At 45.6% G+C, this 117,283-nt stretch overlaps 7 protein-coding genes across 10 annotated transcripts; 1 reads left to right on the top strand and 6 right to left on the bottom strand.

Moving 5' to 3' along the window:
- Positions 1-2,759: 2,759 nt before the first annotated feature.
- On the bottom strand, positions 2,760-15,525 carry WBP11 (WW domain binding protein 11). 2 transcript variants are annotated; one of them, XM_056340907.1, is made up of 13 exons: positions 15,339-15,525; positions 13,920-13,966; positions 13,552-13,665; positions 12,725-12,756; positions 11,425-11,518; positions 10,841-11,037; positions 9,860-9,993; positions 8,971-9,170; positions 7,931-8,125; positions 7,210-7,311; positions 6,065-6,373; positions 4,467-4,649; positions 2,760-3,861 (listed from the first exon to the last, which is right to left on the bottom strand). In XM_056340907.1, the coding sequence occupies exons 3-13, from the start codon at positions 13,613-13,615 to the stop codon at positions 3,428-3,430; spliced, it is 1,944 nt and encodes a 647-aa protein (XP_056196882.1). In that variant the 5' UTR covers positions 13,616-13,665; positions 13,920-13,966; positions 15,339-15,525; the 3' UTR covers positions 2,760-3,427. The 2 variants fall into 2 exon arrangements, with proteins under 2 accessions (XP_056196882.1, XP_056196881.1); XM_056340906.1 differs by lacking the exon at positions 13,920-13,966.
- A 4,212-nt stretch (positions 15,526-19,737) lies between these two features.
- SMCO3 (single-pass membrane protein with coiled-coil domains 3) lies at positions 19,738-20,544 on the bottom strand. Its single transcript, XM_056342187.1, has one exon. The coding sequence runs from the start codon at positions 20,542-20,544 to the stop codon at positions 19,867-19,869; it is 678 nt and encodes a 225-aa protein (XP_056198162.1). The 3' UTR covers positions 19,738-19,866.
- A 7,414-nt stretch (positions 20,545-27,958) lies between these two features.
- Positions 27,959-31,004, bottom strand: ART4 (ADP-ribosyltransferase 4 (inactive) (Dombrock blood group)). The gene is given in 4 exon segments (XM_056342013.1): positions 27,959-28,053; positions 28,893-28,970; positions 28,973-29,600; positions 30,912-31,004. Coding segments are annotated over 4 exon segments (894 nt in total).
- Positions 31,005-41,213: 10,209 nt separating this feature from the next.
- MGP (matrix Gla protein) lies at positions 41,214-62,244 on the bottom strand. 2 transcript variants are annotated; one of them, XM_056341777.1, is made up of 5 exons: positions 62,093-62,244; positions 44,504-44,656; positions 43,687-43,722; positions 42,455-42,530; positions 41,214-41,586 (listed from the first exon to the last, which is right to left on the bottom strand). In XM_056341777.1, exons 2-5 carry the CDS (start codon positions 44,562-44,564, stop codon positions 41,451-41,453), a joined length of 309 nt encoding a protein of 102 aa, XP_056197752.1. In that variant the 5' UTR covers positions 44,565-44,656; positions 62,093-62,244; the 3' UTR covers positions 41,214-41,450. The 2 variants fall into 2 exon arrangements, with proteins under 2 accessions (XP_056197752.1, XP_056197751.1); XM_056341776.1 differs by lacking the exon at positions 62,093-62,244 and adding an exon at positions 47,350-47,506.
- Positions 62,245-66,266: 4,022 nt separating this feature from the next.
- ERP27 (endoplasmic reticulum protein 27) lies at positions 66,267-83,091 on the bottom strand. The gene is made up of 7 exons (XM_056342209.1): positions 82,971-83,091; positions 82,660-82,760; positions 79,621-79,758; positions 75,971-76,084; positions 72,865-72,990; positions 67,023-67,220; positions 66,267-66,311 (listed from the first exon to the last, which is right to left on the bottom strand). The coding sequence occupies exons 1-7, from the start codon at positions 83,089-83,091 to the stop codon at positions 66,267-66,269; spliced, it is 843 nt and encodes a 280-aa protein (XP_056198184.1).
- A 734-nt stretch (positions 83,092-83,825) lies between these two features.
- On the bottom strand, positions 83,826-92,504 carry ARHGDIB (Rho GDP dissociation inhibitor beta). The gene is made up of 6 exons (XM_056341422.1): positions 92,365-92,504; positions 88,669-88,857; positions 88,066-88,149; positions 87,119-87,195; positions 85,563-85,626; positions 83,826-84,626 (listed from the first exon to the last, which is right to left on the bottom strand). The coding sequence occupies exons 2-6, from the start codon at positions 88,844-88,846 to the stop codon at positions 84,427-84,429; spliced, it is 603 nt and encodes a 200-aa protein (XP_056197397.1). The 5' UTR covers positions 88,847-88,857; positions 92,365-92,504; the 3' UTR covers positions 83,826-84,426.
- An 11,505-nt stretch (positions 92,505-104,009) lies between these two features.
- On the top strand, positions 104,010-113,210 carry PDE6H (phosphodiesterase 6H). Of its 2 annotated transcripts, none has more exons than XM_056341893.1 (4): positions 104,010-104,154; positions 108,869-109,058; positions 109,326-109,366; positions 110,278-113,209. In XM_056341893.1, exons 2-4 carry the CDS (start codon positions 108,919-108,921, stop codon positions 110,352-110,354), a joined length of 258 nt encoding a protein of 85 aa, XP_056197868.1. In that variant the 5' UTR covers positions 104,010-104,154; positions 108,869-108,918; the 3' UTR covers positions 110,355-113,209. The 2 variants fall into 2 exon arrangements, with proteins under 2 accessions (XP_056197868.1, XP_056197867.1); XM_056341892.1 differs by lacking the exon at positions 104,010-104,154 and adding an exon at positions 105,555-105,796 and having other exon boundaries at positions 110,278-113,210.
- Positions 113,211-117,283: the final 4,073 nt, after the last annotated feature.

Genomic DNA, 117,283 nt, shown 5'->3' with positions numbered 1-117,283 from the left:
ACAATCATTTCTGATGCTGGGGGAGAGAAGGTTGTCAGCAGTCCTCAAAGCTGGATTTTATGCTTCTGCCGTGGCCCACCATTTGCATGGCTGATGAAGAACTAGATGTTTACCTGAGTGCATGGATTGAAGTCAGGGCATCCACAGATCCCACTGCTTTGATAAAAGTGAGCTTGCATCTTTATGCTCTCTCCACTTGAAACTGGCATTAAAGGCAAATATCCTGGTTAATTTTCTTCTTGGTGGCTAGTGCAGTGCTGTGCTTTGGATTTGGCATGGGAACAGTGTGGTCAGGGACTTCTTGGTTTCTGGCCTTGCCAGCAGGAGGGCTGCAAGAACACAGGAAGGGGGGGGGAGTGGACATAGCCGAGACAGCTGACCTGAACTAGCTAAACAAAGAGTATTCTATACCATGGGACATCACGCTCGATATATAAACTGGCTGGGGCTGCAGGTTGTTGCTTGGAAACTGGCTGGGCATCAATCAGCAGGTGGTGAGGAACTGTATTGTGCATCACTTGTTTTCTTTTCTCACTTCCCTTTCGATTTCATTCTTCTCCCTTCTTTTCATTAGAACTATTATTCTTCTGTTTTTATTTTATTTCAACTGTTAAACTATCTTCATCTTAACCCTGGAGTTTTACATTCCTTTCTGATTCTCCTCACCCCACCTTGGGTGAGGGAGGGAGTGAGCCAGTGTGGCTATATGGCACTTAACCCCAGCTGGTAATTAAACCACAAGAGCAAGGAAGGAAAAACATCCCCCATATTAAGTTAGCTGAAGACAAACCATGGTTCTGGTCCATCAGATGAAGTATCAGCCCCACGTGCAGCCAGGTTCTACACACACAGTCCCAGCTAGGCACACAGCTCCCAACCTCATGTGTTTATCCAAAACCTCAACAGAGTACCAGTAGCCTCACGTATGAGAGGCTCACAAGACAGTAGGCATCCTGGCCTTGGAATCTTCCCAGAAAAAGAAAATAATCATGCAGCTCCTGGATGATTTGCATTGTCAAATCCAGCCCTTCCATGTGAGCCTCAAAGTCCATTCCAAGAGTACTCTCTCTTCCCCACCTCCCCTCGCCTTCTCCACACACCCTGCCCCCCAAAAGCCATCTTAGAGGTGCAGCAGCTGTGGGAAGCTACCTACCTTCTTCACACCTGCCCTTCAGCCCAGACAGGGCGAGGAAGCAACCTTTCTGATATTATGCATAGTCCTTGTGCATTTGATTTCCTTTTTTGAGCCCATTTAAACATGTAGCAAATTCAGATCCTTTTGCCTCAGTCTGAAGAGGATAGGTACAGCAATAGGGAACTGTTCACTCTATCCCAACAGAAGGAAAGGTGGCTCAGCTGTATGAGAATATGGCAAGTGGAACATCATTAAACCAAGGGTTAGAGGTACCACAACGATGCCCCTTCCATCAAAAAAATCACCACGCATTTCAATTAAAAAAAAAACCCACAGAAAAAAAGCATTTTTGTCTTTATTCTTTAAAAGCTGAAATAAAGGGGATATTCCATAACCATAACTAAAAAAAGATTTAAGATATTACTGACAAATGCAATTAACTCCTGAACCAGGAAGAGAACTGTTATACAAACTTGTGTCCAGAATTTGTGAAAACAGAATCAAAGCTTGCATAGGTAATAATTGTCTCTTTAAAACAGATTTAACCTCAAAATGCTGAGTATTCAGCCAAGTCTGAGGCTTATAGCCAGAGTAAGGTATTGTTTGAGATATCTGCTAGTTGGCAGCTTAACACGAATTCTCATTTTAAAAAAATGTAAAAACCCACAAGTCTGGATATATTCATCTAGAAATTGGTATGTTGTTAGAGGACTCACTCTTGAAATCACCGAGAAACTCACCACAAGCCCTTCAACAGGGACACTGAAGTTTTATCAATCTCTCATGCTGTATCATAACTTGAAAAATTCTTTTTTTTTTTTTTAATTGCATGAAGGCACCTACATAAATAGCTAACTACTAGTACTAGGCCTTGTGCTCAAATTCAGCATTCCAGACAAAACTTTGCATGTTTGAAATATTTATCATCAGTGAAGATGCAGCTCATTTGGGAGAGGCTTATTGCCAACACAACTGATCCCACTGGTCTTAAAACTGACTTGCCTACAAGATCCTAAGAGATTTTGCAGTCCATTTCAGATTAGAATAAAGATTAGAATAAAGATTAAATATTTGTTTCTTGCATGTGGTAGCAGTTATTGGAATATTTGGCTCTGTCAGTCTAGTGAATGAAGCTAAAGGAATACTTCTGCCAAAATAAAATAATTCCTTAGAATGGAAACATGAGTCTTTTTTAAAGGATCTGCACATTAAAAATACTAACTTCGCAGAGTTTGAAATTAGATTTTCCACAAGTAAAATTATCTGTCAAGCTCTTAAGTAAAAATTGGTAAACAATTTTAATTATGGTAGCCTGGTCAAGATGCATACGGTGGGTATCTGAGGCTTGATATGAAGTAAACCTTTCAATAAGAGTATATAAAATAGTTTTGTAATTATTAGTAATACTTCAGGACAAACTACCAACAAAGGTTGAAAGGGATGTTTAAGAACTTAAAAGAATAGAGCAGAACTTCAGTTAAAAAGACTATGTATTATTTATAATGTAGCTATTGCTTTGCTTTTCTGAGGTTCAGAATGCCTCCATCCTCCCTCAAGATCAGCAAAAAACCTCCCCCCTTTCCATCTACGTGCTAGTTTTAGACAAATAACAAGGAAAGCAGTATTTTGATACACTGAACATTTATTGTCTTTCACAAGACAAAATGAAGTTTCCCCAGTTGATGAAAAGCCATCAAGATGACGATAAAGGGGATAGGGTGTGGAATTCCAGTGTACAGTATATGCCATGAATTACCTCCCTGACTACCCTGGAAGAAAGATGATTGATCAATCTCACTGCAACTAAAAAAAAAAACAGGATTATAAAATATTTACAGAAAAGAATAGTACAGAAAATAAGACCTGGACAACCATATGCATATGAAATGCTGCTAACACTTTTCTGGCTCCTTAAAAACCTGTTCCACTACCCTCACCAGAGCATTCAGGATGTGCAAGGATTCAGGCAGAGCATAGTCACACCCCACTCCCACACCCCCCTCCCCAGAGTACCATTATCTCCCTCCAAGGAAGACCGAGGACTTGAGGGAAGCAGCACCGCCTTTACTGTAGTATCTTTCCACCAAGTGGTCTGAAAGGTGGTCTCCAGACACGCCTCATCTGCAGCAGTCTCTATTCAGAGCATACTGACAAGTTAACCTGTGGGTAGGGAACCATTCCCTGTCATGCGAGCCCTTTCATTGCTTGCAGGAGGACTTTCCCTTCTCCTTCCTCCATGGCGGTCTGATCTGTGTTCAGAGGGGCAGGAAAGCTGACTAGGACTATGACAGGTCACAGAAGACCTTCCATTTCCTTCATGAAAGCTTCATACACATCATCCTTTGTCTGTACAGAGATAGGGGCAGATGATCCAGCCTTAGGGGCAGCTTTGGTTAATGGGAGAGCAGGCTCATCATCCTGTTTTCTCTGGGAGGCGGCCGAAGCCCCTTTATTCTCCCGGCGCACTCGCAAGGCAGTGGGCACAAAGCGAGTGATCTCTGCCTTGGGGTTAGTGATCTGCGGCTTGGCACTGATAGTGGCTGTAGCCTTCTTCTCAATGGTGGCTGCACTGGTGTCATCCGCCTTGGGGCGCTGAATCAAGCTGGGTGGGGCACTCAGTACCCCAGGATTTGGAATGGGAGCTGGCGGGAAGAGCCCAGGTGGGGCAGGTCCTAACGGAGGCACCAGAGGTGGCCGTAACATGCCTGGGCGAGGAGGTGGGATACCTGTGAAGAAGAGGAAGCAACAGCTGACTCCACACCTGGAAGTCTTACAAACTTTAGTCAAAAAAAAGCACCCAGGCTCAGAAAGCCAAGAAGGAAAAAACAAAAACAAACAAACGAAAAAATGCAGCAGCACTGGCTTTAAAACCAAAACATACAAGGTTTCCAACCCTGGACCAAATGCTGCTGGTCCTCAGATTTTGAAAGTCTGTGTATTGCTCCCTTTCAAATTTTAAAGTTATACACTGAAAATAAGGTTTCTTGATAATCCATCCCACTGGAATTTCAGACTCATCAGAAAAATGTCTGACCAGGCATAAAAACCAAATATCCTTATCTCCAACTCATGAAGTAGAGCACCAGTATAGTACCCAGGGGTTATTCAGAAACAGTCCAGCAGAAGTTTACACTCTGAAATTCCCCTCTTGAAGACAAGTTTCTTGCTACCAAACTACACACAGTGGCATGGCATTACTTATTATTACACAGGAAAATAGTATAACACAGCCAGGAACAAACTGGTAACTGATTATACTTACTGGCTTCATCAACACAGCAAGAACTGGGAAAACAAAAGACTTGGTACTGAACCAAACAGAACACTTTACCTGGTGGGGCAGGAGGGGGCAGACGAGGAGGAGGACCACGTGGAGGAGGACCTGGGGGCAGACCTGGTGGGGGTCCTGGGGGAGGGCCAGGTGGTCGCCCAGGTGGAGGGCCTGGTGGCAGAAGTCGAGGTAAAGGCCCACGCAATCCTGGTAAGCCAGGAGGTCTCAGAAACGGAGGAGCTCCTGAAAGCAAGTATACAAAAACAGTTCAGTTTAAAAAAAAAAAAAACCAAACAAAAAACCCCAACAAAACACAAAACAACTATCCCAGCAGCTAAAGATCTTCAACAGTAATTCAAACGCTATTCTACCACTAGCCAGCTGTCAGATTAAACAGATCTTCTAGAAGTCTCAAAAAGAGACAGCAGCTGTAGAGTTTACAGTAAAGCTTCTTCATAATAGTCAAACATAAGTATCATCTCCCATTTGGAAAAAGGGCTTCTCCCCATGTAATGAAGCAATAGCTGAGAACAGATATTGAGCTGAGGTTGTCAGAATTTAAACAGCTAAAAAAACAAATCCAGCTTTTCATTCTGACATTTGATTGCCCTTCTGGCCTGAAAAACAAATAATTTTGCTCTATTGAAAGTAAATGGCTTGAGGTTCCCCCTCTACAAAGTATCAGAAATGGAACAGCAAGGAAGTTGGAAAGGGAACTATGCCTGCCCACACCCACAAAAATATTAGTGTGTTCATATAGGATAAAATACTTTAAAATCATAGCATATAGTGCTCCTCACTATTGCCCAACTGTTATCTTAGCAATTTAAGAACAAGCAACAGGTTTATACACTTTTTTAATTACAAAACAACCTGTTATGTTATCCAGTTCAACTATATGGCAATGTCATCAACTTACAGAAAATAAATGGTCTTTCTCCAGATCAAAGAAACTCAAGTGATGGCCCTCAAAAAAAAAAAATAATCCTACACTATAAAACACCCCCCAAACCGGTACTGATTGGCTTTATTGCTAACTGTCACTAAGCAGTCTAATATTGATACAAATTCAAATTTACTACTTATTTCATCCAAGGATACTTATCTACCCTAACAAGACTGAAATACATTCATTCAAGTGGTAGAATAGCAGAACCCTTCATTACACTGTAGGTTTAAAAAAAAAAAAACAAACAACACCACACAAAAGCCAAAAAAAACCCACCCACAAAACCAAACCACACCAAAACCTATAACTAGGTAGCAGCTCACAAACCTCTTTAATCATGCCTCAACTCAGCATGGGGAGAATGCCACAAGGGGGGCAGGGGGAAGGCACAAAACTGGAGAGGCATGTGGCACCAGGCCCTGTTCTTCATACTCTCAGTGCTGGCTCCACTGCCATCTGTCAGCATCAGTGCTAACAAACAAGCCAGTGCCCATCAGGCAGACTACAGCTACAAGAGCCTGATGCCTCAAAAGCACAGTACAGCAACAGACTGACGACAGAAGAGAGAACACAGGTCTCAGCAATTACCACGTTGGGCTCCTGCACTGCATCTGTACACATCCTGTAGCTTCAAAACTCCCAAACTGATACACTGCCTGTAGTACCAACAGCCTGCACCTTCCAAACCAGACTAAACCAAAGTATTCACCTGGTGGAGGGCCAGGAGGAAGGCCGGTGGGCGGACCTGGGGGCCTCAGTGGAGGGGCCGGAGGTGGTCCTAGCGGAGGTGGCCCAGGCATAGGAGGTGCCTGTATCTGAGTTGGAGGAACAGGCTGTGGAGGCGGTTGCTGCTGTTGTGCCTGGGAAGTTGCAGTAGATGATGCAGTCTCTGCAAGAGCTTCCTCACTAAGCTGCTGCTGCTGTTGTGATGTCTCTTCAGACTCCGAGTCTTCTTCCTCCTCCTCCTCCTCTTCTGAATATTCCTCCACTTCTCTCCCTTCTTCTGGAATTTCTTGACCTGGAAATGGAGACATACTTATCATATCTGTCCACAGACAATACCTTTGTGAACATCAGAGAAACCTGAGCACACAGAATACAAAGAGGAAAGATAAACCTTACTTCAAAGGAAACTGATCACATTTTATTGTTAAACATAAAACGAAAATAAGAAATTGAAAAAATAAATCCACTCTAGACAGAACTCTGCCACCAAGAGCTATCTGTTCCCACGGGAGCTGAAACTTCTACTACCCATCCAAACTGCAGCTATTTTATCTATAGTTTGTGGGAGCTTGCGGGAAGGTAAGGAAATGGGGACTTAACCTCAAAATAAACATAATCCCTGTGTCCAAGAAGCTCCAGCACCTCCGAAAGACACTGAAGGTGTCTTTCTAAAACAAACCAACCAATCTTCACTCTATCAGTTAACTTATTTCTGCAAAAGGTTATTTTTAGGGAGTACAAATCCTTACAGGTTACAGGCTGAGCCTACAGACTCACCCTTTCTTTTTCATTAAAAAGTTTGTATTTAATTTGAGCAGCTGTTTAAAAAGTAAGCAAGATAAAATTTAGCTGAAAAAAACTATCCCAGTACATCAAAAAAACCCTGTTTCTACTATAACTTCAACTCTGCTGTGCAAAACACACACTAGTAGATTAAAAATAATAATAAAAAACCCAAATCCACAAATACCTAACCACAGTTTATACTCTTAGCAGATATTACATTGTAACCAGTAAAATATTTACTCTATAAAATAAAAACTGTGCAAACAAAAGTCAGCTTGCTGGATAAACCTTAACTGGAAGCCTAATGGCATTACCTCCACTTAATATACCCATCTCACTCACCTGCCATTCGTAGCATCATGGCCTGGAGTGGAGTCAGTTCTTTCATGTTCTTTTTCTTTTTTCGTGACTTCCCAGGCATGTCTGCAAACCGTACACTATGACCTGGGGAAAGCAAAGCATGGGCAAGGGTGGTGGGAGGTGGGAAGAAAATAAAAATAAGATAGATTTAAGTCTCCTACCTGGTATGGATAACATATCATTCTAACATAACGATGCTCCTTACATAAGGGTTAAAACATTGGTGTTACTGATTATTTGAAGTTTTGCTAATCTAGTATTCTCTATCAATTTGTCTCCCCAAAGCAGTAAAAAAACCCCAAACACTACCCAAAAGCAGTAGTAGCATAAAATTCAGTTGTCTTAGCTATTCAAATCACTAAGCCTATTTTACATTGAGGCTTAATTTCGGTAGGGTACCCTGTCAATTCAGTGCTTCAGGTGAAAAATGGCTTGCAACCTTACTAAGCTAACTCAACTGTTAAGAAAACACATCCATTTAAGATAATACTTTACTTCCAGATCATTTCCTTCTGATCCATCTACTGGTAAAAATTACTCAGCTGTAATTTAGGTGAGTTAGAACTGAATTAGCTGGCTAAACAAATTACTCCACCACCACCCCAGCGTCAGGAGAACAGACACATACTCTGTTAAGTAGTGTTTCTCTTGGGGGAAAAAAATAAAAAAAAATCTAACCCCCATGTGCAGCTTCCCACCATACCTGATTTCTTTTCTTCACCACCTTCCCTCTCCTTGTCATTATCACGATGCAGAAAGTCCTCGCCTTCACTGTCTGCATCTGACCTATCGCTGTCACTATCATCACTACTCTCATCATGCTTGTCTTGATCCATATCCTCAGGATAACCTTCATCTTCACTAGTACTGGACATATCATCTTCATGCCCTCGCTGTCCTGCAGGAAGCAAAGTATTAGGAAATGAATAAACTTCAAATACAAAACATTGTCTTACACATCAGTGAATATCTACAGTTAGAAAAATCCCCTCAGCAACAGCATAGACATATTGTCAACCCTTTACTGTTTAGCACACAGTCTTGAGAGTCTACTTATAAGACTGACTATTAACCAGCTGGTTAATCTGCATAGAAACAAGTGAAGGCAACTCCTATCTGTAACTCATTAGACCATTTGTTTGCCAACAGTCCACTATTAAAATACTTCGATGCTTTCCAGTATGCAATAAATCTGATCTACCCATTCACAAGTTTCTAAGGACGATACAGTAACTGGGTGAAAAGGAGGATCTAGGCTCTCCTACCAAATGCATACCCAGGGTTGGCTGGGGGTTTTGTTGTTGTGATTTTGGTTTGGGGTGGGTTTTCAGGGTTGGTTTTGGTTGTGGGGGGTTTTTTTGTGGGTCTTTTTTTTTTTTAAAAAAGGAAGACTTCTCTGAGGATGGCTGTGTTTTTCTTAAGGGACACTATGTAAAATGTTTCAGCACTGTTAAGATTACATAGAAAATATTTAAACTGTGCAACCTAATTACAAAGATTCTGAAAGTTAAAATCAGAAGTTTCAACACTTAAAACATTGCTGATAACAATAATGCAGATATTATGAAATATACCAGAATCACCTCAGAGGCATAATCGCTTATAAAGAGTCCTTCAAGTAGTATTAACACCCATAATGCTCAGAGAATACCTTGTCTAGGGCACACTATGTTTGTACTAGTACTATTATTAGCAGCAAAACACAGAAGTCAAAACCCCAGACAGTAATAGGAAAATCCTTACCTGCTTCAGAACTGTAAGAAATCTCCTCTTCTCGCCTTCGAGGAGCCATCTCCAAGGTGAAACCCACTTTACGGCCATACATCTGTAGGACTTGAGGTGGAGGTGGCCCTGGTGGAGGTCCAGGGGGTTTCCTGCCTGGAGGTAAACGTGGAACACCAAGCCCAGGAGGAGGAAGTACAGAAATAGACCGAACTGGTGGTCTGGAAATAAGAAAGGAAATGAAAAAGGTAGGAACACAAACAAATGAAAGCAAACATGCACTCAATAGAATACTTTAGCCTTGTCTCAATTGCTTACACAGCAGCCTTCTAAGAAGAAACATGAGCATTTATAAAGAATAGATTCGTCTCAAGGAGTTTACAACCCCATACAAAGACATGACTGCTGAAGATCAGACAAAAGTAAGCTTTTTGGAAGGCAACTGAAGGCAACAAATAAAGCAAGACTTGAATCCCAACAAAGAAGCAGAATGAAATAATTACAAAGTTGGTGAAAACAGAAGGCTGTTCCGAAAGAAACAGAACTAGTATTAGAATGACAAACCTAGTAAGTAAACCAGAAGTTTAAACTCAACATACTAGTAAGACTAAAAAACACATACGGCAATTTAAGGGGCATTGATGTTCAAAGTGGCAGAGCTTTAAGTTTTACTGATATGCAGAAAGACAAACACTGGAAGATACAGTGTATTACTCAAAGCAGTTTAAACAAAAACCTGTAATAGTAGAGAAAGATTTAAAAGGGCTTTGGTTACAAGAAAAGTACAATTCACTCATACAGAATTCCTCATTTCTGCTGTCAGTACTAACTCTGTTTCTACCCTTAGCTCCTCCCCAGTAATAAGAGTGCTCCTTTTTTCTTCCCTTCCCAAGTTTCTTTTTTCACTTACCCATAGGCTGATGTCTTCTTGAGGATAGAAGGTGGCTGGGCCCCTGGAAGGGGAATGTCCTGTATGAGGATGTTGGAGGGAGCATGTGGCATATCTGGTAAGGGGATACTTTCCACTTCAACATGCTGAGCATTCTGGGGAGGAAAAGAAGAAAAAAAAAAAAAAAAGAGATAATTGGTTACTCCCACAGAAACTACTGCACAACCTCATTACCTTTCAGAGTACAGAACACATGGGACCTTCCATCACTTGCCAAGTTGTCTGTTCTTAGGGCATGTTATCTTGTAGCAGTTCATGAAAAATACTTGGGAAAATGTCAGCAGTAAAAGCTTTCAATGCAAAACAAATACATGCAGTGCACCTCTGAAAGGCTTTACTATTTCAAAATCAGTCATATTACCATTTCCTTTTAGACCTTCAGCCCCAAAGCAAAGGGGCTACAGACAAGTATGTCTGTATTTAAGTATCCAGAAGGCAAAAGTTATAAGCTGCTGCATATTCCAAAGGAAAAAAATTATAATCTTACAGATACTTGCAGTTGGGCAACATTATGTTCTCCAATAGGGTAGGGAAGAATGTCAAAGAAAACCCTTTAAAGGAATGCCAAAGGATTCTCATTGTTTCCAGCAACAGATTTAGCAGAAATTCACAGAAATATCAACTGCACATTCACAAGCTCTCTCTCCAATACAGAAAACAAACTCTCATATTGTTAATTTGCAACTTAAAATTTCCCTTTCCCCTGTAACATCACATTGAATGAAATCAGTATATCAGAGATGAGAACAGACTTGACAACCCCCATGCTGTCCTTACTGAAATGCTGCAACTAAAGATACTACGCAAATTCATGTAAGTACTTAATATGGGCCACGACATATACACTGGTCTCTCAAAAGTTCTCTTCCTTTCCAACTATTACGCTTAACTAGCAAAAATTATACCCTACCACAATTACAAGCCTGAAAAAATAATTATTACCTTGACAGCATCAAAATACTGGCTGAGTTGTGATCTCTTCTGCTCATACTCTACTTCCAGCTTGCGCAGTTCTTTATAGATGTCAGGATTCTCCTTCTCATAGAGCCGCAAGATACGCTCAAAAGTCTCACGAAGTTTTTTGCGTTTATCCTTTAGTACTTTTTCATTAAGTTGTGGCTGCTGTACTGGGTTAAACTCTAATACAAGACCGCAAAAAACAACCCCAAAAATTCCTAGGTTACTCTACTGCACAACTGTGATGAACGAAACAACTTCAAAGCAAACAATTTTCAACCCCTATTTTCAGGAAGTCTTCAGCCTTATGATAATCCTCTCCTTCAACTTTACGTTAATATCACACACACTACTCATTATCAGCCACCTTCCTGGAAAAAAAAAAGTTATCTTTGATGGCAACACACCACCTCAAATCATAATTAATCCCCCATTATTCATAGAATCTCCCCTTCTAACAGGAAAGGAAAAACATTACTCTATTTTAGTCTCCTAGTCATCCCTTAAAACTTTGTCATGCATCTCCATAAACCACTGCCTAAGTCCAACACCTGGTATCTCTCACTCACCCATCTCATCCAATTTCTCCATGTCCCTGATAATCTGCTTTGGATCTTTCATCTTCAGTACAGCTGCTCGTACCATCATTCGTTGCTTTTTGTTCTAAGAAAAGCAGAGATCAAGCAGATCAGAAAAGTGTCACAGAAGAGAGAGAGGTAACAGTTGTATCAAATACCCCTTTCTCAGTATTTCCAGTCTGCAGGAAAAACACACCTCAAGATGTCGTGCAAATACTAACCACAGTACAAATCTGCAGCAAAGGGAATTAAAAATTCTGGCTATCTTGCTAATTACAAATGCTTCTAGAACTCATTCACTCAGATTAAGATACATACAATCAACAAGATAACCAACTGACAAAATGTATACAGTAAAACACACTAAAAAAGTATGCAAGTCTTAGGTAGTTTATCTGTTGTTTGGGTGGGTTTTTTTTAATTCCCAAGTACTTACAATAACATTTCAAAAACTGTAATCGTTACAAGTTAGAACACAGCAGATGACTGAGATGGTAAAAGACCTTGTTGCAGCTTGATAGTTTGAAGAGTGCTGTGACAATTGGTGCCCCATGTGAGGCCTTTCAGATTATGAGGCTGAGTGTAATGAGCAGCGACAGCAGTGATGGCTGTGCTGGGGAATATGTTTCAAGTTTTGAACAGTGACGGCAGCGCCCAATGTAGCAGAGACAGGCGGGGATAGCCTGTGATCCAGATCACATTGAGATAGGAGGGAAGAGCCTGGGGATCTGGATCAGACACCGGTAAAGGTGAGCCATTGTGATCAAAGAGAAGGAAGCCTGACTGTCGTGGAGTTAAGAGACTGAGGGTAAAGGGCAACAGTGGCAGAGTACACGGCCAGACGTGGCAGCAGCCCACAGCGGTGGCGGGTACAGAGCGGGTCCAGCTAGACAGCAGTGATGGCTGTGCTGGGGGAAGGCACAAGAGCAGCCAAGGAAGAGGTAAGAGAGGAAGAAGCAGAGAGAAGAGAGAGAACACACACCCTGGATGAGGTTAAACGAGGAGAAGGCAGCAGAGAGCATGAAGAGTATGCTGGTATGAGATGGTAAAAGACCTTGTTGCAGCTTGATAGTTTGGAGAGTACTGCGACAGATGATGAGACAGTTACCCAAAACAAGATTTCTATTTATGTTTTCTTAAGCTACTCGTTTGGAAAGTATTTTCTGAAGTCAATCTTAGAATATCAACCAAAACATCTGTAGTCTATGCATCAGCCGCAGCCCAATACAGTCACAAACATCATACTTTTTACTTGGCATTGCCTGTACTCATTCCTGATCTTTTTATTTACCTTCTTTAGTTCCCTTTTCCGAGCTTCCTTCCCTAGAAAGGAGGGGGGAAAAAAGAAAGAAAAAGTGAAGACTTGAAAGAGACAATCAAATCCATGAAGAACCTTTCCTTCATCAAGATTAGTGCTGTTTCTCAAGAGTTCACTCATTTTATACATATTATAACTGTTTAACTCATCTTGCTACTGATAAATACAGCATGAAACATTTTTCATGTGTTACACAAAAGGGATACAGCAGTCTTCATGTCTCCAGAAGCAGCGGCATTTGTATACAAAAAATAACAGGCAGCAAAAGTCAGAGCTATATGTGCAGTCATGAAAAGACTGCTTCCCAGAAGCTGCAACAGAATCAACAGACAACCCACTTTAAAAATATGTAGGCTTTGAGTATGCATCTGAAATAAAGTACATTCACTGTGGAAGTCAAGATTTTCTTTCTCTGCTTAGCAGAGTATCTGGCATACTGCCAAAAGGAAAAAACAGTTAGACAATTCCCTCATCTAACCAGAGCATCTACAAAATTTAACATTTCTCAAATTCTAGCCTCAAACAGAAACTAAGTCCCAAGAAACAGCTTGCAGTTTAGTCAAAAGCTAGGTACAAAGGTCTTTGAACACTGATAACTACAGCAAAAACGAAGAGAAGCAACAGCATGAAAGCAAGCAGGTTTATCAGGATTTTTTTTTAACAAAACTCAAATACAATTTTTCAAGATAGGGAAACTCAATTCTGATTCACAGGTGAAGATCATATCATCAGAGAAAGCTTTTTATCTGCTTCCCTAAGACTCCCCCATTCCCATCTGTTTAGCTTTTACAAATACTTACGGGCCTGATCCGTGGGATTCATAAACTTCCCACTCTTGGTGGATGATGTAGATCTCCGCCCCATTTTGACCTTTTCCCTTCTGCCTCAAAAAAAATCCTTTAAAAAAGAGAGATCTGGAAAAGATGACATGGTTTCAGGTCCTATGCACCAGTAGGTTGAATATGCTTATTTCTCTTCTCTGTATCAGCAAGTTGCTCCCTCAAAAAACGCAAATACTTGTGAGGTCCTCAAACCCTACTACAGGCTCAGGCATTCACATCAAGATCACCCTACATTAACTAAGTACTACTATTTAACTAAGTACCTACTTACTACTACTTTACTAAGCACCTATTTTAAGATAATCATCTACTCCATTATTACTCACTCCAAAATTCAAACCGAGAAGCTTCTTGCTTATACCATGGTGAGGAACTGGGGAAAGAGAAACATACATTGTATTTTTATAAAAGCATATCAGAGCCCTTCTAGCTTTTCATTTACTTTCATATGAGCTCTCCAATTTTTACATTTCCATTCCTCTTTCAAATGTTTCCCACAAATTTCCTCCTTTTCTCAGACTTTTAGGCTGCCCTTGATTTCTCTCCCAAGTACCCACCGTATCCAACATGTGTTCCATACACATCTGTGTCTTCTCCTCCCCATAAACCACTGCTCTTATGCTCTCTACCTCCATCAGTGTTATTTCAAGCTATGTTATGATGACCAGAGAAAAAAGGTTACTCTGGAAAGAGTTATTTCCTGTCTTTAGACATTTCTTCAACTATGTAAGTGTCTAAACTACCTGTGATGTTTCTCTCACAGCTCTGATCTCCCCCCACCTCCAAGCCTACTTCCCTGCCAAAACATTGTGTGTTGGGAGAGGGGGATGAGGGGGGGAAGCGGGGGCGGGACATACGGCAAACAACAAAATAATCCCACCACACAACAGATTCTACCCCAAAATCTAGAACACCCTCTGAAATTTAGGAGCTGCTGGGATGTAGCTTTCTAGTCACCATAACTGCATCCAAATAGATCACCACCGAAGTGAAAGCATTCACAAGTTCGATATGAAGTTTTCTGCAGCCTAACTGCAGTCACTATGTGCATCCTTTTCTCATGCTTACATAAGATACTACCTCCAAACTACTAAATTACATGCCTCCCCTTACCCCCCAAAAAGACATTTAAGCACTGTGCCTCATTTCATACTTTAAGGCCCAACAGAAGGGGTCCCTAGGAAGCTCCAAGAACTGACCCCATTCAATGCACTGACTAGTTAAAATCTGCAGAGCTCTGCTCACGGCTTACGCTACCAGGTTACGCTCTCAGGTGGCCTGCTGTTTGCCAGAGCACCCCACGATTTGTGATCCCCAAAAACATATTCCCTTTTTCTAAGATCATGACTTTTTTGCATGACACTATAATTTCTTTAGGCGGGAAGCTCACCAAACAGAGATGGAAGTTAAGAGTTGCACCTCGTATTTATAACGTTTAAAGGCTAAAGAGAAAGAGAATAAACTTCTGAAACCTTGACCCCAAATCCTCTTCGGGCACAAAGCTAAGAGCTTCAATGCTACAAATTAACATCCGAAAGTGAAAAAAACAACAACCACTAAAGTTATGATTATTTTTTTGCTCACTGAGGACAGAGGCAAGAAAGCCTCCCACGAGGCACACGACTGCCTGCCCTCCTCCCCCGGCGGAGGAAGCGAAGGCGCAGTGCAAACCGCCGCCTTCCCCTCGCTTCGCTTCCCTTCCTCTTCCCCTTCCCCCCACCCCAGCACGGCCCCGGTCCTCTCACCCCTCCGCCCGGCCGGGGCGGCCCGACTCTCTCCCACTGCGGCCTCTATAACCCCCGCGCTGCCCGCCGCCGCGGCCCCACCGCCATCTTGAACCGGGACCGAATGGCGCGCCGCCGCAAAGCGCGACTGCCGCGCCGCGCGGAACCGCGCTCCGGAAGTGGCGACTTTGGCGCGTCAGCCCCGACTCTGATTCCGCCGCCCCTCGCTGCCCCGCCTGGAGGCTCCGCTATGGGTGGGCAGGGGGTGGGGCCGGGAGGCGGGCAGGGGGCGTGGCTGGCAGGCAGGGCAGGGGGCGTGGCTGGCAGGCAGGGGAGCGGAGCGGCGGCCGCCGGCGCCTTTGGTGTGCGGGAGTGCCGTGCCGGTGCGACCGGCGATGGAAGCGCGCTGGGGCAGAAGAGGAGCCCTGTGAACGTGGGCACTGCGGGCACTGCCCCCGCGCTCTCCGGGGGGGGGGCTGCGCAGCGCCTCCCTGCCCCCAAACACGGCAGGGCCGCGAGAAGCCCCTGTCCGTGGGGAATGGGGGCGAAGAAGCGCTGAGGGTGCAGGAGGCCCGCCTAGTCTCAGGCGTTAATACGCGTTGCTTGCTGGGTTGGCCTGAACGCAGCACTGCTCCCCTGTTAGTAGGGCTGGCATCCCTTGGCACCCCTCGGTTAGGTTCCTGTGCCAGCTGCTGTTTGGGGGGACTACTGGAGAAAAGGGACCCGATGACATTCATCAGGCAACCCGGGCCATACAACGAACACAGCTAGTCTGGAGCCAGCAGGGACCGCAGAAACTGCTCTGTTACTTGTCTTTCACTGCAGCCACCCCTGCGGTGTGATCAGCTTTGCAGAGGCTGGTGGACACTTCGGTAGGAACTGTTACACCTCATTGCCCAAAGTGCCTCTCCCAGCAAAAGACCCCAGACACATGAAAAACCAGGATAAAGGTAGACAAAACAGCCCCTGGGAGACCAGTTACATCACTATGAATAAGGAGGGGGCAAGCAGTGAAGGATGGGTGCAGGCGTGAAGAAACAACATGCCAGGGGGAGGTTACAGGAAGGACATTTTTCTATTCACCAAAGCACCTGACAGCAGAGGTGGTCTAACGCCCAAGCAGGATTTTTAGACCCCCTGCTCTGGGTGAAGGTACCATGCAACACGATGTTGTTACAGTTTTTCAAATAATGGAGGCTTAGTTGGCAAACTTGAAAATTACAAAGGATCCTTGCAGGGTGGGCAAGAGCAAGACTACAAGCTGCACGTCACATTAACACCGACATCAGCTGCAAACCGCACAAAATCTAAGTCAGCAAGTGGCCAGCCCAGAGGCATCCTCAGAGACAGAGCTTCAAGAGCTCTCAGCACCTAGGAGTCTTGCTAACCATGTACACAGCAGTCATCCGCTCCCTGTGCCTCCTTGGCCTGTTCTGTTACATTGTTCTTGTTACCAGAAAGAACTTGCTGCAGGGCAGATTTCCGTTGCAACCATCCAGTGTTTGTTTCTACACAGGTTTGGAAGCAGCTTAGACTGGTTTGGGCTGGTTTACAGGTTTTTTACTTCTTTGGAACTGTTCTTATTTGAAACATGCATGTTATACAGTTATAATTCTTCATCTTTTCACCAGAACAACAGTCTGAGCAGAGGGGGGGGATGCTTGACGGGGTGTGATAGGAATACTGTAGCCATGCACATGCCTGTCATGTGCTATGTCACTGGAGAGGGGGATAGCTGAGGCTTTGAAGATTGCCTCTTCTCACAAGGCTTGGGGTCTTCTGTCATAATACTGGGCTCAGTGAGGACAGTGGTACTGCCTCAGTCTTAACTGCTTTCTCCCAGCAGTGTCTGCTGACTTGGAGGACCATAGTCCTCTCATTTCTCACTGGGGACTTCTGCCATACCAAGGGGCAGCTCCAGGGAGTCTAGAGGAGAAGCATCAACAGGCTGGTTATAACACCTTTGGAGGGCCAAGTGTAAGACTGGTCAGAAAGCTAGAGAGAGCAGGAATTATTTTTTATTTTGTGGGACAGACTTTCAGTTACCAAGCAGAAACAGAGCTAAGCTAGAGTAACACTCCACTGGATGCTCTCCTTTACATCTAGCCGGTTGCACTCAGTTCAAGTATGTAACTGTTGGTAATACAAGTAAAACCCATTGATTTTCTTACTGCTAGAGTTGGGGGAAAGAGTTTGAGAAGATCCCAAGCTGATCAGCAGGTTTTTTGACTTCAAACCCACCTTGTTATGGCTGTGTGTTGCTATACCCCTCTATGAGGTCACGGGCAGCTCTCTCAGCTGGCTGGGGATGCTGGCCTGGCCTCTGTGAGCTCACAGCATCCTACCTCATAAGCGGAGGGACAGGCTGCCGCCCACCAGTCTCCAACATCTACAACATCTTCAACATCTTCCAACATCTCATGGGCATGACACCTGCCACACCAGCTGCTGTGGGCAAGCCAGCTTTCCTTTAAACCCACCAGGAACAAGGATCTATCAAGAGGTGAATAGAAATTGTGTATCTTTACATTCTTTATTGCGTATCACATTTACCCTGACACAGCTTGGAATTTGCTTTCAAGAAAATGTGGACAAACTGCCTAAAAAGTACAACAGATTTGTTTTTATTTGACTCCACTGTTCTCATATAGCCGTGATGGGCAGTCTTGCAAACATATGTACTGATTTGGTGGGTTTTCTTCCTAAATGAGAATGCACATTTGCATGCAGAAAGTCGGTAGGAGCCAGGAACTCCTGCCTCTCTAACACTCAATATCACTGTTCTACTGATCGACAGTCTCTTGCCTCTAAACAAGTACCTCTAAACCGGGCGCCACATGTCAGGAGATGGGAGATGTCGCATCTTGGCGAAATGATGCCTCAGGTCACCATATCACCCACCACAATACCTCATGTGAGGCAAGGCAGAGCTTTTTGCCTCCTCTAAATTGGCTTTCTTGACCCACACTGCCCAGTGTGCAGCTTGTGCTGGTCCCAGTTTGTAAGTACCTAGCACTCATCTGGCTGGCAGAGATGCTTGAAAGCCAGCAGCTGCATTGCCATCTGGTGGCTTTTGAACACAAAAGCAGAGAGGAATCAGCAAAGATGATTAAAATGGGAACAGTGGAGGGGAAAAAACCTGCACAACAAAAACCAAAACCCAGAATGGAAGGGTTATGAATCCAGTGTAGATCTTCCCTGTTGCGCTCTCACCCATGTCTTTATTTTCATAGGCATGATCTAGTTATTATTATAATAATCTAATATCTCTAATATTAAATATTAACAAATGCATTAATTTGAATAAGCTTTTAGTATGGGGGAAGCTTTTACTAAAAAAGAGCGGTCTATCATGGATATAAAAAAGAATTTATAAGTTGCATCTATAATGAATTTTATTCTTTTTTCATTATTTGTTTTAAGATTGGGTTTTCAGACAGGAAAAAAAACCCAACAACCAAACCAAGTACAGGAAAGAGAAGTCTTACAGTACTCAGGTACATTTTTATTAATTTGTAAATTACCTCCCCCCCCCAAAGATCAAAGCAAAAAAAGCAAACCACAGCAAAAGCAGAGCAAGAGACTGCAAATCATGTTTTTGCTTCAAGCTTTGTTTTCAAAACCTGAAAAATAAGGGCATTTGGTAGCATATTCTGAAATGCAGAATCTAAGCATACTTTTGGCCGTCCCATGTTGGTGGGACTGCGTAAAGCACTTGAAAATAAATTTAGTGCATTAATAGGGCTGTAACAGACATTTCAATCAACACAGCAACAACTGTTCAGAGAAATGTTTACTTATGAGTTGCCAGGAGCAGGGCATTGCTGAACATAAGAGGTTATTTACAGTCAAGCATGCCTAGAGCACTACAGCTGCTTTCTCTCAGTTGTGGGACAAGGTTCTGTGTGTTTACCTGTAGGCCCATATTTCTCTTACCTGCTAATCTAGTGGAATTAGACTTTATTTAAAGAAGATCTCTGTTTGGCTTCTTTGGCAGGGATGGGACAGGAAATAGTAGTTAAATATGCTTCAGCTAGTCCTTGTAAGCAGTTCAGCGTACAGGGAATTCAGCCTATCAGATTTAGCACTAATCCACATTAAGAGTATAGCAACCACAGCTGTCCTGATGAGCCCTCCAGATGATGACAAGGACCAGCATGTTGAAATTTTTTTTTCCCATCATGTTGTCATCTTTTATATAGAAACACAACAAGAAAAAATCACGTCTTCTCACCACTGCTGCTCTAGCAGTGAGTATTACTGTCACTGGTACAAATTACAGTTCAAGGTTATCTACAAAGCATTCCAGAAAACAGCTGAAGGAAAGGTGCAAAGTATTTGAAGCATTACCTCCATGAAGCATCTATAAGACAGTTCCCTATTAATATATTTCAGTGCCAATTCCCTGATCTGTCACATCTCTTGCTCTGCTGCTACTAATAAGAGAAAAAGCCATCAGTAGTTCATTTACCATAATGAATTGAAAAGGTTTCTGCAGGCATAGCTGCTGCAGCCACTGTCACAGCAGGAAGGAGAACTGCAACTTCATTCACTGAACCTGCTGTCTCACCAAAGAAGTCACTTCATTTATGGCACGCTGGTACTTTTCTGAGGCTGCTTTAAATTCAGCCAGGTGCTCCTCATAGCTTCTCACAGCTGTGAGAAGCTGATTCCTCTCCACGGCTCCCAGGATGGCATGAAGGATCATTTCAATGCCGAGCCCAAGAATGGTGATGCTGATTCCCCCAAGAACAGATGCCCCAATCTGTGCAAGGAGACTGACGAGCTTGCTTACAGTGAGAGTTATAAGGTTGGAGCCAAGAAGTTTGATAGCTACCATCCCAGCTGTTGAAGTTGCTTCTCCAAGAACAACAGAAAAAACTTTATGGGCTATTGCAATTTTCTCCAACTCAGGCTCTTTGATGTCATACAGCTTTTGGTACAGCACAGGCTCTAGCTTTTCCTTCATGTCACTATCAATCTTCTGCACTTGATGCTGAATCTCACTCATCGCTTGAATGATGATGTCACAGTTTTCCTTGACAGTGCTGCTCTCTTTCATCTGAATGAGGGTAATTGTACAGCCCAGGTGTTCATTCAGCACTCCAGCTAGCTCATTTGTTGCATGGAAATTTGTGGACATGCAGTCGAGCAATTCCTGGTGCAGATGGATCAATTCTTGCCTTCTTTTGGGGTTATCTGGGTAAAGGAGGTCACTCAATGCCATTCTTTAGAAATAGCCTACTTCAAGAGAGAAAAGAAATCTCTTACCCTGTTCAAAACCCATAACCCTAGCCTTTAAAGAACAGTGAAATGTCTTTTGTCTCTGCATCACTGGTTCTTTTTATACTCAACAAGTCAAATCCCAAGGCATAGCTTGTAAATGTAAAAATCTAAATTCTTGCTTTGGAACTTTAGCCAAATGATTGGAAAAGGACCTTATGAGACATTGGACATACTCAGAGCAACAAAAATAGCGAACAAATATGTAATTAGCAGACTGGTAAAATGAACAGGGGTCATTCTTCACCTGTGAAACTGAACATGGTAGAAGCTGAACTAGTTCACTAAAAAAATGGAACAATTCTCATCTAATCAGCAAAATCTAAAATAAGCTGTGGAAATAAAAGGCCTGTTCTAGACACACTTTTTTATCAGCCTATTTTTTTCAGTTAGTGTCATCTGATTTTTAAACAACTATGGTGGCTGGTGGAATGGGCAAAGTCCATATCAACACAAGGGTGTTTATGCCAGTGTAGTTTATTTCTCCTCACATTCAAGAGAAAATGTTACTATATAAGCACTCTGTGCTGCTACTAATAAACTTACACTTGGGGATTCATAGAGAATAATACAATTATGTATCATAAACCCACCCTAACTTACATCACCTTACACACATCTCCAACTGTATTTCCTTCCCTGATATTTAGCCCCATTCCCTCATTGTTTATTCACCTCCCTAATGCTGTAATGGATTCACCATTGTTTTTTTCACTTGTGAACATCAAACAGCTGCAGACAGCCATATGATGTCAGCACACTGTGTAGGCACCCTGAGGTGCACCTACTCTGGCAGGACATCTGTGATGGCAGACTGCCTTGGAGCAGCACGCACTGGCTTGCAGGAACAGCCCCGCTTGCACAGCCACGCTCCTTCCATATCCAGGGTGTCCTGTTTGAAGCTAATATCAGCAGGTGTTCACCAGGCTCCTAGGACATGACTGAGCAGAATGTGGCACTCCCTTACCACTGTACAGACCTGAGCACAAAATTTAACTCCTTTTATTCCTCTCCCGCAAACATTTGTGTCTAATCCTTAGGGTCACCATTCCTCTCTGAGCTGTCACTGCTTTGCTTCTGTAATCAACTCTGTGACACTTCCCTTTAACCCATCATCAGCTGCAAAGTAAAAATGCTTTAGCATGTTTTTGACTTAAATGCTATGTCTTACTTTGCTGCAGCAGGGACAAACTACGAATGAGAGGGTGACTTGTTTCTTTGCTGGTACTTTAGTGTTCTCAGCCCTTTTATTGCAAATCTGGGCCACTTTTATGCAGTGCTTCACATTTTCCCAAGACAAACCTCTTCTTGCTGTTCGTGCCTATATATCACAGTTACAGCTAAAAATAGTTATGTGTAGGGGACTAGCTAGATTTTTCTTCTTAAAAAGATAACTTTGTGTCCTTTCAGTCCTTTGTAGTTCTTGCATTATCTGCTAACTGCAAATCATCTGACACTGACCCAGCTGTATTTTACTAAACACACCCTCCCCCAGAAGATATCTGTAAAAAACAATTATTTCAACAGTCCCCTAGCCAAATTTTAGTCTCAGTGTTGAAATACAAGCCAGTCTGAAGAGAATTTTTTCTGCAGTACTTCACACAGTACTGTACCTTTCTTTCAGCCACTTACCTTGTAGCTCTGTCAAGAGAGTAAAATCTTTAACACATCTTTTTCTTCAAGCTGGAGGGAGAAAAGTGCATATACAGTAAAGGTTTATGATTTTCAGGAAACATAAAACCATGTCAATGCAAGGTATGATTTCCTATCAGTTCTGCCTCAGGGATGTTGCTGTCTTGCTCTCTGACTCAGTATGATATTAGCTCCTTTCTACCCTGGTGATGCTTTGTTGAAAGGTCATTTGTTTCTTCCTTATTCATAGAAACTGAGAAGACAATGTGTTCTAAGAGGGATAGCCCTTCAACAAACATTTTATGTACTAGACAGGTATGGAGGAGACTCAGCGTCTATTCTTTACGCAAGATTATTTCAGCTTCCTATAAGTGCTCTAGATTTTTTCTCTTAATGCTAAAATTGCCTTCTAGTTCTTCACGTTAACTTTTTTGATAGTTTTTACATTTGCTTTCTAGAGTTAGGCAGGCCACATATATGTCCATATTTCTGACTATTTCTCCAGCTCCAGGAGATTTTCCCCTGAAGCTTTTCTAATTAAACATTTAGACAGCCTACCTGATTTTGTCTGAGTGCTCCGGCAATCAGCTGAAATGTGTGTGGCAGAGTGACTTCATCCTTTTTCCCCTGTGTTCCTCTAGTGGTTTCCAGCAGCATGTGATGAGCTAGGGATCCAGAGGCTGGGCTGCAGCTGGGTCCTGTTGCCTGTCCGCTTGTCATTAATTCTATCGTGTGATGTTTACTCAGATTCATCTCATTTTCTTCCTCCTTTCCCCTTCCAATTTTAATAGATTTCGGTTTATCTAACACTAGTGCCAAATTGTTAGATCCTCCAAAGGCATTCTGTTCCTAGAGAGCAGAGGTACAGCATGAATCCCCCTGCCTATGACAAAGGGGGTGGGTACAGCCATGGTACACAGATACCTACACCTATGGCTGGAAGGGATGGATTACTTGCTGTTCTGAGAACACAAAACATGTAGGACATCACTTTTCATACATACAGATAAAGGATTAGGTTTTGTACTGAGATTTATAAATTTCTATTGTTTATAGGTATCAACAATAAACACTAACTCTTGCAGCTGTTCCTTGAAATAATGGGGTTTTTTTGCCATGACTGGTTTTGCATGACCTGCAAATTATGGAAGAAAAGTTGGATAGTCCCTCACAAATAGAAAAATAGATACCACAGACAGTAAAAATAGGCTTCATCTATCCCAGGAAGACAAGCTTGTACTTCTGCCTTCATCCAAGCTCTAGACAGCTTTCATGCTCTGGTCCTTAGAAAGATGGACCTGCTGCCTACTAGGCTCTGGTCATGAATGCTGCCTCCCCAGCAGAGAGTGGCTGAGTTCTCAGGTGCAACTAGAAGATCAAGCTCAAAATACTCTGCAACTGCCAGAGTTTTTCCCTGAAACCTGAGCTATTGTATTCAATCCAGAGCCAGATTATCAAACTCTCCTTGTTTTCAGAGCTGTAGGCATGAGAAAATGAGCTGAGAGGGAACACTAATGATTTAACTATTACATTTCTGCAATCATCAATTAGTTGTGAATCCTGTTATTAACTGAGAATGCCATGTAGTCCTGAAGTACTTCTTTCAATATTAGACTGAACTGAATTGATCAGGCTGACAACTGCCTCTGTGTCACATTCTGTAGGCTGGAAACTGATTTCAGGTCTTCAAGATCTGCAGTAGATAAAAATTCTAAAGTATCATTTGGAACATGACAGAAAATCATTTAAACACTAAGCAAGCAGTTTTATTCCTGCTTTACTCTGGGTCTTTAGGGAAGATTAATAGCTGTTGTTTCAGAGCTATTAAGTTTGAGTGAAAGACTTCATCTAGAGTGCCTGTCACCCTTCTTTGCTGCAATTTGCCAGGTCATCTCCTCTGATGCCATGAGAGTGGAAGAAGTAGTGTGGAGACCCAGAGCCAGCTCTGGTTGAACAGCAGTGGAGGCTAGCATCAATTTTGCCATTTCACACAATTTCAGACTACTTTTGCAGTGGGAAGGAAAAGGAGAAAGAGGCAGAGGGTTGAGCTGAGCACTGAGAGAAAAGTCTTTAAATGTATGAAGTGGGATGGGAAGCTGCAACTGCTTGGACACATCTAACTACACATCTAACCACATCAACAACTAATGAAATGTCTCTGCTGAAACCAGCCTGGCTTTACAGGGCTGTGGCACAAGCAAAGACAACATCAGGAGCAGTCTTTCAGCTGCGTCCTGTCCCAAGACTGAACCTGCAGTTGACCTTGGGAGAACGCTTAGGTGCAAGCTGAAGGACATAAAACTTCCTTAGTAGTCAAAATAGTAGCAAGACAGGAGCCCAAGCAAGGAGGACATTTTGTGTTTTCATCTGTCAAGGGATGCTTGCAAACAGCTAACCCATGTATGAACTGATAGATATGGGTCAGTTCGGAGGAAACCGTAGCCTGACAAAATGTTGCATTCTCAGTCTTCAGTTGCTTTGTCTCTTGAATGTAGATGTCTGATGCCTTTGCCTTTGCTGTGTCTACTCCCTCCTCTCAAGAATGAGAGTTTAATTCTGTCTACACCCGCCAGTATATACAAACTGAAGGATTATAGTTGCAAAGGTGATGTAAAGTAGATTGCTTGCTAGGGCTCCTGTAAATTTACCAATAAACACCAAAAGGCAAGAATAATTCACTTACAACACTTCCACTGCTTTTCAGATTGCATGCTGAAGGTGAGAGTAATGCTTCCTGCAGCCATAAGAGTAATGTTAGTTGCAGCTGGTTACACCATATTTGCTGGCCTGCTTAGTAAGACCCCGTAAAGGCTGATAGAGAGCTTTTTCTGTGTTTTCTTCTAACTAATGTCTTGGGAGAGGATGCATCATGTGGGCTGCTAATTTTCAATACTGGTTTCAGAAAAGTAACATTCTATTTGACAATATATCCAGGTTTTTTTCCCCTGTGTCTTCTGGATTTCCTTGGTTTGCTTTTCAGAGTCAGACCCCACTCCAGAAATGTTAGCTCATCTTGGTTTTATGAGTGATAAAGAAAGGCTGGTGAAGACCTGCCAGAATCTGCATGATTTAGTGTACATGTACGTCTCTTCAACCAACGCAACAGCCCGTCTCCTTAATGCACATCTTGGCACCAACTTCCCCATCATACCAGCAAAAGAAAATTTCAGCATTAAAGAGAATCTGCTGCTCGTGGTCAATGCTTTGAAAGAGATGCAAGCCACCATGGAAACAAAAGACAAAGATGTACAGGAAATCATCAGCCACAGTTTGTATGCTAAGATTGCTGGTCCCGTCACCTCCCTGCAGGACAAGGTCGCTGCAGTAAAGGGACTTTGTGAGAATTACAAGGGGGATGTAGGAAGTATCATGGGTCTACTCATTGCAGAGATGTTGAAACATGATAATTTCCTTGCCACAGTAGAGTCTGCTATTCATCAGTTACTGGATTCACCTGCCTTATCCCTCCAAGTATCAGAACTTCTCATGGAATATGCTGACATTGTGAAGATGCTGCAACAAAATGAGACACCAAGTACCGCAGAAGGCAGCTCCCCCTCAAGCGGAACATCACAACAACTCGGGCTTTGCTGTTTACCCTCCTCCTCTTCACTCCTTGTTTTCCGACCAGCTACCCTTCAAGGACACAGAACCATAAAGAAAAACCTGAAAATAGCAGCTGACTATTTAGAGGAGGTTTTCAGGGTTCTGAAGCCACCTTGTGAGAGATTTCAAACCTCTGTTAAAATGATTGAAGGCTGCATCTCAGCAATAACAGATAACCATAAAGAGACATAAATGTGCTGATGTGTCAGAAATCCATCTTGATTCCTGTAATTCTTACATAGGAAAAAGATTAAGCATGTTTGAACACACATACGAGTGGTATCTGCAGCAGGTGCTTTAATCTTTTCACTCTTTTTTTGAAATCTAGGCTCAGTATCTTTGAACATTTAGAGATCAAAATTTGAAATCACTGGCAAACCAAGAGCAACAAAAAAGTAGCATGAAATACAGATAGAAAACAAGCTAATAGTAAAAGAGCTATGTATTAAGTCTGGTTTAGCTGCCTGGGCAAGCAAGTCTCAAGATTTCAGAGGCAGCCGTTAGTTTCACGGAATACATTTCTAGGTTTCAGACGATTAGATGATGGCATCTGCCATTACAGACACCTAAATTTTGTACACAAGATGCTAAGCCTCAAGCTCTTCCATTTAATCTGCTAAAAGCTGAAGACATCTAAATTCCTTAAGTGCCTACATTTGTAAAGCTAATATTTACTCTGTCCCTAAGTTGTGCATTCCTTGCCATAGGCTTTCTGAGGGAATGGCAGCACCAAGTTTATGTAGAGCCGCTCCAAGTGTCAAGCAGTTCACACAGGTTCTTTTGACTGTCCTTACTTTTGACTAACCAGCTGATTAGCAGCTTGTGCAGTCTTCTTATATTCATATCTCTTTTGGATAGCTAATTTGTGACTCCGTGTTTTGGACAGTGGTGGTGAATACTGAACTCCAGCTTCCTGCCAAGATAGCAGTGGCTGAAAGCTGGGGTCATCTGCGAAATGTGTCACCAAGTTTCAGTTCAATTATTTGATGATTCCACTGTGAAGTTTAGTCACTATGACTAGTCTCCTCGGACTGGTGAGATTATCTCCCTGACCGTAGCTTCAGCCCAGGGCCAGTGTCAGTGGGGGTGAGGGACCAGGGTGAAGAAGCAAGCAAGGTATGTCAGAAAGGGGAACTGCAGGCAGAAAATGTTTCTTACCATTTTCCCACTAGTATTTTTTGGAGATGGGAGATCTTCATAGCTGTTCTGCCTTGGGTGTCTAAGACTCCAGAAGTGCTAAATGAACGCATAAAAGCGAGAGGAATCTATAGCTAAATCAGAAGTTCCAGTTCCAATATGTGATGTTGATTCAATTTCCAGCATTAGATGTTGCAGACCAGCAAAGTAGAAAGGCAAGTAAGTGAATTTCACTCACATCCAGTACCCATGAAGGCAGCAGTGGGCTCCACAGGTGCTCCTTCATTTCAGTGTGAAATTACCAGCATGTGTTCATAAACCACTAGAGGACTATTATGAGCACAGGATCTGCCTGATTTTTTAGAAGAAATGCTAAACGAGAACATGAAAGCTGAAGACAGGCCTGACAAGTCTCATGATGCTCTGCTGCTAAGTTCATGTCTCAAACATGCTTCTAACGCCCATATATGAGATGCAGTCAGCTTGGGGTGAGAGCTATGGCTTTAGTGCATGGAATCATGCAGCAGCGGAAGACCGCTATGCAGCAGGCACAGACTTTACTGTCCCCTGAGACCCTATACTCAAATGAAATATGCAAGGCTGCATAGCTGCACACCTAACTTTACCACCACGGTGCCTTTTGCATCCCACAGACAGACTCTTTATCACTAAAATTAAAGGTACAATCTGTAAAGAGTCCAAAGTTCATGTGTGTCTCCTGAACTCCTAACGGTAAAGCGACTTACGGTGAAGGGTGTCACTGGCCTAGAAAGGCCATAGAAAACTGCCCTCCTACCTGAATGGGTCTATGGAATGTCCATTTTGATGAACCAGGCTGAATGTTCCAATCTTGGCAGGAGAGATGCAGCTGAAATCAAAGGGAGGGTCAAACCTTCTGTAACAACAGGAACTCCAGAGACTGATTTTCTGTGAATTCTTCTTGCCTGCTATTCAAGTGTATATATCTGAATGCACCCAGAGAATCAGTCATCGCAGGCCAAGCACATGAAAACTCCAACTACACTGGGAAGAGTGGCAGAGGTGAGGGCAGTGGAGTAGCTGTTCTTGCTTCTTGAACCTGAAAGTCAAGAGAGCAGCCATTTAGACCTCTTTTGGGTGCCTAAAGCTTCCTGCACTTGCTAACAGAGCCTTTGCCCAGAAGAGCCATTTTCTCAAGTCTACCTACTACTTTGGTGGCTTAGGTCCAGGCACAAACTCATTCCTGAATCATTGTTTTGTGCTCAAAGGTAGCATTGACACACTATCGTCCAACGAGACAAAAGCAAGAGTCCTATATTGGTGGTGAACTCACAGAAGAACAGGGATGTGGAATAGGTCCAGTGAGGTCTTCCAGCACAGTTACCTCTATAGCCAGGAAACTCAGTGTGTGTTTTGCCAAAGGATACCTTTCCTCCTTTCTGTCACAGGTGAGAGAACACCTCTAAAGCAACAGTAGTTTTGTGTACACCTACCTGAGCTTGCCAGAGTAGTAGTGGACCAAAGCCCAGAACAGTCCTGAGGCCTGAAGTGTAGCAGCCTTACAAGTCACCAGAATAAATATCTGAATTCAAGTTGCTTGCATATTTCATCTGCCCTTGTAATAGGAATGCTGGGGACCCAAATGCATGTGTCCTATGACATCCTTGCAATAGCAGATGGGATAAATGGAGGATGCAAAAAACCCTGAGACCTGCTCTGTATCAGGTGGATTCATTTTTAGCAACCTGAGAGGTGTTCCCAGATTTCACAACAAAAGGTAAAAACTGGGTCATGTGGCTCTCGTAGGTGAACACAGCAGGCAAGCTACAGATTTGGCCTTGAGTGTGGCTCCATGTAGGTGCAGCTGGTGAGGTCTGCTTGGGGTACTTGAGACCAAACTGTCCTGCACTCCCTTGCATGAAAGGATGTGTACAATACCTTCCATGAGCTGGCAGTGGTACTTACTGTAGTTCCCCACAGACTGCAGATGCAGCCAGTTACCATGCTGTGTCTGAATTTGACAAAGAGTATCTCGTACAGGGGAATGAGGACTTCCTTCTCAGATGTGTAGTAAGAAAAGCCTTGTGCAGCTGCTCCCAGGCAAGTTGTCACTGTGAACGAAGTTTCTTTCCCAGACTTCTGGGCTTCATTCCAGAGGTGGGAGGTGGAGGTGAAATGGACAAATTGCACCCTGCTGCCTACCCTGGCCTCAATATATAAATCTTTTACACCCCTGTGCACTTATTAGCGCTTATGTTTCACCATGCTCTCCTTGTTGCTCTGCCATTGCTTCATTATCTGAATAGCAGTCGTTAGGTTCAAGTGAAAATATTTGAAACTGAACTTGTGTCTGTAGTGCTCTGGAGAGCTTCCTGCTATAGATGTGGCCCAGTTCAGCTGACAGTGCAAGGAAGAATTCATGGTGTAAGCCATGGCATGGCTCTCATGCATCTCCCTCAGGAGACCTACAGGGCTCTTTAACAAAGCCTCTTGAGCCTTCTTCCAGAGACTCAAATAGTCCTTGTTAGCAGCTGTCTCCTTTCGGAAATAGTCTCAGTCCAGTTCTTCCATCACCTGATCTCTACACCCCAGATACTACTAATCAAAGGAATGCAGAGCCATATCCATCATGAGGTGGGACACAGCCTGCCACATAAAAGCAAATGAAGATTGGCATCAGAAGTGTGAAATTTTTGTGCATCTCTATGGATGCAAGCCAAGCTTCTCCTTACCCTCTTCTTGCCTCTTTGTCATTGGCAGAACAAGCACAGCAGGTAGGCATTTTGACAAGATCTTGCTGAGCAACCTCCAGTTATTGTCGAAGATCCACCTCTGGCAAATGCCAGCCAGAAAGCAAGAGTTCTTATCTGATGTGGATCAGTGGCATTAAAAACTTCAGGAGAGTTGGCCCTTCACTGGGCAAGGATATAGAGCTTGCAGGACAGACCCATGGTCCATCTATTTCAATTTTCTCCTCATGATTAATAAGCAATTTTGAAGAGGGAAAGAATAAGCAAAACAATGTGCTTGGGGCAATACAGCCTGAACACTCTCAGAGGTGAATTTCTTTTTCCTGTCTTGTCATACCTCTTGGATAGGTTTTGGCTCCAGGGAATGATGTTCAGTAAAGGACAATATAGTAGCAGTGTGCCAAAACTTTTGTTCATCCATTTTGTCTCAGTGAGGCCAGATGAACTTGTCATGTATGTAAGTGTTAAAGACATAAGTAAGGACTTACACAACTGGGTGCTATAACAGGAAAATAATGTCTAATATATTCTGCCTATCAAATGACACACTAATTATCTGTTTCTAACATTTGTCATTAATAAAAACCTTGTGTAATAAGATCTAAGAAATGGTGTGAGTTATGGCATTGTTCTTCTTGCTTTTTTGATCTCCTAGTAGACTAGTCAAGTACTACAGTCAGTTGACAGTTGTGTTCTACAAGAAGATATTCACTTCATCTCAAATGTGTATCCTAGACACATAACCTTTCATAGACTCTGAAGTTATACTGGCCCATAAACAACACAGGCATTTAGTTTATTATTCCATGATACTGTGATCTTTTGGAGGGAAAACTAAAAGGCAGTCACAAGAAAGAGAACAATATAGTCACTGTCCCATCCAACAACACATCGATTTTATCAGAGTGTTGGCTGGGACAGGCTGGAAAAGGAGAGGAACAATCCCATGAGATCTACACACAGACATACCCTGGGAAACCACCTGGCTCCAAATGAGAAGAAATTTCCAACCAAGTAGTTAAAAGGAATTAGGACAGGTAAGAAATGGAACAGAGCTGAAAGCAGAAGAGTTAAAACTGAACCCAAAACTCCTTAAATAACATATTTCAAATAAAATAAAAAAAAAAAGAGAGAGAAAAGAGAACAAAAAAGGCCTATTTCTGTGGGATGAGCAATTTCACTATTTAAAATAAAGAACAATGTTTACCCCTTTTATCAGCATTTGTGAGGGGATCAGCAAGAGAAGGCTGGCCAGCAGCACTGGCATCCTAGAGTTCACCCAAGACACTGTAAAAAACATTTTGCTGAAGTAGGGGTCATTTACATCTGTTTCTTTCCCTTTTTTCTTCAACTGGAAAATTCTGCAGTTTGTAATTTGCACTCAGGTTTTGATGACAATTATTCAACCAAGGATCATTCACCAGATTCTTACAGCAATCCAGAAGTCATAATCACCGCAAACAGACAATTTACAGCTAAAAGTGTGCCCACAATCCGTAAGGAAGAGTCCGGTTGCACCAGCTTCAGCTGTTGTAAGTATCCTTCACCTTAATGGTTTTCTGAATTCCAAGGTATCTGGTGTTCTTGTTCTTGCAAAAAAAAAGGAAGAAAACCCTGGCTTGGACAAGTCCAAGGCAGTTCTTCCCTGAGGAGTGATGTGTCAGGATGAGGTGGAAAGCACTCTCTGGTCAAGAGCTTAAAAAGCCCTTTTAAAGAAGTACAGAGCTCTGATAAAGCCAACACAGAAATGCAGGGTAGGTTGGGATCCCATCTGGAAGCAGAAAAAAAGTAACTGTCCTCCTCCTTAGCTCTCACTGGTTTCTAGTAATGTGCTGCCAATCCCACTCTTACGCAACTGCAGAGTGGCACCTTGTTGAAGTGTTTATGTTGGGTGCACTCAAAATGTGTGTAAATACAGATTCTATACTGAGACTAACCCTTCTCTAGTAGCTGCTTTCCAGTCGCCCTTCCAAATAACGGCAGTGTGTTATTCACCTGCTAAGCCCTATGGTCTCTGTTAATTTTTCTGCATGGAAAAAGAGTAAAAAGGAGGTGTCAGAGCCTTGTTCTGACTACAAAGAAGCAAAGTCCATTTTCCATTGCCTGCTAGTGATAGGCTGGGTGAGTGAGGCGCCTGCAGACATGATGTGATTCCCTGGGAAAAGAGGTGTTTGTGCAGCTGCTTGGATTCTGTGGACAGAGAGTATTTGCCAAATCTTGCTTAAACAGGGTGAGAGATGACATAAAGGTCTCATATTGGGTTGTTTTCAACATGATCTATTACGCTGCACCAGCCAATACTGCTGACAATACCTGCAGCCACTGGTGATAGGAGATGATGGCATGAAGGATGGTGCAAAGGGCTAAATGCATTCTACCCACTTCCTGGAATTTCTCTGTTATCTTGGGTTGTATTTCAGAAAGTGGCTCTTCGACTGCTAAAAGTGAATCCACAGAAGGGTTTGCGAATTTATTCAGAGGCGTTACCTCTCCTGTTTGCGTAGAGATAAAAAGGAGCTGAAGTGTGACAGGCTCCAGTGGGAACCTGGCAATCAGGATAGGATAAACAGAGCCACTAAAACGTCAGTTCAGCTGTATCTAATCCAGTTGCAGATTATGTCCCTATTTTTTTCCTTCTGGCCTCTTAGAGTATGTTGTACTATGATGTGAATCAGGAAGAAAGCCCACTGGATTTGCGTTTTCAAATGCTTCAAAAGCAACGTAGTCGTTAACTACAATAAATAAAACGGCCATAAGATGGCAGCAGAGGATTTGTACGGAAACCTGCATTTACCGAGGGCAAAAGGAGTTCCTCCCTTCCAGCAGTAAATTTGTAACGTGATTTGTGCATTCATGTCCTCAAAGATCTTAATGACTTCAGCCTGTATAGAAATCCGGTGACACAGAGGAGATGATATGATCAAGGACTTCGTGTGGAACTTTACTGAAAGGAAGAGAAAAATATAAAACTAACAGAAAGATGCAAATACAGACAAGAAGCTTGATTTCCTTTTTGGTGCGAACAAAACCATACAACAATAACAAAACCCCTAACTTGATAGTACAGCAGATATTAGAATTTCACTAATATCTCTAGTATTAGCAATATATCCCAGCAAAATTTTCACTGCTTTTAACGAGCACTTTGCTCATTTTTACTAGATGGCACTCAGAGGAGAGTTTTGCTTTGAGCAATGAACCCCATCAGTTTATGCCAGTAGAGGAACCTGTCCCAGGTGGTTTGACCAAGACAAGCAGAAATACTTAACTGTCTTCTCCTTGGCCAGGATCAGCATAGCCAGCACAAGTTATAGTAGCTTGCTAAACAAGAGATGCTCACACTCACACTGGCAGCCATCTCAGTGGACTTACCCCATGTACTTACTTCAGGGCAAGGACTTTCGGAGAAATAATGGAATCATAGAATCATTTAGGTTGGAAAAGACCTTTGAGATCATCAGGTGCAACCATTAATCCCAGACTGCCAAGTCCATCACTAAACCATGTCACAAAGCACCACATATACTCATTTTTTAAATACCTCCAAGGGTGGTGATTCCACCACCTCCCTGAGCAACCTGTTCCAATGCTTGACCACCCTTTCAGTGAAAAAAAAATTTCCTAATATCCAATCTAAACCTCCCCTAGCATAACTTGAGCCTGTTTCCTCTTGTCCTAGCACTTGTTATCTGGGAGAAAAGACCAACCCCCACCTGCCCACAGCCTCCTTTCAGGTAGTTGCAGAGAGCGATAAGATCCCCCGAGTCTCCTCTTCTCCAGACTAAACAACCCCAGTCCCCTCAGCTGCTCTTCATAAGACTTGCTGGACACACCTCAGCTACTCTACATCCCTGTTGAAGTGAGGGGCCCAAAACTGAACACACTATTTGAGGTGCAGCCTCACCAGTGCCAAGTACAGGGGGACAATCACTTCCTTTATCCTGCTGGCCACACTGTTTCTGATACAAGCCAGGATGCTATTGGCCTTTTTGGCCACCTGGGCACACTGGTGGGTCATGTTCAGCTGGACATCAACCCCCAGGTGCTTTTCTACCATGAAGTCTTCCCCAAGCCTGTGGGGTTGTTGTGACCCAAGTGCAGGACCCAGAGCTTCTCCCTGTGCTGAACTTAGTAGATGGTTAATCAAGAAAAGCCTGGCCCTCCTCTCCCTCACTGTCACAGTGTACTGGGATTATGACCTGAACTCCAATGTAGTCACATCTGATTCACGCTGGAGCACAGGAGGGGAGAAGGAAGCTTCACACACTGAGATCCTGCTCCCCAGGGTTCACAAGAGCAGGCTTTATCTTTTAAGCATCTCTTTAACCACAGATAAAGGTTGTACGGAGGAAGAGAGAGAAGCAGCACACCAACCTGCTTTACATAAGAAGTATTTATTGCAGTTGGCAGCTGAGGGTGGTTGCAGCAGCTTACACACAACCAGAGAGATTTTGGTCTTTGTTAGTCTTCTGAGGGTCAGCAGTCCCTGCCCTTGGAGGGGGGATCTGCCATCTGCCTCTCAGGGAAGGAAAGCTGACAAAGCACATCAAGGGAGGCTGTGAAGAAAGTTGCTAAGGTACAATGTTCATACAGAATGAAGTAGTGCAGAGGGAAGAGGACTTTTATATAAATACACACACATCACATATCTCGGAGAGATACAAATTGCCCTGAGTAAACCAAATGCTGACCCCACTTCAATCTCAATCTATCCTTGAACTGATTTTCTTTTTATTTCATGAAGTTTACTGCTTTTTTTTTTTTTTTTTTTTTTTCTTTTTTGGAGCTGTTTAGACACTTTCAGTTTCAAGCATAAATGATGAAGTATCAGAGAGGAACAGATAATTTTTTTTGTTCTGCTTGGGTAAATTCACTTTCACCAGAAACCATTTGTAACAAAAACAAGAGATCTCCAGGTTGCTGTTTACAGTCATTGACTACAGTATACAAATGGAAAGGCTCATCTAAAAGGACTCCTTAAATGGAAAGGCTCATCTAAAAGGACTCTTTAAATACGCCTTTGGAGATTTATCTGTTGTTGCTCTACAGGCAAATTTTGTGACAGAATAACTGGAAGAGTGTACCAGAACCTGATTTCTGGCTATGTAACAGTATTTCCATACTTCTGTCTTTACATAACGATCCTGCCCTGGCACATATTTAGAGTGATTATTCTACCTGAAAACACTGAACTTTCCCAGTCATTATACTAGGAGGCAACTATTTTGCCTTCTTCCCTCCACCACATTTACACATATTGTGACATGCTCATTCTATAATCCTGCATTTTGCAGAAAAGGACAAAAGATCTAGTTATGCTTCTAAGGCATACATTGATTTTCTTGAGAGCAATCACCTATTGTGTCCTGGGGATTTGAATGGAAGGAAGTGCCATGACAGCATTGTCCCCTGGTCTCCACTAACACACCGTGTCAGCACAGTTGCTTGTTTGCTCCCTTAGATCTGTGGTTGTGCAAACCCTGGGGTGCTGTGGAGCACCCCACAAACAGCAGGTAGAGCCACTTCACTCCCCAGCCCCAGCCAGAGCTCAGCACAACACAGCACAGCCTCACTCCATGGGATGGACCCACACCAGCAGAGCTGTGCGCAGGTGCTGGCACACCAGCAACACAGGCAGCTACACACCAACGCACATTTCAGCAGGTAAACAGGCAAACCTGCTATCACTGGGGGAAAGAAGTTTCTAAGATCTCTGCCTGTGGGGAGACAGTGGGTCTTGTATCCTTCCCTCATCATCGCGGGGTGTTTGACTGTTTCTGTTTGGCAGGAGAGAGATGCCCCCTTTAGCAAGCTGGGGTTTAGTCTATCAAAATAACAACTACGTAGAAACTGCGAGTTAAAGAGCTGTCAGAAATCGCCACCTTTCCCTGAACACTCTTTTCATTTTTTATGTCTTTCCCAATCTGTGTTTGTATTGGCTCATTGGAGAAATAGCAGCTTTCATGCTCCTCAGCAGCAGTGTTATCCTTCAAGGTGTGAGAAAGCACAGAGAGGGGACAACGAAAGGGATTTTCCATACAGATGTCTGCCAGAATCAGCTTCTTGCAAAAGCTGTGAACACCCCAAGGTGTCCAAATCCCCATGTCCCAAGCAACCTAACAGGAGGGACTGCAGCCCTCAGGAGCAGCCAAGGAAGGCGCTTGCTTTCAGGCTCTCCAGGCTGTGTGATTTGGCAGGGATGTCACAGACTGTTGCTGTGTGGCACCAAACCTTTCTGCTGTGTGATCCTGCACAGCAGACTGACTGCTCAGCAGATCCAAAAGACCATCGTCTGCTGTCACTGGGGCAGGTTCTGCTCTCTTAACCACCTGGGGACACTTTGGATAGGTCTCTAAGGCCAGCTCACGGAAGCAGGGAGAGTGGCCGTGTTGCTGCACCCACATCCCCCTCTTTCACAGAGGGCAGATGCATCCAGCTGCTAATAACCTGCAGGACTTGTGTCTTGCCTGGAGGCTGCTCAGGGGTTGTGGAGATGCAGGCACTAGCACACCCAGAGCGATGCTGGCCTACCAGTGCAGGGCTGCTAACTTCTCCTGTGTCTCCTGCCCCCATGGCTGTGAAAGGCAACCCCTCTGTTTGCTGCAGGTGTTCTTGCAACTCAGGGACTGCAGCGCTGAGGGAGCGAAAAGGGAACAGCCAGAGGGGCTCAGCATGGTTTTTGTTCACTCCTTGAACCTGTCAAAGGGGAGAATGGTGGCAGATGCAGGACAACAAAGCTGAGTGTCCATCACAATGATACACTTACTGGCAGCACTGGGAGATCCTGAGGGGTCTTTGGGATCTGAAAGACAGACAGAAAGAACTTTGTTTATGAGTCCTCCTCCTCTTCTCCACTCTGTAGCTGAATTCCTCTGCTTACTGGCTGGATCAAGCTCCCCACACTCTCCCAGAAGGTCTGTTCCTTCTGAAAAGGGTTTTATTAACACCCACCACAGCAAAATTCACCCATTATGCCTGGATCTGTTTAATTTCAACTTCCTCTGAGCCATATTAAATGGCACAATAAACATATAACCACTGTGGAATCTGGAAGAAGACCTTCCTCCTCCTCCTCCCTCCCCACCCTTGCTAAGAGCAGGGACAGCTAGTGCTAGGGAACTATTTGAGCAAAACCCCAAATTTGGACAGAACCTGAAGATAGCTGAACATGTCCTTTCACTTTTGGAAAGAGAGGTTTCCTTAACTCTGGGGATAAATTTCAAGCCATTGATAGGAAAGAGAAATAGGGCCAAAATTAAGGAACAATTCTGTCCTCACAGCTTTTTGGCTCAGAGTTGAAGTACCTGGCTCACCAGTCCTCCCAAGAGGAATTTACCCACTGTATTTCTCTGTTCAGCCCTAATCTTAATGCTCCCTGCAAACACCCAAGGAAGGCATCCTCAAAGAGAAATGGAAGGTCTCCTAATCTTGGCTCTCCCACACTGTCCTATTTCACAATTTTTTTCTTCCACTATTTCACCACACTTTTTTTCAACAGTGTCAGTTCCACTCAAGACATCAGATATTTGGTATAAGTGTATTTACAGGCAGAAAGAGGACTCTAGAGGCCAAAAAAAATAACAACTGTGCTTAAACAAAAACTTTGTGTAAAAGGGTTGTGTGTAGTTCTATTTTTAAGCAATGTATACATACCTTGGGTTTGAAAGAAAGAAAGAACAAAATTAGAAGTTACTCCAAGGCCATTAAGCATTCTGGAATGTAATAATGACAAAAAGAAAAAAAAAGGCAAAAAAAAAGAAGATAAAGAGTGAAAAAGTGAGAGTTTGACAGAAGGAAAACACTGATCAAACAAAACATAGTTGCCAGCATTGAATCATGACATAATGATGCCAAGACCTGAACAAAATTTAACTCTGAATGAGATAATACAGGAAAAGACAGAGCTTTCTCCTGCTCAGTTTCACTTTTCCTGCTGTAAAGGGAAAACACTTGCTTCTTCTGATCTTTCCCCAATTCCCTCTCTCTTTATCAGCTATAGAGCTGCCACTACATTACTATCTCTTCATCATAAAGTCACCATTGTTAAGTAACCTTCAAATGTTATGTGCTCTTATTTCAATGGGAGAACTCTGATTTATTAACAAATAGGAAGCTTTTTTTCCTCCAGAAGTTCTCCACATCCCACATTTCCCTGCAGGTGAAGGCTTGACTCAGTGCCTGTCTCTGTGATCCTACAGCACTCCAGGGCTGGCAGGCACAAAATCTGTCTTCCTGTGGTCAACACACTCTGCCTGCAGGTCAACCCTCTTACTCAAAAGTGAACATCCAGCATACTTTTGCCAGTTCACCTAAATGCTAAACTGTTTTAATACTTAAACATACCACATTGTTCAAATTATCTGCTGCAATTCAATGCTGCAGTTGCAGGGGTGGAGTTTGACCAGTGGAAGAAAGTGCCTAGCATGAGATGAGGCTGTCCGTCCCCGAGCCCTCTCTCGTCCTTGACTGTCTCTCAGACAGAGATCTGAAGTTGTGCAGTGACTGGTGGTGCAACTCCGCCCACCAAAGCTGTGCATGTCTCCCAGACCGAAGGGAGGCTGGTGGCAAGACGCAGCACTGAGCAGCACTCCCGAGACCCTTCCAGGGAAGACATCCCCTCAACAACAAAGCACTGCCAGAGCCAGAGTCATGATCAGTGGTACCAGCAGACTCCTCACATCTTCTTTGGCTGTGCCAGTCTTCCTGACCTCAGAGCTTTCCTGGCGGTTACTGAAGTTCTCCAGAGCTTGCTTTCAGGCAGCAATTGATATCCTGTGATTGCCTGGGCAGACTGGGGCTCTGGCTTGTGTTCCTGCATCTGAGCTCCAAAACAAAGCCTGTCCCTTGTGCCAGGGGTTTCAGGTCCTGGCAGCTATTTTGCACATCTATCTCAGGACTCGTGGCATTTCCAGAATATTTTATTTGAAGTTTTGAATGGGAATGTTGAAGAAAAACAACTGGATAAAATAATCAGTTTCTCTATAAACGTAAAAGCCATTCAGCTTCTTGTCAGAAAGCCAGGGGAGAGAACAGCACACCCTGAAGTAGAGCAGCTGTTTTTGTGTGATGGGGCTCTCTCATGTGGAAAAGCAAATAAGACTGAACCCAGTGGTGACCCTTTTCCCTCACTCCACCCTGACCCATTCCCCTGAAGGTAAAGAAACCCATGAAACAGTTTGCATAGGGCAAACACACAATAGATTTTTGCTTTGGACAGTTTTATTAAACTACTTTGGAGAGCTGAGATTTTTTTACTGTTGGGAACTTTGGTAGTTTGAGGGAAGGTCTTTAATTTTTCTTCCTGCAAATCTTCCTAGTTTGGAGGGTTTCACTTGGCTTCTCTTGTCTAAAAATCAAATAAATATTTAGACTCCACAAGTATTTCATTATTCAGGACTTGGGAGGCTGTAGTTACTTGGTAATTGAAGAGCACTGCATGGGCTTTTCCACAGCCTACCTACCAATAACCCCATACTCCCCAAACCCACCGTCCAAGTTTCCAAAGCCATGTACCACATACAGCATATGGATCACATCTTCATCTCATATCCTGTCCTCCTCAGCCCCATATGCAGGGGACATGTCCATGGGTTACAGAATTGATACAGGGCTAAAAGGCTCCCAAGGGCAGTCAGAACTATTAGGGATTCTGCCAATCCTTAGAAATACTGTCTTTTAGCTTAGAGAAATTTCAGGATTCGGGAGGGGGGTGGGGGGCATGGGGGGGAAGTGTAAGTTTTCTACAGTCCAGGTAAGACGAATATATATACTAAAATACATATGCTAAAAACTTCCAGCAAAAGTATGTTAAAGAGCAACAGCTTAAAAATAAATAAATAAATGTCTAAAAATAATAGGTATTCTAGGAAAATTATGCTTCCAAAAGAATACTTGAAAGAACATAAATATACAAGTCTAGTAATCCAAACAGCTTTACTTCTCTTCCCAACTTTTCCCAAGCCTTCTAACCAGCATGTAGTCTCTTAAACATGTTTGGTTATTGCTTACACTAACAAAATCCCACAGAAATCTCTGGTATTATTCATTATTTATATTGGTAAACTGGAGGTTGGAATCACAAGATATTTCTGGACACAGACCCAGACATCACTACCTTCTGTTTTGTTAGTGTCATAGTGTCAACTCAAACCCAGACACTGCAGACCTGTTGACTTTGGGTTATGGAAGTTTTGCTCCAGTTGGTGATCATAAGATTCACCCACTTGGGAACGTGCAGAAAAAATGTGGGTGTAAATATACCTAAACTGTATGGGTTTTTTCCTTAAACTCATTTATCTTACACTTTTTCCTTTGGTCAAAACTTTAGCAACTGTCAGGGTGGAGTTTCCTATCAGAAGTGTTTTCAATAAATAAATCATATTTCTTTCCCAAAGTTCATTTTCAAAGTTGGCAAAGCCTTGAAGCATATTTTAGAAGATGCGTTTTTCTATTGTGACAGATAGATTTGGCTCTAGATTTAATTTTACAAATTAGTCAACTATTTGATCCTTTATACCTCATAGTCTTTGATAGTGTGCCGTGACTCTTTCCCACTTCTATAATCTGCAAGTGCCTGTGGAAGCCTGGAGATACAAATGTGCAAACCAGCTGTGCTGAACTGAGAAGTTGTTATGTCTTCTATACCCCCCACACCAAGGAGCATCCAAGCTGCTGTAGCTGCTGACCAGCCCAGAGCAGCACTGAATTCAACACAGGCATTTCAACACTGGTGCCTCTTGGCCTGGGGACAGGCTTTGCCAGGTGCCCTGGTGCTGGTGACAACCTGACAGCAGTCACACCTGCTCCTCAGTGGGCTGGGAGGTGCTCAGCAACCTGTGCACAGGGTCAGGCCACATCTTGGTTTCAAGTTATGAACAGTAACGTGAAATTGTTCTAAGTAAAGAAAGTTGGGTTTTGCCTCAAACACCAGGTTTATTTATTTACCACCTGTAGCCCCATTTCATCTTTGGTTTCTGCAGCTTTCTAGCACTACCAGAATAATTCCAAGTGGAAGTAAAGGCATGAAAGGGGATTCCAAAAGAAAATATGAGTAAAGTCTGGACCACACACTCCTTTCCACAGCAGCACCCTATGTCAGGACCTGAGGGTAACTGGATAAACAAGATGCAATTTACAGGCTTTACCTGTCACTAACTCTTAACCTAACTTTGTTTTTAAGATTAAACAGACACCTTCTGAATTTTGTTTCCCCAACTGACGAAAGACAGTATAGATTACATTTTCAAAAAGTGCATCTCACTTTGCCTTTTAGACACCATGCCATTTTAAGATGTCTTAAGACTGGGAAATGAAATTTGCCAGTGACCTTTAAAAGGACCACTTGTAGACCCTGGAACAAAAATATTGTAGATCCTTTCAAACTCATGTGATTGCAAGGTAGTGGCTTTTTTCTGTAATCTGCACCAGAGTCTATGATAAACAAACAAACTGAGCTTCTTCATGGAATATAGCACACACACACACCAAAATACTGTGACTCATGAGAAGATAGTATCAAACCAGCAATTTATTGTGTAGTAAATACCCACATCCTGAACTCTTTCTGATCTCTGCTACATCAGCTCAGGGCTAATTAACACAGTGTAGGAATCCATGGCTAGATGGGAGTGAAGCAGCGGGCAGGATAACATACAGGGACATGAGCAACTAAATATGTTTCAGAGCCATTGCATGTTTTGGGAGGATGCTGTGGGCTCCAGGCCTCAGGCTGGGGACAGGTCATCCATTACTTAGTCCTCCTCCTCTCAAGATAGTGCCTGTAAGCAGAAGGATAGCCATGGAGAGAAGCAGGATCACAGGGGTAGTAGTCCTCACAGATCTCCCTCCGAAGTTCCTGTGGCGCCTTATTACGCTCCCTGATCCTGCAAAAATAGGAGAGGTAAGGAGTAAGCACTGTCATCTTAAATATCTGTCTACAGCCCTTTTCTGCCCCACAACCCCGCTCCAGGATTAAAGGTCCATCAACAGATTCCATCATCCAGCTACAAAGACCTTAGCATACCAGCTTCTGTGTTCACCGCACCCCTGGGAGCAATGTGGCTGCAGCAGGAATGTTTTGCCTCCTCACATAACCTTTTATTTCAGGGCTAAGTAGGGTGGTGGGGAAAGGGAGGTGGCTTGTGCCTCAATTTGAGGAAGAGTCCTTCCTCTGCAGTCCCCCCAGCCTGCTGCCTTCAGCTCTTCTGCTCTTCCCCAAAGCCATGCATGGAACAAAGGCCTGAAACAGCCTGCAAAGGGGCCACCCAGTACTGTGAAGGTTTGCCTTGACACCTCGCTAAGACATGATTTCTGTGCTTCAGCCTTTATTTTCATAAGCCCTGCATAAGGCATGAAACCACCTATATCTGCATTTTATAAATGAGGCAAGTTGGCCCCCAGATGGCCCTACGATTTAGAAAAGGTCATGCAAACTCCACATGAGATCTGAGAACTAGATCAAGATCTTTAACAAAGCTTCCCACACTGATTCCTTCCCCTGTTGGTTTTTCCTTCAGCAGACAAATTAAACAGAGCCTTCCCAGCACATGACATGTCCTCAAACACAAGGACTCGCTCTCTGCTGAGTTCTGACCTCTCCCAAGGTTGGGGACTTCACGGGCACCTCACATTGACAGAGGGGCTGAGGCTTCTCAGAAGTCACCGTGGCTTCCACCCCTGGTACTAGCCTGTGCTTGACAGGGAGACACCTCTCCCCACCCCTATCCTCAGTGTCCTGAGGCCATAACGTACCTCTCCTGAGAGATGGCTTGTAGTCTTGCATGAGCTTGTATGAAGTCATAGGCACTTCGCCTGTTGATGAAGGGTCCTGAGAAGGCAAGGCATTGTTCAGAGCAGATAGACACTTTTTCAAGGCCAGATTTCAACAAAAGCTAGCTTCCACATTTATAACCTACTTGTCCACCTTCCCATGCACAGTGAAACCCAGGACCTTTTAATGCTTCCTGCTGCCCACCTTGCTGGTTCATACACAGGCTCTCCCTCTGGCTTGTGCAGCCTGTATGGAAGTGCACACGCTGCTCTCACTCTGCCGTTATTAAAGCCACCCGAGGAAAAGCTACTGTGATTTTTCTGCCACAGCCCTTCTGAGTGAGTGGAACTTTGCCAAGAGGTAGGTGCCAAGCTGTGCAAGACCATGGGATGTCTGGGCACACTCAGCAGAATTACCAGAATTGTGAAATTACAGGTAAAAACAAGAAGGGCCTCAGTAAATATATCTGCCTCCAAGATTAGGCAGTCACTGAGCAGTCTGTGTGGCAGTTTTGGACTGAGGTGCCTGAAGGCCCCTTCCATCCTTTTTGAAAAACATCACAGTCCTATTGCAGAGTTCAGGAGTCTGTGGATGTCTTTGGTGTTAGATGGCCTGTGTGCCTTTGTTCTTCTGACTAGCTTCTTTGTGAAGTCCTTCTTCCAGATGGTGTATTTTCTTTTTAGTTTTGATCCCTCTGTTCTCAAACCCCTCCAGGATATCACTTGTTCCAGAGTGAGACTCTCCACCCTCTCATGCTCTTCCTGTAACACTAACTCTCTCTTCCAGACAAAGGATCCCTTCTGCCCACACATCCCACCTGCTTCTTCCAAGGTGCTGAGAGTAAGGCTCTCCCTGTCCCTGGGGGAGAACAAATCATGTCACTGCTTTCTGCAGTACCTATTCCCATGCTCATCCCCAGGCTTTTTGAGCAATGTCTTTTTCTAGTATCACTTAACCTTTTTTAGGTGCACTTAGCAGGGATCTGAACTCTGTTTTCCAATTCTCATTATATTCTTTGCAAAACAGTGTTATGCATTTGTGCTCAAACATGTGAAGTCTCTTTTTAACTCTCTTGCTTTTCATCCTGAAATGCCATCACCCAGTAAATTCAATTTCCCTGGACTGAATGGTTCTGCTTATTTAATCCCTACGGTACAAGAATATGATCTTGAGCACACTTCAAATTAAAGAAGATAGTAAAGCAGTTTCTTACTGAAATACTCATGGGATTCCATGCTCTCACGGGACTCTGGGGAAAGAAAGAGTGAAACATGGTAAGACAGAGTATTGATGGGATTCAGAGTCTTTCACACACCACAGGTCAATAGAACACTCACAAATCAGAGAAGCCACATTTTTAGGCACCTGTTTAAAAGGAAGAGAAAGGTATCAGTGGTGTGACCTTGAGGAGTTTTGAGTGTTCAGGAGTTTAGAATGGAGCTATCTGGTGCCTTAGGCAGAACTTCAAGGCTTGTGCTTGGTCTTCCAGTGTGTGATTCTCAAACAGTTCCTCACCTTCATGTTCCTGACACCACAGTGGCTATGATACCTGCTTACCTTCAAAGCTTGCATGTGTTCTTAGGAAATGGGTTAGTACAATGAGATGTGCTTGACTCTTGCATGAAACAGTATCTTAATCCCGTTAGTATGGAACTGTGTGCCTCACAGGAAAAGGGGGCTGATATTACAAAAGGAGAAGGAGAGATCTCCCCATTAACAAGGAAAAAAGTTAAGAATAAGAACTCTTATTGTAGTCCAGACAACAGAGGGACAAAAAGAAGAGCAGTCTGCAAGGTGAACTGGAATAGAAGGGAAGAGGTTGAAGCATCCTAGACCACAAGCCACAATACCTGGAACTGACATGTCTGGAGCAGGGCTAGGAGGATCTGACACAAGGGCAAGAAAGCAGGTAAGAGATCAAGTTAAGGAGAAAGAAGACACAAAGTTGAGTAGAAACCATCTGAACAGATCCAAAAATGTCTACAGGTTTATTGTAGTTATCACTCTACCCAGTAAAAAAGGTCACCTACCATAGCAAGTAGTAGCCATCACCAAGATAGCCAGGACCATAAGGATGATGAGAGTGCGCATTGTGCCAGTGCAGGGAGGAATTTCTCACTGTCTCTCTCACTGTGTCTTCCTTCCTCTCTTCCCACTGAGGGCAGCTGGAGATTCTGGGTTGCCTGCAAAATTAGCAGTGGAACACTTCTTATGAAAACAGAGCCAGGAGGGGGCCCACGAAGAGCCTGGGGAAGGCGATGGCTGGCTGGTATACACTCTTTATGGAGCCATTACAAAACATCCTCTGTTAGCAGATTGAATCAGGTTTCGGGAAGGAGAGGGCATGCCCCCTTCCTCTCCCAGTTCAGGGCTGGGGGCCATAATTCACAGGCAAACATGTCACTAGCACTCCATGCTCAGAAAAGCTGGCTGCGCAAGTGGAAGGAATTTCAGGGGCTGCTGGGGGCCCGGAGGGAGAGGTGTGTGCTGATTTCAAATGTAAATGTTTGCCTTTCTAATTTTTCCTCTGATCTGCTTTCTTTGCCCTTGCCAACCTCTGTCTGGATACACCCAGGCCAAACCATTCTGGCTGTTTTGCCAATGGAGACATGCAGAATGAGGCTTCAAACACTCCCTCCCCACTTGGTCCCCCTCCTGCTAGTTGGCCCCTGCTGTGGTTCCAGCCTGTCAATTTTTCAGAAGAGGAATCCAGCCCTACTGTCCCTTCCCCTTTCCTACTTTACTGCCTCAGGAGTGACAAGCAGTAACCTAGAAGGATCCCTTCTGCTGGAAGTATCATAATTTTTGCATTGAGATGACAGCAGCACCCAGAACTCTGTCTCTACATGTCCTCACTGTGGTCCTGACCCTATACTGTTCTTCCAGCCTAAGGGACAACATCTTGGTGAAGGCAGAGGTAACCATATCTCTCAGGACTGCTGCCTCTCTGGTATAGCACTAACAGTCCTCATCCCACTGGGCAGTGAAGTCAGGTGTCAATGCAAGATTTTTCAGCTGGGATTAATCTCCCAGGCCAGCAGTCTCTGAAAGCATTACCTTGCCTTCTAGCACCTAAAGAGCTTGTCTGGGACTAATATCATGGACAGCAGCAATGGACAAAACATGGGGCGTTCCCCTCTTCAGCTCTGTGGTACAGTAGGAGGGAGTGAAAGAAGAATGAAGGAGTTACAGAGATGGCCATGCATGCTGGGTGAAAAACAAGGGGAGTAGTTTGCTAGAGGCAAGGCAGGGAGGGAAGGTGGATACCCAGTGCCTGCCAGCCCTCCCCCATGGCATTGGTGGGTCTGGAACCATGTATATTGCCTGAGGATGAGCCAAGGGCACAGACATAAGCATTGTTATGTCTGATCCAAGCTGTGGTGACTGCCCGTTTTGTTCATGCTTACATGCAGGCATCAGGATTTCTCACTGACAAGGTGTAGACTGAGTGCACTCTGGGTGCAGGCCATTCCCCCCAAGCCAGTGTGGTGTTATCACTGCTGTCACCTGCAGAGGCCAGTCTGGGGAGGATGCTGCAGGTGACACAGCCAAGAACTACAGGAACAGCTAGCTGGAGCCTAGCACTTCCCCAATGGGGAGTGAAAGTTCAGTGGAGCAAAACTGCTCTGGGCTTTACGACTTACCCTTTCAATGCCAAACTTATGGCTCTTGCCTGAAGCCTTTGGTCACTGGGAGAGAAAATGAGCAGGGCCTTCAACTTCAGACCAAAAAGAAAGAATTGCTTTTCTTCCCCATTATCCTGCCCCACATGGAAAGCAGCTCAGTCCTGCACCATGTATGCCCCCCATACCATCCACATCCTGCCAGTTCAGTGCTCAGACTGAGATAAGTAGGAAAAATAGGTTGTGCCGGGGCAAAACCCAGAAGTCTACTATAGACACAAGGTCAGAGGAGAACTGAGACTTTTCTGCTGTCCCTCTGTGCCCTGCCACTCCGTCTCTTTAAGGGAATTCTCTGCTCCAGGATTGTTTGCATTCTTTAGAGCCCACGGTTTTGGAGTTCATGTTGAATGTGGATTTTATCTGCTTCCTGAATGTCTTGTACACTCTGGGAGTTTGTGGGATCTGCCAAGAAAGGGAGGCTTGAGGGAGAGGCTGGAGGAAAGACCCCAGCAGGAAAGCAGTGGGATACAGAGAGGAGGATGTTGGGAGTACTTTGGAATGAAGGTGAGGCTGCTGAGTGGGAAACTCCAATGCACATTCCAGCCAAACCCTCTTTATTTACCTGCTTTCACTCAGGGCACAGCACAATGCTCCCTGGAATACTCTGCTCCCATTTCAGAGGGCTCTGATCCCAGGATGCCTGAGCATCCCCTGCCATCAACCACAGAAGAGCCACAAACACCACTTTAACCCAAATGTTTCATTTTTCACCACAGAGGCCATGCATTTTCCAAGGGATGAATGAACATGCTGACTACACAGCCCTATACCAACAAATCTCCTTTGGGGAACACTTTCCCTTTCAAAAGCACTTCTTTTCGCTCTTCCTGCACTCAATACTTCTCCAGCACATATCTCCCCTCCCCAGTATCATTGGATTGTCCCCTGAGGTAACACACCATGAAGCATAGTGAGCCCACTCCCCCTGCTTTCTAGCAGCATTCCCTAGTTAGAAATTCAAAAAGAGAAGCTAAGATGAATTGCCTGCAAATTCCAGGGAAATATCCACAGTCCCCCAAATAAAGGGTAGATCAGAAAATCAGTCCTCTGACCTGTCTTCTGCTGGAGAGGAGAATCACAATAATTCACACGCCATAGCAACCACTCCTAACATTCTGCAGCTGTGAAGCACCGGCAAGATATTAATAATGAGCAGCCATCCAAGAAAAGCAAAGCAGTCCCTGCATACTCACTAAGCTGTCACTTCCCCGCCAGCCTGTAGCTCTTGCCTGAAGGGGCAGCTCTCCCAGCGTCCTGGACCCTGGACTGAAGAAGAGGGGCCCTTTATTTGTTAGCCTCAATCAGTGACTCCTCCCCTCTTCTGTCTCCCACTCTTGATCCACCCCCAAGCTACCACCTTCTCTGCCAAAAACACCTTCTGCCCACAATCAGGAAACCAACAGTCACATTGAACTGAGCCAAGAGGGAGGGGAGAGAACCAGAACAGACACCAGGGGCTACTGGGGTCATCACCACATCCAGGCTGCCTTCCTGTGCCCAGAAGCAGGGAGTGGGCACAGGTCTGAGGACAAGCTTGAGTCTCGTTCCCTGCAGCAAGACACTTCCCCCTCCAAACCCTCCTTCCCTGGCTATGCTCTAACTAGAGCTGCACTGCTGGCCAGGGCACCTTCTTCCATGGGGAGCAGGAGGCTAGGAGCCTTCTTCCATCTCCTTTCATGCTCCTTTTGCAACTGTCTGTTCCTCCCTCTTAATGGCAGGCTGAAAACTCATGTAACAAAAGTGTCTGCTTTTAGAGGCAGCTCTGAAACCTCCAAAAGTGACAAACATTTTGTGGCAAAGAGCTGGCGTGCACAAACCCAAGCCCCTGAAAGGTGCCCTCACTGCTCAGATCAGACTCACGGCAGTGCTGGACAACGTGTCAGACAACCCAGGATATGCACTTGTGCTTGCCGGGCTGGGTTATTGGGCTTCTGGCCCTGCTTGCACCTGAGCCAAGAGCACAAGTGCACCATGCTGGGATGATGAACCCATGCAAGTAGCAACCTGCATCAGTGCTCCCTCACTTAGCAGAGAACTGTGCCCAGTGCATTCTTGGCATGGGTGCTGGCATAATGTCCCATCCTTCAGTAAGGGCAGGCAAAGCCTGATGGACTGAGCTCAGCAGGAGTGAGGTAGGAGGGATGACCAGCTGCAGAATCAGTGGCTCAGGACATTAAGTGAGAAAACCCATCACATCTATTCACTAACCAAACAACTGGTGAGTGTGGCTTGTCTGGTCTTAGGCTTACATCCTTGGTTGCAAAATGAAAATGATAGTATAACCATGGAGTTAAAGAACCACCAAATTATTGGGACAGAGGTGGGATTTGCTGTGCCTGTATAGGACACATTGTCACCTTAGAGCTGACATGCATTTTTTGATCTATGTACTTTTGCCTGGTTCCCAAAGAACAGTGAGGGGCTCCTGTCCAAGGGTGGGATCTTTAGCTCCTACAGTGCTTGATAAGTTTGGGAAAGTTCAGACTTACCTGTGGCAACAAGGTACCACATAGCACGTACCCTTGTACAAGCAGCTTTTGGCCTTCAGAACCTGAGAACAGCAATCCTGAGCTTTCCTGAAGGTATAGGACACATGGTCATGAGCCGCCTTTGAAAGTCAATACAAACAGGAGGATATTTCTTGCCCTCTTCTACCACCTTTCAGGGACAGCTGAATATTCAGCTCTATGACATGCTGAACACTGAAAGAAATCAGGACTCAGAAGATCTGGTCACACTCATCTGTCTACATATTGGAAAAGCCTTGGCTCCTGTGCCATCTGGCAAGTTTTTGCTGAAGTTGGCAAAAATGGGCATTAAAGCCAAAATTGTGAGATGGTAAAGAACCAGACAAATGGGGCAGAAGCTTGAGCAGTGGAAAGGGGAAATGTTCAGAGATTACTAATTGAATTTCTCTTGGGACTAGCTTTACTGAATAATTCCATTAATGACTGGCTTAAAATGGGAATACTTGTGGAGGAAGTTTGTTTATAACACAAAGCATGAAAGCAACATCAGTGCAAAGGAGGTCTGAAAGCTCATACAGGAGTAGAAAGGTGACCTTGAAAGCTGGAGTAACAGAAACAGAGTAATATGCTGTAGCATAAAGTCAAGGTCTTCCATGGGGATTAGCTGTAAGAATCCTTCTGTAAATTAAAAGCTTATAAACTGGAAGTAAACAGGGAACAAAAGTAACAACTGTGACCCAGAGGTGATCACAGAATACTGATTCTGAGATGTCTACTGAGAATGTGCCAGCAGAGATGGGCACCTGTTAGTGCCACTGGATAAAGATATCAGTGGGACCTCAGCAGGAGTCCTCTGCGTGGCTCAGGTCACCCATGTTCATGGAAGAAGAATTCCTGTGGGAAGTGGTATAGGTGAGGACTAATAAGGCGAGGTGAGTTGCAGTCATCCCCAAAATGACAGATCTTCTCACCATAGACTGTGGGAGTCACCAAACCTCTCCTTCCCTGGGCTGTCCACAAGGCTTTTCCAGTAGACCAATGGACTGGCAATTAGGTGTTGTTTCCAGTACTCCTCCAGGGGCTGTTGCAGAGCCCACAGCTCTCATGTTTAGGAAAATTCTCATTTCTAGCCTCTTTAGGGTCTTAATCCACATCCATGTGTCCCTCACCAAGTGCCCAGCTCATGCTAGGAAGGTTTAAGCAGAGTCACTGAGCACTGCAGCAAGGGAATAGACCCTATCAGCTCTGTCACAGGGGAGGGTTTCCAAACCCAAGTTGTCCAGAGTATCAAGTAACTGGACTCACCAATCTGAACAGCCCTTTCCAAGCTTGCTCTTGTGTTTCAGGATGTAAGTTAGTCAACCACCACACGATCTGTGGCTTAGGAAGCGATTTCTCAACATGATAAACAAGTGCTTTTTGGAACAACTAGTTCTACAGCACATGAGAAAACAAGACTATTTTTATTTTTTCATTTAGTCCTAAGTAATACCTAGGAACTGATCCAAGAAGCAAGTGTAATTGAGCCACTAAGTAGCAGTGTCCGAGTATCCATAATATAATTAAAGTCAACAACCTCATGGAATAAATCGTGCTGAAAAGCAGCATACTGACACTAAGCTTTAGAAAGCAAGATGTTTTTTAAACACAGGAGCTAGTCAAAAGACTGTGAAATAAAAATAAATGGAACACATTACAGACATTTAAAGAACTTTATATATATATATCTGAACATGTGTTAGCTCTGGCAGCAAACTCACACAGCTACTCAAAATTAACCCTAAAACTAGTTCAATAGATAGTTCAACCTGGGAAAAACACAGATTTAAACATTTCAAAACTAGATTTAAAATGTTCCAAATATTAAAAGAAAGGGGGAGCACAGAAACAGGAGAAATTGAGTTTCACAACAATCAAACAATTTTTTCCCCCCAAAATAACTTAAATTATTAATTTTCATGTCATTGGTGGGGTGGTGAGAAGAGTAAATTTGTAACAAATAAGTGGCTCTTTTTCCCTAAAAATATTTAAGCGCATATCTTTGATATTTGTTTCCACCTTTCCCGAGAAGAATTTTGCCACCAGCATTACAGCTTTGTGCAAAAATAAGTTTCTAGTGCAAAACTACACATTGGTTCTAATCGAAACTTCTTCTAACAAAGTGAATCCATGTATAGTCTTATGAGTATTGTAGAAACCATTCTCAGAAGATTACAGATAGTGTCCGTTTTCTGTGGCTGAGGAAGGTTCCCATGCCAGCTCGCAGCTATTTTCTTTCATGCTTCTTCCAGTGTTTTGGACCAGGGTGCATTTCAGAAACTCCCCTTTTCATCCTACACAATGAATTCCAATGACTTTCCCCTGCCCGTGGTTGTGGAACACACCTGTACATTCAGCCTGATGGGCATCACTCTGGGCTCTGGGATAACTGGTTGCTCTGTATCACAGTGCCAAGGAGCAGGAGTGAAATTAAACACCATCAAACGGTCCAGATCCTTCCTCCCTGACAAAAGCCAGATGGTGAGAGGATAATTCTTCTTCCACCTGCAGTATCCTACATAATTTGACCCTGTCTCCACGTTAGCCACGACCACAAGGAGAAGTTTCCAACTGGTAAACTGTGGGGTTTGTTTGGCTGGTTGATTGGTTGGTAGATTGGAGAGGGGTTTAGCCACTATATTCAGTTGGTGGTGGCAAATGTTTAATCTATTGAAATTCAGAGATCAGTGGTAAGATACAACCTCACAGTCATGGCCTATAGAGTTGTGATCCCTGATGTTACTCCTCGTAATAATCCATCAGACTTCAAAATGAAGTCCAGTGGCCTGGAAAAATCACAGTCTGGGTATAAATAAAGGAGCATTTGGGGTCAGCAGTACAGCTCAATAAGAACTCATTGCTCTCCATTTCTGCTTGCTGCAAAAAGTGAGCCTGGCTCAGTCCTTCAACTCCAGTACTCAGCACTCTTCTCCATGGGATATCATTGCATTACTTTAAAGCCTGACTCTCTCCAGCCAAGATTTCCTAGAACAGCTGTGTTTGGCTGAAACAGTGAAAAAAAAGATTACTGGTAACGGGAAGTTCATGAGCACAGAAGACTAAAAATTCACAGACGACAAACCAAGGTTATTTAATTCACTGAATAAAGCAACCAAAGCATTCAGGGCTAAGACCTAACTGTCACTTCATTTGGCTTCCCCTCCACCCACCCACACATGTCCACGTACACTGATCAGCCTAGTTCTGTTGCTGTCTGGGAAGGAAGGGAGAGGATAACGCTAATATTATTTGGATATTGAAAAAATTGGCAGAGGCTACTGTGTAGGGATTAAACAATCCATATAAGTAACTAGAATTGCTTGAACTTCAAGTATCCTATGAAAAATGAAGCAAGCAAAAAGTCTGAACTCTTACTATGAAAACAGCATGCTTCTGGGAAGCACTCTTATGGGAAAGGGGAGCAGAAATCTTTCTTCCTTTTCCACCCTCATGCCCCTCACTTCACCACGAGCACAAAAATGTCCTGACCTGATTCATTCTTTTGGGTCAGATAAGGTTTACCCGCCTTACCTCCTGTCCAGACAGGCAGAATGATTAGAAAGCAGCTGTGGTTTCACTCTTCTCATCCATCTGGTAAACAAAAAATAACAATAATGCCTCTTTTTTCAACAACAAACTTAGCTCCAAACCTGCCAGTCCTTGTGAAGCCAAGATTGGAATGAAAGATTTCTGTTCTGTCTGTCTTGAACGCAGCAGGCCACTGAAATATTTACAAGCATCCCTGTAGTGTTATATATGTTTCTTTGTTCTGTCTTGGATTCAGTATCTACAGTATCATAAATTTTGTGTTTATTAGGTAAATAACTTTTTCTGTGGCACACCAAGCCCCTGGTCTTGGCCTCTGTTTTCAATATTTGATAGAGTTCAAAGGAAGGCTAGAGGGTGGGGGAAAATGCATGATACCCAGCTAATTGTGAAATGCTGTTTGTAGCAAGAAGAAAGACATTCTTATTCCTTAAAGCACGAAATCTGATTACTCTTATCTTGCTGTGCATAACTACAAATTATATTAATGTTCCTAACATCACATGCTAGCCAAGTCATTTGACTTGATGACCTTCCTTAGTAATGAATTTCACAGGCTAATTATATGCTTTTTGGATACATGTTTATGGTTTATTTGTATTAAATTTGACAATTGGTTATTTTTGCTAAGAAATTTCATGTTCCCATAAAGCACAGAAGAATTTTTAAAGGAGAAGGAAAGATAAATCAGATCATTTTTTATTGCTTTTCAATTAGTATTTCCTTCTTCCTAAAATGGCATTGAAGTCCAGAAGTCACCACTTTACCAGGGATGTCTTTGTCATTAGTGGTCATAATTTCCTTTAAATTATTAAAAAAACAATAAGAATAGTAAAAACGGAGAACAAAGAAGAGGTCAGGGTGTGGAAGCAATGGGAAGAAAGGCATAAGAAGGGCTACAAAAACAGCACATATTGATGGCACCTAGATTAGTAGATCATTAAAATCCCAAATATTGACACACCAATCCTCTGGACATCCAGACTGGGAAAAACAAAGCACAGTTTAAAACAAGATATGTCCTTTTTTTAGGACAGGCTTAATGAAAGGAAAAATTCAAACCACTAGAGATGATGGTGATAAATTAAAGAACAAGATTGAAAGATACCTAGATGAAAAGACAAAACACGATGAGGCCTAATGATCCTCAGATATGGGAAAAGATGGAGAGGCAAAAGATCATAGTCACTACCAGGTCCTGAAGGATGCAAAAGATGCATCTAAAATGAGCATATGGTGGTCAAACTAAGAGAAACCCAGGAGACATGATGAGGACTCCAGAGCCCATGCCTTGAAACTTTTATGTGATTGCAAGAAAACCAAATAGTAGGAACAAATGCATCTTGGTGCTTATGAATATGTGGTTATGAAAGTGTTAGTCTGAGTGAGTGAAACCAGTGTGGCTTACAATAAAACAACCTTCCTTTTCTGTAGTGTCTCACATTGACCTCCAATATTGCAACAGTATTTACTACAAAATGAAGTATCAAAAAGTAACATGAAGACATTGTGATGTCCTCAGAATGGAAAAGTCTTCATCCAAAACCATCTCACATCATTCTGCAGCTTGGGCAGTGGTCTGTGTGGTAAAAAACTTCTTTCAGAGCTCTTTCCACTTTGGCTCATGGTCCTTTTAGCTAGACTCTGGGAGAAAATGGATGGCAAAGATGCACAAGAAAAAGAGCAAGGCAGCAGTGCTTCAGGCATGAGGTGACATTCTTGGATTCATAGAATCATAGCATGGTTTAGGTTGGAAGGGGCCTTAAAGGTCATCTAGTTCCAGCCCCCCCGCCATGGGCAGGAACACCTTCTACTAGACCAGGTTGCTCAAAGCCCCATCCAACCCAGCCTCAACATCCTCCCTCACTTGGCTTGGTCAGCGTTGGTTGGGATCTGCTGTGCTGAAACTATCTGCCCTTTTATATCTCCACACATGATAAAGGATGGTATTTTAAGACTCAATACAGGTGCCAAAAATCACATAAAATCACACATATGACTTATAGCATGTATCAGTCCTAGAAGTTGCATAGAGGTTTTTTCCATAGCAGGGCCTTTCTTTAAAGACTCCTGCCAGCAAAGACACTTTTGTCCTTCCTGGGCTTTAATTGATGTTTTTTCCCTCTCTGTTTTAGTGACAGGATCTGTTTACAATACTTCCTGGCACCCATTGGGCTGTATTATTTGAGATTTCTCACTTCTCCCACTTACAGCCATACCTGCACTGGAAAATATTGTTGTACATTTATCAGCAAAAAACACTTCACAAGTCCCATGTTGGGTATACAAGCATTTACAAACCTGCTGGCTGGCTAAGTGTAAGATTAATGAGGACATTTTTTAATACATTTTCCCAAGCAGACGTAGTATGAGAAACTCTGCTGTGCATATGTTATTTACCAAACATCTGTACACATCTGTAGAACAAACCTTCCCCTATGTTACTTGGCCTACCATCTGCCTGTCACTTCAGCTATTTGAGGTAGGCATCTGTCTTTCTAGATGGTCATTTCACTAGTGAACCTACTGAAGGCCGCAAGCCTGGGGCTTGGTGATGACAGATGATGTACAGGCATCCCAAGTTCAACCTTTTTTCAGCCCCTGGAGCTCTTCTGCATTATCTGATCTCTCTGGCCCACTCTTCACTATCGCTCTAATGATAATCTGTTGCTGACCTCCAGCAACCATTGCAGACACGAGGCTGCTAAACAGAAATCTGCTGTCATTATGCCTTAGCTGGGGAGATAATGAGATAATAAGAAGATAAGAAAATAATTTATCACAGTGGGCTTGCGCTTCCAGAGAGAGGCACCATCAGTAAAATAGCAGCGGGAATGTTACAAGGAGCTCTTTACGCCCAGTGAAGAAAGAAATCTGCCAGACTGGAGTGACAGCTGAGAGCTTGGCTTTAGCTCCTTCCCTCCTGCCTGAAAGCAAGCACTTGAGATCGCTTTGGTCAGGTTTCTGCCTCCTCCGGGCAGAGGGGACTTAGCCCTGAGGCACAAAGCTGACTTTAAGCTACTGCTGAGCAAAGGGCTTCTGCTGGGTTGCTGCTAAGGCTGTTTCCTGCCCGGTGGCTGCTGTCCTTCATTCCTGCAGCCTTCTGAATCATGTGAGCTCCCTGAAAAGATGTTGGGCTTCGAGAAGGGTTTCTTCTGTGCTGCTGTCCTGCAGCTGGCTGCTGTGGTAACATGAAACCTCAACACCTCAGCCAATGTTCAGCAGTTGCAGTGGAGAAAACTGGCTCAGAAAGCAAGAGAAAAGGGCCCAGGGACTTTCTTGATAGCCACAGGTTGAGATGACCAGCATAAGCTAACTCACATATATGTGTCTGAACTTTATTTCAGCAGGCTTTGATTTTGTTGGGAAATTAAGTTGCTAAATAGGAGTGAAGTAACAATACACCCTTGTGGGCCTGAACAGGTAGCAGAAGATGTGAATTCCAGTTAACTAGATTAAATCCCCATACCAGGGTGTCCAAGGTATCAGCGGGAAAGGAGCCGCAAGCAGGACACTGAGGGCTGCATACAGCAGCAGGGCTTTTCCCCAAGCTAGGGGCAGCTGCATTCCCAGCGTGGAAGAAGGACAAACCTGTCAGTCACCATGTGTTTACAGCAAATACAAAACAAAGTGAATGTCCACATCAGCAGCTCTGGGTGAGGTGAGGATGCTAATACCAGCCACAGGGATCAGCTTGCCCTCCCCAGCCTGCAGAAAAGATGGGCTCATGACCTGCCTTCAGCTGTAGGGTGTGAGGGGGCCTGCCCCACCTGCCACATTGCCGGTGCTCTGAGCTCCCCGCTACTGCTCACTTAAGCACCCCAGCTTCTCCCACAATAGCTGCATGTTTATGTGTCCTCCTGAGCGTCCATTTCTTTTACCTGACCTGCCTTGCTGTCCAGAAACTGAATCAAAAGGCAGAGGGACAGCCAGGGCATACCTCCAGCCCTTTTCTGTCTTTAGGGCTGCTGATGATCATGGTGATGTTGAGCCTGTGACTTGTGCTGGCTCCAGGACTGGGCTCCCAACACTGCAGGGAGATGCAGTGTAATGCAGGAACAGCAGCCCTGGGCAGGAGAGGTGTCAGGCTCCTCGCTCTGCACCTGCTCACCATGCTCCAGCCATGGGGCTGAACAACAGCAGCTATAAACCACAGTCCACAGTCAGCCTCAGCTCCCCCTGTCCTACTCTGCTTTCTCTCCTCTCCATCCTTGCCCCAGTTGGCCAGTGGGATACACTATGGCAGCAGCCCCAGCCCCTTCTGCAGGCTGTCTGTCCCCTCCATCACAGATACGGCACTGCCACCTCCCACCTGCTCCAAGCCCTGTTCTGCCCTGGAGAAAAGCCTGCAGGAGGGTGCCATGGCCAGGGGAGTGTAATGGAGAGGAGCCCCAGTTGCTGGGGAGGGGGGCAGGGGAAGCATCCACAACCAAGCCCAAATGACAGAGCAAAGCAGTTGCCAATAGCAGCTGCACAACCAACCAGCAATCAAACATAGGTCTTGATACCCTGGGGCCCATCTCAGGACTTTGGCACCTCTGCTCTCCATTTGGGAGTGCTTTTGGGGCAGATAACCATGTCATTCCTCTCAGCCCCCTCCTCCTTGCTCTTTTTTGCTGCTTTTGTCAGTGACCTGGGGAACAGGGTCCCTGGAAATTCACTAAGTGGGTTGTGGGGCTGGGGGAAAAGCAAAGGAAGGTGCTTGTCTGGAAATGGAGCCCCCTCCCACACACACCACCCATCCGTGTCATGTTTGTCTGTCACAGGGAAATTCACAGAGACAGATCTAATATATCAAACACAAACAAACCAGCACCAAGCCTTTGGCTGATCATCACAGCTAGAAATAGAAGCCAACCACTATGCAGGGGCTTTAGGTCTGCATGCTGCGTGGATTCCCAGCACAAGGACAGGCGTTCAGCTAACCCCAGCCCAAATCAAAGCAAACACTCCTGCCTGGATTTTCAAGAAGGGGGCACAGAGGTGAGTCAGAGAATGTTGATGCCATTCAAGGCAATGGGCAAGGAGCAGCTCCCAAGCAGCTCATCTTGCGGGGCTTGAGGGTCCCAGCAAGGATGTGAGGGCATGTTACGAGCAAGACCACAGAACCCCTGGCATAACAAACCTAATGATGTAGCTTTTGGGACTTTCCTCCTCTGCCCAACACCTAGTCTTGCAAAACCAGTGGCACCATAATACCTTAGAGACCACTGCCCTGCTGTCAGGTGTGTCTGAGCATTTGGAAGGTGGGATAGGACAAGCAGACACACAAACCATGTAATTTCCGTAGGAACTGCCACAGAAATAATCCAGCCCTACCATGTGAAATGCTGGTAAAGCAGTGTCTCAGGTTCTAAATGTCCTGGATATAGTTATCTTTGCTATTAAAAGAAGGAGGGTTCATTGTCCTAGATCGCAGAGCCAGACCTGCCAAGCAAGGCTCCACTGAAATTTCACTTGCAGGACTCAGAGCCCAAACAGAAGTCTTGGGGTGAACAGGGCCCCCAGGGCAAGGTAGTTAATCTATTCCTTCTTGTTGCTAAAGGCTTGTTTCATCACCACTCTGATGGAGGGTGCCTGGTGGGTTCTCTTTGTTCTCCCTTTGCACGGGGTATTTGTTCTTTATAAAAGCAGGCATCTTCCCTTGGGAGCAGCAGGGTTATGCTTGGGATAGAACTGCCTCCAGAGCATGGGGTAGGCAAAAATAAATAAAATCATAGCAAGGGTCAGAGGGCCTGTCACTTACACAGAAACAGGGAACCAGCAGAGAGGAAGAGAGTGTAGTTAGAGCCAGCACCGTCCTGAAGTCTGAGAAGTGTCATGTGGAGTGGTTTGTACCCTTGAAAGCCTCAATGCTGCTGAACAGACAGCAAGGCAGAAGGAAAAGACTCTGTTTTGGGATACCGAGGACAACCCTAGTGAGATGATTCTTAGATCACCCTACTCCTGGCTGCTTGTCTGTGGAAGGATTGCATCCTTCCGGAGTGCTTTACAGCTCTGTGTGAGTTAACCAGTCATAGCAGAGAACCAAAGATGTGCTGTTTCCATGCTAGGGAACTGCATGACAGAAGACTTCGGAAGACCCATTAATTGTGCCAGCATCCAGACTCCTGGATGACAGGATGGATCTGTGTAAAAAAGGCTGATGACCATTTAAAGATGGTTGATCCTTTGATAATAAGCATCGCTATCTCAGTTATAGCATCAGAAATAGCCTTTCACTTTAACAATCCCTGCCTTTCTGCTACTGTCTTGCCAAGACTAAAATGTACCAAGCAGGGGCTCATTCACATTTTCCCCTCACCTGCCATAGATATTTTTTTTTAATATGCAAAGATATCTTCTTAATATCTTAAGAATAAAGTATTTTAAACAGAATAATTTTTACATATTCAGCAATTATTTAAAATTATATTAAAATATTGAATAGGCAAATACAAAATATTTTCTTTACTGACAGAACCTCAAGAGGGGAGAAAGCCTGAAAACATTGCTACAAGATGGAGTCTGAAATCCAGGATGCCCGGGGATCCAAGAGAGCACTGCAACTGCATTGGGAAAGCCACATGGCAAGGGAGCACATTCCCCACTGGCTCACATAGGGATAAGACAGCTGCTTCAGGAGGAAAGCTCTCACTGGCAAGGAGTGAGAGACTGAGTGAAAGCAGTGATCCAGATCCGTTCAGCTTCAGCTGTGCCAAGCTAGAGCAACCAAACAAGGCAGCCCTTGATTCATGGCCAAAGATTGCCATTTTGACTTAAGAAAGTAGCCATTGGGAGTCACAGGGAGATGGAGGGTGAAGAGAAACTGGCCATATGGCTAAGGCTCAGGAAATCTGGATACCGGAGATCTGGATTCTCACTGCAGCTCTGCCCACTGGCCTCCTCAACAATCTGGGATAAGTTACTGTCTTTCTCTTCTGTTTCTCAGCCAAAGAACAGAAATAATTGGCCAAGAAAAATAAAAGTCTTGATCACAAAGGGAAGTCATGAAATAGCCTCGGGTCAACACCCACACTGAATTCCAAAATGCCAAAGAATACTCAGAGCACAACAGATTTATACTGAAAGTATCACGTCTGTATTTTAAAACAGAGTATTGTGGTCATACAGCCCTCTATTATTCAGTGGATAAGAAAACAGATGAACGGTTTTTCTGGAGGTGATTATTCCATTGATTTCAGTGAGTAATAGCAACAAAACAAAAAACAGGGAAACTGCAAGATCCCATCCTTCTTTCCTGATAGCTGATTATCAGATCCAAGGATGTGGCATTTCCCTCTAGCTGCCCACACAGACCAAAGAACTATACTGCACCAATGTTAACTATGTCTTCTGGTACCTATGGAAGTAATGATGTGCTTCTCAGTCCTGTCTGAGAAAGTTACAGAAAACAATACTACCAACACCCCAGCTACCAGATAAAAGGCAAGAAATAATGATGGTGATAAAAGCATTGTACAGCCATGTGACATGAGTGGCATAGACTCACACAAAGCCCCTAACATGAGGATGAAATGTGAACTCTGGCCTAGGAAAAGAGAGAGGTGGGAGACGTGAAGGGTATATAATACTCGTAACACAGGGATAAGGAGGAACTTGGAGTGCACACAGAGCCCATGTGTTTAGGCTGGAAAGTGGATGGGTCTGGCTTTTCACCATGTTCATGGACAGGGTGGGGCTCCAGGGGCTGCTGTGATGCACGGAGGATTCAAAGGCTTGAACCCTGGTGAGCATAAGGAGAGAAGGACACAGTGCTGGCTGCAGCCATGATACAGAAGGCAACTCTGCACAGCTGCCACATGTGGAGGCTTAGAGCAGGCAGGGAGGCCGTTATCTATGGGCCTTTCCTCTAATCCAGAGAAATGTACTGCTTTGCAGCTCATGGGACTAGCCTGCCTGCCTGGATTTGTAGGTACATTAGCAGAGAAGGGTGAAATTCAAAGGGGAGAACAAGTACTTTCTTCTTCAGTGTGCATCTTGTGGCTTTGTAGGTTTTTCCACTGAGAATATTCCTCTGAAGTTTCCTTAGTGACTAAGCCAAAATGAGTCAAAGAAGTACTTGATTCACAGCCTCAGAAAAAACACTGCTATGTTCTCCTCTCCATCATTATCAGTTCCCAGAGGTACCCACTCAGCACCTTTCCTCACTGACCCTTGCCTGTCCCTGACCACATCACCCCTTGGGCAAGCACTTTCTAAGACCAGCCTCTGGCTCATCTTTGCCCTGCTCTTTCATGGTCCTGCAAACCACTTCCCCAACTGCATCCTTCAGACAATATTTCCCCCTCCTGTATCAACTGCCCCCACCTCTTTGCTGGCCCATGGGCTGCCATTAGTGGTACTGAGAGGAAGCCATCCTGTGTGGAGGTGCAGAATGACTAAGCCCTGCAGTCCTTCCATCTGCAAAAGAGTGTTGGCTTCTACTGTTGCTGCCCAGATTTATTGGTTCAGCTTCCTTCCAGATGAACAGAGGCATCAGCCAGCCATGCCCTTCCTCCTTTTATTATAAGGAGGACAAGGGTTCCTACAATATCTTACGCTAAATCTTTGCTATGTCCTCCCCCTCCTGGGAACTCACGCCCAGCTCAGTGATGGACTTCTGTGCATGAGATCAGATCTGACTTGAGCACCATGAAGTTCATCCTGTGACAGCTATTCTAGTATATAACAGAGAGAGTTTTAAAATTTTTATTCAAAGTTGGCAGGGCCCTGGTGCCTAGCACGGTCCCTAGAAGAAAGGTAGGAGGTTCAGTCCTGCGTGGGGAGCAAGCCAGGCAACCTTGCTGTGCTGGTGGTGGTCCTCTGTGTGTATAAGACACTGGGGTCGCATGCCCTGGAAGGTGTCTCTTCCCTTCATTCTGTCAGTCAGAGGCCTCTCAGCATCTCCCAGCCACTGCCAAGAGCAGGACCACTGCTGACCAAGCAGATTCACATGCAGAAACCAGAGCCCGCTCCTCTTCTTCAGGGCAGATGCAAAGGTTGTTCTGTTCCTTCTCCTGCCAGCCAGACTCCCTGCAGCTCAGCAGACACTCATGGCCAGACCCAGCACTCCATGAGCAGGGGGACTGCAGCAACAAAGCTGAGGCACAGAGATGTTCATATTGAAAGTCTTGGTTCAACCTGCAGCAGACAAGGGCTTGTTCAGAGGTCTAATTCCCTTGCATTCAGCAATGCTCAAAACTTCGGTTTGGGGCCACGCTACACAAAAGGCAGAAAAAAAATTCTGTGCTGAAGGACACAAGTGAGTAGAAATAGCAGTCCCAACAGTTGAGGCACTGCATGTATCCTGTTGAACACTCTCTTTCCCAAACAGCCTTGTTCAACTAATATTCAGCATGATTTACATGAAGATGGCACTGTATCAGCTGCTGGAAAGAGGAGGATAAAAGCAACAGAGAGCTGAACCTTGCTCTGTGGGCCTCAGGACAAAAGAGCAGAAACTCAGCACCAGCTCTTCTCTCAGACCTCTTGCTGCCTGGTGACATCCCTGACCCAGAGTCAGACTCCTAAGGTATGTGCGTATCCAGGAGATTTCTGATGAAAGCTGAATACTGCATGGAGTAACACCCTGCCAACCAGTAGGAAATGCTGAGAAGAGGGTTGTAACATAAACCTGTGCATCTCCAGGCACTTGGAAGTACCAAAGGAAAGTGCCCAAGAGAGTTGAATGATGCCACTAGGACCTGGCAGCTGGTTTCTGCCTGGGGAGGATATGTGGGGAGCACTCCTGAGACCCAGCCCTCACCTCTAAGTTACATTTGCCTATTACATGCCACACACAACAGTTCAGGGGGATAAAATACAAAAATGTTAGTCCCCTTGCCAAACCTCCAGTTCTTTCTAATATTCTGCTCTTAGAGATGTTCAAATTCTTTCTTACCAAAGATGAATGTGAAGTTACATCTTCCACAGTGCACCCAGTTCCATGTTCCCTGGGGTAAGGATGGCAGCTCTTGCATGGCTCCACAGCTTCGCTTTGCTGTCAGGCAGGCTTGGCTGCTATCTTAGCTGGTTTGAATGTCCCTTGAGTCCAGGCACTGCTGCAGAGCCACGGCTCCCACAGCAGAGTATTTCCACAACACTGAGGGGAAAGGGAACCCCCCCCACACACACACACATCCTGCCCTCTGTCAGTTTGTATCTAGCACTTCCTCCCCTTGAAAACCAATCCAGCCTCCCCAGCCAGCTCCAGACATCTGGGCCAAGTATGTCACAAATTTGAGTCAGAGATAACACAATGGGGACAAAACCCAAACTAAAACAACAAAGAGATTGCCCCTCCACAAGATTCTGCCTCCCATTTCTACCTCAGATGCCCCATCGCAGTGTCTGAGCCCACCAAAGCTCCATTGCAGAAGCTTCTGAGCACAGGGATTAAGGCAGATCCCCTGGCTCTACGCCCACCACTGCCTGTGCCCAGGGCATCCTGAGTGCAGCGCTCCGGGGCCGTCTGTGCTGTGCAAGTCCCAAAGAGTACTGCAGAGCAGTTGAGGAGGAGGAGACTTTTCCTGTGGCTGCCTTGTGGCTCCCGATGTTGTTAGTTAGGTGCAGAGCTCTGGTAGGTGCAAAGGGTATTAAACTCCCCAGTGTACATAATGAAGCTCCTGAAAAGCTGTCCCTATAATTAGCTGTGTACACAGTGAACACAGTCACTGGGGACATTGCTTTTGCTCCCAGGCTTGTTTGCAGAACCAGAGCTTCATTCATGTCCTGTTTTGTTTCCCTTCAGCACTGAGGCAGAGTCACGTCGCTGTGCCCAATTCCTGCAGCTGTTGTGTCTGCACAGGGCCAAGACATGAACCTCAGACGCCCACGCAGCAGGCCAGTTCCCCCCACTCTGTTTGGTATGGACCACAAAGGTGTCTGACGCTGGAAACATCTACAACACCAAGGCTCCTCACAGATGTCTCTGCAGAAGACTTTCTCACTTTACCTAATTGCAGAGAAAGCAGTACAACCCTTCCTAGGGAGGAACAAGCTATAGCCATAACAAGGAGCAATTTTCCCATAGAGGAAATGCAAGCAGAGCCCTTGCTAGGAGATAGAGTCCTACGTGTTCTAGGACTGGTAATAAAATCAGGTGTTCAAAACCATCACACACCACTGACATGGGGATGTTGAAGGCAGGTATGAGTTTGCTCTGCCTGGACTCTGGGCCAGTGTGAGGTAAGCCATCTCTGATCCTCAAAGCTGTAGTGTGTGACAGAGTCTTGGATGAGACCCTGTGGCTCCCCAGTGCTTTGGAGGGGCTGAGCCCTGTACTTAGGCCTTCACACAGTCCTAGGGTCAGATACAACTGATCCTTCCTCCACCATGCCCCTCACACAGGGCACACACAGGCCTAGCAAGCCTCATGCTTTACTCAGGGAACTCCAGCACCAAAGTCGAGGCTTCATACTCACCCTTCCAGTTCAGCACTGCAACCTCTGCCCACCCCAGGGGCTGAGCCACCAGCCAAAAGCAGCGAGACGTTCTGATACCTTAGAGTCTTCCTGGGGCTCAGCCTTCTGCCCTCAGCCTGACTGGTTTGCTGTGGCTTTTGCACACTGAAGAAGGGCTTTCATGTACTTCTGCACCCTTCTTCAAGGCGCAAAAGCCACAGGAGCATCCAACAGGATCCAGGCATACAAATTGCCACTAGACACATGCTCATTCAAGAGGTCATCTAGGGCAGAGATTTCTCTTCCCTGGCCCTACTGATGATGAGGGCACGCTTTGCTCTGCTCACCAACAGCATCTCCTGGGTGAGCTCACTGAGCAGGAGAGAGGCTGCAGCACAGCTGTGTGATGCTACAGGCAAGACCCTCCATGCCAAGAAGTGCTGCTGAGAAGCAGTCTTCACTTGCAGCTCCACGACTAGCCTGTAAATCCAACGCATGAAAACCAGTGACAGGTATGTGACCCACCCTGAACAGTCTTATGCTTCAGAGAAAAAGACACTTGAGATGTTTGCAGAGATGGCTCACTCCAGCTGTTACGAACACTACACCATGGCCCAAACCTTATGGCCTTGTACATTCTAGCTGATGATGGTGACATCTCCACTTCTGGGACTACAGGCAGAAGGTCACTGTGAAATGGCTGCTCAGAAGAGAGGACACCCCAATAAAACAGTCTGATGGGCTGAGAGCAGGTGCTTCCGCTTTTACCAGGCTAAAGAAAGAAACATGCAGCACATAATGCCCCAAACTCACCTCTCCCTTGACATCTTCAGTGTTATTGTCAAGCTGTGTCCAGAAGCAATGTCACAGGTTCTTATAGGCCACATGAAAACGAGAGGTTAGGCAACTCTCAGCTGTGCCATGGGGACAACTGAACAGACAGAGGTGATTTGTCTTTCTCCCCTTTCCTCCCTCTTTTTTTGCTCTTTTCTGAACTGTCTCATTTAGGAAACAATTCTTGGCTATTGCACTGACCATGGAGCTCCTGAGTCCCCATATTGCCCATCACTCTGCCTCTTAGGAAAAAGCCTGCTTGAAGGGAGAGAGTTTCCCATCCTTGCCCACACAAGGCACAATCCTGAATACTGTTTTGGTCATACCACTCTTCCTTGGAAATGTTCAGCTGTTTTGATTCCCCATACCAAATGTTAGAGCACTGGGCTTGCTTTAGGTAAGTGGAGGGGAAGCAAGGGTAGAGCACTAAAGGAGATAAGTCCATCTGCATGGGAGACAGAGCCTCAGGGAGATGAAAGACATCAGCTTGATCCACGTGGAAGAGGCAAGAGCTAACACAGGATTGGCACCTGCATCTTCTTTGTACTGAAAGCCTCGGCTCTCATCATGGCGGCTGGCAGTTACTTGTGCATCCCTTCCAGCTCCTGACTTCCCCATCTGTGGTGGTGAGCTGTGTTTGCCTCATCTGCAAGAACAAATTCTTCTATTCCCAGTTCTTCACCTTGGGCTAATCTCCAAGAAATTGCTGAGAGCTCCAGATCTATGCCTCTTAGACTCCCTGTCCCAAGCCAAGTCTCTCAAGCCCTGACAGAAAATGCAGTCACTGTTTGACAACAGCATCCATACTTCGTGCCAAAGGTTGCTGAGCCAAGTATGAAGCAAGCCTACTGCATGTATCTAGCACAGCAGAACAGGGGTGGCTCATACACCTCACCTGCAAAGTCCCCATCCCCTGTACACCAGCACTGGGACCTCTGAGGGATGTCCGAGGTCAGTGCACAGACATTAGCCTTTCCCTCTAATGTAGTGTGGAGATATCCCATATCTTGCAGTGCAAATTTCTACTGCCCTTCTGCCACAGCTCCCATTCCTCTTAGCCTCAGCCTGCATCTCAGGCTCATTTATTTTTGCTGCACCAGCTCAGATCTGCTGTACCCAGTACTGTTCTGATTCCCAGCCTTCACACAAATCCCTCATCCTGGTGGAAATATCTGTTGCTGGTGGGTCCCATTCCATGGTGAATGATTCTTAGCAACGAATCTGCCTCGTTAGGCATTGCAAAACTGGTTAAATTCAGAGAAAGGAGGTGTTTGAGCTTACTCTCTCAGAAATACACAGGCTTTGTCCTTAAGTGAAAGACATGGGGAGTGGGAAATCGGATATTTGCATAAAAATTTAGGCTATTCACTTTCTGCTTTATTTAGTAAAAGAAATGGAAAAGTTCCTGTGACATCAAGCAACGAATCTGTTCCTAGTGTCAGGAGAGGCTGACAGTGGATCCCAGCATGGCACCAAAAGCAAAGAGAATGGGGGAAACAGATCTCTGGAAACTACAAGCTTTATCTCTGGTATTGCCATTTTGCTGTATCACCCACCCTTTGCTCCAACAAAGGTGACCTAGAAGGACAGAGTGTAGGGCAATACTAGAGCTCCTGGAGTACTGGGAAAAAAAGGCTGAAACCAACAAATAAGAAGGGAGAAGAGATTCTTAGAGAGAGCAGACAGCATGTATGTACACAGCATGAAGATGGAAATCCATGACTGACTTGGCTCCTTAACACTACTATCCCAGGAATTCCTGAGCTGTGGGGTTCAGTGAACTCTTCATACACCAGAAACATGACTCTGGTCAAAGTCATCCTGTTGGCTGAGAAAGAATCAGAGTTCCTCATTGAGAGCCGCCTTCTCAGGTTCGTCGACTTTCTAAAAAACATTAGAGGCATGAAATCAGTTTTGACATTGCTTAGTTTCTCAGCATAGTGATAAAAGAAAATATATCAACTTAAATGCCTCCCTCTGCTGTCTATGCCACTGCCCTGCCCCTATCCCATTTCAATTGCACAAGACAGGGTACTGATACACAAAGCCTCATCAGGAAGACGAGCTTTGACAGAGGGAGGATTCTTAACACTGAATGAACATGGAGATTAAATTGTCTTTCTCCTAGCAGAGACCTTGGTAAAGTACTGAGCCCTTGTCCGGGTACTCTGTTCTGTGGTCTTCTTGATAGATTTCCTTACTATACATGCCACTGTCTCTCTGATCCTCTCTCAGGTGCTGCCATCCACCACCCCCATTCTCAGTGTTCAAAAGCACCCTTCACTGCCTCCCCAGCTGCTGTTCCCAGAAAATAGATGCCTCACTGAGACTTTCATACAATTGCAGAGGTCAGCAAAGTCTTCTTGCTGTAGACTAGAAGACAGAAGTCAATGAAGAAGAGGCTCTGCAAAGACATCCATCTCTGCTCTAGATCTAATGCTTTTCTGATATTCAGGTGCAAATGAAAATGGAAGAGGAGGTGGCAGGGGTGGGAAGGAGTTCAGGGAACTGAAGTCATCCTTAAGACCCTTGTGAGCAAAAGCACTGTCCTACAAGATCCCATCTTCCTGTAGACTGCACAGGAGCCCCCTTTACCTTTTGCATTCTTTGTAAGAAATTATTACAGAAGTCCTGTACACCTTTGACAGAGACTTCATCCACAGTCAACACATTCTGCTCCTCATCTGGTGTGTGGAATATAGCGAGAGCTGGCAGCTGGGACTTCTTCAGTTTGAAAAATGACACTACTCGTTCATTGCTCTTCAAGTTGCTGTCTACCAGGATAAAGAGAATCTGTGATGGAAATAGGAAAGGAAACATGAGCAAAAGAGAAACTTAGAACAGATCCCCAAACAGTGATCATATGAAGATTCACAGTGTTAACTTTATAAAGAGTTAGAGAAAATGGATCATAGTCTGTTAGGACAACTTTTCCCTCTGCCACTACCTCACTGCTCCCTGCAGTTCATTTTTCTGTATTTTATCAAGTCCAGACTTAACACTACCAAACAAAACATCTGCTTTCACTTTCTTTAAGAATATATCTAGAGTATGGCAGGAAGGCAGTCTCCACTTCCATTCTTTTAAGAGATAAGGAGACAAGATGTCTTTTACCTTAGTGGCACATGTGGAAGAAGCCGACTCCTCTACTTACATGTTATTTGGATAAGATACTCACACTCATGCAAGACCCAGAGTGGCAGAGTAAAAAGGTGTTTTGGTGTGTGGAGAATCAAACTCAATTTCAAGAATGTGGGAGTGAAGTATACGGCGGCAGGAGCCTGCAAGGATAAGAATGTGCGAGCAGCAACTACAGAGGATATATTTAAGTGAGCTGCAGTGAATAGAAATGAAGATGTAATCATTTCACAGACAGGAGTTGTTGGCAAGACACCAATGTCCATACAGCCCAACTCTGTGGAGAGTTGGTCAGACCTGGGGAGAGAAACCCAACAATGAATAAGTCAATATAAGAATGAGCTACAGTTTTCTGGGCTCCCAAGTAGTCTTGGAGAGCAAAATCAAGCCAAGGATTAGGATTCTTCCGGGAAGTTCAATAGTACAGATCTATCAGAATTGGGGATCAATTCTATGATTTAATTTTAGGAGTAAGTTTCAACTGAGATCTTATAGGTGCTGTAGGAATTGGTACAAATCGAACATTTTGGAATGTGAAACCTTACCAATAAAATGTACAGGTATTTCCAAAATCTTTGTTAAATTATCTGTTAATACTAAATACAAACATTACGTATGAATTTCACAAAAGAAAATAAATACAGCAATGGAACAATTTAAGCAGTGACCTGATGAAATAGAATCCCTTGGCAGATGATATCCAAGTCAATGAAACAAACATCCAGCTAATATGTATCATTTCATCTTCTCTTTATCCTGTGCAGTATACTGAGCCTAGCATAGTCAATGTACCTATAGGCATGGATATGACTTAACTTCCCGAAGAAGAACAAAAAGTTTAAAAAAAGAAAAGTAATGCAATGTGAAGATGATGTGCCCAGTTCCCAGGCTGTGTCTCGTTTTTCTTTCTTTTCAATCAGGAACACTCACATTAGTTCAAAACTTTTTTCTCCTCTAAAAATAAACTGGATAAATCTCAAATTCTTTATTTTACTAAATTCATGTTACATAAAAAACCAAATATATCTGGAAACTTTCCTAGGCAACAGCCTATGGGAAGGAGGGACAGTTAGGCTGGTGTAAAGTTTAACTGCAGTTAATCACTGTGATACAGAAACAGGAACAGCATTTCCACGGGATATGTGACATTTACCACTTGCCATTTCTCTTTCATAAGCCAACTGTGCCCCAAGGGCAACAAGCTAGTGAGCAGCCAGGTTGTGGGGAACTTCTCCTCGAGTTTTATCTTTTTGAAGGATAAAACACCAAGCTAGAGAAGGGTCAGAAATCTAAGGGTCACAGGTCTAAGAACCTGATCTAAGAGGTTTTCAGCTGGAGCAGCAAGAAAACAAAGACACACAAACAACTGGCCCGTCAGCTAGAAAGCCTGAGATACCATCATTTGCAGTTCCTGGCTTGGATCTCTCTAGTGACTCACATTTGGCTCAGAGTTACAGGGTGCCAAAGTACAGCAAAAGTTTCCTTCCCCTCTTCTTTTCCAAACATACAAGAGAGATGGCAATTTCATTTGTCCACTGTCGCTCGAAAGAAGAAACAGTAACACCTATCACGTGCATTTTAGAATGACACATTCCTGCTAAGTGCTGTGACATAGGATGAATCCTCCTTCAGCAAAAGGACAGGCCGTGTATCCTATGCTGGATGTACCCCTGGGGTCCTGCCAGGGCCTGTGCAGCCTCAAAGTCACACCCATGAGGCAGTCTGTAATGTGTGTTCGTACTGAGGCCACAAGCACTGGAAGCCTGGTCTCCTCAGCAGATGGAAACCAAGCATATTATCTGTGCGCTGTCACCTGCAATAAGCTCTCTTTCAGAAAATTCTGTACACTGGTGTTGTCTTGGTGTCTTGACAACTTGATTCCTAGCCCGGTGCTTATAGAACATCAAGCTCCTGGTAAATACTAAGATATGGAATGATGTTATTGCCCAAGAAATTAAAGTTAATTGAAAGTAGTACTGCAATGGTAGACATCAATTCGATGTCACTTAGTTTTTCCTCTAACAAAGATAAACACCAAAGACAGCATCTCTAAATATTATCTTTCTCAGTTCTGGAGCCATCAATGTCTGACAAGAAAAATAAAAAGTGTATGGATGACTGTCTACAAAAGAAGGAACACTGTTCTTTCATTTCCATTGAAGATGAACTAAAGGAGTCTCACGAGTTTCTCAGAACCCATTTCTAAATGGGCCTACATATAAATTAAAAGGGACTTTGCAAACACCTCTACCTAAATCATTTTGACATTGTAAACCAGTTGTATCAGTTGCAGCAAAAGCTGTTTTTATTATTCTCAACATCACCTTATTGAAACTTCTGCAAACATCCATAAGGTACACCAGCTGTAATTCTCATGTTATACTCTGGTACTGTGGAAAGAAAACTGAAGATACTTATGCTAGTTTGGCTCAGCAATGCAAATCCTGATACTTCCTTTCCAGTAGAAAGCCTGGACTCTTGGCAGTACTTTCTTGAATAAGCACATATTTGATTGCAGTGGGATCCTTCCAAGAAGGCTTGTGGATTCACTCCTGCAGCTGCAGCACTGTCAGCTCTGCCTGTTCACTGTTATCCACCCACAACTGTTTCTCAAACTCTGCTAGAAAAGTACCATATTTCTTCTTATTCTTGTCAGCTCTTGCTGGCTTCACATCATCTAACATTTGCACTTTCCTCTCCAGGATTTTATAGCCCTCAGATTCCACAATAACATCTAGAGGAATCTAGTCTGCCTTCAGACACTCGGTGCTGCTCAGGCACAGTTCAGGCTGTTTTCAAATAACACTCCCATCATACAGCTTCATAGAACCTCCAGCTGAAAATCTCAGCTTCCTCTCAGGCAAAAATGAAAAGATCATAAACTAGAGATTAAGGGACCATAATCCAGGAACTAGCAGGTGAATCACTTCCTCATGATCCATTAACGGTTGGACTCCATGATCTTAAGGGTCTCTTCCAACCTAAACAAATCTATGATTCTCTCTCCATCAATCCAAGGAACAAGTTTCTCCCTCCTGGTGATGACAATGACAAGGACTCCTCTTCCCTCAGAGTGCAGCAGAAACGTTTGAAAGGATTTGTATCCCTTCTCCTGCTTGGGAACCCCCTCAAGGCTCTATTTGTGTTCTTCACTGGCTTGTGGAGAAATGGCAGCACACACCAAATCTCCCCACGCTGCTCTGGTACTCTGCAATTGCTGTGAAGTGCTTGTGGATGCAGTTGTACATGCTCACAGGGAGCCTGAACACCTCTCCACTGCACAGCAATGATTCCTTGCTAAAACCACTGACAGCTAACCCTGCAGCACAAACAAGCCTTTCACCACCAGCCTACAGGCTGTGAATTATTCATTAGTAAACCTGAATAAAATTCAAGTCAAGAATCTTGCATTTATTCACAGCCAACCTGTGAGCTGCAAAAAGACAAAATCTACCCAATATTTTACTTGTTTTCAAGTAAACCTGAGTTAACTTGGTAGTCTTGACAACAGATAACTCCACTTAGGAAAATGAGCCAGTGAGATTTCCATGGTATTGTGCAGTGGCTGCTTCTGAATACCCAAACTATTTCATGTCTTTCTACATGACAGAGCAATGGAGACAAACCTAAATGGGCATATCGCTCTGCTTACTCCTTGCTATCCAGATCTAAGAACCAAACAGAGGGGTCCTAGCTGTCTGTTACTGCTTTGTAAGAGAACAGTCCAACTCAGAGTGCCACTTCTCTGGGAAAAATGACTTATTAGATCCTAAGTTCCTTCATCTACATGTCCTGCAGTACCACTGCAGTAAAGTGGAAATAATTAGTCAAATCCCCACAATTTTAATCTCTATATTTTACTCTGGCAAACTTCTACACTGATTCAGTGGGAAACTTGCCTGCATGAATTAAAAAAAGATAATTTGGCTTTCTGGTAATTTATAAATCATCTGGACTTCAGTACAACATTTTATCCAATGTTTTGTGAAGTATTTTTAGGAAAATAAATCACATTTTCTCAGATCCAGGAATGACACATGAAGAGAAAACTAGATGCAGCTGCATCAGCAAAGGACAGAGATGCTCAACAGTAATGTGCTGTGTTAGAAGAGTTAGCTGCTTGAGGGAGACCTGTATCAGACTGCTGCTCATGGAGGACAGTGATAATGGTGTCACCATAACACACATCTCACATGAGATAGCTGAAATTTTTCAGATAAATGGTGTGTGTGGGTGTGTGCGGGTGTGTGTATTCATCAAAACAAAATGCTATTGAAGAGACCTTTTGACTTTGATGCATGATTTCTGCCTGGTCTCTTGCCAATGCGTGGGACATATGGCAAGGTCCAAAGTAGTCCTGCCATGAACAAGTTTCAAGACTTTTGAGAGTGCATGGTTCTGAGGTGACCCCTCCATTTAAAGATGAGGATATACTCGATTCTTAATCTGCCCCTTTGGTACCACAAACAGATGCATGCAGATGTTCTCAAACCCCAACTCTTTCCAGCTCCACACTTCTCCCAGGAAGATCTCTTCAACTGCATCTCAGCTTGGCCTTCCCTGCCACTGTGATCTTCTGCCCCCTCTCATCTGCTGTTCCCTGTTGCTCCAAATGCCTTCCCATTGCTCCCAATCCTCCTTTGCTTGCCAGTTCCTTCCTCTGTTCCCCAGACACAAATTCCCCTGTAATCCAGCTGCTGGCAGAGAATCAGCCATAGGGTGATTTACTACTTGAGAAGCTCTGTCCACAGAGGGGTGGGGACCAGGCAAAATTCCTCTGAAAGACTTCATCTATCCCATCGCTTTAGTATCAGAAATCTGACAAAACCATTTGCAATTCCTTTAAAATAGCCCAGGATCCAACCAGAAGGCTAAGGGTTAAGAAGCACCATGACATTAATTGCTGTCTGGTCACTTATATAATGGTCCTTGGCATTTTGCAGGCTGTATCTACCAAATCACACCAGTGGAATGCAATCATCACCAGACTGAAGTGCAGCAGCTGTTTGTCATCTCGCAGTACAAAGTGACAACACTCAACCAAAAGCAAGGAAGTAACGAACGTCCTTCTGAGGGAGCAGAGGAGAAGGATACAGAGGTTATTTTCTCCACAAGGAGGCAAACTGGCAAAAGGTGAAGAGATCCAACCCATCCACTTGATTATCCAGCTAATCCTCTTTTCCTGCCATCTGGCCTTTGTTCCCCTGATGCATAGAGAAGGAGATTTTTCCATTCATGGAAGAAATCACTTTTCTCCTTTTTTGTCCCTAATGCCCCTTCTTTTTCTGTTTGGACTTACCTTCCCCTTGAAGAGCTCTGCTGCTGCCCGATACCTCCGCATTCGCTCAGGGTGCTTTGGGGACATCTTGTCTGTGATCAGGAGGATGTGAAGCTGGAGCGAACTCTGCATCACACCTATTGCTGTCTGCCGAAAACATGGCCACCACAGAAAGAGAAACACACACAAACAAGGAGATTGAGAACATTCAGTCCACATTGGATGCAGTACCAGAGGCACATCAGTCCTCATGCTTTAGCTGAGATTTCTTTGCAAATCAGCCTCACAAGCAGAACAGCCTTCTTTTGAGCAGGAGGGATCCAGTCTGTGTTCTTTCTAGAAGCACTTAACCTCTTGGCTTTGCTTATTCCTGAGACAAGTGTCTGAAGACCACAATGTTTCATCACTGGCCTCAGGACGGTCAGTGACTAGGCAGGAGGACTGCCTGGATACAGCCAGCTGAAGGCTGGAGGGGCAAGGAGGTGAAGAGGGAAGGCCAGCAGACACTGAAAATAAGGGTGTTCTGAATCACTGAGGTCCAGCACCCAGCCAAAATGGGAGCAAGAAAGCAGGAAGGATTTGTGGTGTCAGGGTTGGTGTCTCCCTTAATTTCCTTTATTTAGCAGTCAGTTGTGCATAAGATGGGGATGAGTCCAGAGTTTCAGCAGCCCCAATGCCTGGGCATTCTAGAGTGCTGAGGGTTAAAATTGCCTCTGCAGTCCCATAGTGGGAGACCAGGAGCCAGCTCTCTCTTGTTCCCTCAGTAAGGGCACACACTGGCCCTCTGTGAGATGACAGGGCTGGCACTGCCCAAGAAGCCACCACATCATCTCCAGGCACTCGCTCACTTGTCATCTTGCTTCTCCTTCTGCCCGCTTCCTGCAGCCCTGCAGCCTCTCCCTCAAATTAAACATCAGCCAGGCCAGACCTGCTGCCTCCCCTGTGCCACCAAAACCACAGACACACAGACTGTGCAGCTTGCCAGTGGGAGACGAAAGTTTCCACACGCTTCAGGAGTAATAAGGAAAGGGTCAGGGAGCGCACGCCAGCAAGGGCCATGCACTGCACAGCATCTAGCTTTTGGCAGACAGGACTCTGCCATTAGCATACTGTTTATCGGACATTTTGTATCCCTTCATTTTTCTGGTGTGCGAATGGGGCAGGGGAGAGTACAGGGGATGCAAACCAAGGCTGGAGAACATTAGAAGACCTCATGGGAGAGGATGGGGCTGAAGGTGAGGGTGAATCTGGACAGCACCAAGGGCCGTGACAAGGCTGGGCTGAGAGCAAGCAGAGCTGGAGGAGCAGTTCCTCTCGCAACTCCACTCAAAGGCTTGCCTGTCCATACAACCTTGTGCAAGAGTGATCAGCAGAGTTCATCAACACAGCCGGGTCATATCTGACTGCTGGAAAGCCCACAGGGTAAGCATTGCATAAAAATGCCTGAAGAATGTGGAAGAAACAGTAAGGGTGCCAGGATGGGGAGAGGAACTCCTAGCAGCACTCTGTGATCTGCGTGACCCCAGCCTTTGCTGAGTGGCAGCACTCTTAGATGCAAACAGCACATGCACTGGGAATAAGTATTTAGAAAAAACAAGCTATGTTAGCAGAGCTGGGAGGGCTTTGGGGCAGAGACTGCAGGAGGCACTCTTAAGTGCAGCACCTTGATAGTACTCCAAAGTGTCTGGAAAAAAACCTGAACAACAATTGCATGGCTAGTCAGGGTGGAAAGGACTGGCTGAACAGCTCAGGACTTCTTAGTCAGGGAGACAGCTTGGGTGCTGAACAGGACGCCACAGAGTGAGACCCCAAAGCATCAATAGAAATGCATGAAGAAAGAGCCATGATCTAATGAATTGCCAAAAGATGCAGTGGAGACTCCAAGGGTTCAGAAGGCCTGGGCGATTATAAAGATAACAAGAACATTCCCACTGACATGACTTGGGTGTTCTCAAAGGGCTGCAAGGACAGTGGGACAGGATATACCTTTCTGACTCAGAAATGTTCTGTGATATTGAAATGCATTTTTCACATCCCTTATCAAGATTAAAAAACAAATCCACTTTTTCTTTTTTCTTTTTTTTTTCTTTTTAAGAGAAAAACATAATATCTGCAGTATTTCATTCTAGAAGCAAAATGTTGCATTTCTAAAACAAAATGCTCTCTCTACTGGCAGGCTGCACCTGAAGTGGGGAATGTGTCAGCCCTCTTAGCTGATCCTTGTCATCAGCTTGCAAAAGTATAGCTTTGAAACAGGTTGAGGCATTCTCCTTTGATTAAATTGAGCCTGGTCAGCACTATTGTAGCTATCCAGAAGTCTGCAAAAGACCCCATCAGCAATGATAAAGTCTCAGGTCTTGTGACCACTGGGGCTTCTAAGACTATTGACTCCACAGCAATGAGCCCAGCAAACTGCTGAGATTTTAGAGAAGCCTAAATCCTTGGTCACCCTCTATAGCAGGGAGGAGCACTGAGACCCTGCCACTGCCAGTCAAACGGGTGAGCTAATGAAGATGGCCAACATGGAAGCATCCTCTGTCTGATCTCTTTTATGTTTTTGTGGAACTGACGCATTCTGGAAAGTGATGGAGGGGATAGATAAAATTTTGCTTGGGAAGTTTCTTGAAGCTCTTGAATATGCCTTTAAATAGCTGGGCTTACATCGAGCCCTATGTGCTGGGTGATGAAGAAAAGCCTGCCTTCTGGAAGCAGGTTGCTGAAGTTTCCATGTTTCTCAAGGCTTCTCAGCCAAAGAGAGGGGATCGTGGCTGTGCAGGGTCTGTAGGCATGGCAGAACATGGCAAGTGCCCATGGGAGGAAGCAGCATTGCCAGCAGGAGTGGTAAGAAATGGAACTTTCTGCCCACCAACATCCCAAATTTACTGAAATGCTAAAGGAGTCACCATGCTTCCCTTCCTCTCCCCACCCCACTTGCACACCCCAGCACAGCATCTGCTTCCAGTCCCAGTATGGAGCAGCAGCAAAGAGCTGCATGGCTTCTCCAACCCCATCCACACTGTTGCTGCAGTCCTCACACACATGCGAGTATGCAAACTCTTGGGCCAGAGGATGCCCATGAGGAGGAGGCCAGGTGCCAGGGTGATGACTGAGGGGACCTGGTAATTACCACAGGGTTGTATTCTGTCACCAGGCGGAGCTCGTTCATCCGAATGAAACGAGTCATCTTCTCGACATCAACATCTTTGTTGTTCATATCCAGATCCCTCCGGTCATTGTCTACCTGAAGACATGCAAAGACACCTCCAGTCACAGCTGTCCTCTCCTCTCAGCACCCCTTCCAGAGGCACTGATGGCACTCACTCACAGAGACACCCACCCCCTGGGACACCTCCACCCTCTCCCCTCCACCACATAACCCCACTCTGAAGGTCCAGAGCCTACAAAGACCAGCCTGCACTTTGAGATAAGGATCTTCCACCCTCCTTCAGTCTCCCAAGGACAAGACAAACTCATGGCATGACAGAAATCCCCGAGGACTCCAGATATTCCTACAGCATCAGCTCCTGATGCACTGTAAACAGTTCTAGGCATATTCTAGGCATTGTGGAGAGACATCATTAAACAGCCTAACTCCTTCAGCTATTTTGGCTTTACATCCCTTTTTTAAATCTTCATGTGCTTATTCTGTTCCTTCTACAAGTAATAAACATTGGCATGGACCTGTATGGATTTCCTGGAAACATTGTGCAAACAGGAAATTTCTCCAATAAAAAGAGAATTTTTTTCCAGTACAGAAAAAAAAAATAGAAAATTTTAAAAACCCCAAGCCCAGCACATTTTAGCTTTAAAGGAAAACCCATCCTGCCATACACAGAATCATAGAATATCTCAAGTTGGAAGGGACCCATAAGGATCATCAAGTCCAGCTCCCTGCTCCTCACGGGACTACCTAACACTATCTCCCCACACTCCACACCCCCACCCAAATGACATGATTTTATTGAGGTTTTCATGACCTGGTGAACAGAAAAAAAACACGCAATCATTGAATGACAGCTAAACCACCTGAAAGGGCAGAGCTGCTGTGCAGTACCACCACAGGACATGACTGAGTTGAGCCATAGGGATGCTGGGCTCTGACATGCAATAGGATCAAATTCTGGGATTTGCAAGCCTTTGATACACACGTTGAACGAGGTTCCTGGGGCTGAGAAAAGATCCACATGCACACCCTAGATTTTATTCTCTGCATCTGTACGACCTCTGAAAGTGCTCGTGTTAGTTTTTCCAGTGGTGTGCAGACATCTAAAGCCCTTTTTGCTGTTCTGTGGTCATTGGCAAAGTCTTTGATCTGGTAGTGGGCCACAGCACCCTGTCTGGCAATCCAAACTGGTGCTTTTCAGACTGTGCAGCCCAATCCCTCTCACAGCTTTTCCTCCTGTGTAAAATGAAAGGGCAGCTCTATTCAAGTAAATAAGATCAGGCCAGTGCAGTATCTGGGCGGGTAAGATCAGACAGGCTTTGGGAACCAATCTAAAGCACCCTGGACTCCACAGAAAGTCTTCTCTTGACTTTCATGGGCTTCTGAAAACACCTGATTTTCGTTTTGGAATAACAACATTTTAAATCTGTACTCAACATTTATTATTTTAAGAAAATAAGGCTGGAAAACAGCCTGCATCTAACGGTTAAAGCTCTAGTCAAAATATCTGTATCACTCCATATAAATAGCTTGTTAGCATGTGTTAATTGTGCTCTTTTTAGGTCTGTCAGGTCAGATCCCTCACTAGAATAAATCTATTTCTCTCCACTATATGCAAAGAAGTCTCACTATTTGACAGCTGCCCCTTTTACTACTGTAATTATGGTTTAAACTTCTAAGCACTGTGTTTCATACTCTGCAAAAGGAAAGAAAAAATTCATTTATGCCTCCGATTCACTGCTATCCTGGTAACGCAACTTTGCATTCTTCAAATGAGTATTTTATTCCAAGTTCTTGTCTCCGTTCTTTTTTCTTTTCCTTTTTATCTCTGACCCCTTACTCCTACACAGTATTTAGCACAGAATAAAAGGAAAAATAATGTGTCTGAATAACTTAAAGACTGACAATTAGACAACCAAATCTGAACCTGACTAATGTATTAGTATCTTGGCTGATTTTGGTGGGTTTTTTTTCTATTAAACAAGAGTTCAGCTGCAAAAACTGCAGTGTAAACAAAGAATATTCAATATAATCCAAATTCCAACAACCCAGATAGCTTATTTTATCGAACATCCTCCCAATGCAGTCATCCTCGTTATCTGCCACAGGGTAAAAACAAAGGATCTTTTCAATATTTTTGGAAGAAAACCACTATGAATAAGAACCAAAACTGAGATGGGTGTTGCTTCAAATTGCAACATCTGCACATAGCAAATAAAAGGTTAAATAAAAGGACCTGCCTACCTATTGCTCACTCTTAGATCATTCTCTTTGAATTATTTGGATAATTCCAGTGGTAAACACAGTGCAGGAAATGATGAGAAAGTAAGAGGAACAAACTGGCTTTGTCCAATCTTTTTACAGCCTCTATCTAGAACTTAGCCAAGGTGCCACATTTACTTTCCCTGGTACATGTAGTTTGTCTCCCATCCCATTCTCCCACCACTACCACCCCTTGTGTGATTAGAGCTCTGGTGTCATGACACCTCATTAGCCTTTAGAACATCTCGCACTATCTAGGGCCCCTCTTCTCCCCAGATACACCTCTCTCCCCAGTTTTCAAGTGCCACACTTGTGTGAGAAGGTACAACACAAGGAAATTGATATAACCAGCAGAATACTTGCTCTTAGCTTTTGCTGGTACTCTTGAAGCAAGTACATGGCCCTTCCCAATATTGCCTCCTTAAACTCCAGCAAACATGGCTTCAGATTCAGTGAAGCACCAGCACTTATAGCTGGAGTCAACAAAGATTTTCTCTTCCACAGCATCTATTCCTAACAAACTGCAAAGTAACATTTTTAATGGGTCCATGCCCAAAGCGTATTTCGGGAATAATTCTGCAAACCAGTGTAGGAGACAGAAAAAAGCGCTTGGGATTTCTTCTGGTGGCAGAGCATCTGTAACTGCAAAGACCCAGTCTGGATCTACTTTCAGTGACGACAGAAAAGTTGTGCACCCAAGGGAGACAGCTTTGCCTGCCTGAAGTGACGCTTGGCAACATTTGACATCAAGCCTGCTGTGTTGATCCATTGTATGATGGCCTCTAGATGTTTTTCATGTGCCTCAGGAGCCTTTCCAAAACCACAGAAACCCCATCCAAGTAACACTGAGCTCCAGGCAGGTCACTCAGAGACACAGACATCGTTCTTTGCAAAGCACTGGGTGCTGGACCAGATCCACAGGCCAAACACTTAAAATAAAGAATCACATCAGGTGTAATAAATGTTGCATGTCTCAGTGAAGGGCACTCTGCAAGCGAAAAGCAAAAAAACTCTTTGGGGCAGGCAGAATGACTATCAACGGCAAGCCCTTTTTTGGCTTGCTCTGAGAGAGATAAGCTGCTTTAATCTTCTTTATCACTGCTACCCGGAAACTTCACTGCTGCACCGTGACCGCGGGCAGTTCTTAAGCACTTGCCCCGAGCCCCTCTGACCAACACCGGTGGGCAGGGGATCTTCTACACCAGGGAGTTACGCCTGTGGATGCAACCTTCTGCCAGGCAGCGTGTTTTCCCGGGAGGGAGCTACCGGGGGCCAGCGGCGGCTCGCCCCACGTAGCTCCCGGGCCCCCCGGCCAGCCAGCGCGGCGCCGTGGGTACCCCCGCCCCACGCACCCTGCGGAAGAGCGTGACGGTGTTGGCCGCCACGCCGTAGCGGGACAGCACCGCGGGGCTGCTGCTGAGGCCGAAGGGCACCTCCGGGATCCGGCCGGCCGCCAGGAGAAACGGGGACGCTTCGGAGCTGTCCGGCTCCTGCGGAGGGAGAGGAGAAGGAGGAAGGGTGAAGCGTGGGGAGAGGAGCGGAGCCTCCCGCCGCCCCCCGCCCGCCGCCCGCCGCCCGCCGCCCGCCGCCCGCCGCCCGCCGCCCGCCGCCCGCCGCCCGCCGCCCGCCGCCCGCCGCTCGCCGCTCGCACGGAGGTGGCGCCAGGGCGACACCTACCGCCCGCCCGGCAGAACCGCCCGGCCCGCGGCCCCCCCGCCCCGCTGCCCCGCCGGGGGTGCGCAGGGAGGCCGGGAGGGGGGGGCTGCCGAAGGGCGGGGGAGGCCGCCGCGAGACCGGAGAGGGCGCCCGGCTACGCGTCTTTCTCTCCCGCTGTGGCCTTGCCTGCGTGGCCGGGATGCTGCAGAGGTCCCCCCTCGCCCCGCCAGCCCCCTCTCCTCCCAAAGCCGGGGAGGTCACCAAGCGCGCTGTCGGTGGCAAAGCCACAGCTGGCACATAGCCGAGGCGCTGCGGGAACCTTGCCCCCCGTTCCTCTGAAACCTCACCCCGGCACGCACAGGTGGCACCAGGATAATGCTGAGTCCTGGAGCTCAAAAGGGAGGGGAGAAACCCAGACTCTAGATGTAGCACTCTTAAATATATATACACATACATATATATACAGACATATGTGTGTGTGTGTGTGTGTGTGTATAAAATAGATACATAAAAATACAGGTTTTAAGATTACTTCGATTCTAGAGTTAGAGGTTCGTAATTTTTAACACTTTGCATTAGCAGTATCCTGGTTCCTTTTAAAAAGGTGTCTTAGACATACCCTTTAAAACATAGCTAATGCAGATACGTCAAAGGATAGTAATATGCAATTTCTCAGTAACCTGAGGTCCATTCTCTTTCTAGCTTCAGCCTTAGCCCATATTAAAGTTTCCCTTGCTATTTCATTCCCAACTTTTCTTTTGATTTTTGATACTTCTACTTATTGGATTTAAATTCTTAAGACACAGTCTCCGCTTGGAAATTGTTTTGGTTTTCTTTTTAGTTTGAACCATCATCTCAGCTGTTTGTGAGCCCAGAGAGAATGGAAAACAAAATACTTTCTTCATTTAAAAGAAAAACAACTTTCCTGACCTGTTTTGGAAATGCCAGCACGTCAACATGGCTCTGGTGAGAGTGCTAAAGCCTGGGGTGGGAATAACCTTAACTGAGTTTTGCAGCATTCCTGGGAAAGCTGGGGTTTAATCAGGCCAAGCATGGCCCTTTCTCACAGACACGTGGGGTTTCTGGAGCAGTGTGCTGTTTTTCCATCATGGCATGCTGTTCCCAGTCAGGGAGGCCGTGCTCATTACACAGGGAGCTTGCCGAGCCACATACTGCAGTGAATTGAAAGGCTGCAGCAGAGAAATAATTTATGGCAAACACAGAGCATGGACATTATTTGGACGAATATACTCTCAGGCAGAGGGCCAAGACAAGCCTTCATGGCACACATACATCTTTATCTACTGTTTAAATGCAGGTCTGTCATGCTTCAGGCACTGAATGCCCAACGCGTCCCTGGCTGCTGCCTCGTGCTCCTGGCAGCTGGGGCTGCATGGCAGCAGCCTCCTGTCTGACTGATGAATGAAACACTGCAGCGGGATGGAGGCCACAGTGGCACAAGACACCACCAGTGGTTATGCCCCCCACGCTGCTTTGCCCAGCAAGAAGCCACAGTCCCTGCTGTAGCTTGGCAGGAGGCTCTGCACCCCAGGTACAGCTCTGCCACAAGCACAGCCAGCTGCCCTGGGGGAAGGAGGCGTCTCAGCGCTTTCGTTCTGCGTGTGCAGATTGCCTCACTGGTTTGCAGGGCTGTAGCACTGCAAAAGCAACCCCGGAGGAGCTCCAAATGCCTGCAGGCACCGAAGGTGAGGCAGATGGTGCTCTGTGATCAGTGCTTAGCAAGGCCCCTGGGGCATAAGCCTCCAGCACTCAGACACTGCACAGGCAGCATCATCAGTCCTCATTCTGTGGTGGGCTGTAAGATCCCATTGCCCTATACCAAGGGCATGATGCCCTCCCTAGGCTGTCCTCCAGACCCAGGCACAGGGCAGAAGGATGAAGGCATTTGCAGAAGGAGTTGTTTTCAAAAGGCTAAAGTTTTCTCTGACAGAAGCCATGAGGCTGTATGTGGGTGGGCAGCAGAAGCCCAGAGCACAGCTCAAGGAAAAGGGGGGAAAAGGTGCAACTTGGGGACCTTAAAACTAATGAGGATCCTGTCAAAGAGGCCTCTGTTTTATGGTGCTCTAACTCACTATTTTTGTCTTGTTTCCTAAGGGAAAACATTCATGCCATTTTGGGGACAAGGGGCACAAATCCATCACTCACCTTTGAATTCAATTGAATTTAGACACAGAGAGGCAGAGATTTCAAGGGTATCAACTCTGGGGAACAAAGCAGTGAGACAGAGAAACCATGCCTACACTGTCCTGGGAGGAGGCTGCAGCCTGAACCCAAACCCTCTTGGACTTCAGAGGACCCACACAAGCACTGCTCCCTGAGACCTGGCTTCCTCAGCACCATCATGCAGGCAGTGCCTTGCTCTATCTTTACTGACTAAAGCAGACCACTGACGTTCCCACTCATGCCTCACCAACACTGTTTTTCTGCCACTTACATTCCTGTTCTGCTTCCCCTGCAGCACTTCCCTTCTGCTCCAGGGCTCCTACAAACTCCTCCACCTTCTCCCCTTGCTCCATCTCCCTTTCCACACACATACTATATTCCCTGCAATCTCTCTGTGGCGTCACCTAATACCTCCACATGTCCCTCACAGCCCCAGCAACTTTCAGGACAGGAGCTGCCTTTGGAAGGTGTTTATGCCACATCCAGCCCCACGCTCTTGTCAGGGTGGGATAGGGCTCGCAGCTGGTGGAGGGTAGGTGCTGTGAACACACCTGGAAGAATCCAGCGACCACCACCTCTGCACCACCGATGAAGGCTTCAGCATCCTCAACATTGTTCAACAGGATAGGTTTCTCTGCGGTGCTGGCTGTGCCTCAAGAGGAGAGTCAGGGCTTGACAGAGGGTACGCAAAAAGAAGCTTACAGAGGCTCCCCCCAACATTCACATAAGCATCCCACCCCTTACAACCTCACCCACACATCAATCCTGCAAGCTCGACACAATGCTTGCGCAGCACACCCTGGGCGAGGACTCCCCACAGCAGGCTCAGCCTCACCCTGAGCCAGGAGGAAAGCTCACTTACTGTGTGATGCAGAGCTGCCATCTCCAGCACACCTTGCTGGGAAGCCCCTGGTGAGCAGGATAATGAAGAGGCATGGGAAGATGGAGGTGCCCATAGTGCCAGCTTGCCCTCTCCTCGTCATGCCACCCCGCTCCAGTCCTCTCCCAGGCAAGAGACACGTCAGCTGCTGCAAGGGGCCCACAGCAGCTCCTGGGGCAGTGGGAAGGGAGCAGCTGGGCCAGGGTGAAGCCTTCAGCTCCTGAGATAACCACCCAGCTGGGAGAGAGTCCCTCCCTGCTGTGCAGGCACCGGCCCTGGGAGAGCCTCACCAACACTGCCACCACTGTGCCCTCACCCACAGCACTGGCCATCTTGGCTACCCTACAGCTGTGTGACCAGGCACCCCAGCTGGGTAAGAACATCCCTCCACGCAGAAGGAGCCACTGCACTTCCCCAAGTGCTGGATCCCAGAGGCTGATGTTTGTTTGTGCTTGGCCAGCAGGGCAGCCACTGGCACATGCAGCTCTTGCATTACCTGGCTATGGGGAACAGCTGCAGTTGTAAGCATTAAACATGACAAAGCCACATTATAGCTCCCTAGGCTCATTCAGTTGCCACCTGGGATGAGAAGTGGGGGCTGTCTACCCTTGGAGGCTACCCCCATCACGAGCCAGACTTTAGGTTTCAAAGGATTCACAAAACCCCTGAAGGAAGCGGCTCTGAAATTATTTGCCTATAGAGTCAGGCTGATGTTTCGCAGGAGGAGGGCTACTTCCCTGTTGAAACATGCTCTTAAGCCTTCCTGTAACACATTCTCCCCATACACATCACTGAAAAACAAACTGTAGAAAAAGAATGTGACACTCATACAGAAAAGAAGAAAGAAACTGGTTTTATTCTTGGGACACTGAAGTCTTATTACAGCATCTAGCTGCATTCCCCCTGACTGGTTTTGCCTGCACAAGGATGGATTTTTAACGGGGTAGGGCACCAGATACAGACCAGGAGACCATCACAGGAGGTAAGTAACCATTTACAATGGAGTCAGAGCACATGGCAAATGTAACTTAGATAGGGATTTTCCAGGGACCAGTCTGCCCTGCCAGGTGATCTTGTTTCCTAGAAAAGGCACTTCCGGGACTGGAGTTGGTACAGGAGAGACAGAGGCAGCAGGAAGAAGTACTGGGAAAGAGGGAGAGAGATGCTTCCCAATTTAACCCACTATGTGTCATGTTGGGGCAGTGGTGAGAACAGGCTGGTTATTTTCAGTGTACCAGAAGAAGCAGCAAAGGCCGCCTGCAGGCCTGTGCATTGACCAAGGCTGGCACAGAGCCCCAGTGCCCACAGGAAGGGCTGCCAGGGCTGTGGCTGGCCACAGTGGCAGGTGACAGGAAGGAGCAGCGTGGTGGGCATGGCCCACCTGGAGACTGGTGCAGGAGGCAAGGGGATAGGAAGGGGGAAGGCAAACTGGGTGAACTCATTCTGTCCATTCCTTCTTGATGGACAGATTCCATTCCCAAGTGAGATGGTCATGCTTGTCATCATCCGTGAAGAAGGACTTGTTGTGATAGGTGCCTCGAGCCAGCATACCCTTTGGAGCTTCCTCAATAGGAGTCAGGAACTCATACTCCTCTGGCCGTGGCCCATAGCTGCCAACCATGAACGTAGCTTTGTCCACTAGGAGAAAACAAACCGCAAGGGATGAGTCCTTCAGGTGGCGAATGGTAAAGAAAAGAAGCAGCCATGAGCATGACCACAGATCACAGACAGAAAGGAAATAGTGGAGAGAGAAAGGGACAGTCCATGTCAGCAAGGGGAATAGAATCAATGGAAAAAGTGGGTTAGTGAAGCATAAGGATGGCTGGAAAGATAAATGGATGGATGGACAGATGGACAGGCAATTCAGTCTGTACCCTCTCAGATGTATGTGCTGCTGGAAGGGAGTGGGTACACCCAGCATATGGCTTGAGATCTCTCTTGATCCCCCCCTTTTGTCTTTTCTGGTGAGAAGACACAACTTACGTGTGCTGAACTGGATGCTGGAGCCTTAGAGGTGGTTGCATGCAAAAATGCAAGTGGGATGTGTGTGTGCAAAATGGGGCTTTCCTCTGCCTTACCCAGGCAGGGCAGCACTGCATCAAGAGGAGAGGCCATGGGCAAACACAGAGCTCTGCACGTAGTGGGAAGCTTCATAGAGCAGCTCTGAATTTTACCAAGTGCATCTGGAAGAGCTTTCAGGGGGTGGGGAGCTCCACACAGACTGAGCCACTCTACAGGAGCACAGGGGAGGTAAAGAGCTCTGTACAGAGAGGAAATCTGTAGCAAGCACTGTAAGCAGTGTCTCTGGTGTCTCTGCTGTTACAGACAGTGGTGCAGCATACAGATACCACAGCTGGCTGATAGTGAGTTCACACAGGAACAGGAAACAGTTGGTGCAGGCTGCATGCTAGCGCACTCTGCTGAGAAGTCTTGCCTCCTGTGTGGTGGCACAAGGAGGTCCCTGGGACCAGAGGAGGCTCTGTCCTGGCCCAGAGCTGCAGGAACACTTCTTTGAGCAGAGGGAACACAGGGGCAGGAGCACTGGTGTGCAGGGTACAAAGAGCTCTTACTCACCTTTCACCCCTGTCCGGTAGGTGTGCTGCACATATTTCAGTCCCGACACAATGTCCCTGTTTACCTGCAAGAAATGACCTGAAGTAAGTGTCAAGGGAAGAGTTTTGGTTCTGTGTCTGCTGGTTTTCTCTCTCCTTAGAGACACCCATCTTGGCTCCCTACACCACTGCTCTCAAAGGCTCTGCACTGGACATCTTGTGGGGAGTAACATGACTTCTCCATAGGCACCTGGAAACCTACAGCATCCTTTGTGCATCTCCTACACTTGCCCATCCTTTCCCTGACTTCGAAGCTGGCTGGAGCACATCAGTCACCTTCACAAGACAGGCTGAGAAAGACAAAGAAGAGTGAAGCAGTGAGTTCCCAGACAATAATTTCCATATAGAAAACTAGATCATGGGCAACTAAAATCATCCCTCCAGCACAAAGCGGTGCGCAAGATTAGCTGAGAACTCTCAATTGCCCTCTAAGCTCTGTGACAAACTAGAAAGTTTCTCCTCAAGAGACAGAGGGATACAGTTTTGTTCATAATCTTTCCTCAAATCTCCCATGGATAGCTTGGATGTATCCCTTGCTGTCCCCCCTCCAGCATATACTGCCTCCCCACAGCACTACTCAATCTGGAAACAAGACAGGCAGATCCTTTTATATCCCAGGGGAGAATTCACACAGTGCCAGCTCTTACCAGCCTTGGGACTGAGGAAAGGAGTTAGAATAACTCGTCTGGCTCCACGTGTCTCCTGTCAACAGGACTCAGACACATATGGAAGTATTTCATAGGACAAAGGAGAGCTGAAGGTGTCTCTGGGGACAAAGTCACCTCAGAGAGAAAGCCTCAGAGAAGAAGGGAAATCTTTCCTACAGAACCCATAACATTAACACTTCCCCTCATCTGTTTTAGAAGAACTATCCTTCCTTTTTTGCTTTCTCTGGCAAGCCCAGCTTTGTCTACAGAAAACATTTGTGGAGATGATCACATCAACACTGGATGCCACACTGCAGTGTGGCCAAGTTTCATCTTCAGCTGGAAACAGAAGAAATGGCTGACACACTGGTTGATGGAAGAGGGGGACAAATGAGCCCATTTGGGTATATCGTGACCCAGAATAATTCAATTATCTTCGGCCAAATGTTAAAGTATTAAATCTTTTTTAAGCATACATGAAGCCCAGCAATGCTGACTGAACCAGTACTAAATGGAAAGTCTTTATCTCTTCTCTTATCCCTGTCCATTTCCACTTTGTGTGAAGTAAAGATTTTCTGGTGGCTAAAACACCAAGCCAAACTCAGGCAAAACTACCCATGTGGCTTCCAAACCACCTATGGCTCACCATTGCAAGCAGACAGAAAGCAACTTCTTCCAAGGAATGAGCAAGAAGACGCAATTCTCTGGAAATACCTGGTCCCTTGTTGGGTAGAATGACACTTGAAGCTAGGGGAGCTTTACAGGGGCCCAGACTTTGGGCAGGCATGCTGCCTGGCTCTAGTTATCTGAGAGACTGCCACTGACTGGCCTCAGCAACTGATGACAATCAACAGGAAGGAAAATGACTCACTCTGAAGTGGATCTTAACTCTGTATTCCACTCCTTCCTTTAATACAAAGGTCTCTTTCTTGAGTGCTTCAAGGTCACCTGCAAGGAGAGCATCAAGCTGTTAGCTAGAGGTGTCACGGCAAGAAGAGACCATGAGCGGTGGCATGGGGCTGGGATTGGCATCCAAGGTGAGCATCCCTTCGAAGGATGGCACATCTGCAAAATGAGTACATGGAGGTCTCCATAAGCAATTGCACTGTGCAAGCAGATACATGGAAACACCTGGGTGTACATATATGTCTGTGTCCACATCTATGAAGAAAATGCCTAAACAAAAACAAACATAGGTGTGGGCACATATACACAAATTTGCTTATGCACAGACTCATTGTTGGGCATCTGCAGGAGTGTGTGCATGCTTCACCCAAGCCAGGGCTAGGCACAGATGACTGCACCATGCTTCGCAGCTCCTGCTGGGCTTGTGAGTCTGCCCAGGCCCTGCAGGGCTCTGTGTGGTTTCAGCTGAACAGGAAGCCTCTCTGCTCCTCCAGGCCCAGCTTCCTCTCTCTGCAGAAAAGCCCATATAAGGTGAAGCCTGGTTTTCTCCCCAGTCCCCAGGAGCCGGAACTGCAGCATTGCTCCATTCTTAATTTTCAAAACAGCCTGTTACCTGAACACAGGCATCCCTGTGCTCATGAGTTCTCATTGAAAGGTAGCAAGAAGAGAAGGCAGGAGAAACCCAGGAGCTCCTAGAGCAGTCTAGATGAAGAAAAAGACCCTCGACATTTTTTTCCGTTACATCTCCTTTTTCATATATGTATACCTTAAAATAAGAAACAAGGCTAAGATGCCCTCAGAGTTTTTCTAAAACCCACTGTAGCATCCCAAGGACGAATTCCCTTTCAATCTGAAGCGTGCCAGGGCCTTTGCTTGTCCCCTTTCATGCCCAAGGACAGAGTCTGTGCCTACCTGTAAGGTCCATAGTGATCGGTCCTGGAGCAGAGTCACACACCAGGGTGAGTCGGGTGACGACTACATTGGGAGCTGTTGGATCTGCAGGTAGGAAAGTCAAGGGGGAAGCTGTCAGCTTGCAAAATTAAATGCAGAGGAAACAAGACTGAAGAAACAGGGCTGTTTTCCCACAAAGAAACTGCACTTCTTGAACACCTAGGAATGCTAGGCTTCTCTTAGCACAATAGGACACATCCATCCCAGTCCTTCAACATGGATCCCTCCAGCCTCCAGCCCAATACCTAGAGGAGGTCTGTCCACTACAGGAGGCTCCCCTCAAGATTTCATCCCCTCAGGAGTCCTCTGAGGCCCACACAACTCCCACCACAAGTCCCTTTCCAATGTCAGCATGCCCCAGTAACCTTACACCTAATGCTCAGAGCATCTTCCCTGCTTCCTTTACATGTACCCCTCCACCTGCCCATCCCCATTCCTCCAGCAGGAGCGTATGTGCTTGGTCAAACAAGCTCCCTCTTCTCTGAGGCCACCTTGTCCCAGCCCCACAGCACACTGTTGCAATGCATCTTCCCAGTCCCTTCCTATCAGCATGCCCCAGCCTACCTACTACGACAGGTCCATCTCCCAGCAGGGACTTCTTGTACTTAGCAAGGCTTTCATCATCCTTGTCCAACTCTTGCAGCTCCTGCAGTGTTTTCTGGGGAGGAGGTTTGTAGTTGAGCTTCCCATCCAGTTCATCATCATCTTCCTCCACATGAGGTTCTTGGGTCTTCTCGGTCATGGTCACTTGGTCTGGGGTAACAGAGGAGGGGGCAGTCAATGAGATTGCTCTGGAGTGGGGTAGCGTCCCTGGGGGCACTCGCTCTGGGCACAGCGTGGCTCAGACCCCCAGATAGGCAGGCATCTGCTCGGCGCTGAACACGGTGGGATCGTTACAGGCAAATGGCGACAGTGATCAGCTGCAATCCTGATGCTGCCGTGCTGATATTCTGGCTTGAACACAATCCCCCTCTGCCCCCGCTCCTCTCCCTGCAGGCACCACGCGCACACGCAGACCTAGACCACTCTTCCCTCCCGGGGAGGAGGTGTGGGAGTGGAGGCTGAAACCAGAGTGATTTACAGCCACTCTGCAGCATGGTTGTGGCCAGCAACCCTGCAATTACAAGCCACTGCACAAGGTTTCAGCACTCGCCAACTATCTCACAGAAAGAGCCACTGCCACACACCGGGTCACAGAGAGCCAAGGCCAGACGTTTCATCCACCCTCTCATAATGGGTTAAAAGCCACATTTCACAGAAAGATTGAATACCTGACAGCAATTCCCTTATATTAACAAGTCAGTGGAAACCCTCAAGGAAACGCACTCGCTATAGTCTATCTGCTGGCGTTCCCAGTGCTTGCTCCCAGGAACAACCTACTTTAGGCATCAGTCAGGTCTTCTTCCCCCCAAGGAAGGAAGCACTGGTGACCGCATCCAGCCCAGCTGCAGAGCAGCCATGCATACTTGTGCAGCATCAGTGGGGCTTCTCAGAAAGGAGAGGACAGCTGGGACCTGCAGCCACCATGGCTGGGACCCTGCCGCTGAATGCAGGAGGGCAGTGAAACTGCTTGGATGGCATCCCAAACAGGAGCCAGAGCAGGGAGAGACCAATTATGAGAAGACAGGGAATGGGATGGGGGAACAGGAGACAGGCAAGAGGGGCAAGTAGTGCAGTGTCAGGTCCCCCTTAGTCAACTGCCTGCCTCATGGAGCCAGACACATGGTCCTAGCCACCTTCCCACTCTTCAGAGAAATACTGAATAACAGAGCAGTGCCCTGGTGCTGTGGCAGTTCTTGCAAATGACCAAGCTATTCCTTGCTGTTTGTCAGCAAGAAGAATTTGTTGAGCTACACAGATCATTCAGTTCACTTCCACTCACCCTTATATTAACTCCTTCTTCAAGGCTGTCTCTACTAAGAATTCCCCTTTTGCCTGCTTATTTGCAATTTCCCCAGCAAGTCCTTTATCATTCTCTGCAGCTGTGGCCTTAACATCTGCCCCTGCTTCCAAAAGTTACATTGGGAGCTAGTGGGATAGTTTTCTCGTTCATTAAAACAGAAAGGAAATAATAATAAAATATATACATATATTTATATATATATATGTGCAACAGTTCAGCGTGAATCAGCAAGTGGAATCAGGCAGCAATGAGTAATATGCAGACCTCTCAGTCCAATTCGGGGGTGGGATCAAGGAGGGGTATATTGGCATGTTACAAAGGGACAGAGAAGGACCAAGCAGCACAGGAATAAGAAGACTCAGTCAGGCACAGAATGGGCAATGGCCATTGCAAAACTACTTTGGAATTTTGTGGTGAGTCAGGAACCAGTGCAGAGTGAGCAGCTGGGAAATAAAAGGGAATCCCAACTCAAATGAACAGGGAAAAAAACATGTCCCAGCATCTGAATAACATTGGATGAGCTCATGTCCAGCCCTAGGAGTGTGAAGGACTGACGTACCATGGGAAAGGCCCTTGAGTTTGTCTTCATAAGGAAGGAAACCTGAAGCTCTCTCATGAAAGCAGCGATTGGTCATGCCCCACTGCTCTGCAGCCCCAACACAGTTACCTTACAAAGCCTCGCATCCTCCTCAGTGTTACCCCGCACTCAGCACAAGAAGAGGACATGATGAGCCATGGCAGCCACAGCCAGGTCTTGCCTTCCACTTGGGCTCCAGCTGCAGATCTGAGTAATTTTCACTCTCCCAAGCTCTCTCATGATACCAGGCTGCATGTGCCACCAATACAACCACAAAGCAGAGCTGCCTGCCCCCATCCTCTGGGGGTGGGGGGGCTGTGGTTTATCACAGGACAGGAGAGACCCAGGCAATGGAGAGAGAGATCTCTGGCCACACGCAGAGAAAAGGCAGTCAGGGTTGGACCAGCTGGTTGCTCCCCATCCCTCAGACCTTCCTTTTGCATCACACATGCCACAGAGTCTTTCTCTACCAGCCTGTGGGGGTGGCTCACTTGAGGGGGGATGCTTTCAGGCTTTGAAAATCTCCCAGAAAGGTGGGCAGACAACCTGCTGTGCCAACAGCAAGAGCCAGCAGGGAACAGGGCTAGCCAGGCTGTCTGGGCTGAACGACCCCTGGCTCACATGTCTCTCAGGATGGCACCAATCAGACCCTACTCTGGCACTTCTCCCCAGGCTGTGGGCCTGACCCTGCCTTCCTACCAAACTTCCAGGCAGGTAACAAAGAGGAAAGCTCACATCTTAGCTGCCCTTGCCTCTACTCACTCCAGCTCTGGGACTGGTCCCTTCTGCAAGCTGAGACATGCTACTGGGCTCAGGCAACGCGCTTCCCCAGAGCTAGCAGGTCAGTGCCCAGCTGTCAGGGTCCCTGAGCTCCTGTGCCACTGCTCATGCCAAGGGCTGGGCTGAGACCCCCCCTTCAGGCCACGCTCCTCATTAAAAATGAGAACGTTAACTCTATAAATGGTCTATGCAAGGAGAAATCTGCATGATTTGTGCCCTGACCCACCATATTTTTCCCGTTCCTGCAGCCCCAACCTGCAGTCATGCACCGCCTGCACCTCTGAGGCCTGGCAGCACCCACAAAGCAGTGGGTTAGGGATCCCTGCCAGAGAGAGAGATGGCTGCAGGAGGAGAAAGAGGAATCGTGCCCTGCTGAGGGGTGCGAGCATCTCCCTAACTGGGTTCTGCTGCCGGGGGTGGGTGGCTGCCCTCACACCTGCAGCAGGAGGGGGCGGCGTGAGCCCCGTCTCGGACCCTCCCCAGGCCACCGTGGGGCACAAAGAGGGGTGTCACAGGGCCAGCATTGTATCTGCTCTCACTTTGTGATCGAGGGCTTATCTCCAGGAAGCGGGGTTGGCAGGGAGGAAGTAATTTTCTACAATGGGGGAGCAGCACACCAGCCCCACCAGCGCCCCCGGCCCCGGCTTCCCCATCCCACCCCCCGGGGGTGCGAGGGCAGAAAATGAACCCGTGCCCAGCCATCCCCGGGGATCGCCGGGTACCACTCCGCAGGGATACACCCGCCGCGACCCCCCGGGGGCCCTCCCGCCACCCAGGGGGCTGCCTCCCCTTCTCCTGCCCCTCCACCCCATCCCAGCGCGAAGCCCGACTTCCCCACGGGACGCAGACAGGGCCCTGCCGTCTCTCCGGGGAAGGCTGGGCAGCGCAGCCCGCCGCCGAGCACAAAGGCGCAAAGTTGCGCGGCGCCAGGAGAGCGCGAGCCGGGGGTGCGCCCGCGCCTCGCCCCCTGCCCGGCTCCGCCGCCCGGGCTCGTACTCACCGGCTGCGCGGCGCCTGCGGCCGGGGTCCTCCTCCGCTCTCAGCGCTCAGCTCTGAGCTTTGGCAGTTGAAGCAGGAAGGAAGTTGGTGAAGAGAGGAAAAAAAAATAACACTTGCACAAAAAAAAAAAAAAAAAAAAAAAAAAAAAAAATCAGCCGCCGCCACCCCCCACCCCCCCCGCAGAGGAAGCCCTGCGCGGCTCCGCATGCTGCAGCGCTCGCCGGCTGCCTGCCCCGCTTTGTCTGCGCGCCCGCCCGCCCGGCGCTGCGCTCTTTTTGCGCAGAGGTGCGCAGGGCTTTGTCTGCGGAGCCGAGCCCGGCTGGGGACGCGGGAGTGCTACCCGCGCGCGGCTCCGGGCTCTCAGTGCGCGGTGCTGTGCCTGGGAGCTGGGGGACTTTGTTTTTCAGGTCCGGCTTTTATTCTGTTTATTTTCCTGGTGTAATTAAGGTCGATTTCAAAAGCTGGCTCTGATTTACACCGATCAAAATAAGTGGAGGATCAGGCTGAGTACCTGCATACGGAGGGGGGCGGGATATGAGGGTGTGCAAATGGGGGTCATTACTGATGAACCTCATTTTTCCTGGTTAATGCATGCTACCTGCTGCTGCACTTAATCAGCTAATTGTTCCCAACTCCCAGCCATTTTCACACAAGCGGTTTCAAAGACCAGCTACCTCAAGAAGAACAAGCTCTCATTTCCCAGGGATGCTTAAATGATCAGAAAGATTTTACACCACTTCCTTTCTGAAATATCAGCAGATTTTCTTTTCCACTCATGGAGTGCCCACTTAGTTCTTTAGTAACAATCCTCACTGCACAACAAATTGAATCATTGATCTGCAGCCGACAAATCTGGATCTGCAATGACTGATAGACTGCTCTTAATGCATTTGCAGAAGCAAAATAAACAAAGAAAACCTATTGTCAATGGGCTTAAATTCACTGCCCCAGATCCACATGTCCATTAGAAAATGTTTATCATACACAAATTTTTAAAGGTTGCGAACAACTGAGTAAGAGGGCTCTCCTTCAGGGATGGACAGATCTCAGAAGAGGGGGACTGATTTTCCCAGCCTACCATTGTTTTCATTTAGGCTGATGGTGGCACTTTGATTCTGATCTCATGCATTTCAAGGGACAAACAGGGCATAGGTCTGTCTGGCAAACGAGTTTCCACTTAGCAGGGGCAGTAGCATCAGAAACATTTTAAGCTTCCATGAAGTAGCTTCACCACCAAGAGAAATCATTTTATTCTCTGCTGCTCTTTTTCACTCCTACGTTAACCCTCCCCGTGGGCCAGCACAAGAGAACTGAGCTGAAGACAGCACTGAGCCAAGTTTAAAATGTACCTGGTAAAAATATGTAAGCAAATGCATAAATATATACCAGTGAGTTTTAAACCTAGATAGGTTTCCCAATCCTTGCTCACAATGGCCAAATGTGGCTAAACCGTTATGCCAGCACAAAGGAAGGGGCTGTGTGTGATACGGATGGGAAAATGACAGAACAAATTCTTTCAATGACAGTGCCATGTTATGGTGGCTCAAATTGTTCATGTGAACAGCCCTGGCCTGGGAAAGGCATGAAGATTTGGATGTATTAACTATGGGGAGCTTTGTGGAAATGGTCTTGTTGAGCAGCCCCTGCGTCTTGTACATCAATTTCTTTTCTTGGTTCCTGTCCTGTCTGGTCTAACTCTCTGATTTCAATAGACTTCCCAATTTGTACTGGGAGACCAGTACACCTTTTAGCTGCAATGGTCTGTGGGTTGAGGTTACCTTTCACTCATGGCTTGGCGTGAAATCTCCTAGGGTTTAGTGGCTGTGTACAGAGACCAGTGCAATCATAACTCTAGCGTTATTACGATACTTTTTGCTGGGGTGTGGTTGGGTTTAGTTTCGTCTCATTTGGTTTTTAGTTGGAGACAAATACCAGGCTGCCTGTGCCTTTGCATAGCTGTTTGCACACTATTTCTAAACATGTGTGAGCATACATCAAGACCAGTATATCCACAAATATGCATAAAGATATAGAGATGTATAGCTGTGTGCCACCATAGGTATGTACACTCATCCTATATTGGCACTTCTGCCTAGCACACAGGAGAAACAGATTTTACTCCTATATTAGAAATTAGCCAGTATGTAATCATGGGCAAATCACATCATTGCTCTGTGCTTCATCTTCCCATGGGTAAGAGAGGTGAGAAGTTGCTGCAGACATTGGATACGTGCCATACTGAGCATATGGGAGCTTAGAAGCCAGGCATCATCCTTTGGGTCAGCACATCCAACATCCCGCTGGGGAACAACGTCACTGATCTGCTGGAAGAAAGGCAGGTTTTGAACTGTGTTGGAGCAGGACATCACCGAAAGCAAATCTCTACCACTAAGTATTTAATCTCTGACAAACTGATGCCATGCAATGAAGATCATCTCTTGTCAGACATTGTCCAACCACAACCAATTTTTATGTCTGTGACAGAAGGAAGCAAGGATAACATCTAGAGTGTACCTGCTTTATTGCCAAAGAAATGGTAATCTTTCAAATGTATTCTTAGTTGGAAAATAATATTTTCTACTTAAAGTATTATGATTAGGTCTTATGTACTTTTACCCCACTGATCACAGTTGGTTGTACAATTAGTTGACCACATTAATACGTGTGATCAACCACTAGTGTCAAAACTTAATTTCAAGTAAATAGTTTATGCAAATTTTTAAATGCATATCCTTCAGCTACACAGCCTTTACTCTCAATAGTCATATACTATCTGTAGCACCTTACTGGACCCAACAAATTTTGACATTTCTTAAAAACTGTAAGATTAAAAAAATCTTATGCATGGCATTTTTTTTCCTATTTGAGTTTGGATTTCTGCCATAAGCTGTCCAGCATTTCTGGATTTGAATTTTTTAGATTAGTGGTACATTGCTAGTGCATGCTGCTAAATGTCATCTCCATCTTCTGCAGAAGAGGTGGCTGTGTTTGAGGAAAGGAACTACTTTATGGCCTTTAGAAGTGAATAATAATTCAGGAAACCCTCACCTGTTAGAAGGCTTTACTTTCACCTATTCTTAATTTCCAAAACTGTCTAATTTAGAGCTGAAATTTCTCAGGCTGGAAGCTCTGAAGGGAAAAATAAAAAGAGATTTCAGTTCGGGCAGGGAATCAATTTTTATAATTCTAGGAGTCTCCAATAGTGTAGTATTTTTTGGTACTGCTCTTGTGAAGTGCTTTGTTTTGAAGCTACCCATTTCCATTTGCACTAAACTCAGTACATATTAACCTGGATTTCTCTCTAATGAATAATGTTGCTGAATCCTGTCATTGTCATGAGCTTTGCCTCCCCCTCAATCTTCCTGCAGTCTCCAGGAAGACTACAGGTGATATGCTGGGAAGACAGCCTCATGGTGCAGCAAATTCACGTCAACAGCTGCTGCAAGCTAAGCATCACGTTTGGCAGTGGGTGTCCCCCAGGTGGGTGTCCCCAGATTCTCTCACTCCATGCAGAGAGCCTTTCTCCTCCAGAGGTGGGAGGAGGTAATCTGGGCCTGAGGCAGTCACGAGGTGATGAGCATGAGAGAAAGTGACAGGTCAGGGAGCTCAGACACGAGGCCTTTTCCTGCCGTATGAGGGGGCATGCCGATCACTGCATCACAAGGTCACAAGATGCCACCCAACTCCTTGGTAAACCCAGCACTGCCTCCTCCGCATCCCAGTTAAGTGGGATAAACAGGGGAATGCAGCCAATGAAGCATGGATTCATTCCACGTGAATAAAACACAGGCACAAGGTGTCCCAGGATTTTCTTTAAAAGACAGCATCCTAAGGTTGATCCTGCTGTTCCTAGCACACATGGTGCCCATCTTCTTGCTGCTTATTGCCACTCAACCCTCCTCACAAGCTGCAAAGGAGTGTGCAGCTTATGGGGTGGGAAGGGAGGAAAGAGATGGGGGCTAGGCATGGTGCCAGGCAAGGGAGCCAGTATTCAGCATGGAGAGCAAGGAAGAAGAAGGTACTTCAGGGTGCAGCCACAAAGCCCCTGGTAAGGGTTTAGGTGGGTTTCCCACTCCCTGATCCCACAGCAATCCCTTCAAACCACCCAGCCACAGGACTTGAGGTGTCTCAGCTGCACGAAGAGCTGACCCCAGAAAACGTGACTGGGTGCTTCATCTCTCCAGCTCCTCCAGAAGAGATTTCCTTGAAAGATGGAGAGAAGATTGGCGATTTAATGCTTGTTTAAGCAGCTTTCGGGCTGGCTAATGTGATAACGCCATAAGCCCCGTCTCCAGCCTGAAGGTGGGCAAAGACTTGGCATGTCACTTCCGGGTGACTCTACTTCCCTGGGGCAGCAAGGAGAACAGCAAGTCAGGGAAAGGAAAAGGATTTGGTTGGGGATGAGAGAGTAGGGGCAGAAGAGAGCCAGTTTCCCCCAGAGGCTAGCCTGGGAAAGGCTGAGGATGGACAGAGCAGCCCGGTAAAGGAGAGGGAGAGCTAAGTGGGTGGAAGGGGGAAAGTGAGAGGAAGAACGTCCCTGCCACTGGGGAGCAGGGGTGTCTTCCCTGCATCCCCTGCACTCCAGAGCCTGGCATGGAGGAAAGCAGCTTTTGCTCTCGATCCCTCAGTTAATGTCGTGGCAGGAGCCAGCATCTTGCAGAGGGTGGTGTCCTGGAGAAGTCACTCACTGGAGCTGGATTTGAAAGAGGACTGGATTATTTTAGGACCTCTCAGAAAACAGGTGGTTATGTAAGGTCGGATCTCAGCAAGTGTAATCAAATCTCAGTCCTAAGCTGATCACCAGGCAGGGTGTTAGGAGGTATTTACCCAAGCTCTCCTCCGTGCATTGTGACTTTCCTGCAAGCAGAGCTGAAGCTGGGACTAAATCGGGAGAAGAGCTGTGCCATCCTCTCCTTCTTTGCTGGCCTTAGAAAATCTCCCTTGACCGCTGCACCCTGCCTTGCCTGTGCTAAACACTCCTCTCAACACAGACCTTGTTTTTATACTGGAATTCCAGGCTTTGCATCAGGCTGTGTCCAGTCTCCCACTAGCTCTTAGGTGCCTTATGTGCCTTGCTGCTTTAGCCTTAGCAGTGCTCAGGACATGTTGCTTGCGGCTACATAACCTCTCTCTGAAGCCATGAGGCAGTAATCATCAGCATCTCTGTGGCAACGTTGTTCCTTTATTGCACTTGTGCTGTTCCCACATTATTGCTCTCACAGCCCTGCCTCTGCAAACCCCAACAGCATTATCATGGCGGATTCTCACAGAAAGCACCAGTGTGAGAATTGCCCCCCACCCCCCACCCAGCACCGTCATTATCTCTTCTTTTGTAGACTTTAGTATATAAAAGAGAAAAACAAATGCGATGCTCAACAAAGTGGCTAACAGCTATTTAAATTCTCAGTAAATATCCAATAATATATATTCACAGAAGCTTAACCATCAATGAATGTGCAACATTTGCACATGATGAGCATTCTCCTCCCAGAGCTAATAGAATCATAACCAGAAATAACCAATAGGGAGTTTAAGTGGGTCCTGATGAAAAATATATAATGCTAAGGGAAAGCACAGCAAGAAAGTATCATCCTTATAATTTTTGTTGTGATCACCTGCTGCACTGGAGAGAGCCCTCTGACAAGGATGCTTTTATGGGACCCCATCATTGCCCTTCCCAGCAGGCCACTGGGGAAAGTTTCCCTTTTTTCTCTCTCTCTTCCTTTATTTTCATTTTTCTCTAGAAATAACTTTCACTATTACAGTCAAAGTACGTCCCTCAAAGCTGTGGACCCCAACAATAGTTTTCTGTGTATATGAAAGTGTCAGAACATGCTTTGTGCAACATGTGCATGCCCAGCATGCAATGACGGCTACTAAACAGTTCACTTAGTCTGTGATGTGTTTATGATGCTTGACTGAATCAAGAAGCAGGCTGCAGTTCCAGGTTCTTGGCACAGAAATATCCTTAGGGGCCTCTCAGTAAGAGGGAAAAATTCATTTTATTTTTGCACCTCCACTGTGTACCTCCACAGTGTACCTTTAGTGGAAAGCTAGAGTGTAGAGAACCTAAATTAAAATAAAGGTTGGAATTTGCCAGTGAAAAGCCATAAAAAAAAAATCTTTAAAGCATTAAACCCCACGCATTTGCAAGATCCTGTTGGGAGGACAGAAGGCTTAGTACATAGTAATACACCTAAGCAATAAAAGGAGAGTTTTTTTTTAAAAAAACAATTGATTCACATTTTCATTCCCTGGATTTTCCCCTTCCCTTCGACAATTATTTCCACCAGGGATCTGCTATCGCATGGCAGCTAGAGAATTTAGCATATGTGTGTCTGGGAGGTAAGCAGCTACCCAAGAGACCAGATAATGGATCAGGAAATGCTGCCTCCTCTGCCCATTAGCTGAATGTTCCCAAGGAGAGTGTGAGATGCTCCCCAGAAGCAATCATTTCTGTTTCAAAGCCTCAGCTGTTACATGAAAAAAATCGTAATGGTGGCAAAGTGCTGAACTGAATGAGACTGCACAGCAGTGCTTTTATCTGGTAGGAGGAGGAAAGAAGAGTATGTCTGTAGCATGGTGTGAAAGCCATAGGAAGAGATGTGCCCCCTTAAGAAGAAAGAAACATTTTACCAAAATGTTTTAGGAGAGCCTTTCTTTATTGAGCTGTTGGTTGCCAAGGAGAAAGAATTGACCCTTCAGAAAAAAGATGAAAAAAGGAGCTGTCAGGAGAGAAGACATCTGGAGCTGACTTGTGTACAGTTTCTTCTTCTTAGCCCAGTGACACTGAATAATTTGTTTCTCTGTTTTAAACTGAGTAAAGCTCTGGAACCATCTGATATCCTTTTAAACAAAAAGACACTTCTGGAGTACCTTTTTTTTTTTTTTTAAACAAGGCAGTATTACTTCTCTGTTTAGTTCAATGTGTAATCATTTTAGTGAGTGCTAATGGATTATTTAATTACTGTTCACAGGTATACAGCATGTAATTCATACAGAAGGAATCACTTATGCAAAAAGAAAAATCTAAGGAAGACCCTTGAGACAATACTGTGAAAACTGTGTTATTCAGGCACATTTTTAAGAGCAACCACATGCTCTGCTTTCTAGCAGTTACAGATTACAAGATTAACTACCTGGGTGTGATCAAAAAAGGGAAAAATGTTAGGTTATGGTTCAGTATATTAATGTTGAGCTTGTTCTGTAAATGTCGTTCAGGAGAAAAATAATCTCATGAAAGAAAAAAAGATATTTTAATGGTGGGCAGAGTGAAAACAGGAAAGAAAGGAAGCTTTTTTAAATGATCTAACAAACTGAATCCCGTTGCAGCAGTACCAACAGCCTGGATGCAGATTTAAGCAAAGTTAGTGCATGGAAAAGACGCTCACTAATATTACTGCTTTCTCATGGGAGAACTCTGCAATGAGCAGGGGTGTGCTCTTAAACAATGAATCACAAAGCAGTTATAAAGTACTGAGCCTTTTGTGCTGCATGGCCAAGCACATCAGTCCCCACAGCAGATGTCTGGATGGCTGGGTCTCATCTGCAGGTCTATGAACTTTCTGTCCATGAGCTTCCATATTTACAAATAGGGATGATGAAAATTTAGGTCTGTGTTTTGAGACCTGTGGGTGAAAAGTGCTATCTAATAAAAGAGAGAATTCATTCTGGTTTTCCTTTTATTTATGCCAATAAGGGAAAAGTTCATGTAAGTTAATAAAATCATACCAAAGTAGAAGTCTTCTGAGTATGAAGGCGGTAAGGCTTGGTTATCCATTCCAAGAAAGGACAGACTCACTACTCAGAAGAAAATGTAACTCTGTGGTAACTAACGAAGTGTATAACAGGCTACATGGGTTTTATATCATCTGCTATAAAAAGACCCAGAATGTTCTAAAGAGTGTGTGTGCCTAAAAGCCTGGGGCCTGTAATGATGTTGTGACATGCACAAATCAAGTACCCTTGACTGAGTGATAAAAAAAGGACTTCATTTTTCCTGAAGAAGCTTTGGCAATGGCCATTTGGCTTGTGGACTTAGTCATGTCCCCAGTGCCACCTAGTTTCTAACACAGACGGGGCCATTGCTGATAGTTCAACTAAACCTTACAGCTTGATTTATTATTTCCTCAAAGGACCCTTTTCTCCAGACTGACCAGGAAAATCTCTCTCTAGAGCCCTGGCAGTGGAAAAACAGACCTCAGCCTCTTTAATCTCTGCCCCATTACCAGAGCAGCTTCCAGGGCATGAGTGGAAAAGAGAATTGAGACCAGGCTCTTTTGCAGGCTGAGCTCAGGGACACTCAACATAACTGTTGTATCCAGCAGCAGGCACAGATTCCCAAAGTCAGCACACCCGCTTTATTGCAGGCTGTTACAGATGCTTAATCCTGACAGCAGAATAGCAGTGCATGTTTTCCTGAAGGAAAAGCAATAGAACTCTCCACAAGGATGCCTTCTCTGCATCTTTAATGGTCTGATTTGCATGTATTCAAACAGCTAAATATCTGTGCCAGGCAAAGCCCAATCCTCTGTATCTGCTTCTCTTTTTTCACTAGCACAAACGACAGAGAGCTTGGGAATGTGATGGGCATTGGGGAAGGAGGGTTACAGTATAAGAATCTTCTTTTGCAGGCACCTTGGTACAGTGAGTTTCTCACCAAAATGCTGTTGACATGACAACCTTGCTGACCTTCTACAAGACCAATAGACAATCTCATTCCAAATCCAGGTCCTACCACTGTCCTTCTCTTGCCAGGGATTCAGAGGCACTTGGTAGGCTGTCTGTCTGCAGGAAGGAAATTGAGATTTAACTGGAGATGCCTGGGAAATTCCCTGCTTGTTTCCAGTCAGGTATACGTGTGGCAAGTGATAATGCTTTATCAATAAGGTACAAATTCTTCCAAGCACCTGGCACAAGCTTGTAGAGATATGTTTCAAAAGAGTTATTGTGGCCCATGCCAGCCACAGCCCTCATCTTCTGCATCCCCAAGCCTGCGCCTCAGCTGGGATTTCCTCCCACAGTCCCATGAGCTCAGCCAGCCCCTGGAAAAGTCACTGTCTTGTAAACTTGTGTTTTCTTTGTCATTCAAGTGAACTGCTATTTCTGGTATGACTACAGTTACCATGGCTACACCAGCTCATAAATAGGATCAGAAACCTTGGAGATGTTTTTAAATGATTCCTTGGAATAGGGAATAATCCGGCCAGAGGTAACGAAGCTAATGGGTTTTCCTTTGGGGCCACAGGGACTCCTGCTACCACTTGGACAGAAGCATGGCTTCTGGTGCAGTTCTGGTCTGGATCAGGTGGCAACTGATGTGGCCTGAAAGGCTGGGACTGGCTTTCCTGGGATGAGGGGAGGAAGAGCATGGGCAGGAGCAGGGAGGGACAGGGATCAGGTACTTGGTCCCTGGGCAGAACTCGTCAACCATCTGGGGTGGCAGCTGGGCACCGACACAAAGCTGGTGCCTGTTGCTCTGCAAAGGAGCTGCGCACCTGCATCCCTGTAAAGCGAATGCCACCCACTTTCTGCTGGAAAGGGAGAGAGGAGGAGAGGGGTGAATGGTCTGATAATCACGGGAGATAAGAAACCACGAGTGGGGCCCTTTAGAGATTTTCTGCCACATTTTGTCAGTGGCCAAAAAGTAGCTTCATGTGACACCACAGTAATTTTTTCCCCCACATGTCCACTGTTGTTAAAGAGAAATGAGCCAGATTTCATTAGGAAAACAGAAAAACAATGGGGGTGTTCTGAAAACAAGCAGCCTGAAGATATGTAAATTTTTAAGGTTCAGAAAAGAGGAGTAGGGGGCTGTAGAGCCGATTTCCCCAGCAACTCTACCTACATAGAAGAAGGCAGAAGGGGAGGGGGAGCCCCCGGAAACCTGCGTGCAGCAGATGGAGGCATGAGAATGAGCAGCGGGGATGGGAGTGGAGTCTGCTGCCAGCAGGCTGCACCTCTTTATATCCACACAAGCAGGTCCCTGCCCACAGTAATCACTTCTGCTGTCAGGAGCTGCTGAGCGCAATCAATCTCCACACATTTGTATACAAGCTCTAGTCGTCACAGGAAAGAGACAATGCCAACATGATGCTGCCCCCCTTCTCTTTCCTGTGCCCAGAAATTATCGCACAAGCCTCCGAAAGCCATGTGATCATCCTCAAACACACAGGAATGCTAAGTGTGTTTGCTTCTTCTCTGCTAGACTGAAAGCCCCTCGGTTGCATCTAGGATTTACTTCCCAGCTTCTCTGTGCTCGCTTAAGGGCTAGGACCTTACTGATTTTTTAAATGCAAGCTAAGAGTCTCAATGAAGGATTTATCTCATCTAACCACACCCATACAAAAGGCCAGAGGCCTCCACTGTGGGGCTCTTGCTCAACACCAAAGCAATGCTGAACTGGTCCCCACTGCCAGGGTCTGTCATGTCAGATAGCCTGCCCTTTCTCAGTCACATGCAGTCACACCCCTGGCATGGCTGCTCCAAAATCCCCTCCTTCAGCCTCACCCAAATATGAAGCCACTGCACAAACCCACACCTTGGTTTCATTCTGCCCCTGAGCTGCCTCAGTGCTCCTAGCACAGCTGCATTCTTTGGGACCACTTTTGGCCCTCCCAGCCCTGATCTCATGCTGTGAGCTGGATGCTCAACAAAGGGTAAGTGAGCGTTGCTTCACCAGACCCAACATACTCCAGAGAATTTTTAAGCCTGTAGTGATGCCTCAAGCCAGACAGCTACAGTCCATGACTGAAGTGCTGCTGCAGACAAGGACAAGGACAATCTTCCAGTACCTTCTAGCAGGGCCCTGGACCACCTCTTTTCATCCTGTGACTCTGCCCACTTTTTCTGTCTCTCTGATGTTAATATCCTGGGCAGTCACAACACACTATTAAAACACACTGGAGATACAAAGCGCCTGATAAAACAGCGTGTATTACTATGCGTGGAGTTTTGCTGGGTTGGAGTTTGCGCTGAGGCACCAGCTCTTCCCTTTCTCAGACAGCCCCTCACAGTAGCAATGTTATCAGTACCCAGATGTGACCCAGCTGTTACACTCAGCCCCATGCCTTGGGTCTCAGAGGTGACAGGCCACCCTCCTGACTGGCCATCTGTGTGCGACACAAAGGTTCCCCCTTCTTCGCCTGACATCCTATTTGCTGGATGCAGTTAAATATTTGCCAGGGCCCTGTGCAGCATCTCAGCAGCATTCCCTGACTCCCCTGGGAGGACTTAGGCCTCTTGGCACCGGTCTGGCCACATGCACCGCTCTGTAAGGTGCATCATGATCCCTGCGGCACTGCTGAGAAGTTTGCGGGAAGCCTCCTTATGCTTTCACCAGCACAGGGGAGGGATCTGGGGTGATTAGGACCAACTCCTCCCTTCCCTGCATGTGCAGGCATGTGCGTGTGTGTTCACAAGCAGCAGCATCACTCAAAGGGCAGATGATTTCCTTATTCCACTTTGCTTCTCCAGAGATCTCCCCCAAGGAGGTCCAGAGAAGTCACAACCTGTTCTTGCAGATAGGGGCACATTGCCCCTCAGGAGCACATCAAGGCTTTGCTGCTCCTTCAGACTTTGCTGGAGCTGTGCCAGATGGGTGCTGGGGTCACAGCGCTCCCACGCATCCCCTCCCCCCACCACCACCACCATGCGGGGGCCCGCCCACGATTGGCGCCCTGATGTCACCTGGTGGCAGGGTATATCTGGAGGAGAAAGAACACCTCGAGACTCTTTCTACACAAGCTGGAGGACAGGAGTTAAATGATTTGCAAGAGGACCTCTTGGCACTGTAAGTGTTTCCCAGAATATCAAAGCAATAGCAAAGGATGGCGGGGGGACAGGGCGAGGTGTGGGTGCTGGTAAAGGAACTGGATACAAAACCCAGAGGAGGTAAAAGTCCTGATAAAACCCCATGGGGGAAACATTGGGATTTTTGTGCCTGGAAGTGTCAACAGACCCAGTAGCTAAGAGAGGGAGTTGTGGTTCTTGGGTGGTCATTTTCTGTTTCCTCTAACGTCAGGCTAAGTGCTGCAGCCGTGGTTTGTCTCAGAGCTCCCTGTGTGAGCAGCTCTGCCCTCCACGGGGCTGCTTGGTTTTTCATGCTGGGCACCCCTTGGTCAGGACTCCCTGGGTCCCCCTTGCCTTGTGTCCTTGGCCGGCTGAGCCCACATGTGAGCAGCACTGGGAGGGCTCCAGAGGAGCAGTCAGGACAGGCAGCCGATGTTTCCTGCCCCAGTGCCCAGCCATACATGCAGGGCACATCAGTGGGGAGTTTCTACCGTGTGATGCTGTACCTCCACTGTTACTGAATCCCTTCTTTCAGCTGGGATAATCTTTCCAATGATCCCCATTTGGGAAGTAGTTGTGGGAATATAGTTCTACTTGAAATGAGTTTCTGTCTTTTAGAGTGCATTCTCTTTCATCTGTCCTTTGTCTTAAAACTGCTGCTAGTGTGAAGGTTCTGAGATCCTGTGTAAAACACAGGAACAGAAAGGGCTGAACCTATATGGACTTTTTCCATTGCTATGATTAGCCAGCTCAAGCAACTGAGTCTGGAGCTGAGAGACTCCTCAAAGGCATCTTACACTGGATACAATATTCCCTGATGAAAGCCTGGCTGCAAGGATGATGCCAGTGGCTCTGATGAAGTTGAGAGCTGAGCATGCAAGAAACCCATCAAAAGGAACATGAAAACAAGGGTATTTCCTCCTGGTTGCTGCCTACACCCAGTGTATCCCTGCATGGAGGCCATGGCTCATAGGGGTTCTGCGTCTGACACTCCTGAGGCACCAGGAAGACAAGTGCACATGAAGGAGTCTGTATTTTTGAAGGTTTCAGATGGGAAGATGGGTTCCTGTACTGAATCTGTCTGAAGAAGGTCAAGTGAGGCGTCTGCATTATCTGTCAGGGAAATTTTCCACAGAGAATCAGAGATTAAGGAGAGGGCAGATTAAAGAGTCAGCATTTGTCAGTAGTATTCAAGCCCCTTTAAGTTAAAAAAAAAACCTGAAAGAAGGATTATTAACCTGGCCAGCAACCCAGACGTGGGATATTTGACGCAACTGAGATAAGCACATTAATGTGTATTAAGTATAATTAGCATTTGGACACAAGCAAAGCTCTTACCCAGGGGATTAAACCCTGGACTGAACAGAAAGTCTGTCAGGGGCAATTAAGTAATGCCTTGTCAGAGAAGGGAGCAGAGGAAGTGCATGGAAGAAGATCTTGTTCCTCAGCAGTCTTTGCACCCACAGCCATCAGCTCTCACTCGGGAGCTGCATCCCAGTGCTGGCACAGCAGAAGAGCTCTAGCAGCCCGGGAAGCACTGGGAGGAGGCAGCATAGCATTTACAGAGATCTAGAGGAGCCTCAGTCTCGTCAAACATTTGTCAAGCCGTCTGCTGTGGTATCAAGGACTATCCAAGTACCCAGGTACAGGGAGGTGAAAGGCTGGGAAATTCTTCTGGGAAGCTGATGTGGGCATTTCTTTCATGTCTGTGATCCTGGGGTGCCTGCCCACCCGTGTCTGTCTGTGTGCAGGGGCAGCTGGTTCCTGAGGTGTGGGAACTGAGGTAGGTCCCGTGCTGTGGGGGAAGGGCCCTCTCCAGCATGAATGGAGACATCTTTGCCTGCCTGTGATGGCAAGTAAGTCCCACCAGCTCAATGGTGGGAGGGCAGCTTGATTCCTGCTGCAAGACAGAGGCTGTTATGGGACATTAAGGTTGCTTGCCATCTTCTGCCATTTCTTTTGGTGATGAGTGGAGAGAATAAGTAGAGTGAGGTTAGCAAGGAAGAAGTTAGAATTGTCCCTTCTGGTTTCACTGAGTACTCTTGCTTGAATTCATGCAGGTGAGAGACAGGATGAAGTGTGATTTGGGCAGATCTTTTTTCCTACCAAATCCAGAGTTATTGAGTAGCTGGTAGGTGGATACAACTACTTCAGACTGGGGGAAAAGGAAACTCCAAGGACTGAGTCTTCCCTTTATCTGTTTCTCTATTGAGTGAAGGCCAGGGGCAAGGCATGGACTCAAGTCCACTCCATAAGTGGAGTTGATCCTCAAAGAGGTTTTTGTGGTTAAGGTACCATGCTGGCAGACAGCAGGGGTTGGTGAAGCAGGGAAGGAACTCACTAGGAGATGGAGCTCAAATGCGTCTGAGAAGTTTTGGATGCCAGTCCAAAGGGTTGGAAATCTGTTAGGTGGTTTGTTTTTTCTGTTGTACTTCTGGGAGTAGCCTTTGAGAAGGGTCCCAAGTATCTTGGCATGTCAGATGAACAAGTGGATGTGTGTCTCTCATGTGGAGAGATCTCCCCTCTGTGAAGGAGTATCCAGCACTGAGACGGACACCAATAAGAACTGTACCTGAGGCAGAGAACTGACTGTACTTCAGGGCATTAGCAGACGTGCCATGGAGCAGTTTTCTGATGCAAAGCATTTGGTTGTAGGGCAGTACCATCTGAATTCCTCACTGGTCTTGAGTAATAGCGAGGCACCAAATTCTCTCTTTGCTTTGGTGCCAAACTGCCTTCCCTTCTCAGTTTGGGCTTAAAAAACTGCAAGTCAAAAGATTGTGTCACTCCTCCCAGCAGTGCAATCAAGGTCATACTGATCACTGCACTCCATTTCCGTTCTGTAAAAGGTGAAGGTGACAGTGTTTGCCTGTCATGCAGTCATGCTGTGAGGATAAAGCTGTAAATACCGGGCGGTTGTTCAGGTGCTGCAGAGATGGCAGCCAAATAAGTAACTTCTACAATTTGAGCTGATCCCTGGGTTTGTAGGCACAGTATGTACTTACGAAGCGTTGTGTTACAGGCGGGGGAATAGCATCTGTGCGTACTTCAGCTGCAGACACAACCATCTGCTCCTCCATTTGGGGCTGCTGGAACCCATCCAGTCTCCTGCTCGGGATGTTACATCTGAGACAGGACCCCAACCACAAGCAACAGGAGAACTAGCATGCCTCTAGGTGCTATCATTAGGATTCGTCCTACTGCCAGCACAGATGGAAAGATGTCAGGGGTGAAGTACTCCCAGATTGCCACAAAATACAGAAACACAGCTCTTTGCCCTGCACTGATACGGAAGTGACACAGGAGGATTGCTTGGATGGTCTTTCTCCTTGCATCTCAGGCTTTGCTTTCTGGCAGTCCGGCTATTTTAGGACAAAGACATGAACTGTCTTCAGACTAAGAAAAAAAAAATCAACATCTTTGATGGCATTTATAGTTCTGAGATTAAAAATCCAGAGTGTCACTGCAGGTGATGTTGGGGATTAGGCCAGAGTGCTATGGTGACCTAATGGGATTAGCCTTTAGTACAAAATCCTGAAGTTAATTCCATCCATGATTCCATCAGCTTGGCTGCACAGGGACAAACACCTGGAGATAGGAGTTACGTAATGGTCATGGGAAAGAATGTGACTTTAGGAAGGAGAGAAAAAATGGCATTTATTTTTATCCATAAATGCACTTGCTCAGACCATTTGAGCATACTAATTAGCACAAAATTTGATGGAGGGCTGGAAGCTCCCACTTGGTCACCAGTGAGAGTTCCTGCTGTCCTTCTGGGAAGGAAACAAAGGGCTCTGGGTGCAGCAGTTCTGCCCTCTGGGGCAGGAGAGATGTCTCCCTCACAAGAATTGCTCCCTGATAACTATTTAGCCCCTGTGAAATGGAGTTCGGCTCATGTGCAGTGTGGTGCAGAAGAGGTCAGCACATGTAATATAATGCTTAAAAATACCAAAATGGACACATCCTGGGGAAAGTTACAGGCTTTACTCTCCTAAATCCTGAGAAATTAACTTCTGCGTAAAAGAGAGTCTCCAATGCTTTGCCTTAGCCTTCTTTATAATCTTTCAAAGATCCTGTGCCATTTCACATGTTGGGTACTGACATGAGGCCTTAATTGCAGCTCCACCCAGACTAAGTGCCCATCTATCTCAGCATCAAATCAGTGTCCAAAAGGTAATGCTTAGGCCCAAATATAAGAACAGGTGAAGTATATCATGATTCCCAAGGATAGACTATTTCTCTAAGCCGTAAGTGTGTCTTTGTGGGACCTAGTAGTCATGTCCTGAACCAATAAGTAAAAATTTCAGTACTGCTGTTCTAAGGCTAACTAGAAAACAAACAGCATTGTCATTAACCTTCCTATTTTACACAAACTACAGGGCAAGCTGCTGTAGCAACCTGTCTCCAAGAGTCTAGCTATGTCTGAGACAAAAGAAGATGTGACTTTCCATGAGTCTAGAAGTCACTACACTATGGACTTAAGTGTCTTTTTATCATTAGCTCAAGTGTCCTTTGTTTCTCATCTGAATTCTAGCATGCCAGATGAAAGGCAGCACTATCCTGCTTACTTTGTGTACATTACAGTATTTCTTTATGTCTAATATCTTTATCTCTAATCTTGTCACAATTATATTTTCTGTAATTCTGGCACCAGACTACTGACACCTAGAAATGATAAGCAGAGTGTTGTGTCAGTCCTTGCTGTTATCTTGCAGACAGAGGGATCTGAGAGAGGTGTGCGCCTGCCACACACAGCAGCCCAGCGATGAGTGAGAACCCAGCCACCACCCTCAACACTGGAGATGCTCCAACTGGTCCCACTACACCTCGCAAGGGGCCTCCCAAGTTCAAGCAGAGACAGACAAGGCAGTTCAAGAGCAAGCCCCCTAAAAAAGGAGTAAGAGGGTAAGGGCATTTTGGAAAAATAAGAAACCATGATACTTGGGTGGGTCCCCATTGCTAAGCTGGGCTTCTGCAGTACCGTCTTCCCTGGGGCAAGGAGCCAGAAGGCTTCTCCCTGCCCCTTGGTGCCATCAGCTCTCCCACCTGGAACTGTTTCCCTTCATCAGCTGCCTGCCGGCAGTTCTTCCCTGGCTGGGGGTGCAGGGCAGCTCCCCTTTCCTGGCTGCTGCTGGCCCAGACTCACCCCCCACCTGCTCTTTTCTCCCCTAGGTTTGGAGATGACATCCCAGGCATGGAGGGACTGGGCACAGGTAAGCCCTGCGGATGTTCTTGTCATGCTCTGATTTAACGTAAGTGCAGTCATGCTTCAGCATGGGAGAGGACTCTAGGGTGGACCCTCTGTCTCCCTGGCCTCTCTGCAGCTCTCAGGGTCACCAGAGAAGGCTAGTACTCCCTCCGCAAGCTGCCATGGTCATGCTTATGCTTACATATCCTACAAGTGAGAAAGGCTATTTAGGCATGCTTCGATTTCTGAATACTTTCATTTGGCTGCAAATGTGCTTATTTGTTTTGTGCTAATACTCTGGCTAAGAATTTCAGCAGAATGAGGTTCTCAAAGAAATGCCAAATGCTAAGCTATTAATACCAAAAATCACAGGAACCAAATCCCAGCCAGTTAAGTATTTGTGTTATCACCAGAATCCTAATTTTAAGAATTTTATGCACCCATCTGAGATTGAGAAACACACACTGGATGAACTGTAGCCAGTCAGAACTTCTTAGGTATCAATAACAATTGCAGCTATCAAAGAGTTACAGATCCTGAATGTTGCAGACCAAATTATTTAGCATCTGATTTAAGATTGCATGTTTCTTCAAGGAGTTTGGCTACAGGTAGTTTATAAGAATAGGAGAAATCACATAACTAGAATGAATTTTTACACCAGTCTACACTGTCACTGAAGAGACTATAGAAATGCGGGTTTGCTTTTGCTCACAGAGAAAGGTGGCACAGGAGAAAATACACCGATCTGGTTTGGTCTCGTAGTTAGTACAAGATTTGAAGAGCTCATCTGCTCATTTAACCTTCAAGTGGAGTCTCATTCTCCTTAATGTTTCCTTAGTAAATCATCCTTTCCATTAATACAAAAGAAATCCAAGAAGAAAAAAATCCAAGAAGTGCGGTGACCAGAACCCATTTGTCATTTTCTCTCTTCTGCAGATATCACAGTGATTTGCCCATGGGAAGCTTTCAGCCATCTGGAACTGCATGAGCTGGCCCAGTTTGGAATCATCTAAGGCCCCAGCATCTCTACTGGTGTCACCTGGTGACTCCACAGATCCCAGCATGGTCTTCATCACCTTTGACACTTATTTTTGGCCCTTACATCCACTTGCTCATGGGCAGCGTGGTTTTGTAAGAGCTAGTTATGACAAAGTCCTGTGCAGATTAATTTGGCAAAGAAGTTATGCAGGTCCCTGAGCAGACCTCATGCTCCCTGTGATGAAACTACTGAAAAATGTCTTAATGCCTCCCTGCACCATATTCTGTCTCTTCCCACTGTCATAGATCCTCATGTTTATGGAGATACAGGGAGGCTGTATTTGAACTTTCCTTCTGATTAGCTGAGATACTGTGTGCATGTATGTCCAGACCTCATTATATCAAGCCCATTCTTTTTCTTCCTTCCTTCCCTGACAGTTTTCTGTATAGGATTTCCATGAGTATGTCCCCACATTATCTGGGCCACCAATTATTTGCTGAGTATATCTGTAGGGAACAGCATTAGTCACCAGTCCAGACATCAGGCTATTTTTCCATAAGAGGCCCTTCCCCAGGGTTCACCAGAAGGAATCTGCTGCTAAGATTGACCTCATCAGCTAAATGAGGAAAAGGGCTTGCAAACGTTGTCTCTGCTGTACTGCCTACAAGCTATGAGCCATGAGACTCTGCCTATTCTAATAATGTTAAAAAAAATGTGTATGTCTGAGATCAATAGCTAAACAAATCAATCCTACTACTCATTCCTTTGTTGATGGAGTTCCAAAGAAGCAGCACTCCAAATAACACGGTTCCCTCTGCTTTGATGGGACACCCCTGTGTAACACCGTCCCTGTGCCCATACATACTTACATGAGGCATTTGCTCCCCAGGACATGTTGCTGCCAGTTAGGCAGACAATCATTACCATCCGTTACCAGACAGTGCCAGTAGTCCTGCCTCTTTTAGCAGAAGACAGTATTGCATTAGTTGCTCTTTCTTCCCTGTATTTAGCATGGGGCAAGCCCCCCTTCACACACACACCCCCATCAGCAGGAAGGTTTTTCTCTCTTCATCCTCTGGCAACTTCAAGCTCTGGAGCTTGTATGGACAAGCAGGCAAATGGTGGCTCCCCAGAGAGTGATAACAGCAGAGCAGGTGGAGAGGCAGGGGGAGGTTGTGATGCATATGCAGGCAAGCACAGAGCTAATCCACTTAACCGTATCGATTTGTATCTCCTGGTCTCTGGCAGTCTGAGTGCTGGTGAGTGGTGAGGCACTCATAACCACTTAAATGCTTGGGGAAGGCACCGACATTCTCTGATGCCCTGGCATTAAGGAAGGGGGTTTGTTTTGTTTGGAGGAAGTAAACAAGCTTTGTTGTAGCTACATTATATACATAAAAGCAGGTGGTATTTCTAATCATTGCCTTCAGTTTGATGAGCCTCATTGCATAAGAACTCCCTCTCCCCAGTTTATCTTTCCTACGCTGAACGTGTTCATGGGAGCAAGGAGTGGTGGTGCAGAGGAGAGCAAATCCTGCCTAAAAGATCAATCTCCACACATAAAGCATTGCTATAAATCCATGGTTGTGCTATAGTTATCCGCTACTGTTATTCCAGAAATAAAAGCTAGCAGTTTTCATTTAAAATACAGCTTGAGCACAAAAAGCTAAAGGAAATTGCTGTTGGCAGTCCAGAGTACAGCTTTTATTATTCAGCACTCCTACCATTAGAAACAGCAGTAAACCAACGAGCGGTTCAGAACCGCAACACAACCACAGCGCAGGAGTCATGTACGATTTAGCTAATTGCAGCCCAAAGCTGTTTCCTTGGGCAGAGGCAGTCTGTCCTTTCCACTTAGCACCAATTTCTCCCACCTTTCTCACCTTTTAAGGCTTTTCTTCTTTCCCTAAGTGTTATGTAAATTACATTTTATTTACCTTTTACTGTAGGGGACTGATTTAATTTTTTTTTTCAAGCTTATATGCTAGCCCTCTCCTCCTGTGGTTAAATGTGAATGTTCCTATGCCAATGCTCTTGTGCTTTCCCTCACATTACACCATCCTGTAGCACGTGATCCTTATTCCTCCTTCTCAGTCTATCCTCTTCTACCTGGGGAAAGACCCACTGCATCCAGTTCTGAATTCTGCAAGCTGGTTGCCTGTATCATGATTGAGTTTTCCTTTTTTTAAGCTCTTTTAAGAAGGAGAACAACAAGAGGAGAACCTTTGAATTAGTTCTTTTGCTCCCTTTTCAAGTCAGGCCTTGGGAAAGCAGTTCAAAGATAGTGAGATCCTCTGTCAGAAAATACTGGGGTAAAAGCAAATTTCTCTGTAGTCCAGGGACTGAAGCATTTCAGCAAATGGGAGAGTCCTGGTGTAGTTCCACATCTGATTGCCATAACCCCAGCCCCCATCAGAGAAGTACTCCATTCTTCTTCCTAGAAGAGTCCAACAGGAATGCACACATACCCCAGCTCTCGTGCCTGGCTGATATGCTGTATCAGAAGATGCTTTCAGTCAACACAGTTTGTTAATTATTTTTAAAATAATTTCTATTCATTAATAAGAATCACATTCATTCCTTTACTTGTATGGAATTTTGAGACTTAGGAATCCTAAAACATCCTCACAGTTATTTTGTCTGATGTTCTGAGTCTTTTCCAATGAGCTATAACCCCTGAAACTTCCATTTTTCAAAGTGAGAGACGGCTATGGTGCAAGAAAGCACAAATGTGTTAAAGTAGCTTGTTGAAGGACTTCAGTCTATATACATTGTAATATGTTATTCTTTGTTCTTTTACTATGAAAACAAGTCAAAAGTAATAAAAATTAAAAAAAAAGTTTTAAAATTCTAGGAATGTAGTCTGACTTGCTTACAAAATGTATCTGGAGAAAGGCAGATGACTTAGCTTTTCATTCTGAAATCCTTTCCTGAGGAAAGCTCTGAAAGCCGCTTACCACTCCTCATGAGAGAAAACTAAATAGGCAATAACAACTAAGTGTGATATCATCTGAGAAGTAGTTTTTCCCTGAGTGACGACTGGTATATTCTCCCAGGTATGGTGCATATGATTTCCTTAGGGCTGGAATTTTCTGGCCAGTTATGTCTTCTGGGATTCTTTATGCAACTGAGTGTCAGCATGTTTTTATCCTATAGCACAAGATTACTGGGATGTGAATGCCACTTAAATCCTTCTTATTGCTATGACTGCATGAGAGAGCTGCAAATGCTCATCTCCTTTTGTTTCTTGTTGTTGCTGAACTTTCTAAACATTTATAGCATTTCAGGTTGGTCAGATTCAGTTGCCTCCTGGTGTACGCTCCAGGCAGGTCTCAGCCTTAGAAAGTGTTTTCTTTTCTGCCAACTTTTGAGCTTTATTCTTGCAACTCAGCACTGAGTGTCTTCTGACTTTGAATGCTCTCTGTCCTGTGAGATACAAATATAAGTTAGCCAGGAGTCAGCTGGGGAGTGGCTTTTTATAAATCCCTTCCCAAAAACACTTTGCAAGCCAGAGAAACATATCTTTACATGGTTACTGCTATTTAATAGCACCAGCTTTAAAGATGGGTTTAGCTGATGTCCAGAAATTTCTGTAACACAGAGTGCCCTCAAAGATGAGTCCATCCTCACTGACCTCAGTTTCTGGCTCTAGTGAGGAAGTTAAATAAACCTAAATCTCTGCAAGAAAAGAATGAACCTTGGGAAAAGTGAGAAGCACTTGTCTTGCTTTTCCTCCCCTAATATATCTAAATCACCTCAGGAAGCTCAATTAAAAAAAAAACAAACCATAATCTTCAGTGTAAATTGGATTCTTCAGAAGATCTGAAGATTCTCAGGGCAAGATTCCCATCCTCCAACAGTTTGCAAATGAGTGCCTCATTCAGTATCAAGCCAGTATCACATTTTCCTGTGGTATTGATCAATATGGTATAGACTAACAAATGTACTCTGGCAATATCACTGTGTGTTTCGTAGGGCATTTTTCTATTTTATAAATGGTATTTTGAGAGTTAGAAAAAGTAATGTCAAGAGTATCCATCACCTTTAGGTTTCCAGTACCTATTTTTCAGAGATTAAGATAATACTTAACATTATGTTCTGGTGTTCAAAATACAGCTGTCATTGGTTGTGGTTGCAGCTATGAGCACTCGTTAGTGAGTCTCTCTCTCTCTGAGTCTGATTTCACTCAGTGAGATCCAGGGCCTCAGCCTGGAGATCCAAGGAACAACGAGGATGTATTTTGAGAGCATCTGTGTAACGCCTCATAGGAATGACTTGCTAAGCATCACTCAGGGTGGGCAGGTTATTCCAGTCAACAGTCTCTTTCATCATCACCATACCATTGTGATGTGAATCTAGACAGATTTGAAAAAAAGAACAGAAGATCATGCAATTAAAATTAAAGATACTATCACATGCTTATAAATGTGCTCAACTCTGGAATTTCCTCAAATTGTCAAAGCTGGTCTCAGCTTAGTACCCTGATGTTGAGCTCCTGAACCTCCAGAGTTGTCCTGATTGCCCAACGCAGGGAGCACTTATAGCTCCCAGGCTTCATCACACCAACTATAATCCACCTGTCATGAGTGGGATGGCTGAAGACTCTGTGCTGGGAGCACATAAGGACTTAATTCTATCACTTGCAACTTTTAGCTTACCTTTAACAACTCATTTTTTACATGGTTCCCCTTCTTGAAGTTTAGCATAATTGCGGTGAGATTTTTGGCCCTTGTTGCTCCTGCTGGGTGAAATGGACACCCTCACTATGAAAGCTCATTGCCTTCAGGCGTTTTCACACACTTTTCTTGTCTCTGGCATTTTTCTGAGGGCTTCTCACATTCCTGAGGCTGTATATGAAGCAGCTGAGCATAGCAATCATCAGCACATATGCAACATACACCAGGCTGTCCCGATGGCTAGGCAGACCAGGGATAGGACACAAATAGATGAACCACATTACCCTATGTCATGGTTTAACCCCAGCTGGTAACTAAGTACCATGCAGCCACTCACTCACCAACCCCGGGGGGATAAGGAAGAGAATTGGAAAGGAATGTAAAACTCAGGGGTTGAGATAAGAAGAATTTAATAATTGAAATAAAAGAACAATAATAATACTAACAATAACAGTTACAATGAAAAAGGACAAGGGGAGAGGAATGAAATAAAAAGGGAAGGGAGAAAAGAAACCAAGTGATGCACAATACAGCTGCTCACCACCCACTGACCAATGCCCAACCAGTCCCCCTGCAGTGACGGGCTGGCTCCAGCCAACCCCCATCCTGCCCAGTTTGTATATTGGGCATGATGCTATGATGTTCATGATGGTATGGAATATCTCTTTGGCTAGTTTGGGTCAGCTGTCCTGGCTGTGTCCCCTCCCAATGTCCTGTGCCCCTCCAGCCCTCTCATTGGCAGGACCCGAGAAACTAAAAAGTCCTTGACTTAGTACAAACATCACCCAGCAACAACTAAAACCATCAGTGTGCTATCAACATTGCTCTCACACCAAATCCAAAACACAGCACTGCACCAGCTACTAAAAAGAAAATTAACTCTATCCCCGCTGAAACCAGGACACCCTATGAAGAGTATGACTTTAGCCGGGGTGGGGGGACATTGGGAGTGGAGAAGACTTCTGGTACCCTGAGAGCTTGGTCAGAACAGTGGTGAGCACCAGAGAAGTGCATAGGAACAAAAGAACAGCCTGTGAACTGCCTGCAAAAGCAGTACACTGGGCTCTGCCCTATGGACTGTACCAGGCAGGGTATGGCACATGGCCAAGGAGCACTTGCAGGAGCTCCAAACCTGTTGTAGCACTGAAGAAAAGCATCCATACAAGGCATAAACTATCTATAAGGGGCATCCACTGAGCAAGCTGAATCTGGTCCCTTACAAAAGGCCTTGCTTTACCTAGGAGTCAGCAGCTGAAGCAGCAGAACCATCCAGGAAGAAAGAGAGCTTGGAGAGAAACACATCAAAATATGGGAGCAAGGGGTGCTCCAGGCTACCACCACAATGGCCATGTAATCACAGGTGACAGAGTAGTTAAGCAGGAGTAACATCAGTGGGAGAATCTATCTTGTGTTATTAGGAGAACTCAATAACCTGTGTTTTGTTTCTTTCCACCTCTGGTTAGGACAGAAAGAAGCAAAAGATGGAAATCCCAGGTCTGTTAACACCCCTTCCAGTGTAGGTTGGCTAGAACACAACCCTTGCAAGTGTGATCTGTGCAGGCTTACAGAAGTCGAAGGAGGGGATGGCAGGTTATAGACAGATGGGAAACAGGGCCAGTTCCTCAGTCATACAGAAGTTTCTGCCCCACAGGTGACCTGAAGCACAAACTCACATCACATCAAAACCCTACATTGGTTTCTCCAGTCACAAGGAGGCAAGCTTATTTGCTCTTCTCAAAAGCTAACTGGATACAAGTCAACTCAAACCTGTACACCAGACAGCCACCTTATCATCCAAGCAGCTGCTGGCACAGGCATAGTAAGCGTGCATCTGTCAGCACCAGGGGAGCTGGTGGCAGGTCTGAAAGTAGAGGAAGAAAAATAACAGCAGGCCAACCACGTGGGAAACAAGTAGTGTTAGATCTGGCTGCAGCAACTGCAGTGTTACCAGAAACCCTCACTGGGATCACAGTCTTTCCATGCTAGGCACTTTGTAAGTACATCACTGAGAACTAATGAATTAGTAATAATTCTGATCTCCAAGCCAGTATGTTACTCCAGCCTGTGGATACTGAACTTCACTAACAAGTGGGGGACAGTGAAGATGCAGCACAAACCATCTTCAAAATGTCAGTACGTGGACAGGTCACATATAGACGGTTGTGATGAGGAACACACAGATGGAGGCATCAGGGAACAGTCCTTTCAGACACAAATCTCAAGCTAGGAGAAATACTGGTAAGCACCAATCCCAGACAAGAGCAAAGGGAAAGCAAGTCAGCAATTA

Source organism: Falco biarmicus, chromosome 5 (assembly GCF_023638135.1).
Source record: "Falco biarmicus isolate bFalBia1 chromosome 5, bFalBia1.pri, whole genome shotgun sequence".
NCBI classification, from domain to species: Eukaryota; Metazoa; Chordata; class Aves; order Falconiformes; family Falconidae; genus Falco; species Falco biarmicus.
This window is presented reverse-complemented; position numbering and strand designations above follow the sequence as displayed.

Coding starts and splice junctions, on each gene's coding strand:
- WBP11 (XM_056340907.1), bottom strand. CDS start 13,615: ATGGGGCGGAGATCTACATCATCCACCAAGAGTGGGAAGTTTATGAAT. Junction 8,126..8,970: donor TTCTTACAGTTCTGAAGCAG/GTAAGGATTTTC, acceptor TGCTTCCTGCAG/GACAGCGAGGGCATGAAGAT. Junction 7,312..7,930: donor TGGTGAAGAAAAGAAATCAG/GTATGGTGGGAA, acceptor TGCTTTCCCCAG/GTCATAGTGTACGGTTTGCA.
- SMCO3 (XM_056342187.1), bottom strand. CDS start 20,544: ATGGCATTGAGTGACCTCCTTTACCCAGATAACCCCAAAAGAAGGCAA.
- MGP (XM_056341777.1), bottom strand. CDS start 44,564: ATGCGCACTCTCATCATCCTTATGGTCCTGGCTATCTTGGTGATGGCT. Junction 42,531..43,686: donor GGAATCCCATGAGTATTTCA/GTAAGAAACTGC, acceptor TTGCCTTCTCAG/GACCCTTCATCAACAGGCGA. Junction 41,587..42,454: donor CAAGCCATCTCTCAGGAGAG/GTACGTTATGGC, acceptor CTATTTTTGCAG/GATCAGGGAGCGTAATAAGG.
- ERP27 (XM_056342209.1), bottom strand. CDS start 83,091: ATGACGAGGAGAGGGCAAGCTGGCACTATGGGCACCTCCATCTTCCCA. Junction 79,759..82,659: donor TGGTCGCTGGATTCTTCCAG/GTGTGTTCACAG, acceptor CTCCCTCCGCAG/GAGCCGGACAGCTCCGAAGC. Junction 76,085..79,620: donor CCGTCACGCTCTTCCGCAGG/GTGCGTGGGGCG, acceptor GCATGTCTTCAG/GTAGACAATGACCGGAGGGA.
- ARHGDIB (XM_056341422.1), bottom strand. CDS start 88,846: ATGACCGAGAAGACCCAAGAACCTCATGTGGAGGAAGATGATGATGAA. Junction 88,150..88,668: donor AGATGGACCTGTCGTAGTAG/GTAGGCTGGGGC, acceptor TCCTACCTGCAG/ATCCAACAGCTCCCAATGTA. Junction 85,627..87,118: donor GAGTTAAGATCCACTTCAGA/GTGAGTCATTTT, acceptor CATTTCTTGCAG/GTAAACAGGGACATTGTGTC.
- PDE6H (XM_056341892.1), top strand. CDS start 108,919: ATGAGTGAGAACCCAGCCACCACCCTCAACACTGGAGATGCTCCAACT. Junction 109,059..109,325: donor CCTAAAAAAGGAGTAAGAGG/GTAAGGGCATTT, acceptor TTTCTCCCCTAG/GTTTGGAGATGACATCCCAG. Junction 109,367..110,277: donor CATGGAGGGACTGGGCACAG/GTAAGCCCTGCG, acceptor TCTCTTCTGCAG/ATATCACAGTGATTTGCCCA.